The sequence below is a fragment of the Molossus molossus genome, unplaced genomic scaffold (genome assembly GCF_014108415.1).
Source record: "Molossus molossus isolate mMolMol1 unplaced genomic scaffold, mMolMol1.p scaffold_m16_p_17, whole genome shotgun sequence".
NCBI classification, from domain to species: Eukaryota; Metazoa; Chordata; class Mammalia; order Chiroptera; family Molossidae; genus Molossus; species Molossus molossus.
In genome coordinates this window covers 68,350,747-68,488,763 of record NW_023425352.1, presented here as the reverse complement: position 1 = coordinate 68,488,763, position 138,017 = coordinate 68,350,747, and the positions used below count along the sequence as shown (strand labels likewise).

Below are 138,017 nucleotides of genomic sequence, written 5' to 3'. Positions count from 1 at the left end.
TGTGTATGTGTGGTGTGTATGGGTATGTGTGGTGTGTATGTGTGGTGTGTATGTGTGGTGTGTATGTGTGGTGTGTATGGGTATGTGTGGTGTGTGTGAGTGTGGTGTGTGTGTATGTGGTGTGTGTATGTGTGTACGTGTGGTGTGTATGGGTAAGTGTGGTGTGTATGTGTATGTGTGCGTGTATGTGGTGTGTATATGTGTGCGGTGTGCGTGTCTGGCATATGGAGAGAGAATGGTCATGAAGCTAATGGGGAGGAGACGTAAACAGTCGGTGAATCTGGGTCAAGGGCACATGGGAGTTCTCTGCCATTCTCATAACTTTTTGTGAGTTTAAAATTATGTGCAATAGAAACATTTTTAAGTTAAAGGTATCTGTGCGCGGACCCAGATCCTCTGCCCTGGGCGCAGGGAGAGTGGAAACAAGCGTGGTGGCATCCGTCCTGCAGCCCAGCGGTGCACGGCCTCAGCCTCCCCAGCCTGGCCTGCCAGCTGGGGACAGGGCAGCCTGGTCGCGGGTCCGGGAGGCAGAGGAGGCTCGCCTGAGACGGTTCCCATAGTGAGCACTCAGCAACCGGCTTCCTCCGGCCAGCCCCCAGCCCAGGGAAGCAAGGCCCCCCCTGATCACCTGGGCGGCCTCCAGTACCTGGCGGCCTGGGAAGTCAGAGGCAGGTCCTTGGCTGAGAGAACTGTCCCTCGTCTGTCTCCATCTCCGGGGTTTATCCCAGGACCGCCTGGACTTTCACTTGGAGACGTGGCGAAGGGAAGAGCAGCACACGGCACTGCTGAGCAAAGAAGACCCCGCGGCTGAGACATGCCCAGCACTGGCCCCGGCCGCGGGGGACGGGCCTCGCCCTTCCCGGGGAGGTCAAGGGGCGCTGACCCAGGGATCCCCCCGGAAGCTGATGCAGAATGAGAGGGGACAGAGCCCGTTCTGCATGGAAGGCCCACCGGTGTCGTTTATGACGGGAAACAATGGGGACCCCTGTGAAGGAAATGATGGCATATCTGCATGACACCATAGTATGTGACCAAAAGAATTCTTAACATAGGAATGATGGATGTAAGACACCAGATGAAGATAAAATATGTAAAATATAATCTATTATGGAAAAATATTCAGAAGAAAAAAAAAGACAAGAAGGAAATACATCCGGAAGTTAACTATAATTGTCCATGAGTAGGATGATTATGGATATTTTAACCAGTTCTTTATACTTTACACAATTTCCCAATTCCCTCCAGTGAGCACGTGCTACGTCTCCTTATAACCTGTGGAGAGAAACCCAGCTCCTCCCTCATCTGCATCCCTGGCCAAGTGCCGGTTCACCGAGCCCGTGGACAGTGCCTTGAGCGCGGCCCCGAGCCTTGGGGCTCTGCGAACAGAGCCGTTACCTTCTTGACCCTCCGAGGATGGACTGACAGTGCAACAAGTCTGACCAAATGAAAAAAGAGAAGGGGGACCGGGAGGGAAAGGAAAGGAGAGGGGCATTTGGGGACTTGCCAAGTTCTCCCCAGAAACAGAGTGCACTCCTGTGCCACCTCGATGCCCGCTGCTGGGCGCCCGCCCTGACTGCCCCAGAGGGAGGCCCCTGAAGCCGAAGCGCTGCTCCATGGCCCCTCTCCTGCCACCCCCCCCCCAGGCCTCCCCGGTTCACGCCACCCCTGGGCCAGGCTGGAGCCAGAAACCGAGGCGTGGCTGCCCCTGCGCCGCCAGCCGTGGGAGCCGAGAGCTGGGAAACACGTCTGGCCGTCTGGCCGGGTCAAAGCTGACTGTCCCTTCCCTGGGGCTCACTGGGACCTGCCAGGCTGCCCTTTGTGGGTGCACCCCTCCCAGGCCCCGTTCACCTGTGCACGTGGCAGGTCTTGTCGTGAGCTGGGCTCTTGTGCACGCGGAGGAAGCGGAATCCGTGCAGCACAGCTCCCGGTCCCTTGTGCTGCCCGCCGGACACGGCGAAGAAAAGGGGGCTGGTCTGCGTGCCTAAGACCCCCAGGGTGGGACAGGGCAGCCCGCGACCCTGTTCTCACCCTGCGTGGGGTTAGGGACAAGGATAGGCAGAGGGGGCCGGTCAGTGGACGCGACGTGCTAGGTCCAGGCATGCTGTTCAGTACCCCAAACGTGAAGGCGTGTGGCCTCCCTCCTCACTCCCCTCCCCCCTGCTCAGTTCTCTTGCACCTCCCCACCCCACCAGCAAGCCAAGCCCTAGCCCCCTCCCTGGGGCAGCCCAGCGCCCCTTTTTCTGGAAGCACTGCACCATGTTGTCAGAGAGTGTGGGGGTCCTGGGTGATCCTGTTGGGTCAGCCACCTCTGGAGGGGGTCCCATGTGAAGCCAGGTGGACCTGGAGTGGGCCCCATGCACGGTGAGCTCCTCCCCGGGGAACATGCGGCCCGTCTCCCCGTCTCCCACACCAGCTCCTACGTCTGCGGACCTGGCCCCTGGCGGCCGCACCTCCGGGCCCCGTGCTGAGCAGCTCCGGGGCGGCCGCCCTCTCCCTGGGCCCTGGCACAGGCTGCTGGTGAGTGGGCATCCTCTGCTCTGTGCCATCCCCAGGGGAACCGTATGACAATGATGGAGGGTGGTGGTCAAGGGGCGAGGAGGGACCAGCAGGCCCCCTGAGAGGAAGGTGTCCTGTGGGAAGAGGGAGCATGCTCTGTGGCCCTGGGCCTTCCTTGTGCCTGGGCCTCAGTTTCCCCATCAGCAAGGTGCTCCTGGGACTCCTGCAGAGCCCCAAAGGGTACCTGAGGCTGTGCGGCACCAACTGTTGACTGGTTTAAGGGGTTCTGGGCAATCCAAGAAGAACCCCAGTGAGCAGAGAGCAACCCAGTGCTGGGGGCCTCTCCCTGTTTCGGGTGGATATTGCTGGGTTGTTTGTTTTTAAATGTCGTTATTGATTTTTTAGAGAGAGATGGAGACATTAACATGGGAGAGAAACATTGATCAGCTGCCTCCTGCACGCCCACTGCTGGGGATCAAGCCCACAACCCGGTCATGTGCCCTGGCGGGGAGTCAAACTGAAACCTCTCAGTCCATAGGACGATGCTCCATCCACTGGGCCACCGGCCAGGCTGGGTTTTTGTTTTAAATTAATGGCAGAGAAGGAGCATCATAACATCTTCAAAGTTTGGGGGCTCCAAATGTCACTATGGACCCTGCCAGCAACCCCCATCTGCCTCCCCTCCCTCCAGGGCAGGGTTGGAGCTCCCACAGAACCCACTGCAGGACCCCGTGGTGCCGGGAACCCTCCCACCCCAGGCTCCAGGCCCGAATCCCGGCCCACGAGTCACCGCGCTTCTCGGCCTCAATTTCTCCACGAGCACACCAGGGATCAGTACCCCTTCCCAGGGCCGCAAGGAGGGACACAAAACCGAGGACAGGAGCCCGCCCAGCCCACTGCTCTGCCCACCCTACTGTCTCCTTTCGGATTCTGCCTGGACAGAGTCAGAGATGGTAACCCCATTTTTTTGTTTTTGTTTTTCTTATCCTCACCCAAGGACATTTTTCCAATTTTTTGTTCAGATAGAGTGGGAGAGAGAGAGAGAAACATCAACGTGAAAGGGACACATCGAGTGGCTGCCACCCGCATCACCAACCAGAGCCAGGGACATCCTGTAACCGAGGTACGTGCCCTTAGCGGGAACCGAACCCGGGTCTCTCCGGACCGCAGGCCGACGCTCCAACCGCTGAGCCAAACCGGCCAGGGCTGACACCGATGTTTTAAAGCCGGAAGTCTGAGGGGAAACCCGAGAGCGCGGCTGTGACTCAATGTGATTTGGAGTCAGAGGGACCTGCCGGGTGTCCTGCCGTTCCTGCCGACGGGTGCATGGTTTAGCTGCGCTCTGTGGTCTACAGCAAGGACCGGGAGCGTCCCTTCCCGGGGCAGTCCCCCCATCAGTGATCACAGTCCCTCCATTCAGCAGCTCCGTGGGAGGCCCGGCGCTGGGTGCGCCCTGCAGGGTCACCCACCTTTGTGGGAAATCAGAGGTTGGCCGGCTCGGGGGGCTCCTCCCAACAGCCACCCCCAGAGCCAGAAGGACTTGGGGGGCCCCAGGGAAAATGCATCCTCCCTCTTTTGAGATCAACATGCAAAGCCATTCCATAAAGTAAGCAAGTCCAGTGCTCCCAAGATTTCATTATCTGGTGCCTTTTGAGAACATTGAACTCATTCCACCCGTTTCTCCACCAGAAGCTCAGGCGACTGATGGGAGAGAGGGCTGTGCACCCCCCACCCCTCACCCCCACCACCATGACACTCAGCCTTCTGCCTTAATGGCCTGGGCCTGTCCACACCTCTGGCAGGGACTTCATCCACCTCCGGCTGGTTAGAGTTCCTCTTCCCTGTCATTGCTCTTTACTCTGAGAAGTGACCCCCCACCCAGGCTCTCCCCTGGGCTCCGAGGACCAGGGCAAATGCCTTGACATGTGTCGGGGTACCCGCGGCTGTCTCCCCCCTGAGTCAGGTTCCCAGTACGTAATGTCAGCTGTATGTTTTTGCAACACTTCGACATCAGTGAACACAGCGCGTGCCGTCCAGCTGCTCTCGGTACACGAGGAAATGCCCGCTTAGCACAGCGACCAGAGGGCGCAACATTCGTGTACGTGCTTTTTGTTCATAATTGTGAGGACCAGAAACCCAGACTCGCCACTGCTGGGCCAAAGGGTTAGTTTGCTTTTAATTTACATGGGTGTTTACACTTTACCCAACAAATAGGGGAGACTGTTCCTTTTTGTTTTGTTTTGCACGTACGGCTAACACATGCGGGCCCGTGGTGGCTGGTGTGGCTGTTGGGTTCTGATCGCACTGAGATTCACACCCCTGACCGTGCAAAGCTTTCTCACCACAAATTGCCTGGCACACGCCACCTCCCACTTCTCCACTCTTCCTCTTTCTCAGGGCTGCACGCGGGCGGGTGTCTGAGAGACAGACCTGTGTCCGCAGGGGGCCGAGCCATCTTCCCGCCGTCTTTCTTCTCTGCTCACGGTGTCTGCTGCGGCGCCAAGTGTTCAGTTTGTGAAGGAACCAAGTTTGTCAACCTCCCCTCCCGTGTTCTTGTCTTTTCCTGTGTGTGCGCACACGTGTGTGTTTTGCTTTTGAAGGTCATTCCCATTCAAAGTTTATAGACAAAATATTCAATAACTTCTCAAATGCTTTTATACTTTTTATTTTAGTTCCTTAATTTTACATTTATTTTTACATGGTTATCTAACAACTACCCGCAGTAGTTTAAATGTACATTTAGGATCCCAGCACCATTTGTTAAATAATTCGGCCTGTTCTTTCTGGCCCCTTGATTGTGCACTAATTTCCCATGTGGAGATGGGCTGTTACTGGATTCCATTCCGGTGCACTGGTGTATTTGTCTTGTTCCTGCACCAATGACATTTTATTATTATTATCATTACTATTATTATTATTATTACAGCTTTGTGCTCTGTTTCTGTGTCTGGCGACTCTGGTCTTCTTTCTCGAACTGCTCTTGGCTGACCACCGCTGCCCCTCTCACTGTGACTCAGGCCACCCATGTCTACGTGGGCAGTCCCCTTGCCGCGCCTCAGCCTCATCCGATCGATGGGCAATTGATAATGAGCGTAATTCCACTTAATCCCCAGAAGCCTGAGTGTGTGTCCTCACACCCAGAGGGAGCTTCCCTCAGTGGGCCAGGCAGCCCCCCAGGGGGAAAGAAAGCGGATCATCTTTCCTGAAACAGGAAAATACTGCCAAACCCATAACTCGACTCTTTGTTCTTCTAGAGTCTGAGAGCAGAGAGGAAAAGGGTCCGGCCCAGGTCACCCAGTGAGGGTGACCCCCGGGCCCCTCTGGTCCCTCCTGCTGAAAGGCGCCAGGCCCCCTGAGCAGGCCCCTCACTGCCTCACAGCGCCCAGACGGACAGCCCTCTCCCAAGGCTCCCCTCGGGGCTTGCTCTCCACGCCAGTGGCTACTCTGGGCCACACTCCTCTGGAGGGAACCCCCGCTGCTCCCCTCCCCAGCCCTAGTGGCGCCACAAGAGGGGCCCTGGCAGGCACCTGGTCCTTCCGCTCCCTGACGCTCCATCCAGTCCATGACTCAACCACCGTGGCTCTCATCACAGTTCTGACTCTGCCTAGGCAGGAGCTGAACCTCTCTGTGCCTCCGTTTCTTTGCCTGTCAAATGGGACAACGGTCATCCCTGTCTCATGACATGTCTGACTACTGAGTAAGGCAGCATTTGGAAGGTGCTGAATCCGCACCTGTGACGTGCTAAGACTCGTGTGACTGCTCGAGCGACAGCTCGCTCTCATCATCCTGGCTGGCACACGGGCATCCTGAGTCCCGCAGGGCCTCCCGCACCCTGCTGCTGGGCCGTCACCCAGCCTGGCTTCCTCGGAATGGTCCCCTGCAGGCAGGGCCACCCCGTCGTGGCTCTGTGGTCTCGGGGTTCCTTCAAGCTGGTCCCTTTCACCTCCCTCTTCTCCCAAGATCAAAGTCTTTGCGGAGGCCCAGAGTCTGGCGTGGTCCCCAGTCCCCTACGTCACAGAGCTTGCCCACCTCTCCTCATCCAGCCACCTCCGCTCTTGCTCCCGACGTCGCCAGGGCCACCTGCCTTTCTGCTTCGGGCCCCACCCCCAGTCCCTCCAACTCCAGAGGCTGGGCCCCTTGGGCTGAGCCCCTCTGGCCTTCTTCCTACAGTACCCCAGAGCTGGCTCTAGGCGAGGTGGGCAAGCGCTACAGAGCTCAGGGCCCTCAGGCCTAGGGTCGCCCAGCACAGCTCCGGGGCGGGAGCCGAGCCCAGCCCCCCCTCCCCGAGAGCCCGGCGCAGGTGCACGCAGAAGGGCCGAGAGGGGACCAAGGCCGCAGGGACACCTTCCGTTCACTCTCCTGGGGATTCCCTGACTTCTCCATGCACAGGCAGCCTTTATTTGGGACTAACCCAGACCAACAAGTCCCTGGCTGCTCGCCCCACTGTCCCTGGGCCCTGGTTTCCCTCACAACCTTCGGCACCGGCCCAGCTGCGTCGTGAGACCACAGACCCCACTCTCGCTTCCCCAAGCACACCCGGCACTCTGGCGGCCCCGCGGTGCGCGACGGGGATCACAGCTGTGTCCGGGCTATTCGCCCAAGGGGGTCAGTGTGGGCGGGAAGGGGGTGAAGAGCTCCTCAGGGGGACTTTCTTTCGTTTGTCTTCCTTTAATTTAATTTTAATGTTTTAACATGTATATGGGGTTTTTTCCCCCTTTTTGATTTTTAGAGAGAGAGGAAGGGACAAGGAGAGAGAGACAGAAACATTGATGAGAGAGAACATCAGTTGGCTGCCTCCTGCATGGCCCCCACTGGGGATGGGCCCACAACCTGGGCATGTGCCCTGACCGGGAATCGAACCGGCGACCTCCAGGTGCAGGGTCGACGCTCAACCACTGAGCCACACCGGCCAGGCTATGTTTTAAAAATCAAATACTACCTAAAGCTGAGAACAGACATTGGCAGCCTGTGCCTGGATTGGGTGGGGCACACAGCTGTGCACCTTCGCTGGCGACAGCAGAGCCGACACATCAAGGTGGAAGCTGTTGTGCGGGGTGGAGCTGGGGGGCTGGTGCGCCTCCCAGGAGGGCCCCCCATTTGGAGCCCCCATCTTGCTTTTCTCTGAGCTGTTTGTTTTTGTTTTTGTTTTCAGAGAAAGAAGCTGTCAATTTCCTGCCTAGGGAGTTGAATCTGGCCACTGCGGTTCTGGGTCAGGTTGGAGAAGGTGGCTTGGCCGTCACCATTTCCGCAGGCGGACACGTGATGTCCATGTTGGCGCCTGCCGCGTGGGCGCAAGCACACCCCCTGGGCCACCCTGCCGGGTCGGCATTCGCCCGCCGCTGTTTCAGGCCTGCAGGCAGCTCCGCGCAGCCTCCAGCAGCCCCGGTGCCGCTGGCCGGGCATGTCCAGCCGTCCGGGCACGTCTTCCTCCTTCTCCCACTCACCGTGACATTCTTCCCCTGCATTACAGCCTCTTCGGAAACATTTCCGGTATTTCCCATCCACTGTTCCTCTACCCCAGGGTGCAGGAAGAAGGGGTAACTGCGACCTCCGTCCCCTTTAACTAGAGGTCTCGGGTTCATTTTCCAAGTTGTTCTATCACTTTGGAGGATGTTTCTTAACTTCTCCGGGCCTGAGGGACCACTTTGTCAGCCAAGGATGCAGCGTTTCAGGCCTTCATAGATCTCAACGTGCTTGATGACCAAGCGCCCTGGTGTGCTGCGCGGCCAGGACTCGGCACTGGCTCTCGGACAACCACCTGTCACTCCTCGCAGAACAAGGCACCAGAAATGGCAGCGTGGGGCCAAGTCAGTGCCCTGCAGTTCAGTCGTGATGCTAAAGGACGGCTCTGGAGAAAGGAAAAGGAAGACCACCCCTTCTCTGAGCTCAGATGTCCACTCTGCGCCGCACCCGGCGGACGGCCCACCTCGTAGCCTCGGCATCCTCCTCCTCGTTCCCAGGCGAGACGCGCACTTCCGCAGGAACCACGGGTGGACAGGTGTCGGCCCAAGTGGAGAAGGATGAATGGAGGTGGAGGTGGATGGTGGCAGAGGTGGGTGGTGGAGAATGAACACATGGAAGCTGGGAGGCCCTTCCCCAGCTCTGGGTGAAGGAAAGACTTTCCTCGTTCCTGTGATTTTCACATCCATCTGCAAAGGATCTTTTGCTTCCAGTGTGTTTGAAAGAGGAGGAATTCTGCACGGTCCTCACCGGCTTGCGCGGGACGGAGAGCAAGAGGGTGAGCCTGCCTGCTAGAAGGAACTCCAGAACGGCTCATTCCCAGAACTGCGCTCACCCCTCGTGCAGGGCCCAGGGACAGATCTGGCCATTGTCCTCCGAGTACAGAGTACTGGTTCTCCAGGTGAGGTGCTCAGGCAGATGCCTCAGTACCACCCAGGGCCTTGTTAGGTAGACTGTGGGCCCGCGGCCAGGCCTCCCGAGTCAGAGCTCTGGGCAGCCCAGCACCCTGAGTTAAAGAGCCCTCCAGGCGACAGTGATACACGCTCAAGTTTCAGCCACTGCACTCTACCTTGAACACAAGTCACCTGCGGATCATGTTAAAATTCAGGCTCTGGGGCTGAGGTCCTGCAGGTCAAGCAAGCTCAGGTCACGCCAGCGCTGCTGGTCGGAGGGCCGCGCGTTGACAGCAAGGCTCTCAAACAGGCCGTTCGGGCCACAGCCTGGGTTAGAAATGTTCTAACAACTACATTTGAAAAGTAAAAGCAGAGACATTACATATGCTAAATTTTTTTTATTTAAACCAATACATGAAAAATATTATTTCAACATGTAATCCATATAAAAATGTATCCTAGTCTTTTACATAATTTCCATATTTATATTATTTTTTATACTAAGTCTCCAAAATCTTTTACGGTTAGAGCACATTTCAGTGGGTATGGGCCACATCTCAGGCATTCCAAGAAATGACAGTCTAGAAACTGCAAGTCTGTGTGCTCCCCCCACCCCCACCCAGACTCCCCTCCTCCTCCAAGGGCCACCCTGGGAGGGAGGCATGTGCCCACAACTCTGTCAGTGACCTTTCTATGGGACTGTCCCCTTATTTGAGTCAACATACATTTCACTTCACCACCGATTTCATATTAAAGAAGATTCACCCTGTATGCAGAGCATTTGATTGTTCAGAGATCGTCAGCCCTATGCTATGACACCCCGCAGAGAGAGAGGACAGGCATCGTGCCCACTCAGGCCGGAGAGCTGGGGCTGAGACCGCCCAGCCAAGCTGGGGTCCATGGGGCTGGGGGGGGGGGCAATGAAAGGGGAGCGGAACAAGGGAAATTCTGCCCACCAGCAGGGGAGAGGTCACAGAAGCTGGTATCTGTCCAGGGCTTTTAAGTGGGGCCTTAGAAGGTGGGGAAGAAGGCAGATTCTCTCAAGGGAAGTTACAGTCCCAGTCTTACATCATGCATAGGTTCCCAGGCCACATGTACACAGGCAGGGGTGGGAATCCCTGGACTGAAATTTTAACATGAGAATTGGTTATAATTGGGTGAGATCTCAGGCAATCTGGAGGAAACAAAAGCAAAAACAATCTTTAGGAAACATTTCCAAGCCCACAGATTCCTACATTAAAAACAAACAAATGAACATCTGCTATATATGAGGTCCTAATTTAAAAACTCCAAAATATACAAGGAAATAAGTCAATGTGTAAAAATGAGCACAAACATCAAACAAGAGGATGAGTCTCCATGACTCCAACCACACGTAAGTTAGTAAAGCATCACTTAAAACGTGTATGAAATAACACGATTTAAAATGATTAAAGAGGCCCTGGCCGGTTTGGCTCAGCGGTTAGAGCGTCCGCCTGCGGTCCGGAGAGGCCCGGGTTCGGTTCCCGCTAAGGGCACGTACCTCGGTTGCAGTTTGTCCCCGGCCCTGGTTGGTCGTGCGGGTGGCAGCCACTCGATGTGTCCCTTTCACATCGATGTTTCCCTCTCTCTCTCTTCCTCTCTCTCCCTCCCACTCTGTCTGTACAAAAAATGGAAAAATGTCCTCGGATGAGGATTAAAAAAAAAAAAAAATGATTAAAGAGATTAGAAAATATGAGAAAAGGTAACTTTGAAAGTATTAGCTAAGAAAAGAAACAGCAGTTGTAGCTATATTTTATTGAACAAAATAAACATTAAGACAAAAAGCATCATTCCATGATGATAATGGAAACAATTCACCGTATATATATATTTAAAAATCCAAATCTGTGTGTTTCTAACAATACAGTCACAAAACAGATAAAGCAAAAGTCAACAGATTTGTAAAGAGAAATTTAAAAATTCATATCATAATAAAAATCTGATGACCACCCCCCACTCAGGAACTGAGAGATGAGGCACAGAAAAAAGACTACAAGGACACAGAGCATCTAGACAGCACAGTTCCCAGGCTCGGCCTGATAAACATTCACAGTGTGCTCGGCATCGTCTGCCGGTGTCCGGACGCGGAGCGCGGCCCCCACAAATGGCAGAAGTCCACGCCACGGAGAGACCGCACGCTCTGACCACAGTGAAACAACATCAGGAATCAATAACGGAAAGAGTCAACCCTGCAAATGAAAAGTCAAAACCTTTAAACAGCTTCTGAGGTGAAGAAGAAATCATATTGGAAATCGGAAATTCAAACCAAATAATGATGAATACATAACATTAGAAACTACAGGATGTACCTAAAATGATACTTACAGGGAAATTTATAGTTTTAAATTCATATATTAAAAAACAAGGAAGTCCAAAAATCATAAAGCAAAAGTCAAATTCAAGACATTATTAAAAGAATAACAGGTTAAAACTCTAAAATGCAAACTCTAGAATAAAGAAAATTATAAAGATCATGTTTGTTTGGGGCAAGAACCTCTACCTCACACCATGCACAAAAATCAATTCCAGATGGGTTACACACTTAAACAATAAAAGTAACAATTTTAGTAAAAAATATAAGTATTTTTCTGAATTTACAGTAGGAAAGTATTTTTCAAACAGGATATGACATGAAGTAGCATTAAATAAAAAGAGTGATAAAGTTGACTATATCAAAACAAAGAATTTATGTTCATCAATAAAGACCTTAAAGAGAGAATAAAATCAAGTTACAAACTGGGAGAAAATATTTAAAAAATGTATAAACTACACAAGATTGATATCAAGAATATGAAAAAGACAATCAATGTTCTCTCTCATCGATATTTCTCTCTCTCTCCCTCTCATTTCCTCACTCTCTAAAAGCAATAAAGAAAAAAGAATTAAAAAAAAAAAGTCCGACTGGTGTGGCTCAGTCATTGAGCATTGAGCCATGCACCAAGAGGTCGCTGGTTCAATTCCTGGTCAGTGCACATGCCCAAGTTGTGGGCCTGATCCCCAGTGGGGGGCATGCAGGAGGCGGCCAATTGATGTTCTCTCCCATCGATGTTTCTATCTCTCTCCCTTTCATTTCTTCACTCCCTAAAATCAATAAATCAATCAATAAATAAAAAGAATATGAGAAAGACAACCCAATAAAAATGAATAGGAAAGACCAACATGTCGGAAGAGTATGTGGAAGATGCACTCACCTCCTCCCAAGACCAAACTGGAATGATAACCAAATTATTGAAATCAACCTGAATAACCAACTGAAGACTGGCTCCAGAGAAGTCTTATAGCCAAGGATGTACAGAGGAAGCCACGTCGAGACGGGTAGGAAGCACAGAGCCGTGAAAGTGGGGCTCCGCTCCCACAGGCTGCGTCTCAGGTGCTGGAGGGATATAGCAGCTGCAGGCGGTTCCCCTGAGAAGTGTGGGATCTACACCCCAGGCTGAGCTCCCTAGCCCAGAGTGCTAGAGCCAGAAAGGGGTGCCCACATACCATCTGCTTGTGAAAAGCAGCAGGGTTTCTGTCCACCAGGGAGAGACAGGAGTCCCCTAGAGACACAGGCACCTCTTACAGGGCCAATGCACAAAATCTCATTTGCAGCCACTCACCCTGGGCTTCAGCAAGTGGAGGGTGGAGTGGACGGGAGCCATGTGAGGAAAGACTGGGTTGTGGCTCTGGGAAGAGAACTGCACAGAGAGCCACCAGGACTCCGGTCTGGCACTGCAGGCACCATCGTTCTGAGGTGGATCACTCCCCTCCAAGAGGCATCAGCCCTGAAGAAAGCAATAGCCCCACCCTCTGGACTCCCTCTCGTCCCACACTATGTAGCTTACACACTGCTGGGTGTAGAGATCTGAGAAGACTCAGGGGGTGTCAGTGACTGAGTTGTGTGGCTTTGAGATGGGGGTCACATCCCCCACCTTTTCTGAAACCTGACAGGCACCTCCCCATTATGTGAGATCCACTAGCCCCATCTACCTGACTCCCAGCAGCCCCACCCTGCTGAGCTCCAGCTCCTCCTGGGAGAATCTGGGACAGGCTGAATTGTGTGGCTCTAGAACAGGGACTATTTATTTCCCTTGTATTCCAAAGCAGAGCCCTCCCTTCACACAGCCAAATCTTGGTCTGTTTGGGCCTGATAAACTCTGCTGGCCTCACCCTGATGACTCCCAGAGACTCTGTGCCACCACAAAGGTGTGCAAGCACCAGAAGATGGCAGCTAGACTTGGTATACTCTGGGACATTTGCTGAGCAGCCACAGACCCAGCATTGGAACCCAGTTGAACCTGTATCAATCTGGTACACACCACATGACCCTACCTGGTACTCACCGAGAACCTACCTCATGCAACACTTAGTACTGCCAAAAGTGCTTCCAGTAACTGAGCCTAACAGGCAGCCCACAGGCAAAGGCAGGCCGAGGCAAATCTCAGGGTGCCTTGGCACATTTACTGACTTAACTCCAGGCCTGGTGCTGGTAAAAGCCAGCCTTGGTGTGCAGCTTGGTCCTTCTCATTCACATCCAGGCCCAGCAGAGGCTGCCACAAATGTGGATCACTTTATAGCTCAAAACAGGTGGTTCAGAGTGAGTCACAAGCAGCATCTGACATTGGCCTGCACCAGAGTCCCTCCCAAGAGTCCCCAGAACCAACACACCCCGTGACCAGCTTCAGACAACATCAGAATGATCCAATAAGCTTCACAAGCAAAATCTCCAAAGGGAGATTTTGGTAGGCACCAGACCTGGTGAGGTGAATCCTGTTTCATGTGGTCAGCACCTCCAGAGCAGGTGGTCAGGGTTGATCCTCACAGTCAGCCAGACTGAGGGTTGACCCCATGCATCAATGGGTCAATAGCAATCAAGACTCAATTACAACAGAAATGCCCACATAAACCATAAAAGGGACATTCCTGGAGCACCAGCCAGGTGATCAAGGCGACAGCACCACTGAATCCACAGGTCACTTACTACATAAGGCCATCCAAGATTGGGAGTCATAGCATAGAAATAAATACATAGAAACAAACACAAAGAGACAGCAAAAATGGTGAGACAAAGTTACATATGCCCAAAATGAAAGAACAGAAGAAGTCTCCAGAAAAATAGCTAAATAAAATGAAGGCAAACAATTTATCAGATATAGTTTTTAAAAATGGTTATAATGATGTCCAAGGAACACAATAAGAACTACAATAGAATGAAAAAGAATATAGAAGCCATTCAAAAACCAGTCACAAATAAAGAATACATTAGAAGACATAAATAGTAGGTTGAATGAAGCAGAGGTTCAAATCAAAGATTTGGAAGACAAGGTGGCAAAAAAATATCTAATAAGAACAGCAAAAAATAATAATAATTTTTAAAAAATTAGGATAGTTTAAAGGACCTTTGTGACAATATAAAGCATAACAACATCCACATCATAAGGGTACCAGAAGAATAGGAACAAGAGCAAGGAATTGAGAACATATTTAAAAAATAGTGACCAAAATCTTCCCTAACCTGGTGACACCCAAGCCCGGGAAGCACAGAGAGTCTCAAACAAGATGGACCTAAAGAGGCCTATACCAAGACACGTTATAATTTAAATGACAAGCTTAAAGACAGAGAAATACTCTTTAAAGCAGCAAGAGAAGGACAGTTACTTACAAGGGCGCTCCCATAAGATTGTCAATTGATTTCTCAACAGAAATATTTCAGGCCAGAAGAGATTGGCATGAAATATTCACAGTAATGAAAAGCAAGGACCCACAACCAAGACTACTTTACCCAGCAAGGCTATGGTTTAAAATTGAAGGAGAAATACAAGGCTTTCCAGGCAAGAAAAAGCTGAAGAAGTTTGTTACCACCAAATTAGTATTACACAAAATGTTTAAGGGCCTGTTAGGAGAAGGAGGAGGAGGAGGAGGAGGAGGAGGAGGAGGAGGAGGAGAGAGCCAAAGAAGAAAGAGAAGAAGGAGGGGGAGGAGGAAGAGGAGGAGAGTCCTGGCTGGTGTGGTTCATTGCTTGTAACATCATCATATACACCAAAGGGTCAAGAGATTGGTTCCTGGTCAGGTCACATATCCAGGTTGTGGGTTGAATCCCTGGCCTTGGGTGCATACAGGAGGCAATCAATCAATGTTTCACTCTCACATTGATGTTTCTCTCTTTCCCTCTCCCTTCCTCTCTCTCTAAAATAAATTTTAAAAAGAAGAAGAAAGAGGAGGAACATAATTAAAAGAACAAAATGGCAATAAATACAGACCTACCAATAATCACTTTAAATGTAAATTACTTCAATGCTCCAATCAAAAGATACAAGGTAGCTAAATGGATAAGGAAAAAAGACCCATTTTTATACTGTCTACAAGAGACCCATCTCAGAATGAAAGATACACACAGACTAAAAGTAAAAGGATGGGAAAAAATATTTCATGCAAATGGAAATGAAAAAAAATGTTGGGGTAGCCATACTTATATCTGACAAAATATAAAACAAAGGGGATAGTAAGAGACAAAGAAGGACACTGCTTAATGATAAAGGGAGTAATTGAACAACAAGATATAACTCTTATAAACATTTATGCACCCAACATAGGAGCACCTAAATATGTAAAGCAAATCTTGATGGACATAAAGAAAAAAACTAACAGTAATACAGTCACAGTAGAGGATTTTAACACCTCACTGACATCAATGGATAGATCATCCAGACAGAAAATCAACAAGGAAACAGTATCCTTAAATGACAACCTAGATCAAAAAGAATGAATTGATATCTTCACAGCATTTCACCCAAGGCAGCAGAATATACATATTTTTCAAGTGCACATGGGACATTTTCTAGGATAGATCACATTAAGGCACAAAACAAGCCTCAATAAATTTAAAAATATTGTAATTCTACCAAGCATCTTCTCTTACCACAATGGTATGAAAGTAGAAATCAATCACAAGAAAATAATTGAAAAACACATGAAGACATGAAGGCTAAATAACATGTTACTAAACAATGAATGAGTTAACAATGAGATCAAGAAAGAAATCAAAAGATACCTTGAAACCAATGGAAATGAGAACACAACAACTCAAAATCTATGAGACACAGAAAAAGCAGTCCTAAGAGGGAAATTCATAGCACTGCAGGCCCATCTCAAGAATCAAGAAAAAATTTCAAATAAACAATATAATTTTACACTTAAAGGAACTTCAAAAAGAAAAACAAACAAAGACTAACGTGAGTAGAAGAAAGGAAATAATAAAGATCAAAGCAGAAATAAGTGAAATAGGTGAAACGATACAAAAGATCAATGAAACCAAGAGCTGGTTCTCTGAAAAGATAAAAAAAAAGATTGACAAAATTTTAACCAGTCTCATCAAGAGAGAGAGGGAGAACACAAATAAATAAAATCAGAAATGAAAGAAGAGAGGTAACAACTGACACCAAAGATATACAAAGGACTATAAGAAAATATTACAAACAACTATATGCCAACAAATTGGATGATCTGGAAAGAACTGGATACATTCCTATAAACATACAATCTTCCAAAACTGAATCAGGGAGAATCAGAGAATCTGAACAGACAGATTACAATTAGTGAAATTGAAGTAGGAAATAAAAATCTCCTAGACAAAAGTCCTAGACCAAACGACTTAAAAGTGAATTTTACCGCCCTGGCCGGTTTGGCTCAGTGGTTGGAGCGTTGGCCTGTGGTCCAGAGCGACCCGGGTTCGGTTCCCACTAAGGGCACGTACTTAGGTTGCAGTTTGTCCCCGGCCCTGGTTGGTCATGCGGGTGGCAGCCACTCGATGTGTCCCTTTCACATCGATGTTTCTCTCTCTCCCTCTCTCTCCTTCCCACTCTATCTGAACAAGAAATGAAAAAGTGTCCTCAGGTGAGGATTAAAAATAAATTTTTTTAAAAAGTGAATTTTACCAAACACTCAAAGAACTAACACCTATCCCTCTCAAACTATTCCAAAAAATTCAAGAGGAGGGAAGACTCCCAAGCTCATTTTACGAGGCCAGCATTATACTGATTCTAAAACCAGATAAAGACACTACAAAGAAAGAACAGTACAGGCCAATATCCCTGTTGAACATAGACACTAAAATCCTCAACAAGATATTGGCAAACGAGATCCAGCAATACATTAAAAAGATCATATATCATGAACAAGGGAGATTTATTCTGAGGATGCAAGTTTGGCACAATATTCGCAAATCAATAAACATGATACACCACATAAACAAAATGAAGGATAAAAACCACATGACATATTAATAGATGAAAAAAAAAGGCATTTTATGGACTCCAGCACCCATTTATGATAAAAACTCACAGCAAAGTGGGAATAGAAGAATCATACCTCAACATGATAAAGTCCATATATAACAAACCCACAACCAACACCATACTCAATGGGCAAAAACTACAAGCATTTCCCTAAGATCAGGAACAAGTCAGGGATGTCTGACTTCACCACTCTTATTCAACATAGTACAGGAAGTCCTAGCCACAGTGATTAGACAAGAAGAAATAAAAGACATCCAAATTGGAAAGGGAGAGGTAAAACTACCATTATTTGCAGGTGACATGACACTATATGTAGAGAACCCTAAAGATTCCACCGAAAAACTACCAGAACTGATAAATGAATTCAGTAAAGTAGCAGAATACAAAATAAATATCCAGAAATCAGTTACATTTTTATATGCAAATAATGAACTAGCAGAAAAAGAAACTAAGAAAACAATCCCATTCATAATTGCTTCAGAAAGAATAATATACCTAGGAATAAATTTAACCAAGAATATAAAAGACCTGTACTCAGAAATTTATAAGACACTAAAGAAATTGAAGAAGATACAAATAAGTGGAGTTATTTATTGTAATTCCTATCAAATTACCAACGGCATATTTCACAGAACAGGAATAAATATTCCAAAATTTCATATAGAACCACAAAAGACCCTGAATAGCCTCCGCAATCTTGAGAAGGAAGAACAGAGCTGGAGATAATATTCTACTTGATACCAAACTATACTACAAGATCATAGCAATCAAAACAGCATGTAACTGGCATAGAAACAGATATATAGATCAATAGAACAGAATAGAGCCCAGAAATAAACCCATGCCTATATGGTCAATTAATCTATGACAAAGAATTATTGGACAAAGGAGGCAAGAACATACAATGGAGTAACGATAGTCTAATAAATGGTGTTGGGAAAATCAGACAGATGTGCGACAAAAAATGAAGCGAAACTACCTTCTTACACCATATACAAGAATAAACTCAAAATGGATTAAAGACATAAATGGTAGACTCAAAACCATAAAAATCCTAGCAGAAAACATATGCAATAAAATCTCAGACATTTCTTGTAGCAATATATTTTCTGATATGTTGCCCCAGGCAAAGGAAACAAAAGAAAAAATAAACAAATGGGACTACATCATACTAAACAGTTTTTGCAGAGCAAAGAAAACATCAACAAAATGAAAAGACAACCCACTAAATGGGAGAACACATTCATCAATGATACATCTGATAAGGGGTTAATATCCAAGATTTATAAAGAACTTACAGAAAACACCAAAAAACAATCTAATTTAAAAATGGGCAGACGACCTGAATAAACACTTCTCCAAAGAGGATATACACATGGCCTACAGATATATTAAAAGATGCTCAACATCACTAATCATTAGAGAAATGCAAATTAAAACCACAATTGAGATATCACCTCACACTTGTCAGATATAAATCAACTATCATATATAAATCAGCAAACTAGTGTTGGCAGGGATGTGGAGAAAGGAACCCTTGTGTGCTGTTAGTGGGAATGCAGATTGGTGCGGCCACTATGGAAAGCAGTATGGAGGTACCTCAAAAAATTAAAAATGGAACTGCCTTACAACCCAGTGATTCCACTTCTGGGACTATATCTGAAGTATCCCAAAACACAGATTTGAAAGAACATATGCACCCCTATGCTTATTGCAACATTATTTACAATAGCCTAGATTTGGAAGCAGCCCAAGTGTTCATCAGTAGATGAATGGATATAAAAGCTGTGGTACATTTACACAGTGGAATAGTGCTTGGCTATTAAAAAAAAAATTTTTTTAAAGAAGAAAATCTTACCCTTTGCAACAGCATGGCTGGACCTGGAGAGCATTATGCTAAGTGAAATAAGCCAGTCAGAGAAAGACAAGTACCATAGGATCTCACTCATATGTGGAATCTAATGAACAAAATGAACTAACAGGAAAAATATAGAGACAGACCCATTGACAGAGAGCAGGAAGACAGCAGTAGGGGTGGGAGGAGGTGTCGGGGCTGCGGGAGAGGTGCGGAGAGAAGCTCAAGGACATGAACAACAGTACGGGGATCGCTGTAGGGAAGGGGATGGAAGGAGTGGAGAGGGTTTGGAGTGAAATAAATTTTAAAACACGAACAGAAAAAAGAAATCAAGAGGAAAGAAAACACATAAAGAAATGTTTAAAATTATCAGTGAATAAGGAAAACCAAATTAAGATCAGGATGAGATTTCATACTCATTTGATTCACAAAAATGAAAAAGTCAGATAGCATCAAGTATTGTTAGGAGTCAGCATACTTTCTTATACTTTGCTTGAAGGGGTGATATTTGGTACAATTGGTACAATGCTATTCCTGGTTATATGTCTAGTAAAAATGTCCAAAAATAGTCTTACTCATGTTTGCCAGGAAGCATACATCAGAATGTTGATAGCCACAGTGATTCTAATATAAAAATGGAATGTCTTTTGTTGACCCCAAGAAGCATATGCCTGCCAAAAAGGACTTTTCATGGTTCTTTGGACTCAGATTCATAACCAGAGTCTAGCACCCATTTTTTACAGAGGTCCCTCACCCAAGCTGCATGTTAGGGAAAGTCACAGGCCGGGCTGCCAAGCTTCCTGCACTGTGTTCCTGCTATCCCAATCGACCCTTATAAAAGTTCGTAAATCAACCAATGGGCTGAATACCTGCCCCAGCCAATGGGGCTGCACTACTGTATCCTCATTTGCATCTTCACCAACCAACCAGAATGGTTGCATTCCAACTAATCAGGATAGGGCTTTTTGGACCAATCAAACTGTGAGAATTTGGAGTCCTCATTTGCATAAGAACTGACCTATCGGGGACCAGGGGTGGGAACTCCTCTATGTAAGCCAGCTTCACCTGTTTCCATGGAGCATACTTTCAGTTTGCACCGAGGACAGCCTTTCCCCAGCTGGAGCAGCAGCGTCAGCTGGAGCTGCCTTGCTAGACCGTGGCTGGAGCAGAGCTTAACACCAGGGCTGCCTTCAGGGCTGTGCTGTTCCACAGCTGAACCGGATCACAACTGACGTCTCCACAGCTGAGCTGTTAACAGCTGAGCTGTTTGCTCTGGATGCAGTCAGTCTCTTTCTTCACCGTACCCCAAATTAGGATTCCAGTGGGCATTGAATTGGTGGCAGCCACCCTCAGTTGACACTTTCAATAGCAAAACCGATAAATGGTGGCGTGTTCACAAAATGACATATTGTACCATGGTGAAAATGAAAATACAGCTACATGCAGTAACACAGATCAAACACAGCAGTATAATATTGACTTTAAAAAACAAGTCCTAGAATATAATGTACTGCAAGATGCCCTTTTTATTAAGAACAACTCAAAGTAAGTATTTTTAGAAATACACAAGGCCCGGCAGGGTGGCTCAGTGAATTGGAGTGTTGTCCCATGACCCAAAAGGTTTTGGGTTCAATCCTCAGTCAGGGCACATACAGGTGGCAACGGATCAATGTTTCTCTCTTTCTCTTCCTCTATCTCTAAAATCAATAAACATGTCCTCAAGTGAGGATAAAAAAAAGAGAAGAAAAAGAAAAGAAATACACACAAAAGCACAGGAATGAGAGGAAAAGAATGCAAAGCGCAGGAACCGAATAGTGGTTACTCAGGTGGGAAGTGGGAAGCGGGGGAGAGGCGGAATAAATCGGTAGGTGTGAGGGATTGGAGGTGTCCTCTCTCTGAGGTTGGGCAGTGGGCTTCTATGTTGAGTAGTGGGCTCCCATGTGCTTCTTCTTACATAAACACAATAAAAGAGGTCAGAACAGAACAATAGTAGGTACCTGGGTCCAAGAATTCTCATTTATCCAATTCTGAGCACTTGAGGTTCATTAGAAAGTTAACGACAAAGTAATCAAAGACATAATAGAAAAAAATGACAAAACCTAAATGCTTTCATTGAAAAATTCTTTGAATAGATTAATAAAAAACACAAACTCCAGCATGATATGAAGATGGAGAGGAAAGACAAAAACAACCTTAGAAAAATAAAGGAACAATTACAGAAACAGTAAAATGTAATAACTACTTGAGAATAAGAGAATTTATGCCAGTAAATTTGAAAACCTGGATAAAGTTAAACATTATCTACAGAAATAGAATTTAATAGAAGTAACACAGGAAGAAATAGAAGTGCAGAATAGATTCCTATCTGTTTAAGTAGAACCAGAAGCTAGAACTCTTCCCACAAATATAAACATACACAAGATTTCAAGGAAAACATAATCTTATGCAAATTTCTTCCAGGAGTTGAAAACAGCAAGCTAAATCTCCCCGTCCACATAGGTTCTGAACAGGAAAAGTACACGAAAAAGAACCAGATTCACTATGAGCACAGAGACAAGGAGCCTACAGCAAACGCTGGCGAATGGGACCTAACAGTATATTCAGAAAAGTGACAGAGTGGATGTATCACAAGAACATAATGATAGCTTCACCTCAGACAACAGAGCAGTGTGCTCCATCACACTAAATGATAAAAGCTGTGGTACATTTACACAATGGAATACTATGCAGCTGTAAAAAAAGAAGGATCTCTTACCCTTTGCGACAGTATGGAGGGACCTGGAGAGTATTATGCTAAGCGAAATAAGCCAGTCAGAGAAAAACAAATATCACATGATGTCACATATATGTGGAATCTAATGAACAAATATAAAGTGAAGGAAAAAATAGAACCAGAGGCATGGAAACATGGAACAGAATGACGAATCTCAGGAGGAAGGCAGTGGGGGTAGGGGGTAGCAGGAAAAGATTAATCAAATAATTTATGTTCATATATGCATAACCCATGAACAGACAGTGGTGCAGTGAAGGCCTGGGGGTGGGGAGCGGGGTGGAGGGGGCCAATGGGGGAAAAAATAGGGACATCTGTAATACTTTTGACAATAAAGATAAATTTTAAAAATAAATAAATAAATAAAAGTACCTTCATCAAAATAAAATTTAGAAAAAGATTAAAGGAAGAAATATAACCACAATCCCCTCAATAGATGTAGAAAGAGCATTGGGTAACATTCAGCACCCATTTGTAACAATGATTCTTAGTAAAATCAGAGAAGGAAATTTCCTTAGTCTGATAAAGGCCAGACATCAGAACCTAAAGCAAACATCAGACATAACAGTGAAACTTTGAAACCATTACCTTTAAAACATGGAATGAGGCCCTGGCCGGTTTGGCTCAACAGTTAGAGTGTTGGCCTGCTGACCAAAGAGCTGCAGGTTCGATTCCGGTCGAGAGCACGAACCTTGGTTGCGGTGCAGGAGGCAGCCAGTTGATGTGTCTCTCTCACATCGATGTCTCTCTCTCTCTCTCTCTCTCTCTCTCTCTGAGGATAAATGGAGGAATATCCTCGGGTGAGGGTTAAATAAATAAATAAAACACGGAATAAGAATTTTTTACAAAAGAAAAAGCAGAAGAATCTACAGATAAAATGAATAGACCTTATAGAGGATTTAATCACCAGCTGGTAAACACATCAACAAACCAAATGTAATTTGTTAAAGGTATTAATCACAATAACAAAATCTATAGATATCATTAAATACATCTAACAAAAATGTTCACGAATTTTTATTGCTAAAGTATAAAACTTCACAGATGGATTTAAAAGACCTGTATAAATGGAAAGTTTTAATAGACTATGTTTTAATAGACTATTCTATACAATAAGTATAGTAAGTTTCACAAAACAATCTATTAATCCCATCTAATGCTAATTTATATCTGAAAAATATTTTTCATATACAGTAACCTGAAGTGCTGATCTTAAAATTCCAATGAAACAAAAGAACCAAGAAAAGCCAAGTCCATTCTGAAGACAGAGATGGTGGAGTTTCTGTTTACATACCAAGCCTCATCATAGTGTTACAGAAATTGAAACAGTATATATATAATGTGTGTGTGTGTGTGTGTGTGTGTGTGTGTGTTCAACAGAAGTAAAATTATAAATTAGTGGGGAAGATATTGTGCTGGGTCAACCAGCTATGCACACAGAAAAGGATAAAATTAGATTCCTACTTCACATAATTCACAAAAACAAATCCCACACAGACTGAAAACCTAAATATGAAAAATAAAACTAGGACAGACTGATAGCTGTCAGAGGGATAGGAGTGTGGGGGGAGGCAGAAGAGGGTAAAGGGAGGATAAATGGTGATGGATGGAGACTTGGGATGGTGAACACACAATACAATATACAGATGCATTATAGAACTGTACACCTGAAACCTATATAATTTTATTAACCAATGTCATCCCAATAAATTCAATTTAAAAAACATTTAGATGAAGACATAGATGATCTTTATGACATTAGGGAGAGGGAATGATTTCATAAATACATATGCTCAACCCATAAATAAAAAGGCTGAAAACTCTGATAAAAAAAAAAAAAGGTTATACAAAGTAACAACACAAGCCACTCAGAGACCCTTGCAACATACAAATGAGAAGATTGGTATTAGAATATGTAATTCAGAAAATTAGTAAGAAAATACTAATAGAAATGAGTAAATAATGTAAACAGGTCGTTCACAAAAAAGGAACATGAATGATGAGTGATCTCTTGAGCAAATGAAAAGATGCTCAACCTTACTAGTGATAAGAGAAATAAAATAAAACAATAAGATACAATTTCACTATCCACTTAAAATACATTTAAAAATGTGACTTTTTAAAAATCTTATAACAAATGTCGGCAAGGGTACAGCGCTCATGAATGGCAGGCGGAGGTAAATCAGCAAGCAACCTGTCAGTTCCTAGAGAGGCTGAGACACAACCCACACCTGGATGTCTGGGAGAGCACCCCTTGCTCATGTGCACCAGGGAACAGGGAAGCTGTTGACAGCATCGTTCTCAGTAGTAGCAGAGAAAAACGTAGACCCTGTCTCTCAGGAGGGAATTAGATTACAATGAAATATTATGCAGCAGTTAAAATGAGCAAACACAAGCTATGCATTCCCAACATGGAATAATAAATCGCAAATGCATAATGTGTGAAAGACAAGTTGCAAAAAATATACACAATGTGGCACTGTTCTGTTTATTTTTAAATGTTTCTAAACAATATTTTATTTAGTGTATGGATATGTACACGTATATCAATGAATAAAAATATGCCTGGATTAATATATGTCAACTTTAGAAGATTAATAGATAGCTAGCTTCCTCTGTGGAGAAAAGAATTAGGATGGTTAATTATTTTTGTCACATTTATTTCTTTAAGAAAAAAGATCTGAAACAAATTTTGCATCGTCTTGATATTTGCTAAAGCTGGGCAAAAGATACATGGATGAAAAACGATCTAATTCTGCTTTCAGAGGTAGTTCATTGAAAACTAGTAAGAATTTACTCAGAAACGGGAAAACACAGGGGGTACGAGCATCATGCAAATGAAGATGTATCCCCAGGAACAAGAAGCTTGAGGGGATGGGGTTAGAAAGCATGCAGAGGAGAGACTGGCGAGTAGTCAGGATGGAGTTAGGCGGTGGAGACCGGCAGCCGCTGGGAAACCTTATTAAAACGCTGCCTCCCCTCTCATCTGTCACGTTCTGGTTCCAAACTGTGGACATCAAATGGAAGATGGGGCCTCCTTTCCGATACAAATTGTAATTATTCTAAAATGTGACCATGATGAGAGTACAACTGATCAAAGAATATTTTAACCCACTTTGCGCTCTTCCTAAAATCACAACAGCTCTTTGTATCTTCCCTTTTCCTGTGGCTGGATCATGATACACGCTCATTTACGTGGTATACGATGTTGCATCCCGATGTCTTAACAAAACACGGCGCCCCATAGTTGCCCATATGGCAGCCACTGTCGGGGGTGGGGCGGGGGACACTGCCCAGCTGGCATCGCCCAGTGAGTCACCGGCCACAGCACCACTTTACAAAGCGGTTTGCTGATTTGCCAGGTATGAAAGGCGCTTCGTTTTCTTTGAGTACAGGTTATCGTCCAGGAGAAACCCGAGAAGCCAGGCGGGAGTGTGCAAGAACGAGAGGAAGGGACAAAGGACGGACTTTCAGGACCTCCTCCGGGCTTCGCGCAGCCCCAGCCCGGGCACGTGGGTCTGAGCGGGGCTCCCACCCAGACCTCTCCCTCTCACGGAGAGCGAGTCTCCAGAGTTGCACATATTCAACTTTTTATTTCAAGCAGAAGAGTTAAAGGCCCAGTTTTCCTCGTTTACATCACTGTCCTCAGAATCACAGTTTTGGTCAAGTCAGGGTTACCAGGGCTTTTTCCCTGCGTGGCCAGATGCGAGGTCCCACCCTTGTGGTGTCCACCCCACCATCCTGAGAAACGAAAGGTAAATTCTCCTGCCATGCTTCCAGGGTGAGGGCACAGAATTCACAGACAGTGACACATGATTATTCAGATAGTTTCTCTAACCACAGATCAAGCTACGCCGCCGCCTTCCTCCTCTCCAGAGAGGCAGAAAGGTTTAAGAACCACTTAGAAATTCTTCACAGTAACACTGCTAATGAGAAGAACAGTCAGATTTTTTCTGTCTTAAATTCAGACCCTGTCCAAAGCGATAGTCTCGGCTAAAGCTGGTGCTAGCGTTTTCTCAAATCTGAAACCCACAGTTCAGGGAAGAACTATGCGGAGCAAAGTCCTGGCCAGGGTTCCGGGATGGCCCTCCAGAACTAGAAAGAGTTTCTGATTAAAATGAACTGAGATCACTTTCCCTTCACACTCTGCATAATTCTTCAGGTTCTTCAAGTTCATTATTTCATTTGTATTTTTAATAAAAAATATGTTTCTTTCTTAGTCTCAGGTTCCTTGCTCAACAAAATGTAATTTTTATTCTCCAGGAAAAACAACTTCAAATTTCTCCTCCAACCATTCCTTTGAGGATTAAAACCTATCCAACAGACAAAAAAAAATGTCAGCATGTCCTTCTTTGTCCTTGGTTACTGTGTTTACATTCACTTCAGACAGTTGTGTCAATGCAGGTACAAAATGTCCACTTGGAGTGTGACTTGGTTGTCAGGAGGACACTTCCCCTCTGCATAAATGATGTTCCCAGTGATTTTACAGCAGAAGACACTGAAAGGAAAAATTCAACTTGTGAAAAAACCTTTTGCCATTTGGGCCATAAAGCAAGATTCAAATTTAAAATATGTTCTAGGGACATTCCAAAATGGCGGCAGAGTGAAAGGAAACTGCACAGACCATCTCCCAGGACCAAACTGAAACTACAACTAAAATAAAGACAAATCATCAGGAAAAGGCAACAGAAAAGCAGCTAGCAAAAACCATATAACCAGGGACACTGAATCAAGCCTAGTAAGTCTGTGAAGGCATAATAGGGAGGCTAGGAGTCCCCAAACAGCAGTGGTCTTACCTATGAGCAGCGCCCTCAGTGTTAAAATCTCAAGCCCACTCCACAGCTCAGAGGGCCGGGACAGAGTGCTCAAATAACCACAGAAACTCACCTTGGGCTCCAGCAGAGGGAGGGCAGACAGGACTGCAAATGTGTGAAGACACTCAGGATTTAGAGGGCGCTCAGAGCTTTGGCTGAGTTGTGGCCACGCAGGACTGTGGCCATCTTACATCTCCCAGGGCTCTGGGGAGAGCTGGAGGCTCCTCCCTCAGACATTCAACTCCACCCAGGTGGGCCATTGAAATGCAAATTGAAGCTCATTAACAACCACCATCTGCCCCACCCTCGGGAAATCCTCTTACACTGAACACCTGAGGAAGTTTTTCATTCAACTGAGAACTGAAGTCTCTTCAAGTAACTAATAGCCTCCAGGCAAAAAGCTAGAGGATAACTGAACCTTTCCTGGGCTTGAAAATCTACCCATGAAAGTAAGACTTGACAGTGGTGATGAACATGGGTCCTCCCACACTCATCCAAAGCCAGTAGAAGGAGCCACAAACAGCAGAACACTAACACCCACAGAAAAAATTTGACAGGCTCCAAAACCCACTGAGATAACCAAAATGGTAAACAAAAAAACAAATCCCAAATAAAAGAACAAAAGACCTCTACTGAAGATGAGATAAATGAAATGCAGATAAGCAAGTTATCAGAGGTAGAGTTCAGAGCCATGATCTTGAAGAAGCTTAACAGCATGAGGAAGGACATCAACACCAGGAGTAAAGACATAGATACACTGAAAATCAACGATTGGGAATTAAATACCACCAAGAAGAAATGAAGAATGACATACCAGAAATAAATACACACTGGGAGGATTAAAAAGCAGAGTAGAGGAAGCTGAGAACTGGATCAGTGAATTAGAACACAGGGTAGAAGAAATCAACCAATCAGAAAACCAAAAGGAAAAAAAAAACAATTTAAAAAACAATAAGACAGCTTAAGAGAACTGTGGGACAACTGGAAATGTAATAATATTTGCATTATAGGAGTCCCCAAACAAGAAGAAATGAGCAAGAGTTAGAGAATATATTTGAAGAAATAGTGACAGAAAATTCCCTAATTTGGTGAAGGAAGAAGGCATTCAAATTCAAGAAGCACAGAGAGCCCAAGTAAGAAGAACCCAAAGAGGCCCACACCAAGACACATAGTAATCAAACTGCCAAAAATTAAAGACAGAGAGAATCCTAAAGGCAGCAAGAGATAAGCAACCTACAAAGGAACCCCCATAAGGCTATCAGCTGACTTTCAACAGAAGCACTACAGGCCAGATGGGAATGACATCAAGTAATCAAGGTCATGAAAAACAAGGATCGGAATTCAAGACTACTCTACCCAGCAAAGCTATCATTCAAAATAGAAGGTCAAATAAAGAGCTTCCAAGACAAAAAAAAAAAAAAAAGGCTAAGGGAATACATTAGCACGAAACCAGCACTGCAAGAAATGTTAAAAGGACTGCTGTAATTAGTAGAAGAAATAGGAAGAAAAATACAACCACACTAAACAAAAATGGCAATACACAAGTACATATCAATTATCACCTTAAATGTAAATGGATTGAATGCTCCAATAAAAAGACAGAGTGGCTGATTGGATAAGAAAGCATGACTCATCTATATGTTGTTTACAAGAGACCCACCTCACAACAAAAGACTCACATAGGTTGAAAGTGAAGGGATGGAAAAAAATCTTCCAAGCAAACGGAAAGGAGAAAAAGCTGGGGTAGCAATACTCATATCTGATAAAATAGATTTCAAAATGAAGACCATAACTGGAGACAAAGAAGGCCACTACATAATATTGAAAGGATCTATCCAACAGGAAGATATAACCTTGGTAAACATATATACACCCAATATAGGAGCACCAAAATATATTTAAAATCTTCTGGAGGACTTCCAAGGAGAAATCGACAGCAATACAATCATAGCAGGGGACTTCAACACCCTGCTGACAACACTGGATAGACCCTCTAGACAAAAAATTAACAAGAAAACAGAGACTCTAAATGAAGCACTAGATGAAATGGATTTAATAGATATCTACAGAGAATTATACCCCAAAACTACAGAATTCACATTCTTCTCAAGTGTACATGGGACATTCTCAAAGACAGACCACATGTTAGGACACAAACTAAGTCTCTACAAGTTCAAGAAGATTGAAATTATATCAAACATCTCCTCAGATCACAATGGCATGAAACTAGAAATAAATTGCAACAAGAACATGTAAAGACATCTGAACACATGGAGGCTAAATAGCATGTTATTAAACACTGAATGGGTTACTGCGGAGATCAAGGAAAAATTTTTAAAATTCCTGGAAACCAATAAAAATGAACACACAACAACACAAAATCTATGGGATGCAATGAAAGCAGTTCGGAAAAGGAAATTCATAGCACTACAGGCCTACCTCAAGAAACAAGAAAAAATTCTAATAGACTATCTAACCTCACAACTTAAAGAACTAAAAAGCAAACAAAAGAAAACCCAGAGCAAGTAGAAAGAAGGAAATAGTAAAGATCAGAGCAGAAATAAATGATATAGAGACCAAAAAAAAGAATTCAAAGGATCAATGAAACAAGGAGCTGGTTTTTCAAAAAGATAAACAAGATTCATGGACCCTTAGCTAGACTCACCAAGAAACAAAGAGAGAGAACCCAAATACACAAAATCAGAAATGAAAGAGAAGTAACAACTGACACCACAGAAATACAAAAGATCATTATCAAATACTATGAACAATTATATAGTAACAAATTCAACAATCTAAGCGAAATGGACAAATTTCTAGAAACACATAGTCTCCAAAAACTGGACCAGGAAGAGATAGAAAACTTGAACAGACCAATAACAACTAAGGAAATTGAAGATGTAATCAAGACTCTCCCAGAAAACAAAAGCCCCAGGTCCTGATGGCTTCACGGGGGAGTTTTACTGAACATTCAAAGAGGAACTAACACCCATTCTCCTCAAACTATTTCAAAAAATTCAAGAAGAAGGAAGACTTCCAAACTCGTTTTATGAGGCCAGTGTAATTCTAATTCCAACACCAGAAAAAGACACTACAAAGAAAGAAAACTACAGGTCAATATCCCTGATAAACATAGATGCCAAAATCCTGAACAAAATACTAGCAAATCAGATCCAGCAATACATCAAAAATATTATTCACCATGACCAAGTGGGATTCATCCCAGGGATGCAAGGCTGGTACAATATTCGCAAATCAATAAATGTGATATACCATATAAACAAAATGAAAGATAAAAACCACATGGTAATATCAATAGATGCTGAAAAAGCATTCAACAAAATACATTTCTGACAAAAACGCTCAGCAATGTGGAAATAGAGAGATTATATCTCAACATAATAAAGACCACATATGAAAGACATACAGCCAAAATCATACTCAATGGGCAGAAACTAAAAGCATTTCCTTAAGAACAGAAACAAGACAGGGATGCCCACTTTTACTACTCTTATTTAACATAGTACTGGAAGTCTTAGCCACGGCTGTCAGACAGGAAGTAAAAATAAAAGGGATCCAAATTGGAAAGGAGAAAGTGAAACTGTCATTATTTGAGGATGACATGATATTGTACATAGAAAACCCTAAAGACTCCATCAAAAATCTACTAGACTTAATAAATGAATTTGGTAAAGCAGCAGGAAACAAAATTAACGTCAAGAAATCGATGACATTCTTATACACCAATGATGAACTCACAGAAAGAGAAACTAAAAAAAATCTCATTTACCATCGCAGCAAAAAATTAAGATACCTAGGAATAAACTTAACCAAGGAAGTAAAGGACCTGTGTGCAGAAAATTAAAGGACATTGAAAAAAGAAATAGAGGAAGATATAAAAAAGTGGAAGCACACACCTTGTTCATGGATTGGAAGAATTAACATCATTAAAATGTCCATATTACCCAAAGCAATCTATAGATTCAGTGCAATCTCCATCAAAATGCCAACGACATACTTCACAGAACTAGAACAAATATTTCAAAAGTTCATATGAAACCAAAAAAGACCCCAAATAGCTACAGCAATCTTGAAAAAAGAAGGACAAAGTAGGTGGGATCACAGTACTGGATATCAGGTTATACTACAAAGATACTGTAATCAAAACAGCTTGGTACTGGCCCAAGAATAGATATATAGACCAGTGGAACAGAACAGAGAACCTAGAAATGGACCCAAAACATTATGCTCAATTAATATTTGACAAAGTTGGCAAGAGCATAGAGTGGAGTATAGACAGTCTCTTTAATAAATGGTGTTTGAAATATTAGACAGCTACATTCAAAAAAATGAAACTAGACCATCAACTTACACCCCACACAAGAATAAACTCAAAATGGATAAAATACTTAAATGTGATCCATGAATCCACAAAATCTCTGAAAGAAAATACAGGCATCAAAATTTCGGACATTATACACAGCAGAATTTTCACTGATGTATCACCTAAGGCAACAAAAGCAAAGGAAAAAATGAACACATGGGACTACATCAAACTCAAAACCTTCTGCACAGCAAAAGAAACAACCATCAAAATGGAAAGGAACCCACTGTATGGGAGAGCATAATTGCCAATGATACATCAGATAAGGGGTTAATTTCCAAAATATATGTAGTACTCATACAGCTCAACAAGAGGAAGACAAAGAACCCAATTATAAAATGGGCAAAGGAACTAAATAGACACCTCTGCAAACAGGACATACAAATGGCCAAGAGACATATGAAGAAATGCTCAACATCACTAATCATCAGAGAGATGCAAATTAAAACAACAATGAGGTATCACCTCACACCTGTCAGAATGGCTGCCATCAACAAATCATCAAACAACAAGTGTTGGCGAGGGTGTGGAGAAAAGGGGACTCTAGTAAACTGCTGGTGGGAATGCAGACTGGTGCAGCCACTATGGAAAACACTATGATGTTACCTCAATAAATTAAAAATTGAACTTCCATTTGACCCAGTGATCCCACTTCTAGGAATATACACTAAGAAGTCTGAAACACCAATCAGAAAGAATATATGTACCCCCATGTTCATAGCAGCACTGTTTACAATAGCTAAGATCTGGAAACAGCCCAAATGTCCATCAGTAGACGAATGGATAAAAAAGCTGTGGTACATATACACAATGGAGTACTATGCAGCGGTAAGAAAGAAATATCTCTTATCCTTTGAGACGACAAGATGGGACCTGGAGAGTATTATCCTAAGAGAAACAAGCCAAGCAGAGCAAGAGAAATATCACATGATCTCACTTATTTGTGGAATATAATGAACATAACAGTCAGAGGAACAGAGTAGACCCAGAGACGTGGAAGTAGGGTACAGACTAACAATCCTCAGGAGAGAGGTTGGGGGTGGAGGGAAGAGATAAACCACAGAACTTATATGCATGTACACATAACTGATGGACATGGACAACATAGCTGTGGACAGGTTGGGGGAGGATGGGGTAGAGGGTGTCAATGGGGAAAAAAGGAGAAACATCTGTAACAAAAATAAATTAATTTAAAAAAGAAAAAAATAGAATGAATTTTAATGAATGCTGAAAAAAATATGTTCTAAAATTACTCACAGGAATTAAGTTAATACATTCAGGTTAAGGAGTTAAATGAGGTCATTATAGGAAGACTGGATCATGTGGTAGACTGAGCATACATGCTTGATGCCCCTTCCAGACACAATATAAACACATATAAAGAGTCTCACACGTACTGAAGGACCGTTGTGAATCACAGGTTACGAAGAGTTCCTGAAGGACACACCCAGACTGGACCAGAAGGCAAGCACAGGTGAAGCAGGTGGCAGTTGCCAAGGTGGCAGTAGCTGGCAGAGGGGAGCTGAGCCCACAGGTGGCGGTCCTGAGGGCCTGGGAGGTCATTGCTTTAGCATCAGCCAAGGCTCCCCGCCCAGCCTTGGCCCAGCCCATCCCCGCCACTGGCGGAGGAGCGCAGCCCTCAGACAGAAGGGCTTTGCCCTGCTTTGGGGCTGACAGCAGCCAGGAGAAAGGGCGCCCACAGGTACCTGACCCAGCCCCTGGGCTTCCTGCCCGCCTCGGCCAGCTCGGGATAGACAGCAGCCCTGCCCACAGGCCGCAGGCAAGCTCAGACACAGCGGTGCAAGCCTCAGGGAGCGTCACCGAGGCGGACACGCCACCCGAGGAGGAGATGACCACGCGGCCGACCGGAGGCCGAAAGGAGACCCTAAATAAACTAGCGCTCCAGGCCCCAGAGCCTAAGGCCTCAGCACAAGGAACCAAACACTATGAAAGAAATGCAGATCTTAGAAGCAAGCACATTGTGAAATTAAAAGAAAAACAGCAAAGCATCAGCAGAAAAACAGAACCGACACTGTTGAAGAGCAATTCCGGGAGCGATCAAATGTTCAGGAAGGCACCAGGCCGAGCACTTCCCAATCTGTCAAATGCGCGTATGTCGCTGTTGTGTGAACTCTTCTCAGAAATAAAAAGGGGGGACTTTTCAGATTCACTTTCCAGAACCAGAATAACCTTCACACCCACACACACAGCACATCAAAAACTGGGGGGACCCATAAGTTCCCTTATGCACCAAGAAGTTAAAAATCGAATAAAGTATCGGCCACCTGAAACCAGTAGTGTATTAAAAGCAAAATACATCATGACCAAATGAGGATTCCCCCACGCCAGGACTAAGAACGTTCCAGGAGTGATCTGAATGAGTTGATTCAACAAAAACCGCCTCTGCTATATTAATCCAATTCGGAACTTCACTAGATTAAAGAAGGAAAGGATCATCTCAATAAATGCAGAAAATGTAAATAAAAATTCAACATTTATTCTTATTACAAACAATTTGCAAGCTAGGAAGGGGGGTTCTTGACTCACTGGAAGTATCGACCAGAACCAGCAGAAACACAGCGTGACAGGGAGGCGTACCTTCCGGCAGGAGCAAGACGCAGCGGCCACCCCGGCACCACGGCTGTGACGTCGTGTTGGAGGGACGAGGCAGCACAGTAAGAGGTAATACTATTGAAAAGCCAGAGGCAACACTGTCATTATTTATAGATGACAGTTGGTATACCTAAAACATCAGAATCAGCTTTCAAACTTCAGAACTGCAAAGCTAATTCAACAGTTGCAATAACAACAATAAAAATAACAGCTAATACAGCTCTTATTTCTGTGCCAGTCACTACTCTTGAGCCCTTCATACAACACGACTGATTAGAAAACCCAATGGTTCCCGTAGTGTAACAGGCAAGATGACCTACAAGCCCTGGTAAACCCGGGAAATGTTATATAACATAAAAGCTGGTGTCTTTGCAACGTGACCTGCCACGGGCCGTAAACGAGAAAAACTGGAAAACAGAGTTGTCCATGCCCACCGAAGTGTGATTCTGAAACCCAGAAGCTGGAGGCATGAGCAGAGACCAGGGCCTGCGCCTGCTCAAGAGGAACAGTCCGAACTGGGGCCCACTTGCAGCCTCCGCCTCAGAGAATGGGCCAGAATGGAATCTACCTCTGGGGGTGGAGAAGCACTTCTGTTTGCTCCTGGATTCTTAGTGAGGACTTTTATGCCCCTCCTTCCTCACCCCTACACCCTCCCTCTGCGAGTTCATAACTATAATCTCATATGGGTTTAGGGTTCAAGTTTACACCACCATGTGATCCAGGGAGTTCTCCCTCAAGAAGTGAACACAGCAAGTGGTTGGAAAATCATGTACTTGACAGAGGGATCCCCCCGCCCCGCCCCGCCCCCGCTGCTGCAGGTACCCACCTGGCCCCATACCTATTATCACGATATCATTGACAATATTCTCTATGCTGTCATCTACATCTGTGTCTATTCTGTAACTGCTTAATCCCTTTGCCTTTTTCACCACTTCGCTGTATATCTGAAACTGACACAGAATAATGTTAAATGCAAACTGGAATTAAAAACTGTTAAAAAATAATTATAAAAAAGAAGTTAACACAAGACTTGGTCCCAGGTGAGAAAGGCTTACACCCAGATACACCTACATCCAGTACTACAACCACACACACAGACCAAGTCACCATGACCGGGTCAAGCCGCAGCGTAGGTAAACCTGCTCGCCTCCTCCCACAACCACACCGAAATTACAACCGAACTACAGAGCGGCCATCACTGGAACCACTGAAGTCTAGCTGAACAGAAGTCCTGTGATCAAGGGTTGAAAGAAGTCACATCACAACTGGTAGGAGGGGCAGAGGAGCAGAGCAGACTGGTCCCACGCCCACCTATGGCCATAAAAAACTGGGGGGATATCTCAGCTGCAGAGTTCCCCCTGAAAAGCAGAGTTTCAGCCCCACACTGGTTTCTCCAGCCAGGGTCCAAGTGGTGGGAAGTGAGGGACCGTAACGTCTGGCCGTGAGGAGCAGCAGAAGTGCAGCTGAGGGAGGGGCCCCGGACTCGCAGGCACTCTCCTGCAGGGCCGTGCACAGACTGAGGGGGACTCGCTCGCTGTGAGCTCCAGTGCTGGGGCCGCGGCGAGAAGGGCACCAGGGACGGGCGGGGAGAAGCTGCACCATCTGCTCCAGGGCGAGGGCTGGCCGGAAGCTTTCTCTCAGGTAAAGGTGCTGTCAGAGGCCATTGTTTCTTTGCTGAGCCCTCCCCACACCCAGCCCGTAGGTGGGCACCTTATCTGAGTCCATCAACCTGGCTCACTGTTTCCCCACCCTGAGGAGTCCCTGAGACCCTCCCCACAAGACTTTTGGGCCCCCCAGGCTGCTTCCAGTGACTTTTCCATAGAGCCAGCCTGTCTTGGCTCATGCTACATACTTTCCTCAAATCTCTCAACGGTTCACGAACCCCAAGCAAGCAGCGCCTGGCCTCAGCGTGCCCCATGCCTCTTGCTGAGTAGCCCCAATTTCAGCACTGGGGGCAGCTGGCTTCGGTGTAGATTGGCCCAGCCACCTCCAGCCCTGGACAAGCGGCAGCCATCTTCAGATCACTTTATAGCTCATGCCGCGTGGCCCCAGGCAGTACTGACCTTGGCCTGCACTTCCCAATAGGCCCCAGGGTACATCTGGGGGCCAATTTCAGACCATGCTGGAGCACCACCCAACCTCCTCCACAAACGACACATTCCAGGGCTGGACTCGGTGAGGACCAGAGCCTCTGATCAAACCCTGCGAGGTGGGGCTGCCTCCGTTGCACTCACAGCCAGTCCTTGCAGCCAATCTGCCTGAGGGTCAGTCCCTCCAAATAGCAGTCAAGACTCTTCTATAACAGGGGGGCACACACAACCCACACAGTGGACACGCCCAAAGCACCTCGCTCAGGAGACCAGGGAGACTGTGCCACTCGGCTCCACAGGACACCTACTATATAAGGCCACTCTACCAACAACAGGACATGTAAGAGTTCTAACTAAAACAGAAAAACATCGGGAGGCAGCCAAAACGGGGAGAAAAAGAAACATGCTCCAACTAAAAAAATAGGTGAAACCTCCAGAAAAAATTTTTTTAAATCAAATGGAGGCAAGCAATCTACCTGATTCAAAGTTCAAAACAATAGTTATAAGGATGATCATAGAACTTAATGAAAACCTCAACCACACAAAAAAGAGACATAGAAACCATAAAAAGGAACCAGTGACAAATGAAGAATACATGAACTGAAATGAAGAATATATTAGAGGGAATTAACAGTGGAGTAGATGAAGCAGAGAATCAAATCAGAGATTTGGAATATTCTGTAGCATAAAACACTCAATAAGATTAGCACCCTCCCCCCAAATGAGGATGGTTTTAGGAACCCCTGGGACAACATCAAGCATACCAACATTACAGGGATACCAGAAGTAGAAGAGAGAGACCAAGGTATTGAAATTTGATATAATCATTATAGAAAACTCTCCTAACCTGGTGAAAGAAATAGACATACAAGCCCAGGAAGCAGAGTCCCAAACAAAAAGAATCCAAACATGCCCACACCAAGACACACCATAGTTAAAATACCAAAGGTTAAAGATAGAAAAATCTTAAAAGCAGCAAAAGAGCCCTGGAAGGTTTGGCTCAGCGGTTAGAGTGTTGGCCTGCAGTCCAGAGAGACTCGGGTTCAGTTCCCGTTAAGGGCGCGTAACTTGGTTGCAGTTTGTCCCCGGCCCTGGTTGGTCGTGCGGGTGGCAGCCACTCGATGTGTCCCTTTCACATCTCTCTCTCTCTCTCTCTCTCTCTCTCTCTCTCTCTCTCTCTCTCTCTCTGCCTCCTACTCTATCTGAACAAAAAATGGAAAAATGTCCTCGGGTGAGGATTGAAAAAAAAAAAAAGGCAGCAAAAGAAAAGCAGTTAAGCTACCTACAAGGGAGCTCCCATAAGACTGTCAGCTGATTTCTCACCAGAAACTTTGCAGGCCAGAAGGGATTGGCATGAAATATTCAGTGATCAAAAGCAAGATCCTACAACCAAGATTACACTACCCAGCAAAGCTATCATTTAGAGTTGAAAGTCTGATTAAGATCTTCCCAGACAAGAAAAAGTTAAAGGAGTTTATCACCACCAATCAATATTACAATAAATGTTAAAGGGATTTCTTTAAGAAGAAGAAAAGATCAAAAATATAAATTATCAAATGGAAATAACTACATATCTATCAATAATTGCTTTAAAGGTGAATGAATTAAATGTCAGTCAAAAGACATAGGGTGACTGAATGAATAAGAAAACAAGACTCTTACTTTACATATGCTATCTACAAGAGACTCGCTTCAGATGGAAAGACACACACAGACTGAAAGTAAAAGGGTGGAAAAGATATTTCATAAAAATGGAGACAATAATAACAACCAAAAAAGCTGGGTAGCAATACTTATACCAGACAAAATAGACTTTAACACAAGGGCTATAACAAGAGACAAAGAATGTCCCAGCAATTCTAGTTCTTGGTATTTATCCTAAGAAACCCAAAACACTAATTGGAAAAGACATATGTATCCATATGTTCATTGCAGCATTATTTACAATAGCTGAACAACCCAAGTGTCCATCAATAGATGAATGGAGAAAGAAGAAGTGGTGCAGATATACAATGGAATATGACTCAGCCATAAAAAGGAATGAAATTTTGCCATCTGCAACAACATGGATATACATAGAGAGTATTGTGCTGAGTGAAATAAGTCAGACAGAGAAAAGCAAAGGCCATAGATGTCATATATGGAATCTAAAAGAACAAAATAAATGAACAAACAAAACAGAAAAAAACATGTGGATACAGAGAACATCCTAACAGTTGTCAGATGAGAGGGGGTTGGAGGAATGGGTGAAAAGGGGGAAGGGACTAATAAGTACAAATTGGCAGTTACAAAATAGTCATGGGCATGTAAAGTATAGCGTAGAATATATGGTCAATAATATTGTAATAACCATGTATGGTGTCAAAGGGGTACTAGATTTAATGGGGTGATCACTTTATAAGGTTAATAAATGTCTAATCACTATGTTGTACACATGAAACTAATATAATATTGTATGTCATCTGTAAATGAAAAATGAAAAGTATTTTAAAAAGAGATGATTGTGAAGAATGTTTTCATAGTGAAAATATGCCTGTGCAACAATAAAAAAAGAAGATCCAGTCTGAGGGAAATCCAACAGACACAACATAACATCATAAATACCAAGAATGCCACCCAACACAATAACTGGATTGGAGACTCTAAAACTATTATGTTAAAAATTTTAGCCATAAAAGTAAAATTCAATAAGGAAAACTAAATGAAATGAAATCAGGAAGGTTAGGGTCGGGGGGAAGGGGGTAAGCATTTTTAGAAATAAGTATTGTAGTTATAAAACTCAAACTCTGCTGGAGAGCTTAAGCAGAAGGTTAGGGAAAAGGGTTCCAGAGGGGTGGGAGTAGAGAAAATCGGGAAGAGGCAAAATTCAAAGAAATAATTCCTACAGTTTTCCAGAATTGTTGAAAGACATGAATCTTTAAATTCAAAAAGCAAAAGGTCCACACAGAATAAAAATAAATCCACACAAATCAGAGCAAAAATGCAGAACACTGATGACAAAGAGATGATATCCACAAAGGAACAACTTTGAAAATGTAGACAAAATGGACAATTTTCTAGAAAAATGTTACTTATCAAAATTGACTAAAAGCATTATTGAATACCTGGAAACGTTTGTTAGTGTACAATTCAGTGACTTTTAGTACATTCACAATGTTGTGCAACCACCAACTTTATTTAGTTTCAAAGCACTTTACCCCAAACTCTATTTAGTTTCAAAGATCTTGCGTGTGTGTGTTAAACAGTGCTTCTGTATCCACTTCCCACCTCCCAGTCTCCGGTAACCTACAATCTATTTTCTGTCTCTCTGGATTTGTCTGGATATTTTATACAAATGAAATCATGCAATATGCAGTCTTTTGTGTCTGGTTTCTGTCACTTAGATTGTTTTTTAGGTTTCTCAATTTTGTAGTGTATTAGTACTTCATACCTCTTCACAGATGGTTAATATTCCATTGTTTGGATATACTAGTTTTTGTTGCTTTTGTTTTTTTATCCATTCATCTGTCAGTAGACACAGTTACTCCCAACTTTTGGCTATTGTGAATAGTGCTACTATGAACATAGACGTACAAATATTTCTCTAAGACACTGCTTTCAATTCTTTTTTAAAAAATATGTTTTTATTGATTTGTAGAGAGAGAGGGAGAGAGAGAAACATTGACATGAGAGAGAACCATCAATCAGCTGCCTCCTGCACGTCCCCTACTGGGACGGAACCCGCAACCCAGGCATGTGCCCTGACCGGGAATTGAACTGGGACCTTTCAGTCCATGGGAGGACGCTCAATCCACTGAGCCACATGGGCCAGACCTTGCTTTCAGTTCTAATGGGTATATACCCAAAAGTGGAATTGCAGAATAATATGGTCATTTTTTTAAACCTTTTAAAGTACTGCCACACTGTTTTCCACAGCAGTGGTACTCTTTTACATTCCCACCAACAGTGCATAACAGTTTCCATTTTTCACATCCTTGCAAACACTTGTTTTCTTATATGATAGCAGCTGTGCTAATGGGTGTGAGATGCTACCTCATTGTAATTTTCATTTAGACTTCCCTAGTGATTTTAAGTATCTTTTCATGTGTTTATTGGCCATTTGTATATCTTCACTGGAGACACATCTATTCAAGTTATTTGCCTACTTTAGTTTTTTTGTGTGTTTGTTTGTTTTTCTGTAGTTTAAGGAGTTCTCTTCTGATTAATCCCTTAAAGGATATATAATTTACAAATATTTTTCTCCCATCCTGTGGGTTGCCCTTTTTACTGTTGGTAGTGTCTTTGAAGCGCTTTTTAAAGTTTTATCATACAATCTATTGTTTCTTTTGTCATCTGTGCTTTTGGTGTCATATCCAAGAACTATTGCCAAATTCAATGGCATGAAACTTTTGTCTTGTTTTCTTCTAAGAGTTCTATTGTTTTAGGTCATGCTTCTATCCTTTTACATTTACTGAGGTCTGTCTTATGGCCGAGCATACGGTCTATACTGAAGAATGTTCTACATGCACGTGACAAGAGTGTATGTTGTTGGGTGAAATGTTTTATAGACTGTTAGGTTCGGTTGGCTTATAGTGCTAGTCATATCTGGTTTCATTGTTGACCTTCTACCTAGTTGCTCCATCCATTATTGAAGATAGGGTACTAAAGTCTAAAACTATTTTTGTTGTTTATTTCTCCCTTCATTTCTGCCCATTTTTGCCTCATGTGTTTTGGTGCTCGGTTATTAGGTGCATACGTGTTTATAATTGTTTTATGTTCTCAAGGGGTTGACCCTTTTACCATTATAAAACATCCCTCTTTATCTCTAATAACAATAGTTTCTTTTTTCACCACAAATTTATTACTTATTTATTTTTGTTACAAATGTTTCTCCTTCTTTTCCCCATTGACACCCTCCTCCCCATCACCCTCACCCCATCCCCAGATTTCTTGTTCGTGTCCATTGGTTATCCGTACATGCATATAAGTTCTGTGGTTTATCTCTTCCCTCCCTCCACCATCCCCTGTTCTGAGGGCTGTCAGTCTGTACCCAACGTCCACGTCTCTGGGTCTACCCTATTTCTCAGACTGTTATGTTTATTATATTATACAAATAAGTGAGATCATGTGATATTTGTCTTTCTCTGCTTGGCTTGTTTCACTTAGGATAATACTTTCCAGGTCCCTTCATGTTATCTCAAAGGATAAGAGATCTTTCTTTCTTACACCTGCATAGTACTCCATTGCGTGTGTGTACCACAACTTTTTTTAAAATTCAGCAACTGATGGACACTTGGGCTGTTTCCAGATCTTAGCTATTGTAAATAGTGCTGCTACAAACATGGGGGTACATATATTCTTTCTGATTGGTGTTTCAGGCTTCTTAGGGTATATTCCTAGAAGAGGGATCACTGGGACAAAAAGCAATTCAATTTTTAATTTTTTGAGGTAACACCATGGTGTTTTCCATAGTGGCTGCACCAGTCTGCATTCCCACCAGGAGTGTACTGAGTTCCCTTTTATCCACACCCTCGCCAATACTTGTTTGATGAGTTGTTGATGGTGGCCATTCTGACAGGTGTGAAGAGATACCTAATTGTTGTTTTAATTTGCACCTCTCTGATGATTAGTGATATTGAGCATTTCTTAATATGCCTCTTAGCCATTTGTATGTCCTGTTTGCAGAGGTGTTTAGTTTCTCTGCCCATTTTATAATTGGGTTCTTTGTCTTTCTCTTGTTCAGTTGTATCAATACTACATATATTTTGGAAATTAACCCCTTATCTGATGTATCATTGGCAATTATGCTCTCCCATACAGTGGGTTGCCTTTCCATTTTGATGGTTGTTTCTGTTGCTGTGCAGAAGGTTTTGAGTTTGATGTAGTCCCATGTGTTCATTTTTTCCTTTGTTTCTGTTGCCTTAGGTGATGTATCAGTGAAAATTCTGCTGCATGTGCTGTCTGAAATTTTGTTGTCTACAGTTTCTTCTAGGATTTTTATGGATTCATAAGTCACATTTAAGTATTTTATCCATTTTGAGTTTATTCTTGTGTGGGGTGTAAGTTGATGGTCTAGTTTCATTTTTTTGAATGTAGCTGCCAATTTTCCCAACACCATTTATTAAAGAGGTTGTCTTTACTCCATTGTATGCTCTTGCCAACTTTGTCAAATGTTAATTGAACATAATGTCTTGGGTCCATTTCTGGGTTCTCTGTTCTGTTCCACTGGTCTATATGCCTGTTCCTGTGCCAGTACCAGGATGTTTTGATTACCGTAGCTTTGTAGTATAACCTGATATCCAGTACTGTGATCCCACCTACTTTGTCCTTTTTCAAGAGTGCTGTGGTTATTCGGGGTCTTTTTTGATTCCATATGAACTTTTGAAGTATTTGTTCTACTTCTGTGAAGTATGTCGTTGGTATTTTGATGGGGATTGCATTGAATCTATAGATTGCTTTGGGTAATATGGACATTTTAATGATGTTAATTCTTCCAATCCATAAACAAGGTATGTGCTTCCACTTTTTTATATATTCCTCTATTTCTTTTTTCAATGTCCTGTAGTTTTCTGCACACAGGTCCTTTACTTCCTTGGTTAAGTTTATTCCTAGGTATCTTAATTTTTTTGCTGTGATGGTAAATGGGATTTTTTTTTTTTTTTTTTTTTTTTTTTTTAGTTTCTCTCTATGTGACTTATCATTGGTGTACAAGAATGTCATCGATTTCTTGACGTTAATTTTGTATCCTGCTGCTTTACCAAATTCATTTATTAAGTCTAGTAGATTTTTGATGGGAGTCTTTAGGGTTTTCTATGTATAATATCATGTCATCTGCGAATAATAACAGTTTCATTTCCTCCTTTCCAATTTGGATCCCTTTTATTTTTCTTCATGTCTGATTACTGTGGCTAAGACTTCCAGTATTATGTTAAATAAGAGTGGCGAAAGTAGGCATCCTTGTCTTGTTCCTGTTCTTAAGAAAATGCTTTTAGTTTCTGTCCATTGAGTATGATGTTGGCTGTAGGTCTTTCTTATATGGCCTTTATTATGTTGAGATATGATCCCTCTATTCCCACATTGCTTAGCGTTTTTATAAGAAATGGATGCTGGATTTTGTCGAATGCTTTTTCAGCATCTATTGATATTACCATGTGGATTTTATTCTTCCTTTTGTTTCTGTGGTGTATCACCTTTATTGATTTGTGAATATTGTACCAGCCTTGCATCCCTGGGATGAATCCCACTTGGTCATAGTGAATAATTTTTTTGATGTATTGCTGAATCCGATTTGCTAGTATTTTGTTCAGGATTTTGTCATCTATGTTCATCAGGGATATTGGTCTGTAGTTTTCTTTCTTTGTAGTGTCTTTATCTGGTTTTGGAATTAGAATTACACTGGCCTCATAAAATGAGTTTGGAAGTCTTCCTTCTTCTTGATTTTTAAAAAATAGTTTGAGGAGAATGGGTATTAGTTCTTCTTTGAATGTTCCGTAAAATTCCCTTGTGAAGCCATCCGGGTCTGGGCTTTTGTTTGCTGGGAGATTACATCTTCAATTTCCTTAGTTGTTATTGGTCTGTTCAAGTTTTCTCTCTATTCCTGGTCTAGTTTTGGGAGACTATGTGTTTCTAAAAATTTGTCCATTTCACTTAGATTGTCGAATTTGTTCCTATATAATTATTCATAGTATTTGTTAACGATCCTTTGTATTTCTGTGGTGTCAGTTGTTACTTCTCCTCTTTCATTTCTGATTTTGTGTATTTGGGGTCTCTTTGTTTCTTGGTGAGTCTAGCCAAGGGTGTTGATTTCTCCTTTGAAGTCCTCCAGTAGATTTTTAATATATGTTGGTGCTGCCATATTGGGTGCATATATGTTTACCAAGGTTATATCTTCCTGTCGGATAGATCCTTTCAATATTATGTAGTGGCCTTCTTTGTCTCTAGTTATGGTCTTCATTTTGAAATCTGTTTTATCAGCCCTGGCCGGTTTGGCTCAGCAGTTAGAGCGTTGGCCTGCGGTCTGGAGAGACCCGGGTTCGGTTCCCGCTAAGGGCACGTACCTTGGTTGCAGTTTGTCCCCGACCCTGGTTGGGTCGTGTGGGTGGCGACTACTCGATGTGTCCCTTTCACATCGATGTTTCTCTCTCTCTCTCTCTCTCTCTCTCTCTCTCTCTCTCTCTCTCTCTCTCCCCCTCCCACTCTATCTGAACAAAATATCGAAAAATGTCCTCGGGTGAGGATAAAAAAAAAAAAATGAAATCTATTTTATCAGATATGAGTATTGCTACCCCAGCTTTTTCTCCTTTCCGCTTGCTTGGAAGATTTTTTTCCCATCCTTTCTATTTCAACCTATGTAAGTCTTTTGTTGTGAGATGGGTCTCTTGTAAACACCATATATATGAGTCATGCTTTCTTATCCAATCAGCCACTCTGTGTCTTTTTATCAGAGCATTCAATCCATTTACATTTAAAGTGATTATTGATATGTACTTATTTATTGCCATTTTTGTTTAGTGTGGTTGTATTTTTCTTCCTATTTCTTCTACTAATTACAGCAGTCCTTTTAACATTTCTTGCAGTGCTGGTTTCGTGCTAATGTATTCCCTTAGCCTTTTTTTGTCTTGGAAGCTCTTTATTTGTTCTTCTAGTTTGAATGATAGCTTTGCTGGGAGTAGTAGTCTTGAATTCAGATCCTTGCTTTTCATGACTTTGTTTACGTCATGCCATTCCCTTCTGGCCTGTAGTGTTCCTGTTGAGAAGTCAGCTGACAGCCTTATGGGGGTTCCTTTGTAGGTAACCTGTTGCTTATCTCTTGCTGCCTTTAGAATTCTCTCTTTGTCTTTAATTTTTGGCATTTTAATTACTATGTGTCTTGGTGTGGGCCTCTTTGGGTTCTTCTTATTTGGGCTCTCTGTGCTTCTTGAACTTGAATGCCTTCTTCCTTCACCAATTTAGGGAAGTTTCTATCACTATTTCTTCAAATATATTCTCTAACCCTTGCTCATTTTCTTCTTTGGGGACTTCTATGATGCAAATATTATTACGTTTCCAGTTGTCCCACAGTTCCCTTAAGCTGTCTTCCTGTTTTTTAATTATTTTTTCCTTTAGGTTTTCTGATTGGTTGATTTTTTTCTACCCTGTCTTCTAATTCACTGATCTGGTCCTCAGCTTCCTCTACTCTGCTGTTTAGTCCTTCCAGTGTGTTCTTTATTTCTGCTATATCATTCTTCATTTTTTCTTGGCAGTTTTTAATTTCCAATTCGTTGATTTTCAGTGTTTCTATGTCTTTACTCATGGTATAGATGTCCTTACTCATGCTGTTGAGCTTCCTCAAGATCATGGCTCTGAATTGTAGCTCTTTTAACTTGCTTAACTGCATTTCATTTATTTCATCTTCGGCAGAGGTGTCTTGTTCTATCATTTGGGATTTGTTTTACCATTTTGGCTATCTCAGTGGGTTTTGGAGCCTGCCAAGTTTTCCCTGTGGGTGTTGGTGTTCTGCTGTTTGTGGCTCCCTCTACTGACTTTCGTTGAGTGTGGGAGGACCCACATTCAACACAACTGTCAAGTCTTACTTTCCTGGGTACAGTTGCAAGCCCAGGAAAGGTTCAGCTATCCTCTAGCTTTTTGCCTGGAGGCTATTAGTCTCAGTTACTTGAGGAGCCTTGGGTTCTCAGTTGAATAAAAAACTCCCTCAGGTGTTTAGAGTAAGGGGATTTCCCAGGGGTGTCAGATGCTGGTTGTTAATGAGCCTCTATTTGCATTTCAATGGCCCACAGGGTGGTGTTGAATCTCTGAGGGAGGGGCCGCCAGCTCTCCCCAGAACCCTGGGAAGGAGTAAGATGACCACCGTCCTGCCCTGCGTGGCTGCAACTCAGCAGAAGCTCTGAGTGCCTTCCAAATCTTGAGTGTTCCCACAGAGTTCCAGTCCAGTCTGCCCTCCCTGTGACAGAGCCCAAGGTGAGTGGCTTTGTCTATTTCAGTGTTTCTCCCAGCTCTGTGCTATTGAGCCGCTAGGGACGTTAACCCCGAGGGTGCTGATCACAGCTAAGGCCGCTTCTGTCCGTAGGATCCCAACCCCCCTCTTGCACCTCCACAATCCTACCAGGATCGGTTTAATGTCCCTGGTTGTATGGTCCTCCTAAGCTGCTTTTCTGTTGCCTTTTCCTGACGATTTTTTAATTTTAGTCTTTATTTTTGTTGTAATTCCAGTTTGGTCCTGGAAGATGGTCTGTGTAGTTTCCATTCACTCCACCGCCATTTTGGAATCTAATCATTGTTTTTTAAACTTCGAAGTCTGTTTTGTCTGATGTTAGTAGAGCACTTCAGCTTTCCTGCGGTTGCTGTTTGCATGATATATCTTCTCCCATTCTTTTTCTCTTTGGATTTAAAATGTGTCCTGTAGACAACAGATCTTTTTTAAAAAATCAATTTGACAATTTTTGACTTTTGGATTGTGTAATTCACTTACATTTATAACTGGTATAGTTGAGTTTATATCTGCCCCTTTATTTTTTGTTTTCTTTATGTCATGTCTTTTTTGTTTCTCATGTCCTCCTTTACTGTTCTCTTTTGCACTGGTTTCTAATATATTTTAATTTTCTTAATGATTTTTTCACTATTTTTTAGTTGTTTTCTCAGTGGTTGCTCTAGGGTTTATCATATACCTCTTATCAGAATCTATTACAGATTTATACCAGTATAAATCCCGTAATGTATAGAAACATTACTATATAGCTCTATTGTCTTTTCCTGTTTTCTGCAGTGACATTGAGATTTATTATGTTTATTTTACCTTCATATTTAGTTATAAATCCAAGATACATTGTTACAATTATTACCTTACTGTCATTTCATTAGTCTATTACAGCCTTGCTCATTCCCATCCACCTCCTTTGTGCTGTTATTGGCAAATATGTTACATTTCTGTGATAGTCTCAGCAATATATCATATACATATAATTTTATACAACTGCTTTTTGAATCAGTTTAGAGGAGAAAAGTATGCAGTCATTTATAATATTTTTAGTATAAAATCTACTTTTACTGTAGCTCTGTTTATGTGTATTTTCATTACTGTCTAAAGTCATCTGCTTTCAGCCTAAAGAACTTCCTTTAGTATTTCTTGTGAGGCAGGTCTGCCAGTAACAAATTTTTTGTTGTTTATCTCAGAAAGTCTTCACCTTCAGTTTTGAATACCTTTGCTGGATACAGGATTCTTGGTTGACAGGTTTTTTTTCCCGTGTATTTTGGGTGTTCTTACCTCCTGACCTCCATTGTTTCTTCTGAGATGTTAACTGTTAATCGTGAAGTTCCCTTGTAAATGACACATAATTTTTCACTTTCTACTTTCAAGATTTAGTCTTTGATCTCAGCATTTTTACTATGATGTGTCTTTGGGTCCCTTTGCATTTATCCTGTTTGGAGTTCATTAAGTTTCATGTGCTTTTCAATAAATTCAGGATGTTTTCAGCCATTCCCTCTTTGAATATTCTTCTCTTTCCTCACTCCTCTCCATCAGGTACTTTCATTATGTGTGCATTGGTGCACTTAATAGTTTATCATGTTTCTCTGAGGCTTTGTACATTTTCCCTCATTCTTTTTTCTTCTATGTTCTTTGGAGAGTATCTCTGTCATTTTATCTGCAAGTTGGCTGAATCTCCTGCCACTTCAAATCTACTGCTGCGCCTGCCTAGTGAATGTTTAATTTGTTGTTACACTTTATAGCCCTATAAATTTAGCCTCTGAACCTTGAAGCTGGAGAGGATGAGAAATGATGGCAGCATGCCCTCCAGTGAGATACTGTTCCCTTGACTGGGAATTGAGGGAGGGAATCCAATTTTCTTAGCTAAAAATATCTGGATTATAGCATCTCTTATCATACCAGTATGGGGAGGAAATAGAGGAATGAGTTGTGGCTCAAAAGCTATGGACTCTCGCTGTAGATTTATTGATTGTTTACAGTGTTTCCTTAGGACTATTTCTGAAAACATCTCACTTTTGGGTGGTGGTGGTGTTTGTCTGTCTCTCAGACAGTTATAGTTGCTTTCTGGATAGCAAGTCCGTGGGGTCCCTCAGACTGCCATCCTGGATGTGGAAATCTACAAGATGTTTTAATGTTGGAAAATTTAACTGTGTACTTCTTTGACACTAAGAGAGATATTAATTTATTATGTTCATCCTCACCTGAAGATATGTTTCCATTGATGTTTTTAGAGAGAGTGGAGGGAAGGATAAAGGAGGGAGAGAGAAACAATGATGTGAGACACATTGATTGGCTGCTCCTGAACATGCCCCAAGTGGGGCTAGAGATCACACCTGCAACCCAGGTATGTGCCCTTGGCTGAGAATTGAACCCATGACCCTTCAGTGCGCAGGCCAACGTTCTAACAACTGACCCACACTAGCCAGGGCAAGAGAGATATTTAAAGAAAAAGTACACAATTAAATGAACAGAAGCAGGAAAAGCATTTAATACAATTCAGCACTGGATTCAGGACTGGAAAGAGCATTTCCTTAACCTGATAAAGACCATTTGCTAGAAAACAACAGCAATGGTACAATAGTAAAACCGTAAAAGCTTATCTTCAATGTCAGGGATAAGACAAGGATGCCAACTCTTGTCATAGACATTCATTATCATATTAAAAATATATAAAGTATAAGTATTGGACTGGAAGAAATACAACTATCATTATTTGCAGCTGACATAATTGTTACATACAGGACAATTCATACCCTATTAGAATTAATAAAAGAGTTCAGAAAGATTGCTAGACATGACCAATATGTAAAAATCAACAGTAAAAGTAGGAAATAATTTAAAATGTCACTTACTGTAGCAATCAAAATTGTAGGATGATTAGGAACAAATGTACAATGTACACAACCTTATAAAATATAAGCAAAAGCGTGAACAGAATTATGTCTTCACAATCAATGTGTATTACAAATGGAGTGATACCCTATTCATAGATGAGAAACTCAATGTTATACTCTTTCCCAAGCAATCTGTACAATCATAATTTCAAAAACAACAAAATCCAAATATGACAAGGTGATCCCCAAATTTATATGAAACAAAGGTCCAAGAATTACAGCATTTTTGGAAGATGACGTGAATCATTCCATCATATATGATAGCCAACTATAAGTTACAATGATTAAAGCAGTGGGTTATCGGCAGTTAGGTAAGTGGATGCATTTAATGGAACACAGAGCCTAGACACACCCCTATAATTACATGGAAACTGAATATAATGTAGAGGTGGCCTTATGAATTAGGAGAGGAAGGATAAAAATTTTTTAAGGTGCTAGGAAAAATAACTATCCTTATGGACTTAAGAGAATTTGTCAGAATGTAATAATGACTTTAGGTTATTAAAGATGTTATTAAATAAACAAAACAAAACATGGGAAGGCTTTTACTGTATTTAAATTAAAAATTTCTGTATAATAAATTACATCATAAACAAAGTAGATACATGAATGTTCCAATTCCTCATTTTATATACAATTTAAAAATTCTTGCCCAAAACTAAAATTCTATAAAATACCTAGAAATAAGCTTAATATGAAATGTACAAGGTCTTTCTAAAAAAAGTTATTAAAATTTTAACCAAGTGTATAAAATATTTCAATTAATAAAGGTCTATTATGATACTAAAGAAAAATTATATTAATTATAAAGAAGTCTATTATCAACAATTTCAGTGGAACTTAATAAACTGATTCTAAAATTCCCCCAGAACAGAATATGTACCAGAACAAGACAATGAAGAAGGGAAAAGGGAACTTGTCCACAGAGAGCAAAATGCATACGAAGTCAGATAGTGAAGAGTGTGGTTGGTAGAAGAGACACCTAGAGCCACTGTCCAGAAACAGGCAAGTTACCATACGACAAACTTGCCATTTCAAATAAGTGAAGAAAAGAATGGACTAGTCAGTAATAGTTGGGACAATTGCCTTTTCGTTTCTGCTTGGCGACGAGGGGTGGGGGGACCCTGAGAGATAAATAACTAGTAGTAAAACTAGGCAAATATGACACAAACAGGTAACATACAACAGAGGATCTACAATGACACAAAAAAACCCATAAAATGTCTGGTTTTAAATTAATCAGGGAAATTCAAGTTACAGCAAGATTATTTTCAACCCACCGACTGGTTAAAAAATAAACCAAAACCTCCAAGACACTATGTACCACTGGCCAGGGTGCAGAGTATGGGTGCTCCGAACTGAAGGAAACAGTTTTATTGCATCCATTATAGTTAAAATATACATGATTTTTAATCCAGCAATTCTATGAAGGTAGAGCTGTAATTATAGGAATGAAAAGATGTCTTGCATATAATATTAAATAAAAAGTTCAATGCAAAATAAGGATGATAAAATTCCATTTATGTACATCTCACATATAAAACAAAACCAGCTGCTGTGGCCCTGGTCCTGGTGTGGCTCCACGGCTGGAGTGTCGCCCGCCCACCTAGGGTCTTGGGATTGATTCCCAGCCAATATGTGGGGGCACCAATCTCTCTCCTCTTTCTCTCTCCCCCTCTTTTGCTCTTAAGGAGCAGGTAAAAGGAACTTCCCAGCCTCCACACGAGACTCCTGTCGATCCCCCGTCACTGCTGAAGCCCTCCGGCACCTCAGCCCCAAGACAAGGAAACGACAGGAGGCGTCCACCCAAGTCCTCAGTTAGGGGCCTGGTCTGGAAGGGCTACTCCGTCCACTGCCTGGTCCTGTGGCCACCATCACTGCAGGAGGCTGAGCCTTCAGCTGAGCAGCGGGGGTCCAGATAAAACTCGGGCCCTCATCGGTACCGGCAGGACAAAGCGGACCGGGAGCAGCACCCGGCCACATGCTGTGCGAACAGCCTGGAGGGACACACAACACATGCAGCTGTGTGGTGGGGACAGACGCGAGTGGTAGGGAGGCAGGCCCTGCCTGGAATTTTAAAAACAGTATTAATATATTTATAGACTAAGAAAATTTTTTAATTCACTGCTCTTTTTTAATTTATTTTTTATTGATTATTAGAGAGAGCGGGAGAGGGAGAGATAAAAACATCAATGAGAGAGAATATCAAATGGCCGCCTCCTGCATGCCCCCCACTGGGGATCGGGCCCACAATCTGGGCATGTGCCCTGACTAGGAATCAAACTGGCGACCTCTTGGTACATGGGTGGATGCTCAACCACTGAGCCCCACCATCTGGGCTTAATTCACATTTTAAAATCTTTGATTTTTAGTTTAAAACTGGAATGACACGTTAAACACATTAAATCTATGTACACTGTATAAAGCTTTTAAAGTTCCAAAAATTAGGTTTTAATCTAATGAGAAAGTTACTCTAAGTGACTTAGAGCATCTCTAAGTCTCTCAGCCCAGGAAACATGACGACGATGTGCACAGGGCGTCACTGACACAGGCAGGGAGTGACCTGTCCGGGTCACACACGCCAGTGGCTGAGACGACTGCAGCGCAGGGCGCCGTGCTCCTGCTGCGTCCTAACTTCTGACGGCATTTTCTATTTCCGTGGCTCAGCACATGTTAGATTTCAGACAATGTTTCAGGCCCAAACGACTTCCCACTCACTGACTCATCAGGACTTCAACCTCAGAACAGGGGCACGAATCCCCTTACAGGCTAATGATTACAAAAATAAAGAGAGCCCTGCAAGCACTGCTCAGTGGTTAGAGCATCAGCCTGTGCATCAGAGGGTCACAGGTTTGATTCCCGGTCAAGGGCAAGTACCTGGGTTGCAGGTTCGATCCCTGGCCCCTGGTTGGGGTGTGTGTGGAGGCAACCAATTGATGTGTCTCTCTCAGATCAATGTCCCCCCCCCCCTTCCCTCCTCTCTTCCACTCTAAAAAAAAAAAAAAAATCAATCGAAAAAAAATATCCTCTGGTGAGCATTAACAACAACAACAAAGACTTCTCAGAAACAAAACAGTTGTGAGTTGGACTCCCTTCTGAGCCAAGTACTCAAGTTTAGGATTGACTGACCTGTTTAAAAATCCCTTCTATAACTTCGAGATAATGATGGCACATAAGGAAAATAATAGAATCTTTCTCCTCTAATACATAATGAGTCACTCTAAAAGCAGAAAAAGAAATGAACAAGCCAGAACTTTCCCACACCCCAAATCAGCAGGAAATCCTTATGGCAATGATTCTATGACATCTGCCAAACGAGAGGGACTCTTGGCCGGAGCTTTTTTTTTTAATGTTTTTATTTATTTTTTAATATGTTTTATTGATTTTTTAGAGAGAGGAAGAGAAACATCGATCGGCTGCTTCCTGCACACCCCTGCTGGGGATCGAGCCTGCAACCCAGGCATGTGCCCTGACCAGGAATTGAACCGGGACCTCCCAGTCCCTGGGACGACGCTCAACCACCTGCTGGGCTTGGCCCGAGCAACTGAACAAAATCCGAGAATGGAAAAGTAACCCAAGTTCTCCAGTCAAAGCTGCACACAGCCCAGCAGAGGCCCTCCCTGACCTCCAAGCCCAAACACCCTCAGGGGGCAGGAAGGCGCCTACACAAGATACGGACCGGCTGCTCGCTGTCTGCAGGAGTAAGAGGTAAGCAGATGGACTGAGAGGAAGGCAAGTGTAATTCGGAAAAGAGAGAGAGGGCCGACAGCAACTCAGAGAACACAGGCCCAGGAAGCAAACGCTGCTGTGACAGCTCTAGAACAAATTAACCGTGGATTTAAGAAAACACTTCAGAGCTGATCTTAACCTAACAATGAAAAGGAAACAAAAACAAGGTTAAGAACACCAACCAAGGGTCAGACAGCACCACCAAAGAACTACCAACACATAAGGAAAAGCCAGAAACAGGCAGCTGAAAACCGCCCTCTTAAACAGGAGAGTCGTCCCGAAGGCCAAGGGAAGGGATGGGACGGCAGGACGGACGGCAGGACAGAGGGCAGCACATCGGGAGGACAAACCGCGGCACCACTAGGAGAGCGGATGTGCAGCTGGAACGAAGACGGTCCAGCGCCCGCCCATCACGGAGGCAGAGGGCTAGGACGGCGGTCACCACGGGCAACGATGGCAGACCTGGTCGTGCGGGCCTGTGCATGTGTTGGTTGTATTATCTGTACTTACATTTAGTTCTGCTTGTTTTTTGTTTTTGTTTGTTAAGATAACACATTTCCTTTTCCCAAAACCAACAATCACCCCAGGGACTTTGCTCAAAGTTAGTATAAAACTAAGGACACCAACTTTCTACAAACATGTCCTATTTATTACCAGCTATTTCATGCTTTACTAACAAAAACACCTGCCAATTTCACAGCACCTTAAAAGAAGACCGTTCAAAGGAAATTCAAATGATTCAAAAGATAAATCTGATCTTTTTTTGGGTGGCAAATGATAAATTTAAACTTTTAAAAAAGGTAAGCACCAAAAACAATGCTGTTAACAGACACTGGTGAATCAGTTCACTGAACGGGTCTGACAAGCGCGACATGTCTTAGCCCAACAGAAAGCAGCCGAGTCGGCCCGGCTCTCCCCGAGCAGCACTGCACCGACGGCAGCCTGTGGAAGGGAAGGACCTGTCCGAGGAATGCAGGCCCCGACTGTACATAATTCACGGCACCAGGAGAAGGACCCACGTCTATAAAACTTCTAAGTTTCAAAGAATGTCTTCTTCCTTCAAGTTTTAGTTGAGGTAGCTCTAGTTCCAAGTAGACATCCAACGCACCCAACCTCCGCTGACAAACATGAGTATTAATCATAATAATTGGAAATTCCCATTAAAAAAGTCAATTAGAAATTCAGAAGTTAGTATTTATCAGCAGTATTCTGGCTTGAGTTTCCAAATCCCTTCACCACCAGAAGTTCTATGGAAAGTACAGAGGTTCCTCAGGAGTTCTCGGAAGACACAAGACTGGGAGACTGATAACTTGGACTCGAACTCCTGCAGGATCTCCTGAGTGCTGGCCTGGCCGTCCACGCGGGCCTGAAAGGCGATGAAGTTCCTCATTTCCACCAGGAGGTCGTCGTGCTCCGTGGCGGGCGGCGGGGCAGGCCCCTGGGGAAGGTGCACGTTCTCACTTTCCAGCCGCTCGGGCAAGATCAGGTGGTTCCTAGCTCTCATTTTAGCCAACAGCGAGGACGAAGTGAGGGCCCCCGACGAGGACTCTCCATCTTCCATCTTCCCACTAAAATGCTCAGAAACGCTCTCTTGTCCGTCCCTTTTCACGAGGCCGTCCTGCAGAAAGAGGGGCGCTCGTTGACGCAGGGGACTTCTCACTTACGGTCCCACTGATTCCTGCAAAGGCTCTGAGGGGCCACAGAATGACACCTGCCCAGGCCAGGTGGTCAGGTTCACTGGTGAAGAATAAAATACCACCTACCACAGAGGTAAAGGACAGTAAAGCATCTAAATCCACCCACTATTAAAAAACATTCCTTAAAAAAGAAAAAAAATCTACACTCTTCACTTGGTTGCCATTCTGATGAGGATGGAGGGAGAGCAGTGGCTAGGGAATGGGCTTCCAGAGCAGCTTCTAGGACACTCCCTCCAGGACACCGCCTCCAGGAGCCTGCCTCTAGGACATTGTCTCTAGAACACCGCCTCCAGGAGCCCACCTCCAGGACACTGCCTCCAGGAGCCCACCTCCAGGACACTGCCTCCAGGAGCCCACCTCCAGGACACTGTCTCTAGAACACTGCCTCCAGGACATTGTCTCTAGAACACTGCCTCCAGGACACCGCCTCCAGGAGCCCACCTCTAGGAGCCCACCTCTAGGACACTGTCTCTAGAACACTGCCTCCAGGACATTGTCTCTAGAACACCGCCTCCAGGACATTGTCTCTAGAACACCGCCTCCAGGAGCCCACCTCTAGGACACTGTCTCTAGAACACCGCCTCCAGGAGCCCACCTCTAGGACACTGTCTCTAGAACACCGCCTCCAGGAGCCCACCTCTAGGACACTCCCTCCAGGACACCGCCTCCAGGAGCCCACCTCTAGGACACTGTCTCTAGAACACCGCCTCCAGGAGCCCACCTCCAGAAGGCACATGCTCTGTGGGCTTTTCCTGTCTTCCCTCCCAATGTACCCTGATCTAGGCTGGCACTGTGGGATAAGGAACAATATCAGAGCTGTACTTCTTTTCCTTCACTTTTCAATCACTTTATTCTTTACTACTTTATACCTCATAAGTGTTTCCTTAAAAACAACAAAGGTTCTCTATTCCCAACTGTGCTCATACTAATCTAAAATAGGAGTCTGAACCTGGGAGTGTTCAAACTTTATCAGTCACATAACCCTCATCAGACACGACCGAGAGACGGAGGGACCTGGCCCCGCAGTCCCTCTCGGGAAGCTCTGGCAGCTGCAGGACAGGCAGCGACAGGCAATGCGCTGGGGCTGGAACATCGCCAGCATCTGAGGCGGTGTCTAGACCTTTATCCGAGGGCAGTGGTCTCCGCAGCTGGCACTGAACCTCCAGATGGGCAGGCTGCATGGGCAGTGACTCACATGCCTCCTATCCCCCTATTAACTTTCTAAGGACAAAACAGAGATTCTGCTACAGAACCCGGGTTAAAGACGTTTCCTTTAGGAAGTTAGCTGGAATTTTAGATTCCAATGAAAGTGCCTCGTAAATCGGAGTTCCCAGCACCGAGATCGGCTGCCGTCACACCGGGCACCTCTTCACACTGGAATCGGGTTAAACCTGCAGGCCACTCAGTCCCGTCGGTCTCCCACACAAGCAGACAGCACCCGAGTACCTGGCACTTCTTCTTCGGAGACGCTGGAGCACGAGGCTGCACAGAGAAGCTGGAGCTCCGCTTCTGACCGAATCTACTCCTGAATAAGGAAAGAATCGCGGCGTAAATAAAACACGTGTTCTTGTGACGTAGACACAAGGATCTTTCGACAGCCTTCCTGGGCAGGCTTCCTCTGCGGGGCCCCCTCGCAGCCAGGGCGGCTGGGCCTCGGTCTCCGGAGGAGGAACGGCTGCATCTGGAGGAAGAACCACTCGTCCCTGTTCGCCGCACGACGAAAACTGCCCTCGACAGGGTATGAAAACCTTACAGAAGAGTGTACCGAAGATCACAGCAACCACTGACTGGTGAAAACGGCATCTTACTAAGGTTTGATTGTGATTCTGCTCTTAGTGATACTACTCTTAGTATTTTTTAACAAAATAGATCATTTCTCTTTCACCTGAAAAACTGGTGTTGGAAAGCAGACAAAAGCGAGGAAGAGGTAAGATTACGAATGTGTTTCCCCAAGTCACACAGGTGGCTGGCCCAGTCCCTCCCCGAGAGATTTCCTCCTGCTGCAGGTAACGGTAAGTGTCCACGCCCGCCCGCCCCGACTGCAAGCCTGGATGCACGGCCTTCCCGCAGCACGGCGGCAGCCACTGCTTACTTCATTCCCGCGGGTGCTCCACAAGTCCCCCTGTGGCCAGTCCAGGTGGGAACACCAGACCCTGCTCCCAGACAGCGCTGCCGAGACAGCCTCAGAGCCTTCAGGGCGTCCTGGGCCACTCGGTTGGCCTCTGTCTCCACCAGCACATAGTCTGGGCTGGCTCCATCCATGATGGCATCGTGTTTCATGACACTGTGCACGCCAACTAGCAAGAACACAGGAAACAGAAAACTTTTTATTTCAGGTTGTAAACAATCAGTTTTTCTTCTATATAGTCTAGCATACTGTGGGTGGAGAAAAATAATGATTATTTTTCGCTGCTATTTACCAAGACCCAGAAACTTACATGCTATTGGTATTTATCTTCATCACACCATATGAGGTAGAGAGTATTACTATTCCTGTTTCACAATAATTGAAGCATAATGCTTTAATCACAACTTCAACATAACCTCTACCCACCTATCTGGAAAATTTGAAAACCTATTAATAAATTCTTTATTGAAGGAAAAAATATAAACCAGAATTATAGAATTTCTAAAATGTAATGATCATAAAAATACTACATGAGAAGAATTTAATGAAGTTATCAGTGGAAAATGTATCACCTTAAATATTTATATCAGTAAAAATAAAATAATAAAAGAACTAAATTTCCAAATCAGTTTTATAAAAACTAAGCCAAAAAAATTTCACCAAAACACAACAAAAACAAAACACAAGGAAGAAAATAATGAATATAAAAGCAAAAATGAATGAGGTAGAGAACAATCATGGACCTAATTAATAAATCAAAATCTTGGTTTACTGAAAAAAAAAATTACAAAATAGAAGACAAACCACTAGCTTAACCTGATCAAGAAAAAAGGCGGGGGGTGGGGGGGTTATACAAAATTAGAAATGACGAGGGGGAAATTATCTTGAAACAGAAGCAAATTAAGAAGAAACATTACAAGAGTATTTTCTGTCTCTACGCAAACAAACTTGAAGACTAGACAAGAGGTAACTCGCTAGGAAAACAACAAGTTACAGGGAAGCCTCAGCCCAAACGGTCTCTCTCTGAAATGCCACCTAACCTGCCTCCTTGAACAGAGAACCGGGACCGCGATCTGCAGAGGTCAAAGTTCACGTCACCCTGTACACCCGACTGCCGCCTGAACAAGACGACACCCCAGGATGACTGAGCCGTGCACGGCTGCTGTCCCCCGGGGCCTGACAACTGCTGGGTCTGCCCTCCTAACTGCTCTCTGATGTCGGCGGTCGGTCCTGCTTCCAGAGTGCCTGCCTCTGGCCACACCCCCTGCCTCTCCCGCTGTTCACCTCCTGTGGTTGGAGAGTCAGATAAATATAGCATGTAGAGAAATCTATTAATGTTCAGACAGCACAAATCCATTTAAACATTGCACCCTCCCGGTAAGTGGTTATGTCAAGTACTATTGTTTCCTCAAGTTTCAAATTTCTAGGTCTTCAAAAAAGAAAGGTAAATGTGATTTTCAAAACTGTCAATACATTTCCCAATTTAATTTCAGGAGAAACACGCCAGGGCGAGCACAGCAGTCAAGGCGGCCGCTGCAGGAACGGCCCTCGTGCTGTCCCCAGCACACCGCGGCAGCTCGGCCAACGTTACCTGATTTTCTGAAAAGCTTTTCTAAAACATAATCATCATTGCTCTGCTGCTTGTTCTCACTCTCGTTTTCATTGTCCTGCTTCTGGTACTTTCTTTTCTTCACGAGGTGTGGAATTCGCGTTCCTTCGAACTTGGCGTCTCTGTGACGCTTGGGGCTCTTCGGCTTCTGCTTCGGACGCTTCTCCTGGGCCCCTTCTTCCGCCTCACTGTGTTTTGTTTTTGACTTGTGCTTGTAAAAAGTATTTCCCATGTGTCCGTTCTCCCCAAGAGGCTCTGTCTGGACCTGGCAGCTTTCTCTTCGCCCAGGAAGACCTTGCTCCGCGTCGAAGCTTTGCTCGCCGGGCGTCGGGCTGGGTCCCGGAGGGGCTGCACACTCCCCGGGCGCCCTCGACACGGAGGGGCCCTCCAGCCGGGACACTGCCCCCGTCTCCTCTGCAAGCCGACCACTGCGAGCTGGGGGACCGGGTGTCTGGGGGGCGGCTCGCGGGGCATCTCCTTGAGCAGAAGTCACCGCACCTGCGGCGGCTCCCGCACCGGCCGGCGCCTCACAGGCCGGGGCAGCATCTGCAGCTGCACTGGCATCAGGGACCGGTCTGCCCGCGGCAACGCTCAGGTCTGCGACTGAGGCCGACTGCGGTCTTCTTTTCAAATGGTGTCTGGGTGTCTGAACGTCTGAGCCAGTCCCTGTGAAAGGAAAAACGCACCCCTGTCACATTTCGTTCTTACAGGACGTGTTCCGGCTGAGCGGCGCCTGCGGTACCTGCGGTACCTGCGAAGATGGCGCTGGTCTCGGTGCCCTGGGAGACGTCGGGGCTGGTCAGAGTGAACAGCTCGTACAGGTCATTGGACTTGAAAAAGCGCCGCTGCTTCGGGTCCTTCAGCACTCTGTTGGTCAGAAACTGCTTGAAGATCTGTCTAAAAGAGAATTTAACTGGTATGACAGAACATTTAGCTCTCCCTCAAAAGTCTACTTATAAAACAATATAAGAGATATAACTGTCGCTGTGCGGATGTCTAAATAATCCCTAAAACTTTTAGCCTTAAACATTACAACACAAGAAGTACATAGAACATCAGGTTTTACAGAATTTAAGTTAGAAATAAAAATAATACATTAATATTATTCATATCCAGTGGGTTTCTGCAACTTCCAAGATTCACCACATTTCTAGAAACACCTTTTTACATGCATGCAGGTGACACAGGCCGGCTAAGCTGCAAAGGGCCAGCCTCCTGACCACTGCACGAGGCCCCTGCCCCGCCCTGCCAGGACCTTCCTGTGATGGGCTCAGGAAATGCTTGCCCGGGCTCTGCCGAGTTTCACCTGGAGCTGCCTCACCAGCCTCTACCCACTGCGCCTCCCTCCAGCTGACGCGCACACTGCGACGCGTGCCCAGACCCCCGCTGCAGCCTGGCCCCCGAGCTGCTTCCTCCTCGGGCTGAGGAGGCTCTCCCTCTCGGGGCTCCGCTCGCCCCCAGCCCTCCCACCACTCGGCCCTGAAGAGCAGGAGCCAGCCCACGAGTGGCCAGCCTGGTGGGGAGAGCGGCCTCCCCCTGGGGGGGATGTGCTTGGCAGTCTCCGGCGGGGGGAGAAGTCAGCAGTATCTCCATTCTGCTGCTGAAGTCATCCCTGCCCAAATCCCTCCTCTTCACAAAGATGGAGGAGGAAACAGGGGTCCCAGGCAACCTCTCTCTGGGGCATCTGAGCCAAGGCCAACAGAGCACCCGCTGACCATACTACATGCTGATAACACCAACATGTCAGCATTCCAACTGTGTCACTTCTTACAATTCTTCCGAAAAAAGATGGCACACTACATGGTAGGCGCGAACAGTTCTCTCAAATACAATATAAAGTTTAAACATAAGCAGTCCTTAAAGTTTAATAAGGTGGAAAAACGACCATGTTCAAAGACATTTTTAAAAAACTTACAATAAGCCATTTTAAAAAACTAAAATAGGCTTTAGTAAGAAAAAATATAAAAACAAAATAAAATTTTAGAAAACCACATTATCCCTCAAGTTATAGGAACTATTGCTTGAAGGTGGAAAGACTATTTGAAACGCTGCTTTATTAGAAACCCGGCTGCCCCGGCACGGCGTCCTCGGCCGGCAGGCGCAGGGCAGGCGCAGGGCAGGCGCAGGGGCAGCCGGCGCACTGACCGGTGGTAGATCTTCTCCTCGATGGTGCCCGCCGTCAGCAGCCTGTACACCGTCACCTGCTTCGTCTGGCCTATCCGCCACGCGCGTTCCCGGGCCTGCGGCAGAGGGGCACAGCTCAGCGAGGTGCCCGAGCCCCGGCGGGCTGAGCCCCTTCCCTCCCTGAGCGCAGCTGAGGCCTGTTCAGGAAGACAGCCAGGCAAGGGACTAGGAGGCTGGTCTCTGCGGAAGCCCACTGTGCGTCTGCAGGCACACACTCCACCCAGACCCGGTGACGGGCACCATGAACGGGCGGCAGGATGTCCCTGTCACTCTGAGGCCGAGGCAGCAGCAGGATGAGGCTGAGCTGACACGAGCTCTGAGGACACTTCCAAACGCTAGCCTTTCAGTGCAGCCGACCTTGGACAGCGCACCGACCCCGCAGTCGGAATCCGCGGAAAACCTGCATTCTGCCAAACCTGACTACTACATCGACTGGAAGCTTCCCACAGCATGAACAGTCAGGAAACACATCTTACGTTGTATGTATTATATACTCTATTCTCACCACAAAGTAAGCTCAAGAAAAGAAAATGTCACTGAGAAAATCATCAAGATGACGAACTACATTCAGTGTATTTCACACATAAGTGGACCGTGCAGTTCAAACTGGTGTTGTTCAAGGATCAACTGTGTCACCAACATCCGCCTTTTCAAAAGTAGACAGACCTGTGTGTCTGTGCTTGGGTTCCAGTCGGGGTCATAAATGATGACTCTGTTTGCCCCCGTCAGGTTGACTCCGAGGCCGCCCACCCGAGTGGTCAGAAGAAACACGAATATGGACGTATCCTAGAGGTCAGACAGACAACACTGAGCTGCACGTTTAAGACCAGACGGAAGTCCTCACCTCTGCCCTTCCACATTCTACACATGGAGACCCCCGACCCAAGGAGTGGGCTATGTCCCGACTCCGGTCAGTCAGGGTGCCGCCTCACAGTTCCCACTCTCAATATGAGCATCAGTAATACCTGTAAAGTTGGGCTTTCAAGAAAAAATATACACACAGTAATAATTTTAAACACACACACACATCAGTGATTCAGAAACGCATCGAGTTAACAAGCAGAAAGCCCTCCCCACTGCCCCACCCAGACAAGCACTGCGCGGGGCGCGGGAGCTCCTGCCCCGCAGACAGCAGCACCGTCTCGCTCCACCGCTGGGCACCTGTTACCTCGTTGTATCTTGCAATCAGTGGCTGTCTGGAAGCTATTGTGGTGGTACCGTCCATTTTGAGATAGGTATACTTCTGGGCTCTGAGGAACACTTCGAGTATGTCCAACATCTGTTTGGGGGGTGAGTTTGCAAATCAAGTACAGCTCCCATGAGCGCTTAACACTTGTGTGAACAGTCTCACCTTCCCAACAGTCAAACTAAAAGGGTTTCTTGCTTTGAGGTAGATACATATAATTGCCACAAGAGTATTTGCAGTATTCCTTGCTGATACTTCTTACAAGCTTGTAAACAGCTGGGCATTTATTTGAGTCCAGGCCCAAACTTGCCCACATCCCAGACTCACAGGGCAAACGAACCTTTTTAAAAAGCCCACTTCTGGGCGCCCTGCCTGGAGAAAGATCCGAGCTCCCACAGAGAGCCGGCAGGTGCATCTGCCGTTGGAATCACCCCTTCAGACCACGCCCCACACTCTGAATGGATGGTCTCAAGCGTAAGGACCGACCTGCGCCCGGCACGCGCCGCGCCTCACCTGCCTCGACTGGGAGAACAGCAGCACCCGCTGGCCCTGCCGCTGCCAGAGCCTCAGCAGGGCCTCCACCACGATCATCTTCCCGGATCGCCTCCAGAATCCAAACTGGCCTTCCTCCGCTCCGTGGTCAGAGCTGCCTGTGGGGGTCCTGGGGCCTCCAGAAAAGAGATCAGGGTGGTTGCAGATTTTTCTTAGGGTTGTGAGTCCAGAGAAAATCTACGGTATAAAAGAATTATGTGCACTAAAATTACTTCATGTCGACTCCTGTACACTCAGGAGTGAAGGGGAGGAGGCTGTCTGCATGCAGCAGATGAAGAAGAAATTCTCCAGCAGCTTCTCAGCTTCCTCCCCAATCACAGCGTACTGGCAGCTGGAGGAAATCATCCGCCTCTGTCATCCTCTTTTCCTGATGGGGCAAGTTCTCCACAAACAGAAAATTCTACTGGACCCAACTGTCTACAGGGGTCATATTCAATGACTGATAATTTACTTTCCCCTCACTAGAAAAATAGGTATGCATGCAGCTCACAGTGTTAGAAAATGTGATATATAAAACTGACTCATCTTTTAAATATAAATAAAAACGGCATGCCCATCCAAACTTGCAGAAATCAGTTATGTGACTTAGCAAAGGCATTTAAAGGTACTCCTAAGTACCTCACTAAAAGCTCTGTAATTTAACATGAGTTAGAGGTTGAAGTTCAACTTACCTTTACATTAGTATTTTATCAGAAAGACATGTACATGGAAAACACAAGTGGAGAAGCCTGCGGGACAGTCCTGCCTGCCATGCCCAGCAGGAGGGCTCGCCACAGCTCCCAGAGCCCGACACATCAAGCCCACCAGTACACACGCTCAGCAGAAAAAGGACACATCATAAATTAAGCCAGTTACCAACAATTAAGATAGCTGTGACCAGTAAACAACAGTTAGGCGGAGACACTGTAAAAGATCTGAATAAATCAGGAGCTGTCAACACTCCCCAGAGGCAGCTGTGACCCATCTTTCCTCCCCAGACCTGTGCTGTCCACACAGCGGTCACGAGGCCCACAGGCCGCTAAGCACGAGGTGTGGCCAGTCCAAAGCGAGATGAGCCATGAGTGGAAAACACGGCAGACCCTCCCACAGCAGTCTGCTGGGAGGGCCTTCTTATATGCGAACGTTTCCAGTAACACAGTCAGCCCCACGTATCCTCAGGCTCGGCATCCAGGGACTCCACGGCGTTTCGTCTGAGGCTGGGAATCCCGCAGGCACAGGGCCGACTGAGCATCGTTCTGCCGTTTTATCTAAGGGCTTGAGCATCGTGGGTTTTATACCTGCAGGGGTCCTAGAACCAAGGTCCCTCAGATACCAAAAGACAACTATAGTTAAGTTTTTGAGGTGTCAAAAGTTAAAAACAGATTTTTTTATTGTGGGAGTGAGGTGCTGGCACTTCAACCCATTAAGGGTCAACTGTACCCAATTTTGAAGACTTACTACAAAAAAAGAGTAAAATATCTCAATAATTATTGATTACATATTAAAGCATTTAGGATGTATCAGGCTAAATAAAATCTATTATAAAAATGGATTTCACCATGTTTATCGTTTTTAATGTGACAACTAGAAAATGTAAATGACGCGTGGCTGTGCCCTGTGACACTTCCTAATCATAACAGCACAACGTACACCATTTTAACAATGTGACCTGTTCAAGAAACAAATTGAACAGGCCCACATCCCCGCCAGCCTCCGGGCAGGCCCACGTCCCTGCCAGCCTCTGGGACAGTGGTCTCGTCCGGCTGAAGCTTCACCACTGGGAGGCCCATGAAGAGAAGAGAAGGTTCAGGAGAGAAGAATAAATGCGAATAATTCAAACCTCCAACAGAAGACAAAACAAGAAACCATAAGAGATGGTTAAAGAACTGCAAAGGCCTGACAGGGAGCAGGCAGATGCGGCGCAGCACAGGTGGCCCGTCACCTGCGTCCTGTCTGCGTCACCCTGACGGGGAGCAGGCAGACGCGGCGCAGCACAGGTGGCCCGTCACCTGCGTCCTGTCTGCGTCACCCCGACAGGGAGCAGGCAGACGCGGCGCAGCACAGGTGGCCCGTCACCTGCGTCCTGTCTGCGTCACCCCGACGGGGAGCAGGCAGACGCGGCGCAGCACAGGTGGCCCGTCACCTGCGTCCTGTCTGCGTCACCCCGACGGGGAGCAGGCAGACGCGGCGCAGCACAGGTGGCCCGTCACCTGCGTCCTGTCTGCGTCTCTCCCTGGGTCAGCGGGAGAGCCTGCACCTTGTAGTGCACCATGCTACTCAGCTGTGCCTCCCATGAGGACAGACCAAGGACTAAGAAAGTCTTACATGTCAAGTAAGTAAAGCACAATTCACAACCTAAGATCCTGAAACACAAACATGTTGAATAGTTTACATGAAGCTTGAGACTTAAATGCTCATTATAAACCTATGTACACTTACTGAACAGACATTTACCTACGGATCGCTCAGTACTGGCAATAACTAAAATGTTACAGAAAATGTTGTAACGATGATTCTCCCTCCACATGCCTGCCCGCCCCCAGCAGGCCGAGGTGGCTTCGCTGCGTTCTGCGTGGGGTCAGTAGTCCCGAAGGACCTGTCATCACAGACCCTGTCCCAGGAGCCCAGCCAGGGCCGGGGCTCGAACCTGCAACCCAGGTACATGCCCTTGACCAGGAATTAAACCCACAACCCTTGGGTAAGCAGGCCAAGGCTCTGACTGCTGAGCCGTACGGACCACTGTTCCTCTCCTTCCCCACTTCCCTACACTCTGTGGCTCCTGCCATTTCACTGACCTGCAGCTCTCCATTGAGAATTCTGTAAACTTCTTTGGAATCAATGAAAGTTTGGTAGACTTTATGTTGCTCATCTGTAAGACGGCAAAATAAGACCTATGGGGGAGGAAAGAAACAAAAAACAGAGAAACTATAATTTCAAAAATCATTTTAACAGTATAAAATAATTAAAATATCAATGACACTTCCTAATCATAACAGCACAACGTACACCATTTTAACAATGTGACCTGTTCAAGAAACAAATTGAAGCCAATCTCAGAGCTACACAAGTGTAGCTGCCTCCTCTCGAGAGCCCCCGTTCCTGTCGTCTGTCCACCTCTTGGTCCCCACCCTACTGTTCTGAAAGTCCCTGGAGACTGGCTTCTGCTCACAGGAAAGTTCAGGACCAGGAGCAGACAGTCTTCCAGCCTAGCCACCAAGTGCTGGCCGGGGCTCACCACCCCGTCCTGGGTCACACTGCGCTCCAGCCAACTGACACAGGGCCTTCGCTGCTCTGCAATGCCCCTAGGCTTGGGGACAGGCCCACCTCCGGGAGAGGCCCACGTCCCCGCCAGCCTCCGGGACAGGCCCACGTCCCCGCCAGCCTCTGGGACAGGCCCACGTCCCCGCCAGCCTCCGGGCAGGCCCACGTCCCTGCCAGCCTCCGGGACAGGCCCACATCCCCGCCAGCCTCCGGGCAGGCCCACCTCCGGGACAGGCCCACGTCCCCGCCAGCCTCTGGGACAGGCCCACATCCCCGCCAGCCTCCGGGCAGGCCCACGTCCCTGCCAGCCTCTGGGACAGGCCCACCTCCGGGAGAGGCCCACGTCCCTGCCTGCCCCTGGCAGGGCCCCTCCCCACCCACTGGGGCAATGACTCCACCCTCCACGTTCTCTGCCTCTCTGCTCTTCTCCCCTTCCCTCCAGCCCACCTCCGCCACCTCACAGCTTGAAGGTGGAGAAGCTATCAGGCGTGAGTCTCTCATTTTCACTCCTGAAATTATCTTCTGTAGCTGCCTCAGCTTATTTTCCTTAATTCTCCCAGGAAGAGGCTCCTGTGGGGTCCAGAGCAACCTTTCACCTTTCTATCGGGTCTGAAACCCTCTCATCATCCTCAGGACAGAGCTGCACCCAGACTCTCTGAAACCTGAGGGGACGCTCCCGCACCGCATCACATGCGACCGCCACCTCCACGTCCTTGCTTTCTCCTGGCTCAGGAACCCAGCGTGCGGGGGCTCCCGCTGGTTCCACCTAAACGGGGATGGGTGAGGTCACTAACCGCCTCCTAGTCCCCCAAACACAATGGTCCCAGGGCCTCCTGATTCCTTCCCCTGATCCACCTCTGGCCTTTCTACACAACCCCCCTGCATCCGCGCAGGGTGCCCTTCCTCCAAGTCCTTTCTACACGACCCCCCATCCGCGCACGGTGCCCTTCCTCCAAGTCCTTTCTACACGACCCCCCATCCGCGCACGGTGCCCTTCCTCCAAGTCCTTCTATACACGACCCCCCATCCGCGCACGGTGCCCTTCCTCCAAGTCCTTCTACACGACCCCCCCATCCGCGCACTGTACCCTTCCTCCAAGTCCTTTCTACACGACCCCCCATCCGCGCACGGTGCCCTTCCTCCAAGTCCTTTCTACACGAACCCCCATCCACGCACGGTGCCCTTCCTCCAAGTCCTTTCTACACGAACCCCCATCCGCGCAGGGTGCCCTTCCTCCAAGTCCTTTCTACACGACCCCCCATCCGCACACGGTGCCCTTCCTCCAAGTCCTTTCTACACGACCCCCCATCCGCGCACGGTGCCCTTCCTCCAAGTCCTTTCTACACGACCCCCCATCCGCGCACGGTGCCCTTCCTCCAAGTCCTTTCTACACGACCCCCCCATCCGCGCACGGTGCCCTTCCTCCAAGTCCTTTCTACACGACCCCCCATCCGCGCACGGTGCCCTTCCTCCAAGTCCTTTCTACACGCCCCCCCCATCCGCGCAGGGTGCCCTTCCTCCAAGTCCTTTCTACACGCCCCCCCCATCCGCGCAGGGTGCCCTTCCTCCAAGTCCTTTCTACACGACCCCCCCATCGGCGCACGGGTGCCCTTCCTCCAAGTCCTTTCTACACGACCCCCCCATCCGCGCACGGGTGCCCTTCCTCCAAGTCCTTTCTACACGACCCCCCATCCGCACACGGTGCCCTTCCTCCAAGTCCTTTCTACACGAACCCCCATCCACGCACGGTGCCCTTCCTCCAAGTCCTTTCTACACGAACCCCCATCCGCGCAGGGTGCCCTTCCTCCAAGTCCTTTCTACACGCCCCCCCCATCCGCGCAGGGTGCCCTTCCTCCAAGTCCTTTCTACACGACCCCCCATCCGCACACGGTGCCCTTCCTCCAAGTCCTTTCTACACGACCCCCCATCCACGCACGGTGCCCTTCCTCCAAGTCCTTTCTACACGAACCCCCATCCGCGCAGGGTGCCCTTCCTCCAAGTCCTTTCTACACGACCCCCCATCCGCGCACGGTGCCCTTCCTCCAAGTCCTTTCTACACCCCCCCCATCCGCGCAGGGTGCCCTTCCTCCAAGTCCTTTCTACACGCCCCCCCCATCCGCGCAGGGTGCCCTTCCTCCAAGTCCTTTCTACACGCCCCCCCCATCCGCGCAGGGTGCCCTTCCTCCAAGTCCTTTCTACACGACCCCCCATCCGCACACAGTGCCCTTCCTCCAAGTCCTTTCTACACGAACCCCCATCCACGCACGGTGCCCTTCCTCCAAGTCCTTTCTACACGAACCCCCATCCACGCACGGTGCCCTTCCTCCAAGTCCTTTCTACACGACCCCCCATCCACGCAGGGTGCCCTTCCTCCAAGTCCTTTCTACACGACCCCCCATCCGCGCACGGTGCCCTTCCTCCAAGTCCTTTCTACACGAACCCCCATCCACGCACGGTGCCCTTCCTCCAAGTCCTTTCTACACGACCCCCCATCCGCGCAGGGTGCCCTTCCTCCAAGTCCTTTCTACACGACCCCCCATCCGCGCAGGGTGCCCTTCCTCCAAGTCCTTTCTACACCCCCCCCATCCGCGCAGGGTGCCCTTCCTCCAAGTCCTTTCTACACGACCCCCCATCCGCGCAGGGTGCCCTTCCTCCAAGTCCTTTCTACACGACCCCCCATCCGCGCACGGTGCCCTTCCTCCAAGTCCTTTCTACACGAACCCCCATCCGCGCAGGGTGCCCTTCCTCCAAGTCCTTTCTACACGAACCCCCATCCGCGCACGGTGCCCTTCCTCCAAGTCCTTTCTACACGACCCCCCATCCGCGCACGGTGCCCTTCCTCCAAGTCCTTTCTACACGACCCCCCATCCGCGCACGGTGCCCTTCCTCCAAGTCCTTTCTACACGAACCCCCATCCGCGCACGGTGCCCTTCCTCCAAGTCCTTTCTACACGACCCCCCATCCACGCAGGGTGCCCTTCCTCCAAGTCCTTTCTACACGACCCCCCATCCACGCAGGGTGCCCTTCCTCCAAGTCCTTTCTACACGACCCCCCATCCGCACACGGTGCCCTTCCTCCAAGTCCTTTCTACACGAACCCCCATCCGCGCACGGTGCCCTTCCTCCAAGTCCTTTCTACACGACCCCCCATCCGCGCAGGGTGCCCTTCCTCCAAGTCCTTTCTACACGACCCCCCATCCGCGCAGGGTGCCCTTCCTCCAAGTCCTTTCTACACCCCCCCCATCCGCGCAGGGTGCCCTTCCTCCAAGTCCTTTCTACACGACCCCCATCCACGCACGGTGCCCTTCCTCCAAGTCCTTTCTACACGACCCCCCATCCGCGCAGGGTGCCCTTCCTCCAAGTCCTTTCTACACGACCCCCCATCCGCGCAGGGTGCCCTTCCTCCAAGTCCTTTCTACACCCCCCCCATCCACGCACGGTGCCCTTCCTCCAAGTCCTTTCTACACCCCCCCCATCCGCGCAGGGTGCCCTTCCTCCATACAACCCCCACCCCGCGTCCGCGCAGGGTGCCCTTCCTCCAAGTCCTTTCTACACCCCCCCCATCCGCGCAGGGTGCCCTTCCTCCAAGTCCTTTCTACAGCCCCCCCATCCGCGCAGGGTGCCCTTCCTCCAAGTCCTTTCTACACCCCCCATCCGCGCAGGGTACCCTTCCTCCAAGTCCCTGTGACTCCCTCCGTCACTTTCTTTACCCACTGCTCGAATGGCAGTTTATCAAGAGGTGTTTTCTGACCATCCCTTGTAAAAGCCTCCGCTTCCCCAAATCCTTGCCCTCTTCACCCACGTACCAGACTCGTTCTGATCTCCACCCTTGTCCCCACCTGCCATCGGAAGTATCGATCTGTGACTCACACTCGGGAATGAGTGTGAGTTCTGTGAGAACAGCGTTTGTTTCGTCCACTGCTAACTCCCAGGCATGTGCTCAGCACCTCACACAACTTGTAGCAGGAATGAATTGGGGACTTGAGGGAAATACGGTTTAGAAAGACCAGCCGCGAGAATCCATGGGCTCACAAGAGATCGAAGCCCGGGCACTAGAGGAAGTGTCATGCTGAGGGCATCGCCATGGCCACCGCACCTGTCACAGCCGGATGCACACGGACACGCACCAGCCTGCCCCGCCCCACCTGTCACAGCCGGGTGCACACGGACACGCACCAGCCTGCCCCGCGCCACCTGTCACAGCCGGGTGCACACGGACACGCACCAGCCTGCCCCGCCGCACCTGTCACAGCCGGGTGCACACGGACACGCACCAGCCTGCCCCGCGCCACCTGTCACAGCCGGGTGCACACGGACACGCACCAGCCTGCCCCGCGCCACCTGTCACAGCCGGGTGCACACGGACACGCACCAGCCTGCCCCGCCGCACCTGTCACAGCCGGGTGCACACGGACACGCACCAGCCTGCCCCGCCCCACCTGTCACAGCCGGGTGCACACGGACACGCACCAGCCTGCCCCGCGCCACCTGTCACAGCCGGGTGCACACGGACACGCACCAGCCTGCCCCGCCGCACCTGTCACAGCCGGGTGCACACGGACACGCACCAGCCTGCCCCGCCGCACCTGTCACAGCCGGGTGCACACGGACACGCACCAGCCTGCCCCGCGCCACCTGTCACAGCCGGGTGCACACGGACACGCACCAGCCTGCCCCGCGCCACCTGTCACAGCCGGGTGCACACGGACACGCACCAGCTGCCCCGCCCACCTGCGACCACACCTGCAGGCCTTGCGGTTCAGCATATGAAAAGCAGAGTGGATGGCCAGGTGCAGCTGGGCTTTAGCCATGTTTTGGTGACTCCTGGATTTACAGACCTGTTCGTTTTTATCCGGTAAAGAAAGGCTCATTTTGACATCTGACTTCATTCTCCGAAGAAGGTATGGATTTATGGTATCTCGTAAGACACACGCACACTTATAAGCAGTTTTAACCTTCAGTGAGACAAAAAAAGAAACAATTACTGTATGTTTAAGAAATTCATTTGTTCTTACCCCCCAACTGATTCCAATGATTAAAAAAATAATTTTCTAAAGAATGACCAATGATTATACAAAATTAGGTGGAAAATGGGTTGGAAAAATTAATATAAGTTGATATGCTCCAGGAGGTAGGAGATTTCATACCAGTATCGGCAAAAAACCTTATTAACCGAAATGTACACACAAAGCACAGCTGGTACTTCTGTCCCCTAGTCCTCTTCAGTCCTCCCCTACGGCGCTGGCGGGCCCATCCCCCCCCTACGCGCTGGGGGCCGTCCCCCCCTACGGCGCTGGCGGGCCCGTCCCCCACTACGGCGCTGGCGGGCCCGTCCCCCCCTATGGCGCTGGGGGGGCCCGTCCCCCACTACGCGCTGGCGGGCCCGTCCCCCCCTATGGCGCTGGGGGGCCCGTCCTCCCCTACGGCGCTGGCGGGCCCATCCCCCCCCTACGCGCTGGGGGCCGTCCCCCCCTACGGCGCTGGCGGGCCCGTCCCCCACTACGGCGCTGGCGGGCCCGTCCCCCCCTATGGCGCTGGGGGGCCCGTCCCCCCCTACGCGCTGGGGGCCGCCGTCCCCCCCTACGCGCTGGGGGCCCGTCCCCCCCTACGCGCTGGGGGCCGCCATCCCCCCCTACGCGCTGGGGGGCCCGTCCCCCCCTACGCGCTGGGGGCCGCCATCCCCCCCTACGCGCTGGGGGGCCCGTCCCCCCCTACGCGCTGGGGGCCCCGTCCCCCCCTACGCGCTGGGGCCGTCCTCTCTTACGCTGGGCCTCCGTCCTCTTCAATACTCTGTACCCTAGTTCTCTTCGATTCTTTGCTTTAACTACCACTGTATAGTTAACCCCAAAGTAGAGATGTATATGGTTCTCAACCACCCTCTAGGGAAAACACTGCTTTCAAACAAACCTGTGTTTATAGTCCCATGTGCTCCCAAAGCTACAAGGAACAGCTACTCTCAAGCTGAAGACCAAAGCCGGGCGGGGGCTGCAGCAGCGGAGGCAGCCGGACACGCCGTCACCGCCCTCGGAGACCTCGCAGAGTGAGTTCAAGACAAGCCACGTGCCCCCAGAGATGAAGGGTCACTGAGTCTCAACTGGAGCACATGCTCTGTCACACAGCGTGGCCACGTGAGGGGGTGTTAACTGCATGCAAGAAAACAAGGCCCACAGCACAGAAAACCACTCTCTCCACAATTCATTTAAAGGCGAGCAAAGAATTCAATACATTATTGATATTAAAAAAAATCTCAATAGGCTTAACAAGCTAGTAAAATACTATTTAATGGAAGAAAACAAATTTGCAAAGTTTAAATTTAAGAAAAGTAGCTGCAAAATGAATGAGAGGTTGATCATAATACAGAAAAATTCATGTTAAAAATTAACATGGTAAAAAAAGAAAACATTTTAAAGATCCTAAGAACACATCAAATATGTATACATGTATGTATATTTATCTTATGTGTATATGAGTGTGTACACATATAATAGGTTTTACTTGGAATAGCAGACAATAAAAACGCTCAATATCATTCAGACATTGATTAAAATTACATTTAGGATGATCAGGTACATATTATGGGCTATCATGCAGAGATCATTAAATTCAGAATTTAACAACACATTATAGTCCACCAAGGAAGCAAGCACTTGTTTAAATTCTTCCTAACATCACAGACAGTGTGTTCGGCTAAACTGTCCTCACACCGTTGCCTCCGCTCACATTCCTCTGCTCCAGAAGACCGCGTGAGCGAGGGGGGATGCAGGGCACCGGGGCTGGGCTCGTGAGCGGGCTGGCCACTCCTTCTGTTCTCTGGCCCACCCCTCGGCAGGGCTCCCCTGCTTCCTGGCCACTGTGGTGAGCTTACAAGGAAAAGGTCTGGGCCTGTTTGTCAGACCCGACTACGCCCGAGGAAGACAGCAGGGCTGGGGGAGCAGGAAAGACCAGAAACCCTCCCGGTGCTGGGAAGGCGGACACCTAGCTGAGCATGCCCATGCTCCCTTCCTACTTCTGACAAGGAGAGTGACAGCCACTCCCCAGCTCTGCTTCATCCAGAGCTAAGTGACCTTGGGCAAGCCACCAAAATACTGAGTCTCAGTAACCTTGAGCATGAAATAAGCCATCCGACTAGATGACTCTTCAGGTTCCTTTCAGCTCTGAATGTTTCTACACGAGTTTAACATAGAAACCCCAGAAACAGCCCTATTTTGGTAGTTACTTTTCTTCCCCTCACCGTCCCCAGCCTGTGAGGTCCTCGCGCGTCAGGCCATCCCAGGAAGTCTTTCCTGACGCCCACATGCTCTGACATGGTCACAGCCCTCACAGCCTGTGCTGTGATCGGGGGGACCACTTCCCCTGCGCACCCCGATGCACTGGGGAAATCAGTCAACGGAAGATGCTGGCTACTAGCCATCCCCACTGCTTCAGCCTGCCTGACACAGCAGGCATCTGCGTGGCAGCCATGGACCTACCCAGAAAGGAGCAAATAAAAACACCTCTGTTCCCAACGCCCTTAGAATCTAACAAGGAATAAAGGTCAGCACACAAACTGCTCAAACAAGAACTTCATGGAAGAAACAGACACTATTACATGGTCTCCAAGTAATTCCCCACAAGTGACTTATTAATTCCACAGGAGAAGGGGTAACTCCAGATTTTAGAAATCTGGCAAATACCACCTCACCCAAGTGATCAGACCACTACCAAGTAATACCACCAACAAGGGTAAACCAACAGCATGTGTCAAGGTCATCAAAAGGCATAAGAAAAATCCGAGAAACTGTCCCAGATTAAAGGGGACTAAAGAGACATAGATACTACCAGAACTGCAAAAACATACTTTACTTTATACTTTAGATAACAAATTATATCAACGTTAAATTCCCTCCCAAGTCTAATGTCCGTGCTGTGGCTGTCAGAAACGTCCTTGTTCTTCAGCACACGGAGGGACTTGGAGGGACTTGGAGGAACGGGCATCACTGCAACGTGCTCTCAAGACTCGGAAACACACACGTCTGTGTGCAGAGAGGCGGGGGAGGGAGGAGGCAAGTCCAAGTGAATGTAGCAAAACTCCAGCAAAATGCTAACAACTCGTCAATCTGAGTGAAGAGTAGATAGTTCTATGATTCTTGCAACTTTGTTAAATTTGAAATTATTTCCAAAAAAACCCCACAAAAAAACACCATAAATGAAGAATAGGGATTCAGTGGAAGAAGACTGCCCTCACAAAAGTTAAAAATCATTCAATCTCAAAACATAAAAGGTATAAAATTGTTGTTGACTGTGCTCTAACTTTAAAGGTCTAAAACTCTGTTTCTAATTAAGTATTTCAAACATATGCATGTCTCTTTGGTGAAAGGCTTTCTTTGTGGCTGTCATGACCTGAGGGCGCCGGTCCCACGAGGGCTGTGCAGAGACCCTGCTCTCACCAGGGATGGAGCCGCCCTCACGTCGGAGTCCCGTTCCGATGACCCTGCCTGTGACCACCCCGTGCCACAGCCACTCAGGCCCACAGCCTCAGGGGTCAGCGGCAGCAGCTCACCTCCTCCTATCCCCCTGTCTTTGTCTGACCAGCCTCCACCTCTCAGTTGTTCTGCCTAAAAAACTGCCACCAGGGCCTGCTCTCCACCTTATTCCTCAGGACCGCCGTCCAGGTCCAGGTCGCCCTCCCCCCACCCCCCAGCGACTCCTGCAGGGCCCGCCGTGCCAGCCTCCCCTTCACACACCTGCAGCCAAGCGACCCTGAGAACAGCCCTCCTGCAGTCTCCCGCTCAGACGACTCGGTGGCCCTTCCTTGCTGGAGTGCTGCTGCCCCCTTTCTGCTCCCACTGCCAGAACCCACGGCCGTCCTGGGCCTGCCCCAGCCCCACAAGAATCCGTCCAGTCCAGTGTGTCTGCGCTGTCCCCGGCCCCATGTGGCTGCTGCCTTACTCTAATGTCCATGTTCTTCTCCGCCCATGTTCCCAGCATCAGGATAAGGGACACCCTTCTCATGAAGTCTTCCCTGACACTCTCTCTGCTGTCCCCTTTTCTGAGACTTTATACTACTTTATGAGACGCACTACCCCAATTTGCACTAAATTATATGCTGTCCATACTGATTTACTTTTGTTTCAGAATTTCTGACTGCTCTTGAGTATTTTACAAGATTTTTCAAAATTCACCTGGAAAAATAGGAGCTATCAAGCAAACATAATTTCGTAAGTTTTATCCGATACCAATTTATAGGCTTGGCCCTTTCCCTTATTTCTGAATGACTTGGCTACGAAGTATAACATTAACACACTGAAATACTAAAGTGTCACCTGCACTGGGGAGGCGTTGGAATACCCCCCCATGGTGATGGGGACCGAGAACTGCTCCATGAACACAGGTAACGTGCCCAGCTTCCCGGGGAAGACAAAGTCGAAGAGCGACCACAGCTCTCGGAGGTTATTTTGCATCGGCGAGCCAGACAAGATGACACGGTGAGGGGTGCGGAACTATTTTGGGAAAAAAAATATTTTCTTATTACATTCAGCTTTTAACAGATGATCACCAACCCTACCCAAAACACTTCCACTCAATCTTGTTATTTAACATATTTACGTATCATTTTGGTCTTCTCCAAAACATAAAAGACATTTTATGTAATTTTAATTCTCCAATTACATAAGGGAAGATTTTTTTCTTATTGTTCAAGCTGAATACTATGGATTTGAGTTAGCTTTGGTTACATTTTAACAACCGATCCCTATAAGAGACATTAAGTAATATGAACAATTAGAATTTTAAGAGACATGATTAACAGCAAGAATAAAGAACTTTCTGCATTAAGGCAAACTATATATTTCAAATTCCTTATGCAAAGCCACGAGGAAAGATTCAGTAAGCGTGTTGCTAAAATCAGGGTGCTTATCATCAAGTACATACGATTACCTATCTAGAAATCTCGCATGTGAAGGGGTCATACCTGCTTGCAAGCAAGGGTGATGGCAGCATTTGGATTTCGGATTTTGTGACCTTCATCCAAGATCACATAGTGCCAGTCATGCCTGCTGATATCATCTTGCATCAGTCGAATGTAGGAGTAAGAAGTGATCAAAATTCCATGACAATGAGCAATATCTCGAATTAGTTTCTCCTAAAATTATGATAAAATGGAAAAGCTAGTTTTAAATAAGTTAAATAAACATCACTCTTAAAACGACAATCAGGCAATCATGATGTGATCCAAAGTACATTATAAATATGTATACAAACATAATACATACAACTGTAATTGTACATTATCCGCAATGGGAGGTCCCTGCATGTTTCATTTACCTGTAACTAGAAACACGAATATATCCACAATTGGGGGGGGGGTGCAAAAGAAGACCACAAAAAGTTACAACATACAAACACTTACTCAACTTTTATTTTTCCGAAACATCATTTGCGTCAATCCATTAAACTTAAAACGAGGTCGATGACAAGTGATTTATTTTAATATAACAGTAAGAAAATAAGAGAAAAGCCAAGGCGACAAGAAAAACAACTCCAGGAGCTCAAACAATTTATAACATGAATTCCAGGACGACAGAGTAGAAAGGATATAAAAGTAATCATTCGTATAAAATGGTGAAGGCATGGGGGGGGGCAGGGGCTGGGAGGAGGGGGAAAAAGGGAGGGAGGTTGGGGGGCATCTGTAATACTGTCAACAATAAAAACAAACAAACAAAACAACGGTAGATCCGTGGCCAGTTTGGCTCAATGGTTAGAGCGCCCGCCTGCGGACCACAGGGTCGCGGGTCTGATTCGGGTCAAGGGCTCGGACCTCAGCTGCGGTTTGGTTCCCGGCCCTGGTCGGGGTCGTGCAGGAGGCAGCCAGTCAATGTCTGTCTCTCACACCGATGTTTCTCTCTCTCCCCCCTCCCTCCTTCCTACTCTGAAAAATCAATGGAAAAGGGTCTTCAGGTGAGGACTAAAAAATAATAATAATAATTCAGAAATGGTAGAGGAAATTCTGGGGAGACTGGCGTCTACGAGCAAACATCTGAGTGCCAGGCGGACGCTGAAGAGACTAGACCGAGGCCGGTGCCTACTAGCTGTCTGAATTCCAAAATAAAGAAAAGTAACAGAAAACACTGTTGTTCTAGTGAAAACAAGAAAAGATTCCCTTCAGAGAAAACACTCTACCTGTGTTGAACATCTTTAACGCAACATTAAAAATCTCAGAAAACAGGAACATTCCCCGTAAAGCCAGGGGAAAGCAGTGACCTGGACTCCGCGTCGATCGAAGGACAGCCATGCTCGAGAGGACAGACAGACTGCACCTCTGACGGCGAGGACAGAACACAAAGCAGTGACCTGGACTCCGCGTCGGTCCGAAGGACAGCCATACTCGAGAGGACAGACAGACTGCACCTCTGACGGCGAGGACAGAACACAAAGCAGTGACCTGGACTCCGCGTCGGTCCGAAGGACAGCCATGCTCGAGAGGACAGACAGACTGCACCTCTGACGGCGAGGACAGAACACAAGGCAGTGACCTGGACTCCGCGTCGATCGAAGGACAGCCATACTCGAGAGGACAGACAGACTGCACCTCTGACGGCGAGGACAGAACACAAGGCAGTGACCTGGACTCCGCGTCGATCGAAGGACAGCCATACTCGAGAGGACAGACAGACTGCACCTCTGACGGCGAGGACAGAACACAAGGCAGTGACCTGGACTCCGCGTCGATCGAAGGACAGCCATATTCGAGAGGACAGACAGACTGCACCTCTGACGGCGAGGACAGAACACAAGGCAGCGAGAGATGGGCTCGACAGCCGGCGACACGCGGCCCGCGCAGGGCCCAGCCGCTGAGAGCACACGTGCAGCGGCCAGCAGGCCTCCCGGACGAGGGTGCTCAAGGCGGTGCTCAAGGCGACTCGGAGGGACGGGGATGAGGAGACTGGGGCTCAGACACAAACACTGTGTCGGGCCACAAAGCTGACAAGGTAGAGCAGGGTCTGAGTGCAGAAAGGAGGCCACTCTAAAGCTGGCACTGACTCGGTACTATGCGCACCGCCTCTCACTTTACTATAGAGAAAAATAATTCAAGGAAAAAATTACATGTATCTAGTTCTTAAACTGAATTATTAAAACAATTAAGAATATATTTAAAACACTTTTAAATACTAATGAAACTGTTAAAAAAGGATCTAAAATATAAAAAGGGATATATTTTCAAGTGTCATTATAGTTCCAGTTTAGTTTAACAAAACCCAGAGTGAGAACCAGGGAAAATAAAAGTGTACTAAAAATCTCACCCCGTCCAAGGGTGGAACAGGGCACAGGTAACAGTTTCATTCTTAACCACAAAAGAAAAATAGGCAGAAACACACTTGTAAACCATTTATGTCCACTTCTTATTCACAGTTGCTCTCTGGCGTAAATATGAAAAAAGAATCAGATCACAGAGCTAGCAAACCACGTGGGGGAAGAAAGACCGGAGCACGCAGGGGTCGCACGTGACGGCGGGCGCGAGCCGTCCATGGGGCGAGCAGCCACCTCCTGGCCGCGTGAGACCCACTGGCCGGCTCTGAACGCTGGGACGACGGGGATCAGCAAAGACTCGCCAAGGAAATGCACACCAAACCAGGACAGGGTAAGAAATAAAATATCAGACAAAAAGAAACGAACAAAAAAACGAGGGATTTTATATTTAAAGAAGACAACATAGAGAAGGGCCGCCAACCTTTCCCTACCAAAATCGCACTGCAAGACACAAGAGCAAAGCCCCCGGCGCTACAATGACAGAGGGCACACCCACGGCCTCTCCGAGTGTGACAGATCAGAAGAGAGAACTGGAGAGAACAAGCTTAGAAAACACGAGGCTCTGAGGACCACGCTCCCTGACGAGCTGCGCAGGGCGCTGCAGCCCGGAGCTGTCCTGCCCCCTCCGCGGACAGGCTGCAATCACCCTCGGTCGGGTCATCTGCCAAAACAGGAAAATGAGGCTTAACAAGATAAAAACAAAATTAGTAAATTTTAAAGAAAAAAACCTGGCAGAAATGATAAAGCGAACAACAGAACAATTCTTTGAAAAGGTCAGACACACCTGTGACGTCAGCTCAGCCACCACGCGAGGCACAGCCTGAGAACTGCGAGGAGTCACCCGGCTGCAGGGGCACAAGGCCCCGTGCAGCCCGACGCAGAAACCCGCGCATCTGGCAGAAGGCCACTGCGAAAAAATAAACCACGAAACGGACCCAAGAAAAGCGAGACAGCCCAACCGGACCAGTACCGAAGAACTTGGAAAAGATTCATGCTCCTCGTACCTAAGCCTGCCACACCCAAAGGGTTTCGCGGGTGGACTAGGAATTGATTCTGTTATTTAAACTGTTCTAAAATATAAAGAAGATAGAACACATTCCAAATCATTATAAAGCTAGCAAAATGCTGTTTTCAAAACTGACAGACCTAACACATTAAAGATCCATTGCTTTATAAATGAAAACTGGCAAGACTTACAGGACTGGACGCATGTGAACGTCAGGTCCCCGCTACAACAGCTCACGCAGCACAACCACAGTGCTGTGCAGGACGCGTGCTCATGTGCCGTCACACGCCAGCGCCGAGCCTGGCACTGCTGCAGGGGACTGACACCGGTGTCTGTCACAGGTTCGACAGGTGAGAGCGTGAACACGACGCTGCTGTTTTGCCATCCTCCTGGTCAGTGTTCAGTGCCTGCACAGCACCACACCGAAGGCTACGGAACCAACCACGCCCTGCTCCCTGCCTCAGATGGGTGCAGTCCCCCCCAGGGCCCGCGCTGCGTCGGGGGGCAGCCTGCTGTCCAGAGGTACTGCTCTACTTCGAGCACCGCCCCTCCCGTCCCAGAGCTTCTCGGAGCAGTGGTGACTTCAGCACTTCCTCCAAAGGTAAATTTTCCATGGAGAGTCTGGCTGCTGGAAGTCACGCAGGTCGGGCACGAGACAGACAATAGCAAACGGAAACTGGAATGTTCCAGGCCCCACTGTACTCCAGGCACAAAGTCTTGTGTGCACAGAGAGAAAAGGCAGGTGAAAACAACTGTAACTGGGGTCTAAATACAGCAGAAGTTAATGACCTCTCTCATTATAACATCTCCACGGGGTCACTGCCAAACCCTGCAATGTAGACTCTCAGTTCCTGACCGCCGGGTCAGAACCCCCACGCTCGTGCCACTGACCCCAAGGACTGCCACCCGGAACTCAGTTCTGGACATCACGTCACCACGTGACACCAAGGAGCCTCCAGGCCTCTCAAATATAGACCCCTGGAACCAAGGCTGACTGCTTTTGTGTTTAAGGATTAAAGTTTATTTTCTAAATTCTGTAATGTTAGCTAAAGATGTATAATGATGAATAAGAATTAAGAAGACACTTATATAAAAAGAATAAGAAAAATTTGGAAATGACCCCACTGAAAAGATGACCTCCGCATACTCAACAGATACTGGCAAAGACCCTCTGACTATCCGCTTTCACCCGATTCCATCACAGAACTCTGTGACTGCTTGGACTGGAGTTTCAATAATGGTGAATTGTTGAATATTATGGACGTCTCTATCCAAATACTTAAGACAAATTATCTCGGGCGGTTTCAAATTAAAAGCTTGTAAAATATGTAACCTCTCTCCTAGTTTTTGCAATTAATAGGGTACATCTGCAATTAGCCTGACTTACTGAATGCAGTGCCGCTGTCATTAAGAGATGTCCGCGCGAGTGCCGCTGTTACTGCGGAGGCTCAGGAGACCAATCGCTCCTGGAGGGCAGACAGTGGCCGGGTGGAAACAAGAGCCATAAATCACACTGTCAGGCAGGGGGGGCGGGGGGGAGCACAGGCACATGAAGGCCATTCACGGCAAACACCGCGTGGCAGCTTCCCAGGCAGGATTTACTGCACCTGTAATTAATTAAAATTTCCTTCAAGCTAAATCTTTAATAAACAAGGATTTGTGCTGACAATGAAGAAAAAAGGGCTCCAGCAACATAATTTTACAACATACCTCACAAACCAAGCATAGCATCTATCATTTCTTGTATCAGGTGAATATACCGTCTCCAAAGTTAACAGGAGTTACATCACTTTGCGTAATAACAACTTGTGTACTTGGAATGGGTCTGAAATATTTAGGATGCTTGAGGGACCGTGTGGCCCGTCTCTTTTATTTGTTACATTTTCACTCCCTTCCAGCTTCTTAAAAAGCCACGTCTCTTTACTCCAGTGTTGCAGAAAACAGGACTCTCCCAGAACTGACGGCCAGTTTTATCAGATACCCATGTTTTTGTGTAGTTTGTTCTCTAATCACACCTTGTAGTACACAAAAAGAATTTTAAATTATATTTCACTGTTTTCATTTGAGGCCAAATGTCTGGACATGAGAAAAGAAAGTCTATGCATAAATGACCATGAACATTTTTTATGTATTTATATGGAATCAATCAGAAATGCAGAGCATTTTTTTCTTTCTCCACAAGTGAGATAGAGGCCTACACTATTTTTTGTTTCCAATAGTAAAAAGTCCCTGAGTAAATGTAAGCTTTTCATGCACACAGAGTAACACAACGAATCCTCACAAAAGTACTAAAAAAAAATCCCATTCCATAATCCCATGGTTAGCTCATAGAAGCGGACCTGCTCAAGGTCACAAAAGCTATAAAATGGCAGATCCAAGATTCCAACCCTGGTCCAGTCATCACAAATCTACGCTTTACACCTTTCCGCCACTGTATGTCTCACTCTTAAGCGTCTAACTGCCATGAAATGATCAAAATGAGACAAAGCCCTGAACTGTCTAAAGCGTTCCCCAGAATTACTATATCCCACACAGAAGAATAAGCTGGGACACACGGAAAGCGACAACTGCTTCAGAACACAGGCAAGGAACTTCTCATTACACACCTTCCAACAAACTGAAGAAAGGGTCCTCGATAAGTAAATACACTTGACAGCAGAGTTCAAGATGCTGTGTCACTCACCCACTGTGAGTTACGGCCTAAGTATCACAAAACTGCCTTCTGTTATCTTTTCAGGTATTTCCTACCCCAACAAAATGGTTAGCTTTTCAAGGTCAATTAAAAACAACCTACCCATTTTTGGGAGCCCTAACAGCATCAAAAACCTGGACATCATGTTTATAATTATTCAACAAATAAATACTAATTGACTTACATATTAAGTTTCTCTATGTTAGAAAAAAATGATCACAAAACATAATGAGAAAGGGAAAATCTTTGATTCCTATTAAGTAGATTTCAACTGATCACTGAAGGAGATTCAAAAGACTAAAAATGTCTTTATCTGGTTGAATCGTTTGATTGAAAATATTAACCACATATTTTTTTTTGCATGGTTGCTGGGTGTTTATTTGATAATTCTCAATTATGCTGTCAAAGATAATATTAGCAAAGATAATATAAGATAAAATGGTGAGAGAGGTAGGAAGCTAAAAGGCTATTTAGGGAAGAAGAAGAATAAATGCACCCCATTTAGAATTATTTATTTAATATGTTCTCTAAATGCAAAAATTTCAAAATTTTATGTCATACCAACTACAACAAACCATTGCAAAAATAAAGATAATCTGTTTGAATTATAAACAGAATAACTCTGGCATCATCACTCTTCCAAGTACTTTTAAAGAGAAATTCTCTTCTCTCCCCTACTCTCCCAGCACCGAATGCCCGCCCCTCTGCCAGAGAGCACACGGCTACATGCAGACAGGGCAGCTGGGGCAGAAAGCGCTCCCCCGTGGAGAAGAGGGATCTTAGCCAAATGGAGGAAAAGGAGGTCAGACAATAGATGCCGGGTTAGAAGCCAGACAGGCATTAACAAAGTATTTGAAATATTATTAATAAACGAACTCTATTGAATTGAACATACCTATAAGCCAACAGGTATGCACAGGGCGGCAAAGATCTGTGCACACTCGTGTAAAGGATAGAGCAGAGGGATCGAAGACCACCTGGATGCTGGAGTCCAGAAGCCAGAGTTCTGATCTTGGAAGTGTTACTAACAAGGCCTGGGCCAGGAATTAACACATTTTTGATGTGTCATCATCACAAATAGCAAAATATTAGCATTCATAATAAATAATAAACTGTGTTTCTAAGTCGAGAGCATGATTCAAAAGATGCAAGAAAACATCATTTTGATCTTTCACTTGACAGATTACATCTTTAGAGATCTGAGCTATTTTGCAATAGAAAGGAATAGGAGAAAGAGTTAAGGGTCAGAGTAAAAATACAAGTCTACTGTTTTTCCTCAAAAACAAGTAAGAAACTTCAAGTTAAAGTCCTTGGTGAGCAGTAAAGCACTGAAAAAGTTGTGAACAAGCGTACGTATGCGTGTCTGTGTGTGCAAACAGCCTCGGAGGTGGGACCGCTGTGGACAGAGGGAAATGTCTCTTCGCAAGGTTTCGCCCTCTGAACAAGTGAAGGAAGGAAGCATTACCAAGAAACACTGACCAATGTCCATTCTACTTCCACTCATGAGTCCATGCATTTCGCCTACATGAAGGTGGTTCTCCAGGTTATAACTCCGAGGAAATGCAGGTGAGACATGATCCTGGTGAAGGTGTGAAATACATGCACTTTACTAGCCCAAAGAAAAGCATAAAGATGAATAGATTAAAAAAACTGCCTTTTAAAGATGAGTATCAACTAATGAATCCTTGCACAGAATTTTGCGATACAAAACACTGAGATATCAAAAGACAATGAAAGTGAAAAAAGGAACAAAAATGATTACAAGAGCGATGACAGGAAGGTTACGATTTATTTTGACTAGAAAAACAATCTAAACTGGTATTTCCATGCTGCTAAAAATCGCTTTTTTTTTTATCACAGTGTTATATTGTAACTCAGTTTGTTTTCAATTTATCATTTAAAATTCAAAGCAAAGTCAGTTGATTTTAATAAAAGCTAGTGTAAGCAAGATTCCATCTCATCGAACCTGAGCTACCAAACCAGGGACGTTACTGATCCACTTCTACCCAAAGTTCTGCTCATTCATAATCACAAACAAGATGGGAATTGGGAAGACCAGAGGACTGGGAAACAACAGACACTGGGGTCCGGGGCTTGCTCAGCAAGGCCAACAGTCACCAGCTGGTCCATGGGGCACAAGGAGCTCACTCAAGAGCTCCAAAGGCTCAGGAAAGAAAGAACTAAATAAACGGCCCCTTCTTGTCAATAAAACAACCTGCAAACCCAACAGTGAAAATATGTGATTATTCAGCAAATGCTCATAGAGCACTTGGGATACAAAACGAGGAACACACAGTCCCTCTTCTACAGAGCTTACAGTCTAGATGGTGAGACAGATGAGGATAAAAAAGGCATAACACAGGCCTGGCTGCATTGCTCAATGGTCAGAGCATCGGCCCTCGCACTGAAGGGTCATGGGTTCTATTCCTGGTCAAGGGCACATACTTGGGTTGCATGTTCTATCCTCAGCTCTGGTTGGGGTGCATTGATATATCTCTCTCACATCAGTCTCTTTCTCTCTCTCTCTCTCTCTCCCCCGTTCTCCCTAACAACAACAACAACAAAAATTTAAAAATATCCTCAGGTGATGATTCAACAACAACAGAACACAACATACCTATACACCCATAGGAGCACACATAAACCTCCTTTTAGATGATGTGGCTAAAACTCTGAATAAGTGAGGAAATACTACCAAAATACAGTGATTAGAGTTATATGATGATCAAGGATTCAGAGAACAAAAAACAACTTAATTAAAAAGCAACAATGCAAACTGTAAAATTCTCAAAACGGCAGGTTGTTCTTTTGTTAGTTAAAAACATGTTTTAAAAGCATATTAACAAATGCATTTACCAATTAAAAGTAAAAATGACATTTTGTACTCATCTTCCTAAACTGCCAGAGGCTGCTAATGCCCCCACCCGCCAGAGGGTGCTCCGGGGCCGACGCAGCCCCCAGTGTGCTCGGCTGAGTGCCGCCCCGCCGCCTCCATGGCAGCAAACATGTCTCAGCACCACTAGGAACTAGAACACTAAGCCTACATACATGATTGTTTTCAAAATACAGAGCTCTAAATCAAATCAGTAACAGTTTAACTGCATGAAGGGAAACATACATCTGAGATATACACAGATCAAAGAAAAAGAAGTATGAAAAATGAAGGGCTTTAAGAAGAAACGAACACAAAGGCTGGAAGACGTTACCTTTCTGTGGGCACAGGAGCCAGTTTCGTGTAGAATCGCCACTCTGAATGGAGGCCACCACGTGTGAAATTCCTTCACCCACTGATGCATCACTGTCGTTGGGCAGACAATGATGGTCGGACCCAACCCCTCAAACCTGCACCGAAAATGTCCAAGAAGAAAATACAACCATAAATGACAGCACATAATCAACTGCCACAAAATTTAAAAAAAAACAAAACAATAAAACTTAACAGTTCAAAAAAGAAAATTCTAACGAAATTTATTGCTATTTTCTCTAAAGAAAAAGCTATTGAGGTTAAAACCAGTAAGTGAAATCTCTACAGTTCCATTCAATTGAATGCAAGGTTTACGAGAAAACACCAGCTAGGATATTAAAAGATAACATCTGAAGTAAACGAAAATCAAACAAAAATTATGTAATAAAAATACTTTTCTCTCCTCCTCTATTGCAGATTAGTGACGGTATTCTGCAAAGTATCTCTGAGTGAACATGAGCACCGTCCATGTGTTCGGCCCTTACTGTCACCCACAGAATCCCAGCCACGCTCAGGGCCCTGGGAAACAGGCGGGAAGGAATGCTCCGGTCGGAGGCTGGGACGCACGTGTGCAGGCGACATGACAACCAGGGGACAGTGATGCCCAGACAAGAGTGTCCTGAGGGCAGCAGCCTGCTCTCCTAAACGTCCCTCCGCCCGCACTGCCGCATCCCTCACGCTGCAGAAACTGGGCCTGTTTCTCCTGCTTACTTCCTGTTTCTACTTAAACACACACAGAGGAGAGAAGGGCTGAATGAACCACACCAGCCCTTCATACGGCACATGCCCGTGGTTAGGAGCTGCCTGGTCTGAACCCCAGCTCATACACACCAGCTCTGTGATCTCGGGCACGTTAGTTAATGTCTCTGAACCTCAGTTTCTCATCCTAAAGTAGAAATAGTAATAGTACTGGTTATATAGGGTCATATAAAGATTAAATCTGTCAATATCTGTAAAGTGCTTCCTATAGTACCATACAATAAATACTATAAGTGCTTGCTAAGTAAGATGAAATATCAAGTAACCATTAATATTTTTTTGAAGAATATTTAAAAACCTGGAAAGAGGCTCAGAATAAGTCTTAAAAAACAAAATTAGCCCTGGCCGATGTGGCTCCGTGGTTAGAGCATCAGCCTGTGCACCAAAGGGTCATGGTTTCCATTTCTGGTCAAGGGCACATACCTGGGTTGCAGGTTCATCCTGCATGTGGGAGGCAACCAATCGATGTCTCTCTCTCTCTCTCTCTCTCTCTCTGTCTCCCTCCCTTCCACTCTCACTAAAAATCAATGAAAAAAATATCCTCAGGTGAAGATTAACAACAAAAATTTATTTATGGAATCACCCCGATCCACTTGCACCCAGGAAGCCGAGAGACTGGCCACGACCACTGTGCCAACACGCCCTTGTCCAGCTCTGCCAGGAACGCACCCCCGCTGCCCGGCTACCTGAAGAGGGGAGAGGCAGGACCAGGCCCCACAGGCTGCCCGCGCTCCATCCCCGCAGGCTCGCAGTCTCGAAGGGGCCTGGGGAGACTCCGCACCTGTGCAGAGAAGGGCTGACAAGTCCCCCTCAGCTGCAGTTTCACTTTCCACACTCAGTCCAAAGTATTAAATGGAAAATTCCAGAAATAAACAATTCATCATTTTAAAATTGCACCCTGTTCTGAGTAATGTAATAAACCAGACAGTCCAGCTTCATCTAAGCATCGTCCCTGTCAAGTGTATCGCGCTGTCTACACTCCCCACCACTGGTCACCTAGCAGCAGCCTGGGTTACCAGAGCGATGGTCGTGGCACCGCAACTCGTGTCCCCGTAACCCTGACAGTAGCCTCACGCTGTGTCACAACGCCTATGCCACTCACCTCATTCCACCTCATCACGTACACACGGTGTGTCCCACATCATCACGAGAGAAAGGAACAGTACAACATTCTGAGTGAGGGGCCACCTGCACACAACTGTTATTCCAGTATGCTGCTACAATTATTCTATGTTATTAGTTGTTAATTGCTTACTGTACCTAATTTATACATTAAACGTTATCATAGGTATGTGTGCATAGGAAAAACAGCATATATGGGTTGGGTGCTATTCCAGGTTCACATGTACACTGGGGGACTTGGAATACACCCCGTGGACAAGGAGCTGCGGCACCGTCTCGGGCACAGTCTCCTGCTGCACTGCACAAGGAGACGGCCCAACGGCCACGGGGCAGGTCTCGGGCACAGTCTCCTGCTGCACTGCACAAGGAGACGGCCCAATGGCCACGGGGCAGGTCTCGCGCACAGTCTCCTGCTGCACTGCACAAGGAGACGGCCCAATGGCCACGGGGCAGGTCTCGCGCACAGTCTCCTGCTGCACTGCACAAGGAGACGGCCCAATGGCCACGGGGCAGGTCGGCTACCAGGCAAGATCTTGTGCCCACGAGGAGAACTGGCCTCGGGAGAAGATGTGAGTGCCGGGTCCCTGACGACTTCCCTGACCTACTGATCAGGCTTCACTGCAGCCCACTCCCATAGGTTTCTAGGTCTAGACACACACCATGAATTCAACTCAATCTGAGACCAAGTTTTATTTACTTACAGTCAAAATGTCCTGATGCCTGTACACCACAGGTACCTGACTGAGTCTACACCATCCTGTCCTCTCGCCCTGTTACATTGGAACGGTGTCCCCTCTCTGGGTCTGAGTCCAGTCCTCTGCCTGGCTGTGAGCCCATGTGCCACCACAGCACACTCCCAATGCTGTGGCTGCCCAGTCTGCAGTCCTGCAGGGAGCTGGGTACAGCAAGTGCTTAAGTGAGTATTAAGCAAGTCGTGCTGCAGGGATCTCTTAGCTCTAGATTCACGCGGCTCATGCTGTCTGAGGACTCTGCCCAGCCCCACAGCCTACCTCCCCCTTATTCTGGAGCAGTCCCAGCAGTTTTCAAACTGTCCTTCTCCCCATCCACGTTTCTGCCCAACATGGTGTCAACGATCTCAAGTTAGACACACGCTGCACATCTTCCCCATGTGATCTCACTCTTTCTGAGTCTCACTGTTCCCTCTGCACTGACACCGCCAAATCCAGGACTGCAGCCCGGATCTCCCTGAACGTCGAAGTACTGCGTGCTCAGATGTCTAACTGAGCTGTGTCTCCACGCAGAGGCCCCACAGCATCCTCCCCACGCCTGGTCCACAGGAAACGACCGCCACATGTCCTCCGGGTGCCCACCCAAGAAACCCAGCCTCCTCCTTGGTCGGGCCTCCTGTTCTCCACCACATCGAGCCTACAGAGTTCACGTCGCATCTGGCTCCCAAATCCCTCTCAAAGCCAACCTGTCTCTCCATCTACACTACTGATACTCAGTCCTGGCCACTATCAACTCCTACTGAGTACTGGCATGATCATTCTGAAAAAGCAAACTCTGAATGCTTCGACCCTTTGCTTAAAAAAGCCTTCTAATGCTTGCCTGTTGTTCTGGGGGCAGTCTCGCCACCTCTCGGGCCTAGGAGACCACAGGATCTGAGCAGGCCCAGCTCGCCGCCTCACCTGGCCCTGCCCCGCCCAGCACGCAGAGGCAGGACTCCGCCCGCCAGCTGGCTCGGGTCCGCAGGGAGCACGCCCGGCCTCTCACCCCCTGCTGTCCCTTCCCGCCCTTTCATCTAGCCTCTGTCTCTCCGTCCTTCAGACCCAGGCTTCTTCCAGGGCATCTCCCCGTCCCTTCGGCTCAGGACCCCTCCGCGGTGCGGCCACACGGCTGCGACCCTGCGCGGCCGTCACCCGCCCTCCCTCGTGTGCCTGCCGCTGGACGGCAGAGCACCTGCCTTCAAGTGGTCTCAGTGCCGGCATCACAGGAGGTGATTCATGAACACGGGCTTTACTAAATGAAAACATTTTTCAAAGGCTGGAAGAAAATATATTGAAATGTTAAAAGAAATCATTTCTGGGTTGGAAGATCCTGGGTGATTTTTATTTTCTTGCTACAGTTCAGTAAATGATACCCAAACTTAAAAAAAGATATAAATTAGAGTAAGTCACACAGTGCTTGAAATATTAAAAACAATCTTCTGCAAAACTAAAAAATACCTGTAGTTCTACAGAAAACCAGCCTAACTAAACAAGGCTCACTCCCACCCTCCAGCAGGGCAGTGTCCCCCTGCCTCCACGGCCCTCCAGCCTCCAGCTCGTCACTGCCTGGTCCTCTGCTCCACGAAGGGTGGGGCTACAGAAAACCAGCCCTAACTAAACAAGGCTCACTCTCACCCTCCAGCGGGGCGGTGTCCCCCTGCCTCCACGGCCCTCCAGCCTCCAGCTCGTCACTGCCTGGTCCTCTGCTCCACGAAGGGTGGGGCTACAGAAAACCAGCCCTAACTAAACAAGGCTCACTCTCACCCTCCAGCGGGGCGGTGTCCCCCTGCCTCCACAGCCCTCCGGCCTCCAGCTCGTCACTGCCTGGTCCTCTGCTCCACGAAGGGTGGGGCTACAGAAGCCACAGGCTGCAGCAGACCCCGACCCTTCCTGCAGAGTTCCCCCAAATTTCTCGGCTTCTCACCAAGACGGGTTCCGTGCAGGCTCCCCGGGAGAGTGTGACTGGGCCCTGGGCCCTTCCAACAACAGTCCTTCCTAAAAGCCTTCAGTGCACCAGCTTACATCCTCCAAGGAGATCAGAGAAGTTATCATCAATGTGTACTTAGCAGGGATTAGGAAACAACCAATCAAAACCTGTCAAAAATAGTTAAAAACAAACTCACTTTCTATTAAGCATAAACACACAATATACTTTTTTAAGGTTCTTCATAATTTTTTCTCTTTCTGCAAAGTGCTACAATATTGACTCACATTTTGTCACTTAAAGCCAATGTTTTATTCTGGCTTACCATCTATCTGGCATTATTACGCCCTTTAATTCCTGCCATTCTCCCTTTATCAGAAGGACGTGGAAGTTTTTAGGCCAAGTGGACGTCTAGGAGCAATAATACCTACTTGTTCCCGAGCCACAGACAGGCACCCCAATCCATTCAGTCACATCTCTGAACCACCTTGGCAGCCTCAGTACTGGTGAGGTAACCATTAGAACTAGCTGAATGTACCAGCGTGATCAGCATCAATTACCAAGCTGCTACACTTCCTTTCATCTTTACCATCGATCACCTAACAAATGTAGGACAAGCCAATAGTGCCAGCGTCGAGTATTTCAACCCGCAGGATGGAAATCTGCTAGAACTTACCAGAAATTACAAAGTAAAATATTTGCCTTTGAAAGTTTATTAACTTTTTTAGGCCATTTATTTGTCATTAGAAATTTACTAAATGATATACAAAACTTTAAGCTATTAATTGAGGTTTGAAAGATAAATACTTTATTTCCTCTCTGTCACATCTGAGGGGTGTCTAGCATCATATGAATGGCCAAGTGAAAATAAGACAGTATGTACATTATGAACTGGGAACACTGCAGCCAACACAGGCTTTTATTAAGCACATGCAATATGCTTCTCCTTCTTAAAAACAAATAGACATACAAAACACGTTAAAAAACAACAAAAACCCTTCCTTTACCACAGTCTCTTCTTGGTAGCCCAGATTCACACTTTCAATGACCATGGGCCTTGCAAACTCAGAGAGATCATCTCGGGTCGCAGCCCCAAAGGCGCGGCTTGTAGCCGTTCAGGGGAAACTCGCGCAGCAAGGAGACAAGGGCCGCTCCAGCACCTCGCAGCTCGCTGCACCCGACCTGCCCCCGCTGCTCGCTGCCCTTCCTTCAGGACGCAGCAGGGAGGACGGGCGCACAGCTGGCGCACAGCTCGCGCTGGCACGAGGTGGGCCCGGTGCACCCTATTGCGGAGCCCAGTTGTGCTGAGGATACAGCACCACAGTCTGGGAAGCCGCGGGACCAACACGATGTCAGTGAAGGCGACCGGAGCTGCGGTCCGACGCGCACACTACTTCATTATGGAAAAGAGGATTCGAGCATCGAGAGCGAACTGATGACAGCTGTTCTCATTATTAGCCCTGACTTTACTCCTAGTAAAGTCACTACTCGAGAGAGCATGTTTTAAGTTTTAGATCAAAACTCCACTGCAGGGATGACTTGAGGTTTCCTGGGCCCAGAGTACCAGATTGTACCGTTTCACGAGAACAGGAAAGGAAGCGAAGAAAAGGCATGGGAAACAAGAAAACCCCAGAAATCATTCAAGGAAGGAAAGACAGTCCTAGAAAACATCTGGGGTAGCTCAGGGCATTCTAGTTATCCAAAACAAAACAAAACAAAACCAAACAAGCAAAACACCCAAGGAGAGTTACAGAGCCCAGCCCACCTAAAAGGTCATTCAGAACAGAGAAAGCATTCTCACAAATGCTAACTGAATGGCAACCACAGAAAACATTAGCTGCGCATTTTCCACTCTGACCCCCTTGCCACCCAGCTGTCTTCACTCGTTTGCAGACAAAATGTAACAGAATTCTAATATCTGAAAAAAAACATCTGCTTCAATGCAACTTCCTTGTAATAACAACAAAATATTCAGTATTTTAAAATTTCCAAATGTTTATTCCCTTTCCCACATTTATATATTTCTAAAACATTCTAAAACTTCTAACACTCCTCATGAGAAGTGCTGATCTGCTGAATCAATGAGAGAGTACAGGACACAAACGAAGCACTAAACGGAGATTAAAAGTCCAGTCCTCACTCAGCAGTCCACAGTGTGCATTTGCTCTCTACGAAACACCTGTCTGCCCAGACCGGCTGCGCAGCTCGGGGCTCCCGGCGGCCGCTGGTTCAGGCACGCTGCGGCCGTCTCGGCGGTGCCTCCAAAGCATGTGCAGAGCGTGCTTAGGGCTCCACAACATAACCGCCCAGTGACTACTTCACATTTACTCCTTGGACAAACCTACTGAAATCTAAAAAGCTCTCAGATTAACTGGGTTCAAGATTAAATAACCCACATAATTTACCTAGCATTATTCTTACCAATACTGGATTACATAAAGCAAATTTACAGCTTAAATATGGAAACAGTCACTGCACTGATTTTAAGATAAAGTATTTCAGTCCTACCATACAAAACTAACAGTTTAAAGTGCTTATTCTTTCAGAAATACTAAAGCTTTAATAGTTTATTTAAATTCCTAGAGAGAATAAAAACTAAAAGCTAAACATAGTTTTCTATCATTTTAGCATTTCAGAGAGTCCACCACTTAGGCTTTGGCCTTAGAATGTATATAAAATCCTTCGAGACTTGGAGGGGGGTAGAAAGCACAGTGAGCAGACAAGTCACTTCATTTGAAAGTCACAGCCTATAAGCGCCCTCGTGCATAACAGTTATAAAAGGGATTTGGGAGAATGCTTCTCCAAAGCTCCAGCTTGCCCCACGAGCAGACTTTGCACTTACTGTAATGCTCACCTGGGCTCCTGCCAAAACAAATATTTTAATATAAAATTTAATAAATGGAACTAAAAGTATTATGTCTCATTTAAAATTCCATATCGTGTAAACTATTGATATTAACATAATTGAGTTTGTAAACAATCCATTTGTAGAAGCTAACCTTAGACAACTGTATTGACCCGAACATCTAGTGGGGCTCATCTGCAAAATGAAGCCTCAATGCCTGGAATTCATTAAAAGTGTTACATGTTTAATTTCTCCTGCCCTACAGCTCCATTGTCTCGTAAAAATTTTCCTTTGATGTCCCCCACTAAAAGAATTAAAGGAATATTGTAATTGAAATGTCATCAATAATTCACAAGACCCTCCTCCACAGCAATACATCTGATAAAATATTAATTGAGCTCCACAGACTGACAGTCTGCAGAGGAGCACTTGCCTGTAATTTGAACCACGAGTTCTGATCTTGCTGTAGCTCAGACCTGCCAAGAAGGCAATTATCTGGATGGTCTTGCCCAATCCCATTTCATCTCCCAGAATTCCTCCTGCCTGCTGGCAGTGCAATTCCCACAGCCACCTAACACCTGTCTGCTGGTACCTACAACAACAAACACCAACAAGAAAAAGAAAATGGCAAATGGTGGATAAAACAGATCATAACAGAAAGTACTCATGAATTAATCATTTCGCTAAGTTCTAGTACCAGTCAGAGAAACATGCCGGATGTGTGTTTTACACGAGCATTATATTTATAAGGTCATACATTTTTGATTACCTAGGAATAATATCACAAATTTTTCTTTACAGAACGTTAACACATTTCTAATTAAACTGATAGATGGGGTAATTAGGGACTATTTTATTTCTTTTACAACATTAAAAATAGCTTGGTAAATAAGCATAAACCTATTACCTTTTATTCAGTATCTTTCTGGAAAAAATCTCAAATATTTTTAGTTTGTTAAGTTCCAATAATTTTTCTATTAAAAAAATGTATGAACAGCATCAAAACGCAGGGCAGAAAAGACCAATTTATAGTATATGTTGTTGAAAAGTCACTTCATAATCACATTACCTTTTTATAAGAAAAATTAAATTCAATTTTAAGGCCATAAACAAGTCTGAATAATAGGGCTCCTCACAAAATTAATACATAAGGGATGACTCTGTCACATTAGTAGCAGATGAAGAAGTTGTTTCAAAAGTCAACAGTATAAAAAAGCTTTTTAATATTTTAAAGCAGAACCTGGCGCAGGGACTTGTTCACAGATACAGAAACATTTAAGCTCTAAAAACTGGAAGTAAGGAGTATAGGTCAAAGAGAATAACACAGCCCCCACCACAATAACGGTGGAAAGGTTTGTATCTTCCTTTCCCAACGATATGTTTACTAAATTTCTAATCTAAAAAATGAAGTTTAAAAGGAATAATGCAAAAAGAATTTTTGAGAGTGAAACAAAGATTTAACATTATGGAACAGTATAAAGATTATATGCCAAGTTAAAAAAATCTGAAGCAAAAAACACCGAAGTTAAATGACAATGAAATCCAAAGGATTTTTTTCTCTCCAAGAAAAATACCAAGACTAATGAGCCTCCCACCTTAAAAGAAAATGATTTGTTGTTTTACTGTCCAAATGTTTACTATGTATTTGTTTGCTACATGGTATGTCTACCTAAAATCTCATTATGAACACAGTCCTTGTTGAACTAGTTTTACTTAATCTTATTCTCAGTAATTATGTCACAGTTAACTTTCCCCTAATATTTTGCAAATCAATTTCAAAAATTTGACTCCAGCTGTTCCCATTATTATCTATCATATAAGAAAAACTCTGAATGAGGATTTTGCTGCTTACTAAGTTTGCTAGTTATAATACACACTTTGACTATACACCCTGGAAAAAAAGGATTGAAAATCAAAACATAAAAAGTGCAGCATGAATAAAAGATCATTCAATTTGGGAAGAAGGACAAGCTCTACTAGAGCGTGGTGTGCAATCAGAGAATAACGGCACCGACTTGGGAGCGCAGAGCCTACTGCCAGGGGGGCAGCAGGCCAGGTGGTGGGGGTATTGCCTCAAAGCCACCCTGCAGGGAGATGGCAGCCCACGTCATAGTTAGAAAATGAAGGCACAGAGAGGTTAAGTAACTTGCCAAAGGTCACACTGTTAGGAAAAATGAGCAAGGCAGAACTAGAATCCAGAACCTCCGACTCCACTGTAGCAATAACCCTGCCGAGTGGTTCTCAAGGAAGGGTATTCGGCTCCCTAGGGGACATCTGACACTGCAGAGACATTTTTGATTGGTACAACTACCACTGCTATCTAGTGGTAGAAGTCAACATTCAACAATGCAAAGGAATAGTCCCTACAACAAGAATATTTTGAATTATTCTGCTCAGATCTAGAATAAACACTGGTTGTGAACTGGCTCTAATATACTAATCCGAGGCTTGGAAAAAGATGTATTCAAAAAACTCTCCAGAAAACCGATGTACAGTTCTAACTCCTCATTCATTGTTTCGCTTTCTGCAGTTTCAATTACTTGCAGTCAATTACAGTCCAAAAATATTAAAGGAGTAATTCCAGAAATAAACAATTCATAAGTTTTAAATCTGCAACCATTCTGGACAGCATAATGACATCTTGAATGTTCCCACTCTGTCCTGCCCAAGACATAAATCACTCCTCTGTCCAGCGGATCCACGCTGTACACGCTCCCTGCCCATTAACCACTTAGTGCTCTCTCAGTTATCACACCCACTGTTGAGATATCACAGTGCTTGTGTTCAAGTAGCCCGTATTCTACTGCATAATGGCCCCTAAGCACAAGAGAAGTGATGCTGGCAGCTCAGATCTGCACAGAGAAGTTTGGTACTATCCACGGTCTCAGGCTGCCATTGGAGGTCATTAGGGAAAGTTAAAGATTTACAAACTATTGTATAATAGTAAAGAAATTATTATACTCTGCTTCTCCCATGAGAATAAAACATTAAAAAAATAACCACAGATAATTGGTATATTTTGGCACTATCATACTAACCCAAGATTGCATTTACTAGTGTAGCTAAAAGTAAGGTCAAAAGAGTAGTTTGTCATTCGATTGCTAAATTATACAGATGAATGCATTTGCTGGGCAAACTTTCAAAACAGAATTTTGAAAGTTAAACACGATCTTGCAGAAAATAGCACTTAAATGGATAATTGTACCTTCTGACTCCCTTGTGTACAATACCCTGTTAATCTAATTCCACAGAGTGCAGTAAATACAGTAAAAATATATATCTACAGTTTAAAATTAAATTGGTCTACCTAAAATTTAATCATAAAAGAAAAATGGGAGACTATCAATCCTATTACTTTTTTTCATATCACAGAAGAAAAGGAACAGAAACATTTATGAAATATTTAAAATCCTGTTTTTGAGAGCTGAAAGACAAAAACTTTCCAGAAATGTGCAATTAAGATAAATTTTAAAAAAACAAGCAAATGTGCTTACATTAACTACAATAAAATTACCAGTCCATACACTGAATCATATATAATCTTAGTAAGCAAAGTTTGGTTGTATTAACTGTGAAATTTCTTTTGCTAGAAAATCTCAAATTTATTTTAAAAAATGTACATTCAATTTGAATCTTGAGGATATTTGCCAAATCGCTAAACATACAGAAGTATCCTGTCTTTGATAAATCAATTTAATCTGTAATTTGGGTATTCCTTTTGCTAGCACAACACTGATAATACTTGGCCTGTTACTCAATTAAGCAGTCGATTTAGAGAAGATGAAAAGAGTTGCCAATAAATGTCTTTATTTACCTTTCCACAGTTAATTTTCATTTGGGAAAAGCAATAAACAAAGTAGCCACCTCTCCAAGCAGTAAAATATCTACAAGAATTACTGGAGAGATTCAGATGTTAATTTATTTACAGTTCTTCTGTCCAGGTATGGAACCCCATCCAGACACTTCGCATCTTTAGGATTCAGCTTTCCTATATGTTTAGTGGGATAAAAAAACTCTCCCTGTTCTTGTTTTCTTCCCCACACTACAAGAAAAATTTAAATGATAAATAAAAGCTCTTTGAGATGAAATATAAAAAGCATGCTATTTTTAAATAAACATCCTCCAAAGCTTAAAGCATGGCTGACAGGAACTCTGAGGAAGAAGAAACAGAACTGCCCTAGAGAAAGAAGTCTGCATCCTGTACCCAACGACAACTCATGATACGAGAGAGAAGCTATTCAATGGTTTAACTTCCTGTGTGCATCTAAGAAGCCTTCCTAAAGTACCTTGTTAAGTAAGTCCCAAGAGTGATGAGACTGGGAATGTGCCTCAGTGTCTACATTCATCACGGCTCGCCCGGCCGTGCAGGCTGTCGGCAGGCATCTATCACACAGCAGCCGGTTTCGTAACGTGGGGAGCACTTCACACGTGAAACGTAGTCAGTTTCAAATAGCAACTTAATCCTGAAGGTGTGTGCCTATATCTTCTTTTCTGACATTAGAACATCTACATAAAATATTTAGATGCACATTTGATCAGCTCAAAAGTATTACACCCTTAGGTATAATATAGGGCACTCAGAAAATAATCTAAATAGCTTTTTTATTCCACATAGAACTAAAAAACCTTCCCAACATTGATTTTAATATACAATTCTTCTTAGTTAATTAATCTGATTCAAGAAATTAGAGGTTTGGTTCCTGAAAATAACTAAGAACAAAAAAATAACTCAATGTAGACGGCTTCTAAATGTGCTGCGTTTAGTCTGCTAAGACGGGTCCATATAGATTCATCAGTTTATAAACATACCCAATGCGCACTTTAGTCAATTTATTATCATCTAATTTTAATGAACAGCATGTGGCTAAAATTTCATTTGACAGTATCTGTATTTGCAACAAATTGCTGCAAATCCCTAAGGGCCCACAGGTAACTACTGTGGAATTCCTCAACTGCTCATCTGCACACAAGGGCTTGATGACAGGCATGAAGGGAAGAACACATGGCACATACTTAAAAAGCTTTTTGAACAGAAAACCCGGCACTTTAAAACCTTCGTCAAACTCGGCATCACTTTCCTCAGATTCATCTTCAAGCTTCAGATGCTTCTCCTTGTCCTGCAGTCTCTGTTTATTCCACCTCCTGTCACGGGAAGAAGAATCACATGCCATTATGCTGAGTGTAAGACAGATTAAAACAGTTCTACATAATGCAAGGAAAAACAGGCAAATTACAATGCTCTTTTAGCTTTTTGCTGCCCTCCTTACCCAAAACACCAATACGCAAAGAAGAAAAACAACGAATTCTCTTTTCCTTTCTTCTCAATTCAATTCTTATTTGAACTATTATAGCTGCACTAGAAATACTTTCATAAGGTCCCATTTCCTTATCACAACTCTTGCTGCTCGTCGGGCTACCCTGAGGGGGAGCCTCTCTGCAGTTCTTGACACACGAACTTAATCCTACGAAAGGTCCAGTGAAAATTTCAATGTGACTAAGTGTCTCCAAAACAGCAGTACTACAACAACAAAGACTTTATTTATAATTACTATTTCTGTGCTAAAAAATATGCCAGTAATAGCATAAAACAGCACAGTATCTTGAAGGCAAAGTTTTGGTCAAAATGACTATATATCAGGTTCACATATTGACTACTTAATTGGGATGGGGCACTGACAATATAAAAGTACTGAAAATTACACCACTGAGAAAAATGTGTTTAGAAAATAAAATCTAAGTTATAAATTTAGTAACATAATGCTTTTCAAATATAGAATGAAATGAATATTTATATTTCAGAAAGGTAATGCCATGCATGCATTAAAAAAATGTGTAAAGATCTAAAAGTCTCAGCAATACACCAAGGCTGTTGGAAGGTGCAGCCATGTAGCCAGACTAATTCTGTACTCATAGAACTATAATGGACATTGGTGTCACAAGTTTAAAAAAAGTCAATGGCCTCCCATTCTATTCCCTTATTTTCAATACGCATGCAGGTGACACTGTGAACTTCACAAAAGAGTGGAAATACATTAAAGCGATAATACAGGTAAGTGCCTTAGAAGTAAAAAGCTCACAGAAAGGGAATGAGAACCGTAACGTATAGAAGGCGCGTATCTCTCTGCCCCTCATGCACGAATAGTGAGCACGCCAGGGAAGGTGAAGGAGAGCGGGAGGAGGGACGCTGCACACACTGCTGGCTGGAGGAACGGTGGGTTCCCAGGGCCAGTGACCAAACCAGCAGAGGCCAGAGTGACAGGCAACCCCATCCAGCGAGCTGCTTAAAGCACATCCTCTGATAAATTCTTGCCTTGATGAAAATTTCAACTCTTCAAAGTAACAAAAGGAAGGGTTAGCTGAAGTTTAATTGTAACCAATAAGGAAGAACTAGCTGGTGATCTGACACTGCTTCTCCGGTGCTAAGAAAACCTATCCATCAGCACTGCTGGTGATTTCCAGAGGACAACAAATGGAAGGGACAGTATATGCCCAAGTCTAAGAAAATGGTACAATATAAGGTTCGATATGTGACACTCTTTTTATGTAAAAAATTAATGACCTTTTTGTGCTTAATTTCTAAAGGCAATCTCTTCCTCTCTCGTTTGTATTTTTCTTCCTTAATAATAATGTCCATGCAATTGGTGAAATGAAGAGTGGCAGGTGGGCTGTCACAGTCCTTGCATCCCTCCCAGTCCCACAGGGTCTATAAACTTAGCTCCGTGCAATGGCATACAGCAGTGCTTCTCAGCGGACCAGCCTCCACAGCCCCGTCCCCTTGCTCGCAGGGTAACCGGAGGCCTGGGGACTGTGGTTGTTACAGCTGCTGGGGGAGGGAGATGCACGATAGCATCTGGCTGGCGGAGGCCAGGGCTGCTAAGCATCTTAGAGTCCAGGACAGTCCTCCACAAAAAAATGCTGTCTGGTCTCAAATGTCAATATTGCCAAGGCTGAAAAACCCTGGTATACAGGTGTCCTTTACTAGTGGAACTTAAATGTTCACACATCTTGTTGAATTCTTGCTGTTCACTAACTTAAATTTCGCAAACAAGCAAATTCCGATGAGATATTCCTCAGTAACCAAATGCTCAGAACCAAACATCTGCACAACAGAAGAACTGTATTTAGCAAATTTGTGGGTTACCCAAAATTTATGGGGGGGAAAAAATCACAAAAACTATCACAGCCACTTAAAAAAACCACTTCATTTGCAAATATTCAAAGATAATTTATAAGAAGGAAAATAACACGAGAAGTTACAGGCTTTAGAAGTTTGGCACAAAGGGTCTTACATATTTACATACAAAAGGATCACATATTAAACTCCACTGACAGATGATCACTATTCCCTTAGACTTAGCCAGTATATCTTTGTGGCTATTAAATGCCCCACCACATCACTCTGCATCAACAGGGTTTCAGCTTCCTCCTCCTCCCTCCTTCACTCGGAAAATGTAGGCATCATGTCAGCAGAGAACACAGAACCTAGGAAACCACAGAAGCCACTACAGGACAACTGCATCCAAGCATCTTCCGCATCATAAAGAAAGATGAAAGGAAACAAACGTTTATTCAGTTTGGCTAAAAGATGACTAAAGATGGTGGGGAAAATCTTTATTGCCCACAAATATTTGTATCATTGTGAAGACAAATCACCCCAGTAGAATCACGTACACATTATTAAAGACAGAAGACACCAGTTGTGGAACCACACGCACCGGCGCTCAGGCTGAGACCCCGTCACACCGAGCAGCAGCCCCTCCTGTGGCTTGCAGCCAAGACAGACCTGACCACCTCGCTGTGCCCACGGACGCAGAGCAGCACCAGCCCCGGCTGACAGGTACGAGGCACACCGCAGAGGTGGGGGGGAGCCAGTCACCTGAATTCCCAGAGAAGCAGGTGCCTTCCCATCCTCGATGCCCTCGAGGGTCTCAAATGCTCTTGGCAGTGCGCCTACCTGTCCTCCTGCAGCCTGGAAGGCTGGGGTCGGTCCGGCCCGCGGACGTGGAGAGGGCTCTGTGCTGCGAGCAAACCGGGTTAGACATCCGCAGCACGCACAGGCCCCGACGTGACATTCTGGGCTCAGGCGGTCTGCAACCACCTCCTGACTACGCTTATTAGTTCCCGAACCCACAGCCAGTAAATCAACCCCTTTAGCACCTAAGTTTCCTCAGCGGTGAGATGGGGAGACCAACGGCGTCCACTTCACTGAATCTGGGGAAGGACTAACTGGTGTCACATGTAAAGCACTTATCAGCATAAGCCTACAGTGAAATAGTGCTGAGGATAGTGCTGAGGACTTGGCATGCTGTTACACAGAACGCGGCCCACCTGCGCAAACCCCCGAGCCCGGCAGGGCGCCGCGTGCGCAGAGGGAGCAAGGCGGCAGCAGTCCGGCTGCAGAGCGTCCAGCTGACGGAGCTCCCCCCCCCTCCGTCCCCGCGAGCCAACACCCCTGTTCATCAGACAGATGCCGGGTGAGTTACTACGGATACCCTGATCTCCACGAATAGAGACAGCTAGCCGCAGGGTACCTACTGGAATCTCTCAATTTAAAATTCTGCAGGAGATATGTTACAGTGAGCTGTCATGAAGTATGGCCATTTTTTTACATAACAACAAGCAAACAAACCCAGAATGACTTAAAAGTAGTTAGTGGTGAAAAGATAAGATCCAGGCCCAAATAATCCGAAAAATTAGAAATGGCTCCAAAATGTCTAACTTCTGTTACTTCAGTAAATAGGCGAAATCAATGATTTTAAAGTGGAGGAGGCAGCAAGCAGCACAATGTTTACGCCTTCTGGAAGAGGACTCTGCCGTCTCTGCGCTCTCGGCTCAGAGCGCCGCGCGGTCACAGCTGCAGCCCATGAAGCGGCGCCCTCACTCGCCGCCCGCCCGCTGCGACTCCACTGGCAGCCCCTTCGCAGGGAGCCTCGCGTGAACATACTTCAATTCCAGTCAGATGGAGCACAGAAACACTCCCTGGCTCCCGACATCAGGCGGGAATGAGGACCTGGCCCAGGCTGTGGGGCTTGGGGCTGATGCAGTAACAATCTATCAGAAGCGACTCGGACCCAGGGCCACACTGCTAGCAACAACGGACGGCAGACCAATGGCGCGGCTCCAGGAACAGCACTTCCTGCAGCGGGACCTGCTGGAGCGCCTTGCCAACGCCATCCTAATGCTGCACCGGAGAGCTAGCTGCCACCACTTAAAGTTAATTTACTTTCAAAAGAGAATTTCCAGCATGTCAGTGATGTTCAATATACACAAGCGGAAAACACAGCAAGGTGGCATTATGTCCTACCTTGTGGCTTCCTCAGGTCTGTATCTGCACTCCTGTGCTGTCCCCAGCCTCCCTCCCTCCCACACACACACATCCACACATTCCCTGTGACGCTTTAGACCTCTCCCAAGCAGTGCCTCCAGGGAAGGAAGCCTTCCCCACCCCGTGGACCCTCAGGCACACCTGGTGTTTCTACAGAATGCTCATCTACTAGAATGTTAGCATCTTTTGAAATCCATACAGTCGGCCCTCGTTTATCGCGGTTAATCAGTTCCAGACTCTACCGCGAAGTAGGATTCTGTACTTATCCACAGTCGTCCCTGCCACTTGGCGCTTTGACATTCGCAGCTTCACTGTATCGCCGCGATAGCGTGAAGCCACGAGAGTCGAAGCGCCAAGTGACGAGGGACGACTGTATCTGTCTCCTCCTAAGACTGGGAGCCACTTGAGATTAGACCGTCTTCGTCGTGTTCATATCCCTGGAGACTAGTATGAATGCCCACCTCACCACAGGCACTCAATAAATGCTGAATGAATGAATGAATGAATGAGGGTCAGATGAGCCACCAATAAGGAAAACATCAGGGACTGAGAAGCATGGCTTGAAAACGCTCAAAGTGGGTCACTCAGAAATAGGTTCAAGAAACTCCCAGTTCCACCTCATTTACAGCCGCATCCCCCACCCCTCCTGCACACAGGACCGAAGGCACTAGTCGGGCTGTGTCCTGGATAAACATGGCTAAGGTCCACTACAAAGAATCAGCCATGGCAAACAGCAACTGCAAAGTCAGAGAAATGTTTAATCTAGAATTTTATAACCAAAACAATGTTATATTGAATGTAAAACGCTGTAGTCACTGTCAGGTGCTGCGTTCTGCCGTCTGGGCTCCCTGTGGACTCACGCGCAGCTGAGCTCTGCAAACCGGCTGATGGGAAGCACAGAAGCCCAGGTCAGGTCCAGGCTTCCCTAGGGCCAGGTGGGAAAGGCTGAGCGAAAGATTAAACTTTTTATGAAAAAATTTGTCTTATGATAGAGGAATAAAGATGTTTAACCAGCCCTAAAGCATATTTACATTAGCAGAAAGGAAATGATGTTTTTGATGTTCCCACCTTCATCTTGTTCTTTAATCCATACATACAACAGTTGCAGCTACAAGCAAACAATGAGTGCACTCTTCACTGAGGGGCAGTTCTAACTCCTGCAGCCCGTCTCCAGGGGCAGCACCGGAGTGGAACCAGGAAAAACAGACCTAAGGTATCCGGTGCAGGGAGGGCGGCACGACAGTGTGCGACAGGGAAGCACAGGTCTGAGCTGGCGAAACATCATTTAACAACTGCTGCATCTGTCTCCTGGACCACAGAGTGAGCCAAATATCAGGCTCTTACAGAGCTAAATGAGATTATATATGTATCATACCCTTCGGAAACTGGTTTTTTTTAAATACAATATACATGTCAGATATTTTTATAATTATTGCAGATTATACCAGAAAAAGCTAAAATTGAGAAATTTTAGTTAATTGTAGGTTAAATGTGACTCAACAGTAAACATCAACGCACACAGAGCAATCTTCGGCGGGAGGAAGTGCGGCCCCACGGAAAGGCCGTCGAGCTGCCCGCCCCTGCTGGGAGCGGAGATCAAGGTCATACAGTCCTGTGTGCCCCCCCACACCCCCGCATGACGTCCTACACAGCTAGGGCAGCAAGAGTGTGGAAATCAGGCCTTACAAGGCACCACAGAAGGATCTGGACCCTAAACAGAGAGATCTGTGGGGAACCAAAGTGTAATTGTTTCTTATTGTTCTCATAATTCTTTTTAAAATTTATCTGTACTGTTGGAAGTATTACAGATGCCCCTCCTTTTCCCCCACTGACACCTCCTCCCTGCTCCCGCCCACCCGCTGCTGTCTGTGCCCACTGGCTGTGTACACATACATGTGAGTTCTTTGGTTTATCTCTTCCCACCCTCTCCCCTCTTCCCTTCGAGGTCCATCAGTCTGTCTTGACCAACCCACACTTAGAACCAATGAAGTTTGAAGAATACACCCTGGGCAGATGTCTAGTGCCCCCTAGTGTGTTCAAAGGCAATATAATCTTTTTTATTTTCCCCAAAACAACTATTGAAAATGTACTTATATTTGTATAGACACTTTAGCACTAAGTGGAGTCTCAATCATATCAATAAATATGGATGAAAGGTAAGAAAAGCCCAACAGCCGCAAAACTAAGTTTATAACAGCCAATGATTGGGCCAAGCATATTAATACCAACTGTGAACCGTCTTTTACTTTGGAAAGAGGTCACCTTTTCATACATATCATTATTTATGATTCTCACGAACCCTCTCACTGGCTTGACGGGATCTTTGTGGTAAATGTTTTACCTAGTGAGCATGCAAATAACAAAAATAGCTAATATTTATTGAGTACCTGACATATGCCAAATATCTTGGATGTATTATCATTTTTAACCTTCGTAACGCCTTTGAGGGAGGGACTGCGACAACTCCCATTTCACAGATGAGGAGATGCACAAAATCTCAGAGCTGCAGGTGAGCTGTTCACATTCTGACTTCACGGCCTGTGATTTCTAACCTCTATGCCAATGTCACTTCCTTAGTCATGTCAGCTAGCTCTGGGCAAGCTCTGTTTTGAAGTTATACATACATACACACACACTGTATGTGTTTGTGTATCTATGTATATACATATACTTGAGAGAGAGAAAGAGAGATCAACTTGTTGTTCCACTTATTGATGCACTCACTGGTTGATTCTTGTGTGTGCCCTGACTGGGGATCGAACCCACAACCTTGGTGTGTCAGGAGGATGCAACTGAGAGCCATCTGGCCAGAGCTGAGTGCATGTATTTTTAATTTACAAATATTAAGTAACAACAATGACTTAAAATCACTGATGCTCCCTGTGTGCTGGGCACTGTTTTAAGTATCTTCCATGTATTAACTAATTTACTCCTACAACCCTATGAGGCAGACACTGTTACTGATCTCTTTCACAGTTCGAGAAAGGCAGGCAGGAAGAGGCATGGCAGCCTGCCCAACATCAGAAATGTGAAGATTCCAACCCAGACCACTGGGTTCCAGAGCCTGTGCTCCTAATTCATATGTAATCTTGCTTTTCAAAAAGTACCTTCAAAATCCCTAAAACCACCTCTTTTCTCATGGCACCAACCAGTCAATAATCACTTCTTTGATTGCTATACAATGAAAACAACTATATAAGAGCAAACCAAATTCTAAAACTTCAATTCAAATTTGTCTCAAAAAATGGCAGTACTGAAGTTTAAGGGCTGAAAAGATGGCCTTCAGTCTTGCACAGCGACGCGCCTTCTGCCCGACCGCAACGCGATGCAGGGTGAGGCCAACTCACTTTCCACTGGGCAGCTGCCGTCTTCCAAGGAGCAGTGACGTGAATTTTACTGACTACAGTTAATCTTCAGTGAACAAATACATAAGACACATTTAATATCAGACAAACCAATATACTCAACTGCCTATACCAACCGACAGAAAAATGCCAACGATACCTATTAACAGGAATTTCCCATTACTAGTAACCTGAGATCATATATTAATACAATGAACACGCCCGCTCTACGACTTCCGGGAAGACACACACTGAGCTGCTTGGAATTGGAATCCACCTTGCTGCTCTGCCTTCATTTCCACATCGCAAGGCCAGCAACCTGCAGCAGTTCAGATCTGCACTGACCATGAGGAAATCACACATCATACAGTTAAGTCACTCTTAACATAGGGTGAAATTTCAACCTGAGGATCATTCTCCACTTACTGCATTATCCATGAAAGAAATTCTACAACAGAAACACAATAAGCACAATTTGATTTTTAAAAATATATTCAAGGCACCAAGCTGGGTATTTAATATAGTTTGCATTTCTGCAGTGCGCTAGGTTTTCTATTTCAGACAGCTAAGAATCCCTTACAGATTAGTCTAATTTGCTAAATTGAGATACTTGGTGTTTTACTTTCTTATCTGCCTTTTTATGGCCTTTCTGGGTGGACTTAATTGGCACATCTAAGCAGATGAAGAGCCTCAGTCAGGGTCCAGATCTCAGAGTCAATTAAGACGGATGCGGACAATCGCGCACCGGAGCTGAGAAGCAGAGGTGTGTGCAGAGTACACAGCAAAATCAGTCTTCATTTGCGTCTTCGCTTCGCCATTTAAAAGAAGCCAAGACTCACTCTAAGAAAATTCCTGAAGGCAGTAATTTCTGCTTCTCTCTAAACCATAGATTCTTATGAGAAAACAAACAAAAAGAACATAGTTTTATTTCTTGAAACAGAAATTAAGTCCCAGAAACTGAATATATTTAGATTCCTGGATCAAGTCTAGATTAAACTTTTACTAAATTCAGATTTTTAGGAATGAAACGAAGTCTAGGTTATTGTGTGTGTTAAAGGCACAAGAAAACCGGCTCCACGATGAATCCAGCCTTTGTCTAAGTGAAGATGCCAAACCGAGATCCAGCTGAAGGACAGACGGGACAAGCCCGGTACGAAGGGAGGCATCTCTAGGCAAAAAAATAAATAAATAAGGGGGGGGGGGTTATGGCTCCACAAAGTCAATACAACAGACACAGAGCCACTGGGAGCCCGGCAGAGTGGGCAGTGGGCAGAGTGGGCAGTGTGGGAAGTGGGCAGAGTGGGCAGTGGGCAGAGTGGGCAGTGGGCAGTGGGCAGAGGGCAGTGGGCTCCACCGAGTGATGGAGAAACCAGTTGCGGAGACAATGCTATTCTGAGCCCATCACGCCTGACCAAGCTAACAGACCACTTCCATTTGACCCACACCACCTCAGACCCCTATTACTTCAGCTTTTTGGGCTCAGGTTCCTCTCTCCTAGGGGGTTGTGAGGATTAAACCGACGAACCCACACAGCACGAAGCACACCACACAGTAAACGTTCAATGTCAGCTGCCATGGTTCCCTACAACCTCCGCCACCCCTGATGCCGCCTTGCCCAGGCCATGAGGCCTCCAGATTTCCTAAAGACCTTTCAACTTTACCCTCCTCAGCTTGACCCTTCTCAGCACGGGACAACCCCAAGAACCAGGGTCCAACTCACCCCTGGTCACAAAAGCCCTCTGCCCAAAGGGGAGGACAGTGGAGATACTGTTCTCCCATACGGCTAAGCCTGCAGAATGTCAGAAGATATTCTTTAAGATTTACATAATCAATGGAGTCATCAGTTCTTTCTTAGCTCAGTTATTAATGTAAAATAAGGTAAAAAATAAAGCAGAAGAGAAGAAAAATCTTTAAAGTAAAAAATGTACTGACAGCCCTGGCCAGTTTGGCTCAGCAATTAGAATATCAGCCTGTGGACCAAAGAGTCACGGGTTCAATTCTGGTCAAGGTAACGTACTTCGGTTTCGGTTCGGTTCGGTTCCCAGCCCTGGTCCAGGTCGTGCAGGAGGCAACCAACTGATGTGTCTCTCTCACATCAATGTTTCCCTCTTTATCTCTCTCTTCCTCCCTCCCACTCTATCTGAGGATAAATGGAAAAATATCCTTGGGTGAAGATTAAAAAAAAAAATGTACCGATAAACAAAATAGATTCAGAGACACGGAAGTAGGGAACAGACTGACAAACCTCACAGGAAAGACGGATGGAGGGGCAGGAAGAGATAAACCAAAGAATTCATGTACAGACACGCATAAGCAACAGGCACAGACGACAGCGCAGGGAAGGTGGCAGGCAGGTGGGAGCAGGAGGGAGGTGTCAAGGGGGGAAATAAGGGGAACATCTGTAATACTTTCAACAATAAAGATACATTTCTAAACAATGTATCGAAAACCGCGATATCAACAGGCATAATGGCTATGGATTCAGGTTACACCAGATCATGAGGCAAATTATATCCACATCACCTGGCCAGTGTGGCTCAGCAGGTTGGAGCACAGTCCATGCACTGAAGGGTGGTGGGATCAATTCCTGGTCAGGGCACATGCTTGGACTGTGGGTTCTGTCCCTGGATGGGGTGCATACGAGAAGCAGCAACCAAATGATGTCTCTCTCACGTCAACGTTTCTCTTTCTCTCTCTCTCTCCCTCCCTCTCTCTCTCTCTCTCTCCACCATTCCTCTCTTTCTAATATTAGTAGAACACATCCTCGGGAGAGAATAAAAAATAATTCTATCCGCATCCACACCATACTTGTCAGGTCTAGACTCACTGGCAATTTCTCCAAATCCCCACCCAATTGGCTTTTTGGGTGTGGTTTCTAGTCAGGAGGACATGGAGGCAGTTTGTGCTGATTCTTGGCACCACCTTGTGGTCACACATAGATATTACACATTTCACACAATTCCACAAATGGAAAGAAACTGATATTTACACAACCCTGTCCTGGCTCCCAATCCCAGTTCTACTTCTTAACAGTGAGATCATGGGCAAGCTGATCAACTTGAAAAGACCAAGGTAAAGTGTTTGTATTACCTACAACAATTATAGCAACAGAAAGATAAGTACACATCAAATCAAAGATTTCAGAAAATAACAAAAAATAAAGGTGTAGGCTGTCAGAATAGCTGTCATCAATAAATCAACAAATAATAGTATTGGTGAGAATGTGGAGAAAAGGGAGCCCTCATGCACTGTTGATGGGAATGCAGACTGGTGCAACCACTATGGAAAACAGTATGGAGATTCCTCAAAAAATAAAAACAGATTTGCCTTATGACCCAGTAATTTCACTTCTGGGTATATATCTGAATAAAACCAAAACGCTAATTCCAAAGAATACATGCACCCCATGTTCACTGCAGTGGTGTCCGCAGTGGCTAAGACTGGCGGCAGCCCAGTGCCCGTCAGCAGACAAGTGGACAAGAGAGCTGGGGTACATTTACACAACGCAGCACTGCTCTGCCCGGCTGTGAAGGAGGAGGAAATCTCACCTTCTGCCACAGCATGAATGAACCTAGAGGGTATTGTTCTAACAGGAAACAGTCAGGGAAAGACGAACGGCATATGGTTTCCTGATGCCCAAAGGAACCAAGTACAACAGACTCACGGATGCAGAGAACAGTCTGGCGGCTGCCAGAGGGGGAAGGGTGGCTGGGTTTTAGAAGGCGAGGGGATTAAGAAAAGAAATCGGTAGTTAGAGAACAGTCAGAGATGTGAATTATAGCACGGGGAACGCGGTCAGTAATACTGTAGACTACATACAGGGTGGGACTTAAGTTTTCCCCAATTCCACTTTATGCTGTATATGATTGTCTGGCCACTATATTGTATGCCTAAAACTAGTACAGAATAATACTGAATGTAAACTGTAACTGAAAAATATTTAAAATTAGAGGTATAGGTAGCTTTTTTTCCTCTTACAATTTTACTATTCAATAAACACGGAATCATCAAAAGTGAAAGGGTGGATGGCAGAGAAGCCTGCAAACCACTGGGAGGTACCAACTAAGATCAATTTCAGGCTGTGGTCTCAGCAGCTTGGCCCAAACTACCAGTTTGAGGAGACTCAGCACCACCTCTGAAGAGTGCGTTTCTACGCTCTGGTCTCACTGACGGGGCGGGTGCAGGGAAAGGGGGTGGCGGTGGAGACTTACTCCAGCTGCAATGCCACGCTGACTCGGCTCGAGCACCCTCAAACCCACCATCCTTTCCAGTTCATTCCAATCTCCCGGAAGGCTTCCTAAATGGGAACGTTAAGGGCCTATGATCACTGACAAGTGCCACCACCTCACCTCAGAATCAGTGGGTCAAAGATGGAGCACAGCGCCCAGCTCCCCCTGCCCTGGCCTGCTGCCCCAGACGCAGGCTGCAGCCTGGAGACTCCTCAGGTGACAGCAGCAGGTGCCCTAATGGGACAGATGATCTATGATGTACAGCGTGCAACTGACTGAGCTGCCCGAAGTGCCTCTCCAACCCCTGCTAATAAACACAGTTTGCAGGGTACATAAAAAAGATTTCAGAAAAACTAATGTACACACCGAATCTGCCAAAAGCCTGAGAAAGAAAAATATGCAAATCAATTTATGTACCTCAACTGGTTCCCAAACTTGACAGTGCATGAGAATCACCTGGGAAAGCTTTTTAAAATGACTGCCTGGTGGCCCCAGGCTAGACTCGAATCCACACCTGGCTGGTGGGGCTCCGCCCCAGCCTCTGTCCGCTGCCGGGGAGGCGCGCAGGGCAGTGCAAGGCCGGCTGGCAAATGGAAACACGAAGAAGAGCTCCAGGGCACGGGCCTAAGTCAAACTACCACCAACTCCAGCCGTGCCACAGAAGATAACCTCCCGGGAGTGCACCCCCCTCAGGGTGTGACCCGGCCTGCGGCCCAGGTCTGGCCCCAGCAGGGCTGACTGCCACTGGGAGAGAAGAGCCAGCGAGCTCCTCTGCGCTCTCCAGGCTGCACGCTGCGGCGCCCTCCACTGCCCTGGCCCAGGCAGACCCACCGGTGGATGGCGCACTCCTTCCGTCGCGGGACAGGCCGCAGTCTCGAAGAGGCTGCCGCTGCGCAGGATGGGAGCTGGCTGCTGAGGCCCGGGCTCCTGCCCTCCCTGCCCTCCCTGCCCTCCCTGCCCTGAGTAGACGGCTCAGAAAACGGGGCCGCAGACCATGGCCACACCGATGTCCAAGACATCCAGACGAGACCCCTGTGAAAGAATGTGCCTCCAGGCAGAGAAGCATGTTCCTTTCCCATGATGTACCTGAAATGTGGGGTGAGTGTGGCAAGTGTTCAACCTGCCTCCTGAGGTCATCGACGCATGTGAACCAGCCATCAGGCGAGGCCCGGTGCTGGGAGGAGCCTCCTCCACAAAGCCTTCCGCAAACACCCGGCCTGAACTCAGTCATCCTTCACTGGTCAGAGCTGTCGGTATCGGTGCCCCCGAGGATACCGCAGCTCGCAGAAGCAGACCAGCAGTGGCGCCCCGAGAGCAGACGGAGCCGTGGCGGCTGAGCCACCCCAACTGGACCTGAGTCAAGAGCAGAGGCCCAGGCTCTCCGAGCTGTGCCACCTGGAGGAGAAAGGCGCTCGTGCAATGCTGGCCTCCAGGCCACTCCGGCCATCCTAGCTGGACAGACAGGACTGGGTGAGCGACAAGGACGTCACATAAAGACACAGCACTCTCCCACTGAAGAGGTCTTACTCCCACGAAGTCTCTGGGGCTCCTGGAGCCCCCAGACCCGCGGTCTCCAGAGCAGCAATAAATGTTAAGAGCTACACCTCCCCACCAAGAGCCATACCTACGGCAACATGGGCGCCACAGAGCTCAAGTGAAGCAGTAATGGATGTCTTAAAGAACTGACAGAATATTCTCCTCTGAAACTGGCACCCCACCTGGGCACATTACTGGGGATCATAACCTTGTACCGGGGCACATCACCTCGGCACATACCGGGGAGCACCGGGGAGGAGAGGCCCCTAGAGCAGCTCAGTGCAGCGAGGGGAGCGGGGGAAGAATGTGGGAGATACGTGGCCGGCTGAAGGGATGATGAAAACTGCAAAGACGGACTTGAGGTCTTGGGGTAAATCGGAAAGCAGAATCGTAAGTGCTAGCATCCAGTTCCAGAAAAGGTTAAGCTGTTGAGAATGCTTGGTAGAAATTTTTAGCACCTGCTAAAAAGTAATAAAAAAGAGAACTAGTCAGGACTCACCTAGAGTGAATGAAAGACTGTGACACAAGCTGTAAGAAAAAGTAGTCGAGATGCTAGCCGCCCACTTTCACTTTGAAGAACAGTCGCCCCTCGCCCCCCTGCTGCGTCCTTCGCGGCTTCCCACTGTGCTGCGCGATCAGTGAGGCCCGAACGCCAAGCGCGAAGTGGCAGGGACGACTGTGCATGAAGAACCCTACTTCGCGGAAATGCATTTATCACCATAGAGTCTGGAACTGATTAACCACGATAAACGAGGGCCGACTGAATTGAAAAGGACATCAGAATTAAGAGGGCTCTAATAAATACGTAAGTTTAAAAACTGTGCCTAGACATCAGCACATTAACAGGGAGGGGCAGGGGTGTGAGTGAGGTCGTCGAGCAGGGTCAGGAGGTTGAACAAGACTGAGATGGAACTAGCCAGGCATGGGCAGTGGACAAGGCTCTGCCAAGAATCGAAGACAACAGTGAACATAAACTCAACACCGGTCATGAGCAATAACCTAGTCAGCATGACATGCGGGCCCGGATCAATGAGTCTCTGCAGTTGAATCTGACAAGATCGAACTGCTGTGCTCAGGGGCTGCCTATTATCAGTTTATGGACATGCTGTTCCCTGACTCCACTGCCTTACAGGGGGAAATTCCAAGCTAAGTTAGGACATGGACATATCCAGAACTTCAAAATACAAGCAAGTTTTAAGAGGATGGGCGCTGACAAAATAATTCCTGTGGACAAATCGCTGACAAAATAATTCCTGTGGACAAATTAATAAAAGGAAAGTTTAGGACAATTTTAAATCTGTTCAGTGGTTCAAGTTTTTTTATGCAAACTGGGATGAAAAAGACTATGACCTTGTAGCTGCCAGAAAGGTCACGGAACTGCAGCGGCTCCCTCCTGTGCTGCCCCAGCCCTGAGCAAATCGGGGACACCTCTCTGCTCCAGCAGGAGCCACAGGGAGGCCCACGCGACACAGAGACCTCTGCAGCCTCTGGGCCAGTGGTTCTCAACCTTCCTGATGCCGCGACCTTTTAAAACAGTTCCTCATGTTGTGGTGACCCCCAATCATAAAATTATTTTCGTTGCTACTTCATAACTGTAATTTTGCTACTGTTATGTCTTAGGCGGCCCCTGTGAGAGGGTCGTTCGACCCCCAAAGGGGTCACGACCCACAGGTTGAGAACCGCTGATCTAGAGGCAGACGAGAGGCCACTCAAGGGAGAGGCGTAAAGATCAGAGACAGGCTGTTATTAGCCATGCTCTGATCCCACCACTCAGGTTGAGTGAATCCAGGTTGCCCTAGGAGACCTCCTCCCAGAAACTGCTGTGTCTGCTGAAGACCTGGACCCTGGCACAACAACGGCCCCAGAAGGGTACGCCCCGGGGTCCAGGCGGGCCAGCCAGCCACTCTTTCACTCTGCTGTGAGCATGGGCACTGGAGGAGGAACTGCCCCAGGAACCCCTAGACTTAAGGGCCTTGGACACCATTTGGCTCCCAAACTGAACATCAACATCATGGGGATGAAGCCCTGGACAACCTTGAAGTCTTAAGACCACAAATTTTTTTTATTTGAGATGGGAGCTGCGTTCTTGGTTTTGACACCCTCCCCGGCTCCCTCTCCTGGGCCTCTCGCCTGGTGGCAGGTGTGGGTGGTGAGTCCACCCACCAATGTGACGGCTCGTGCTGCCCTCTGCTGCCCCTGGGAGGACCTCTTCTTTCCCCACCAATTTACAATCCTCCCTGAATGCCCTGCCCCTTCTAAGTTGAGATCTTTTAGAAAAACCAGGAGCCAATTAATTTTCCAAGGGGGACAAGCAACTTCATTAAATTTTATAGCCATCTGTTCCCCTCAAGACCTTCAAAATTCTAAGAAAGAAAATGAGCTAGTTAGAGAGTTAATTTCCTGGGTAAACCCTGAAGTTTCGGCAGATAAAACAACCAGACAAGCTAAAGCTGCCAGGCAGGTCCAGATCCACTTAAGAAACCCCAACAACTACCCAAGAAAAAGACAATACCCTATGAGACCAGAAGCAAAGAAAGGCCTTGAGCCCCTTATCAACAGATTCCTCCAACACAGTCTCCTCCGGCCTCCTAATTCCCCTTGTAATACCCTATTATAGCCATAAGAAAATCAAATGGTGACTACAGGCTAGTCCAGGATCTCCAAATAATGAATGAAGCTGTAATCCACGCTACCCAATCACCCCGAACCCATGTACTATTCGAGGGCAGATTTCAGTGCTAGACCTAAAAGGTGCATTCTTCTGTATCCTGTACATCCAGGTTCCAGTATCTATCTGTGAATGGACCCCAGGAGGAAAGGAAACAACGACTAACCTGGACTGTCCTTCCCAGGGGTTCCAGGAGAGTCCCTCTCATTAGTCAGACCCTCAGCCACATCTCCAGGATCCATTCCTAGACCAGGGCTCGTACTCCACCATGCAGATGACCTACTCACCTCCTCCCCCACACAGGAGGAGGCCCAAGAGCATACCCAACAGACCCTAAATTTTCTAGCCTCCTGGAGCTACGAAGTCGCTAGAGAAAAAGCCTTAATATCCCAGGAGGTCACTTACTTAGGCAATATTCTCACCCAAGAATGAAGGCTCTCCCATGACCAGATACGAACAATCAAGGGGCTGCCCCCTCCCAGTACCAGCAACAGCTACGAGCCTTTTAGGGACTAGCCGGGCACTGGGGGCTGTGGACACCAGGCACGTACTAGTACCGAGAACGCTCCACAGGCCCTACGGGAGGGACTGACCTGGAGCCCTTCACACGGGACAGAGAACAGCAGCGGGCATCTGAGAGCCTTTTAAACTAAAGCTCACCAAGTCCTGCCCTTGGTCTGCCCCAAATTGACAAACCCTTCCACCTGTCTGTTACAGAAAGAAGGGGGTAGCACTAAAAGTCTTAGCCCAATCCTCAGGGACAATACAGCATCCCGGAGGCTTTTTACCAGGAGACTAGACCAGTAACTCAGGGTTGGCCAGGATGCCTCCAGGCAGTAGCAGTGACAGTTCTAGAAACAGAGGAGGCCTTCGAGCACACAGCCAGACAGCACTTAGCATACACTCCCCATAGAATAAGCACCCCCTTAAAGCTAAAGGGGCCTCACTGGATCACCGCTGGCTAACTATTCAAATACCAATCAATCCTATTAGAAAACCCAGATATAACCATATCAGTCTGCCATACCCTAAGTCCAGCCACACTGCTACCAAATGACAATGACCCTGCTCTGAGGTCATAAGCCAGACTTACTCCAGCCGATCCGATTTACAGGATCAACCACTCCCTAACTCTGAAGAAATATGGTTCCCTGATGTAAGCAGCTATGCAGGAAAGGGGATCTCAAAGGCTGGCGATGCCACAGCCTCTCCACTCTGTCACTGAAGCACAACCCCTGCACCCGGCACTTCTGTCCAAGCAGCTGAGTCTAGGATCATACTTTTACCCGAGCCCTCGAACTAGGGCAAGGAAGACAAAGAACCCTCTATACTGATTCGAAATATGCCTTGCGAATCCTACATGGCCATGCAGTTAGGAGAGAGGACTCCCAACTGCATGGAACACCCTATGAAATACGGCCCACAGACTCTGGCCCTTTAGAAGCGGTCATGCAGCCAGCAGAAACAGCTGTAATTCACTGTAAAGGGCACCAGCGGGATAACTTGTGTACAAGGACATAATTTAGCAGACAGTACCGCAAAGGCTGCAGCTCAGAAACCCTATTTACAGGGAGCTTTATTCCCAGGGGCTTCACCTCCCCTTCCCAAACTCTAATACACCCAGTGTGAGAAAGAATGGGCAGAACTCAGGGACTGTGCCACTAACACAGAAGGATGGTGTACCCTCCACAACAAAATAATCCTCCCCAGGCAGTCAATGAAAATAGTGAATCCTACGCGAGAGCTGTCACTTGGGACGAGACTCCTCCTCTGTAACGGGCAACTCTCTTTTTTCAAGGAAGGGCCTAAATAAGACAATCGTGCCATGTGTATGAATTGTCCTACCCGTCAATTTAGTAATCCAAAGGGAAGTCAAACCTCCTCCATTAGTCCCTCCAGTCCAACTTACCCAGAAGACTAGAAACTAGACTTTACCCAAATGCCAAAATGTAAGGGACTAAAATACCTTTTCGTTTTTACTGACACCTCACTGGATGAATTAAAGCCTATCCCACTAGGACAGAAAGGGCCTCAGAAGTAACTAAGGCATTACCTAAGAATCGGATCCCCCGCCTCGGCCTGCCCAGGACCCTGCAGAGCAGTAATGGGCCTTCCTTTGTGTCCAGGTCACCCAACAACTAGCTCCTTTCCTAGGAATTCAGTATCACCACCCCGACTCCTGGAGGACCTAAGCATCATGACCACAGAAAGGGCTGATCTTACTCTAAAGTTCATCACTAGAAACGAAGCCAGGAAACGACTCCCCATGAGGTGAAGCCCTCCCCACAGCTCTTCTTTGGTAAGAGCTGCCCCGTGATCCTCTCAGAAGTTAAGCCCTTATGAAATGCTGTTCAGACAGCCTTTGCGATATTCAGATCTCCGGTCCGATTCGGAACCCCTTACTGTGAAGGAATATGTAGAATCTCCTCGGACAAGTTTAAAAGGCCATCCAAGCATATGGAAGTAAGAGACTCCCTGCCCTGGGGCGGATAACCTGGGAGGGGCAGCCTTCTTACTGGGAACCCGAGTATTTATGAAAACCTGGAAAGACGGGTCCCCTCAAGATCAGCTAACTCCATGTTGGAGGGGCCCCTCCCCTCTCCTGTTATCCACCCCAACAGCCATCAAGTGACCTGCAACTGCAAGCTGGATACACCACACCAGAGTCAACCCTATGTGCTGGACGACCCGACACCCACTCAGCACCTCGACGACTCCTGCCCGCCAGCTGGAGACCTCAAGCTCCTCTGTAAACAGGCTACCAAACCAGGTAAGACCAAATCATTATTCTCCTCCTTGCCACATACCTAGGCCTACCGTTAGAGGACAATACTGCTTCCTTAAAGGCCTACCTGCCTGCCAGTCACACTGCCACTTCTTGCAAGGCCTTGCTGAGTATGTGTCTACTCTTGGGACAGGGACAACTAGCCCCTGCAACCCACACCGACTGAGCCATCACCCCCACCTTCCTACATACAGACAAATCGTGTTTTGCTTGGAAGAGGAATAGAAAATACAATCAAAGCCAAAAAGATTTTCGTCCTCCGGTATCAACAACTAGACATGTTCCACCAGGATGGAAGACCTCTAAAATCCCACCAAAGCCTTAGTCTCCGATTTAATAAATGAGAGGCAACCGATTTCCGGTTGGCATGCGTAGCTCTTCTGCCGGCTCCTAAGCCGGGACCAGCAGTCGAAAGCCTGTCCTCCACCCAGTGCTCATGTATTTTCACTGTCCAGAGACAGCCTGCAAGTCAGGGGTGAGCCTAGGACTACACTCCTCTACAGGACAAGAGGGAACTGATGAGTTACTCTCCTAACGGCCCAAAGGACTGGCTCTTAACAGCCAAAGTTACAACAGCTCCGAAGAGTCATCCTCCTGTGGGGCTGGCCAATAACTTGACTGGTCCTTCCTTCTTCCTTGGTGTAACCGAGCCGGGCCTGAAACTAAGCACTCCTAGTTTCCATCCTCAAAATGGTTATCTCTGGGAGCCTACCAGGTCTACCTCATTCCTTGAAAGAAAAGACCAAGATGCTTCCCAGTGACCAGATCCATACCTTAGCTCCCTCACCTCCACAAATAAGGCAGTTCACGGAATTTGTTTACTCTTTTATCTGAGAAAAGAAAATAGGGTGACCTGACTCCACAGGAGGGAAGACAGGAGACCTACCGGGATGGGAGGTCATCAAGAACCCCCTGTACCTATGGGGGACACAACTGTCACACAAACATGCCTCCCTCTCAGGGCCTGCACTTCCTCTGCAGGTCCAAGGCCCACCTTCCACTCCCGCCTGGACAGGGACGCACAAACCCGCTCCCCAGGCACGCAAACCCGCACACCACCGCCTGGGTGGCCTGTCAGGACTCCCCGTGCCCGTTTTCAGTAGAGGGAGACTATCCCGAAGAGCATCCCCTCCTCCCACTTTCTACAGCTCCTGGCGTCACCAAAGGGGCGGGGTAAGTTGCTGGGACCAGCCTTCAGGAACCGCAGCCCCTTTGAAAAGCCTGCCGAGACCTTCTCAGCAACAAGGCCCGTTCGGTTCTCCTGCGGCAGTCGTGTGACATGCTAGAAGAGCTTCAGAGTTCTGACCGTAGCCAGGGAAGAAATGCATGTACCTTAAAGAAGACTGCTGCTTTCATGCCAGCCAGTTGGGGCAAGTCTAACAAAACATCAAGGACTTATTAACCAAGGAAGACAACACCCGAAATCTAAGTCAGCCAGCCTGGGAGCTTCCTGATATCCTTCACCGGACACTCCCTTTCATTGGACCGATCGGCATAATTCTTGTCATTCTAGCTTTTACCCCAATAATCTGGAAATGTCTGATACAGTTAGTCTCCTCCAGTTACAAGCCCTCTTTGCACTCCGGGAATACTGCCCTTGCCACCTCCAGACACCATCACCACGTCCCTGTGCCCAGGCCCAGCGCCCCTGACAGAGAGCAAGGGGCACTTGGCTCTGAAGGACAATTCTGCCCCTGCAGCAAGAAGCAGCTACAGAAGAGACCCTGCTCCCCTCCCCCTGAAAGAATCAGTGCCAAGATCCTCGAGGGAGGAATTAGTGGTGGGCAGTCAGGCAGACACGAGCAGAGCCACAGGCCCAGAACGAGATGTCACCAGGGCACAAAGCCCTGGAACCTGGCAACAGACACTGTGCAGTGGGCAGAACTGGGAGAGAAGTATTGCTAATCAAGACCTGGCCCCTCAGGCGCCCTCCCCTCCCCTAGATCTTCTCTGGTCACGTGGGCCCACACCCCAGGGCAGCTCTTTGAGCCGCCAACTCAAAACTTTCTTTCAAGTGTACTTTTGCTTTGCTTGCTGAATAAACCTTCTCACGAGTTTGACTTTTGGCTCTGGATTCTTTTCCTAGCCAGAACTCAAGTACCAAGGTCTACTTTCACTATTTACAAGTTCATTCAGCAAAATTCTGCAAAATGTGTGTCACCCACTACAGAGATTGTTCAGCCCCTGGTGCATTTGTATTGACTTGTTTCTGGTGGTAGCTTGTCCTAAAATGTGTGTAGAAAGCAGGTATTACATGATAAATTGTTGTGTAGTGCATGTTCCGTGTGGAAGTCAGAGAAAAACCCAGATTCAGTAATTAACAATGCCAAAAATACAAGTAACTAGCCACTGTCTACATAACAATGGTGCTATTTATCTTTTATGGTCTTTTAGACTTTTGTTTTCTTAAAAATCCATTTTATTGGGAACCCAATTTCCTGGTCTTTCATGACAGGGTCTTTTTTCTACATTAAGCAGTTTCTAAATAAAAGTCCGTATTTCAAAAAGAAAGGTTCCTAGCCTGGGCACATATTCCTAAATTGTAAGCATTAAAGAACACACCTCATTTTCTATGTTGTAAACTATATGGGGCTTTATTCTGATCACCCACCATCAAACCATTGCTAAAGTAAGGACTCCTAGTCTTTCTCGTCACTCAAGGGAATACCATTACAATTTCAGTCTGTCTCCAAAGATCAACAAGAAAAAACAAAGTATAGAATGGCTGGCAGTTCTAAATGTTCTCAATATGCTTCTCAATCCTGAGCTTTTTTTTTTTATTTTAACATCCCCCAATCCCGAGTACCAGTGGAGATGCAGTATAAACATTTCTATGTGGGAGCTGTAGTTTAACAGCCTTAATAATTACAGCTACAAAATTTTCAGACCTAGAGTATTTTGGTGGCAATTAGAGTTATTGATACTTTTGAAATTCATTTGAGGTTTTACTGTAACTTTAGCAAAAAAATGACATGATAGGGCTTTGGAAAAAATTGTTTCACAATCTTAACATTATTAAGAAAGACTTAAACTAAACCCATATTTAAAATTCAATAAAAACAAATTGCTCTTGATCAAAATACAGATATATTTAAAATATACTTACTATTGACTCAATTTAATGGGAAGAATATATTGTTCCATTTAATCAATATGTTGAGATTAACACTTTTATTAATTTTCTACAATAGTTAAGAAAAAGACTGATACTGCTCAGAGTATTGAGCAATATTCCTCAAAATTTTTCAGATATTAAATATGCAAAATAACTCTGAAGTTGAAATGACATTTTAGCCACTCCTCAACTATGTGTTACTGTGTAAGGTACTACTACAGTGTGAGTGTAACAGCCCTAAACAACTGGATTTAGGGAATAGGTCCTCAAATTACTTGTGAGAAAATCGCTGTTGCACCTCCTTCTAAAAGGTTAGGGAATGCACGCAGCAGCCTGGAGGCGGGTCATCAGCAGTTCTAAAGAGACAGGTCCATCTTCCATCACAAAGGCCAGGAAAGCTACAACAGAACAAACACAATAACCCTGGTCTCCCTGCGCTGAGAACTAAGGAAACCTGCTGAGGACTGGGAATGAGCCAAGCCCCGAGCAAATTTTTACAAAGCAGTGTTACGTGGCCCTGGTCTGTGAGTTTCCTCGGGAAACAGACAGACGGGGAGACCCGAGACCGCGCGGCGGAGACACGGGGAAGCAGCAGCATCCACTGTGCTCGGCGCACAGAAAATGGGGGCACCACGCGAGGATGGCTTTAAAGGAACACGTTCACCTTCCCTTTGATCTTGTATCCTACTTGCATCACATCCTAACAGTCATGGAAATAAAAACCAAAGTAAGCCGTTAGCATAAAAAATGACAGTGAACAGGAAAGGTATGTTGTGTATACGAAGCACATCTCTGGAATGACAGTGGTTTATAATTCTGTAGATAACTACCTGTTCAAGATAAGGAGAGGATTTAAGAAACCAAGCTCATTCTTTCACGTTGAAGCTTAAATTTCAGCTCTTATTTGAAGTAAGTCCTCTAAAATTACTTTCCTGCTTCAAAAAACCAACCACCCAGCACACACTACACCAGGCCAGCCCTCCCCGCCCTGCCCCGCACAGCACTGTGGCCAACAGGCACACGGCTCATGCTTCAGGCTCGGGCTCCCTCTTGCCTGAGCCCTTCCCCCAGGCTTTTCCTCCTAGACTTGCCCCCAAATCTGAGTGAAGTCCCAAAGCAGAAGCACTTGGGGTCAGCTCCATGGAGGGCTCGGGGCTCTCATGGTCTGAGCAGACGAAGGGTGCAGGATAAACGGGGTCTATTAAGCTGGATCTAAAACTCTCATTTATCAATAAACCTGCTGCCTAAGATAAAGCAAGCAGTACAACTGTTTATAATAACCTCTGCAGACTGACCTCAGCCGCTGTTTGTAATAGTCTTCGTCTCCATCGTCTCGGCATCTCACTACTTTCCGGCCTCCTCCTCCTGCAGAAGCTTCAGCTTCTTCCCCAGAACTTGGAAAAAAGTCATCATCGATCTCCTGCACTGTGACTTTCTTCTGCCACTTCCGGCGCGTGAGGACAGGCCCAAGTTCGGAGTCCGTGTCTTCTGCGGACAGGGCCCCGCCCGCCGCCGCCCCCTGCTCCTCCTCCTCCGTGGGTAAGTACTCGGACCCTTCACCCTCGGAGTCTCCCTCTGCCGTCAGCCTCACGTCAGGTTCCAGGCGTTTCTCTCCCTTCAGCAACCCCACGGTCCCCCGGAACCGAAGAGCCCTCCTCTGGAGTTTCTTGATGTGCTTTTTCAAGCGCTTGTCTGTTTTCGAGAGAATTTTGCCCCTCTTGTCTGGTCTGTTTTCACCGAGTGCTGGGCTCAGCTCAGAAGTGACCGAGGCTGCAGTTTTCCTGGCTGCCCTTTTATTACAAGCTTGCTTCTTCCTTTCAAAAGACAGTTTTGCTTGATCTGCCAAGTACTTTTCAAAGCCAGATGCTTCATTGAGCATTAGTTTCCTCGGCTTTTTCTCCTGTTTCTGAGGGATGTGGCTACCAAAAGGTGTCATCTGGCCGGTGCGGATGAGCTCCTCCCAAGCAGTCTCCTGAACAGGCATGAGCATGCTGCCCAGGCAGGACGGCCCCGCTTCTGAAAGAGGATGGCAACAGATTGGCACTGGGTAAGACTTCCCAGGAGTAAAGGGACATGTATTAACCTACTCAACAATACGAGGCACCTACAAATAACACATGAAAAAGTATATCATTGATGTACTAAAGCTTATCATCTACGAAGAACAAGGCAAAATCTATTCATCAGGCGCCTTTACTACACTCCTGTTCAAAAGGGGATTTCTCATTAACTTTTTCCAAAATAGGGCATTAAAAATATACTCTCGTGCATCCAAAGGCAGACCTAGTCACATGTAACATAAAAACAGATAAATTTAGCTGTTTCCTTATCAATTAAAGAATGACCCGGGAGGAAGCAAGCTCCCAAGTTTCCATGTCATTGCTAATACCAGCCTTCAGGTGGACTTTAATTCAAGAGACAGGAAAAGCAAAAACAGACATCAAAAGAATCAGCATGCACCTGTATAGGTAAAAGATAAATGTTAGATCTGCACTGCCCAATATGATAGTCACACATGGCTATTTAAATTTAAGTTGAAGCCCTGGCTAGTTTTACTCAGTGGTTAGAGTGTCAGCCTAGGATTGAAGGGTCTTGGGTTCGACCTGGTCAAGGGCATGTACCTGAGTTATAGGTTTGTTCCCTATGCAGGAGGCAACCAATCGACGTGCCTCTCTCACATCAGTGTTTCTCTCTCTCTCTCTCTTTCTCTCTCTCTCTCTCTCTCTCTCCCTCCCTTCCACTCTGTCTAAAAATCAATGGAAAAATATCCCTGGGTGAGGATAAAAAAAAAAGCTAAGTTGAAATTCAGTTTCTCAGTTGCACCTGCTGTACTTCAAGTGCTTGCTCAACAGCCCATGTGGCTGGACAACACACAGGTATGTCCATCACTGGACAGCACAATGTCAGATGTGTGAAGTTAACTGGCTGAAGAATGAACTAAATTGAAAGCTATGCCATAATAACATAAGGTCATCTAGAAACTATCCTTCTTTCATTTGTTGAAATTAATAATTTCTGGCAAGATTACTTTACCCATTGCCAAAATACTAAAAGTAATAAGGCTTAACAGGAAGAAATCCATATTCTAAACTCTACATTTCTTGTAGGCCAATACCACCACGGCCAATTTTTCATTAAACTTGCACTAAAAAAAAAAAAAAAAAATCACCAAGTGCACAAATCCTAAATGTACAGCTCAATGAAGTTTCAGAAAAAAAATACCCGTACACCACCACCCAGATCAAGAAACAGAAATGACTAGCACCCTAGATGTGCCCGTCTTTGCACCTCCAAGCCTCTACCCACCCCCACCCCCCCCAAGACAAAGACCTGACTATCACAGTAAAGACAAGGTGTACCTGACTTGGAACTTGATGTAAATGGAAATGTTCATACTGTTGGTGTCTGGCTTCTTTTGCTCAACACTACCCATATAAGATTCACACTCGCTGATTATAGTTGCAGTTTGTTTATTCCCACTGCTATTAGTATTCAGTTATATAACTATACTACAATCCTTCCATTCCATAATTAGTGGACATTTGGGTGGTTTCCAGTTTTGGCTACTCGGAGTAATGTTGCTATGAATATTCTGGTACAACCTTTGGTAACACATCTTACAATTCCTTGAGTACGTTAAGCTTTATAGGCACTGACAAACCAGTTTCCAAAATGATCTTGTCAATGTTAAGATCCACCAACAGTGCTGAAGTTTCAATTGGTCCACATTCTATTTTAGCGATCCTGATGGGCATGTGGTAGTACTACTATAAGGTATGATTTTTATTTCCCTAATGAGTAATGACCTACGGTATCTATTCACAGATTTATTGATATTTTGGATAGTCTCTTTTGAAGAAAATGTTCAAGTCTTTTGCCCATTTTTCTTATAGGTAATCCGCCTTTTTAAAAAAGATTTCTAGTTCTTTATACATTCTTACATTACACATCTGTCGTAAATCAAGTGACCATATGTGGGTGGGTCTGTCTGCTGAGCCCTCTGTTCTGTTCCATTGGTCTATTTGTCTCTCCTTGTGCCACTACTGCAGTGACTTAATCACTACAGCTTGACAACAGGTCTTCATATTGTTTTCGTTAAGACTGCCTTAACCATTTTTGGCCTAATGACTTTTTATATAAGTGTCAGTCAGTTTGTTCACGCCTTACCCTACACTTCCCACCCAACAATCTCTTCCTCAAACCCCCTGGAAATCTATATTGAGGTTGCACTGGAACTACAGATGGACCGAACTGCCATCATCACAACACCACATCTTCCCGTCCATTACCATGGTATGTCTCCCCATTTATTTATGTCTTCTTTTCCAATAACATTTCCTAGTTTTTAATGAAGAAAGCAATGCAGGTAATTACATTTTGTTGTTGTTGTTGTTAAGATTTACTTCTAGGTATTTGATTTTTATTATAATTGGCACCTTTATGAAATTTTATTTTTTGTTTTTGTTGGTATATAGAAATAGGATTGATTCTTACATATCAGCCCTATAGTCAATGATATTGCTAAACCAATATATTAATTCCAATAGATTATCCATTGATTCTTTTGGATTTTCTACATAAACAATCATGTATTTAGTGAATAGTGATGGTTTTATGTCTTCATTTCAATCCTTATGCTTTTTATTTCTTTTTTCCATTACTACACTGTCCAGGACAATGTCTGCCAGAAAGAGGAACAGTGAGTACCCCATCTCCCCGAGATGAGAGGAGCAAAGTCTACTTCACGGAAGGGTTCTCTGCCAGAAAGCCCGCACAGCCACCTCTGAAAGGGACACTACGTGGAGAAGAGGGGAGGGAAACCTCGGGGAAGCAGAGAAATGAAGGTCTACCATACCTACGCCTACCTCACAAGTTCAAAACAGGCTTGGAAAGGTTCGGCAACAGCCACCGTCTATGCCCAGGCAACGCAGAGCTGGGTCACACAAAGCTTGGGCTCCTACACACTCTACTTTACTGCCTCTCCAAATTGGGCCCAGGGCCCCAGGGACCGAGCCAAGCGACTGGGAGTCAGAAATGCTGGTTGGTGCCCCAGTGGAGAGATAAATAGGAACCAAGAGCTCAGAGAAAAGGTAAGGCCTACAAATTTGTAAGATACTAGCACTTAGGTGCTGACAAAAGCCATGGGGAGAGGATGAGATTATTTGGGGAGAGGTCCAATAAGAGGGCTCAGCAAAATGTCCTGAGAACAATTAACATTAAAGATAAGGCCAGAAACACTGGCCAAAAATAACTCAACAGGAATGTCAGAGGGCCGAAAGGAAACCGGGGAAGACAGGAATCCTGGGAGGCCCAGAAGTGTCCACTCTGATGCGGGCCAGTGCAGCGAGGGTGAACAGAGGCTTTTGGGATTTGGAAAGTAATTATTAACCCTGAGCAGTTTCACCAACGAAGCAACAGGAGGCGAAAGAGAGCAGCGCGCTTCAGGCAGCCAGACAAGAGCACCATTTGTTACCAATGAGAAATCAGGTCCCTAGGCAGCGGAAGGCATGAGGTTTAAAACCCCATCTCTCCGATATTGTTCTATTACTTGTTAATTCTTCACAATTTTCTTGTCTTACTGAATAAATTTCTGGAGCTAGTAGAAAATATTTGCGTGAAGAGTTTAAATGCTAAGAAGCCCTTAATCTTTATTTTGAGTAGTAAATGAATGAACAGCTACCAACAATTTCTAAACACAGGTATACACACACTGACTACAGAGATACTTCATTTCAGAGCTTACACATTTTCTCAAAAGCTGCTCATCCAAGGCAGTGATACAAACAAAATCACGGCCACCGAATAGCCGGAATGAGGTGTCTTTCCTTAAACAACAGAACTGATGTTTGGAAAACCTATCAAATATGTCTCAAAAAGATATGTGAACGCATTTCTATGAATCCTGATTGATGATGTTGGGCTTTACAAAATGTAACTCAACCAAGATGTTAGTCCTCTTTATAAAATTAACTATACAAGAATGTGAACATTTCTAACTTATTTCTAACTTTAGTATAAACATAATACTAAATGTGGACTAGCAGCCAAGAGTAGACTGAGTTAAAAATTTTACTTTCACTCTCTAACTTTGGTTCTGCAGGTATGAGAATAAAATGTTCTTAAATTAGTTTTGACACTAAGGTAAAGAAATATATTTATCTGATAACCTAGGCCAGGACTGATTACGGGCATCAGGCATCAATTCCAGAAAGGAGAGACACTGTTCCCAGTACCCTCACCTGCGTCCTCCTCCTCCAGACTGGCATGATCTATTTCAGCTTTTACCGCCACCCCTCCAAGGAGGGCCTGGAGACGTTTCTGTTTTGCTGTGATCTTCTTTAGCTGTTGTTCCTTAAATGGTAAATAGTGAATACAGAAAACAGCAATGCAGTGACTTATTGTTAAATACAAAAGACAACATTACAAAATTTAAAAACTTTAATCAAGAGCAAAATAAAAATAAAACAGAAATCCCATATATTACTACAGAGAACCTTATTTGAGCAATTGCCATTTTTCCAGCAAGAAGAGGCCTCAGAGCCTTTCCATCGGGCAGGCTTCCCTGCCCCCAGCCCCCACGGCGTTCTGTGCGGAGCACTGCGGTGCACACGCACCGACTGCCCGATGCTTTGGGAGGTGGCACTGCTCCACTGGTCACCCCCACAGCTGGTAAATCACCACGCTTCTCTGTGTTTCACACCTTAACAGCCAACAGACTATGAGGTCAATAGAAGACTGTAAGGATAAGAAACACAAACATGAATATTCAAAAGTTGAAAAGGTCAACACCCTTTGATAACTTGCCATATTTATGACTGTCCATTACAGTAACCTACCCAATCACAAAATTTTAAAAGGAAAATATATGCTGATATACCCTTTTACCCCACTCACCCCAGACTTCTCTGTCTTGTCACCCTCTACATCACCAAAGCTCAGATATGGGGACACTCCTATGGCCTCCCCAATTAATAAGGCCTGTGGTACCTGGTTCTTCCCAAGGTCAAGAATGTTTAAATACCAAGTATGAATGTGAGGAAATCCTGAATATAAAGGCCACGTTAGAATGACTCGTAATTTGTTTTCTTTTGCAGTTTTTCTCAGCTAAATCTTACTTAAAACAGCCTTTTTCTCTGACTAGTCTATCTCTAAATACCAAAGAGCTGCTAAAGAGATAGGAGTATATAATTGAGTTGGACTATTACCTAAAGCAGCCTAAAGTTTGATCTTCTCCTCTCCTTGAAACTCCAGCCCACCGGAAGCCCAAGGTCAGAGAAGGTCTCTGCACATTAACTCGCAGGCTCCCTCTCTGAGTTGGGAAGACCAACAGCTGCCTCAAGGCACCGCTGGCTTGACTTTGGGCTGCTATTCTGGAGGTGAGAGAAGACGGGGTGGTGAAGATAATGGACTGGAGAGTGGAAGGCAAAAGGAGGAACTGAGTCTGTACACCCCCCTCTAGCAGAGCTTCAATGACAGATGCAGATGCTACTACAATGCGATGAATCAACTGCAAGCACAAGGAATCTGTCAGCCACTTGGGATGGCAGAAATGAAATGATCAAAACTAGGCGATCCTATTTTCTGCAATGCATTTCCATAAAGTGTATATAAATTCTAAAAAGTGTTTTGAACCTCATAAAAACAATGACATAAGTAACACAGAGACCCTACCCTGATTCCTACGACTCTAAATGCAGACACAGCCCTGGCCGGTTTGGCTCAGCGGTTAGAGCGTCGGCCTGCGGTCCTGAGAGACCCGGGTTCGGTTCCCGCTAAGGGCATGTACCTCGGTTGCAGTTTGTCCCCGGCCCTGGTTGGTCGTGCGGGTGGCAGCCACTCGATGTGTTCCTTTCACATCGATGTTTCTCTCTCTCTCTCTGTTCCTATCTCTCCCTCCCACTCTACCTGAACAAAAAATGGAAAAATGTCCTCAGGTGAGGATAAAAAAATAAAAATAAAAAATAAAAAAATAAATGCAGACACAGTGTGGCTGGTGGTGACTACACCACGCCAGCCCCTCGGACAGTGAGCGTGGAGCTGAGCAGGAAAGAACGGAGAGCTCACAGACCAGGAGACTGAGCAGAGGCCGGCATGACCAACAGGAGCTCCGTGGGCAGAAAAGCACGTGAGGGAAGGAAGACGTGAAACACACATGAGAGAGGAGGCATGCAAAGACCAAAAAAACACCTTTTCTCAAATACGTACATATGTATATGCGTATGTCTGAGTGTATTTTAAACAATACTCTTTAACAGAGGATATTAAAGGAAAACGGCTGAAACGTTAAACATACAAAAAAAACTCAAAACTTTCTACTATAAATATATGCTACACATCTCATAAGTACTTTTCAGAATAATTCTTAAACCCTGAGCCTAAATGATGACTTTTTCAAGTGTTATTTGAAATCACCTTATTATACTTCTGCCGTTTTACAGAATCTAGTTTCCTGTTGATGTCTCTGCTGGTGGCAGCTTGAGGGCTCAGCTGTTCAATAATTTTATTAATTTGCCTTAGGGATGTCGTACATGACCTGAAAAATAAGATAAAATATCTATTTTCCACCCTGGTAACATTTTCAGTAGTATAATACAAAGATAGAAATACTAAAAACATGTTCCTTTTACTCCTTATTAACCAAAATAAAAGAAACTAACCCAGAATGCATATTCTTGTTGGCCACAAACAGAACTTGAAGATTTGTTAGAAGTTTAAGATGACTACTAGTGTTTTCTTTTATCCGGCTCATTAAATCAGCTCATTCCACTTTACAAGCTGATTAATTTATTCTACAAGCATTTTAAGTGTCTATTTTATTCAAGAGACTGTTCTAAAACAACATGCAGTAAGTTGTCCTTTTATATGAAAAAAGGCATACATTTTTTAAGACTATCTTTATAGCAGTTTTAGGTTTACATTGAAATTGAGAAGGCACAGAGCTCTCCCATATACCCGGTCTCAAGTACGCACGGCCTCCCGCATTGTCAAGAATCCATACATGGGTTTTAAAAGCCCAGTCTTCCGAAGTTTGGAAAAGTACTGAAAATGCTTCAACATTTTCTTCAATAAGTCAGACATTTGTGGCAATATTTTTCTATTACATGACTAGAAGACATATTTGCTATAGTATTACCCTTTGTAGGGTGAAGAGAAAAAAAAATCAATTTATAATACATTGCTCCAAAAATAGACACCATAGTATTACAGCTCCCAATTTTCAAAACACAAACTCAATCTGGACACTTGTGTAATTTGCTGTTGTGTCCTTTATGGATTTCAGCATAAAAACATGTTATCAATGCCCCTTACCGGCAGGCTACGCGTCACCTGCCACCATCCATCTAGTGTTAACCTGCCTGGTGACTCTGCAGCACTTCGCTGTCACCCGTCAGCAATGGACACATTTCTAAGGTCAAATGTAAAAGGTGTGCTCATTAAAAGAGTTGAGGTGCTCACACCTGAAGGTCAGGCTACTACTCTTCAGGAATATCTGCAACTCAAGAGGCCAAAAAAACACACCAGGAAACTTAAAAAGAAACATGTCCTTTAAATGCCAACAGCCACCTGTACAACAGCCTTCCCCGGTGGGGAAGCTCTATGTTCTTCCTTCCTCTCCCCTCCACCCAGTCCTCCCGTCTTTCCTGCTCACCTGACACTGCCTAGACGACTGGCCACGGGGGCGAAGGCTGGCAATGGGAGTGAGCTCATGCTGCACGCCCTCTAACCCAGGCCCAGGGCCTCTCCCTTCTCTACCACTGTGTTACGCTCAACAGAATCCAAGTCTGTTTCTCCTCTAAACACAAATGAAATCTCCATGGGACTTCATCTTCCCTCACGGTCAAAAGTAGGACAGAAGAAAGGAAAAGCAGAGAGATGTTTCTCATTGTTCCTAGAAATGCAAAATCTGAAAAATTACCAAAAGACTGACACTCGGTTTAAGGACAGGAAACTGGAAAGAAACTAGAGGACAGAGGAAAATGTGAGGGCAGATGTATTCCTGGTATCTGGAGCGGACACAGACTGCAGGTTCACTTCTCCTGAGAACTACCTTGTGCACATGCTTGTGAGCTCTAGGTCATTATGCACACACAGGCTGTGGTGAGCTGGACTGAAACTTTAACTGCCGGGTACAATGCTGCTCTGGAGGGAAAGGGCTGAGGTTCAAACACAAGGTCAATGGCTGCCCTTACTGACTCTATCCTCCATATAAGAAGTTCTACAAATCTAATATTTCTGGAATACAGCTATACTCTGAATTTCCCCATCACATGTAAACACAAACTGTGCAATTAGAGAAGATGGTCCACACTCACGTGAGGTCATCCAAGACGGACTGATACTCCTTCTCTGCATCAGCGAGCTCGGCAGCATGGCTGGCCTCATGGATGGCACTGTCCACCTGCTGCAGCACACCCTGCTCCAGCACATCCTGGTCATAGACGTCCACACCCAACCCCTGCAGTTCAAGGGCCTGCGCACTCAGCTCCACTGCCTGGATCTGATGTCTGTTGATGTGCAGCAGGGGAGGCCTTCTCCTGGGAACCTCCCACGGACACTCCTTGGTGGAAGTGGATGGGCCACTTGCAGAGGAACAAGAGGGGAGGCTTTCTTCCATCTCTGCAACACCATCGCTCTCTTGCTTGATTGTCATTTCTTCATTATCACGGACACACCAACTCTGTAAACAGTCTTGCTCTGGCGTTTGACTTGAGTTGGGGATTTTCTCATTTTGCATCCTCTACAGACTTTCTAAAAGGGGAACAATTTTTTTCAATGGCCTTTTAGTTATATAAAATTGAAGCAGATTAATTTCTCAAAAGATCAAGTAATAATCCTCCAATTACACAAACTCAAGTTTCCAAGTATTATTTTTCTTAAAGGCTATGTCTTCTTGAGTTCTGATTAGAAATAAGAAAAACTGGCCAAAAGAAAAAGACAGAAGAAGAAAAAACGCAGCATCAACGAAGGACACTGGGTAGCCAGCTACAGAAGCTGACAGCAGAGATCTGAGCGACACCTAGTGTCTTCCCCCAGCCAACTGAAGTCATCTGACTGGGGCTTCCCAAATTAGCATCTTCACTGCATTATGGCATAAATGACTTACAGTACAGTGGAATGATCAACTGTAATGTATAGGTGTAGATTTTGTGATGTAAGGAGAGAATTTCTATACAAACCTGACACAGGAACATTTATTCCAATAAACAGAAACTCTGAACAAGAGATAAACAGCACCACTCAAATCAGAATCCGAAAAAAATTAAAATGTTCTCAAAAAATAACTCCATTTCAATGTGTGATATAATTTCTTGCCCATCAAGCTTGGCAAAAATATCAAGCCAGATAATATCCAGTATAAACAAGGAAGCTACACCCTCGTACAATGCTGGAAAGAATGTAAGTTAGTAAAGCTCCTCTGGAAGGCAATTTAGTAGTATCTGTCAAGGTTTAAAATGCACATGACCAGTTATTTACTCTAGAGAAATACATATACACAAACATGAAACATACTCAGTGGTACTGAGATAAGTCTTGTCAAGTGAAAAAAAGCTACATAACACATTTATGTTGAAAACACTGTGTATCTGCAACTGCGTGTATGGAATGCATTCAGAGTGACCTGGAGATACACACTAAACCTACAATCGTTGGGAGTGGGCAGCAGAAGGGGCAGGGAGGAGCAGAGAGAAACTTTCTCATTTCCAAGTAGTCAGGAACTCCTTAAATAAAAATATATCCACTATACTGCCTGTATAACTCAAATAGATAGATTATAAAGCAACACAATAACCAAGAGACAGCCTTGTTTTCAAATTAACTGTAAGTAAACTAAGGTTTCTTGCCCTGGCCAGTTGGCTCAGCAGTTAGAGCATCGGCCCACGGACCAGAGAGTCCTGGGTTCGGTTCCCAGTAAGGACACGTACTTCGGATGCAGTTTGTCCCCGGACCCAGTTGGGGTCGTGTGGGTGGCAAACACTCAATGTGTCTCTCACATCGATGTTTCTCTCTCTCTCTCTTTCTCCCTCTCTCCCTCCTGTTATATCTGAAGATAAATGCAAAAGTGTCCTCTGGTGAGGATAAAAAACAAAAAACTAAGGTTTCTTTCGGCACTGAAAGTTATTTCTACCAAATGGCCACAAGTTCCTCCAATAAACCCCACTCATACCTCATTAGATAAAAAGATCCCAGAGGCCAAGTCCTGGGATATAGAGATGCCAGAACTTAGCATCCCCGGGCCCTGAGTGGCTCACCCTCTAGTGGAGAAGACGGTCAAAAACAACAGAGTGGGGCAGGCTCGCAGAAGAGACATGAACAAGAGGCCACATGGACACAGGAAGGGGCGATGCATTGGGTATGGAGGTCAAAAAGCATGTACAAATTTGAACACCTGGCCCAGGGTCTGATACACAGGAGGTGCTCAACCGATGCTGAAAGAGAGTCAGGTACAGAGAGCAGTCTTAAATAACAAGTCTGGTCTGGACAGCTGAGTCACTGGTGACTTCTGTCACAAAATGAAATCTCTGAAGAAAGCAGATGGAAGCAGGGAGATGAGCTGGCAGGGAGCTTACAACCCGCCAGTGACGTGTCAGGATGCAATCAGAAGTACAAACTGCCCTCCAGAGGAAGAGATGTGGGTGCATCACCAGAGCCAACAGCCGGGAATCCCAAGGCTGCGACAGGCACCAGAGACTTTAAGATGTAAAAGTGAACAACAGAGTAAGAAAGTCCCTCCTTTTTTTGGCCTTCTGATTATTTTCATTAAGTAATAATATTGTAGAATAAAGACAAGGGTAAAATAATGATGTTTGCAGGAAATTTCTAATAGAAAAGGAAGAAGAGGGGATAGTTAAAATTGAAAAATAATATGGCAAGTTCAAAGAAACAGAGGCCACAAGTGGGTAGCCTAGCCTCTAAGGAGCTTGCCCATGGATGGGAGACAGCTGGAATGATAAAATAATAATGAATTGGGAGAGGAAAATTAGGTCAAGAAAAGCTATAAAATGTCATAACTGGAGAGGGAGTAGGGAGATAACCTACACAGAATGTTGTACAACAGACAGAAGGAAAAGATAAAGTGCAGAAGTAAACAGAAGGCACATCTTTCTGATTCTGGCAGAAGGATGACTTTCCTAATGTACTTAAATTTGTAGGTACAGCAGAGAGAAGCTGAAAATATCCTATCAGGTAGAAGTTTGGGCATTTCATGAGTCAGGACACAAGAATAAGAATCTGTAATAAACGTCCTGTAGAAAAGAAAAGCTGACTGAGAACTCACACTGGTGACAGGTATAGAGGGGCTACCTGAATTTGGAATGCCCCAAACCACAGATTGCCAAAAATCCCCAAGACTGTAAAACTTACATTTTCAGTGATTAACAATCCCAGGGGAAATATCACTGTTGGGGGTTTTCAGAGCAGAAGTAGCTGAAGGACAAATGGGCATAGGGTGAAGATGCTAAGTTACTGATCTTGGGTTTCAAAAGTTGGATAGATATTTTTTAAAAAGCCAGAAGAGCCCTGGCCGGTTTGGCTCAGCGGTTAGAGCGCCGGCCTGCGGTCCTGAGAGACCCGGGTTCGGTTCCCGCTAAGGGCGCGTACCTCAGTTGCAGTTTGTCCCCGGCCCTGGTCGGTCGTGCGGGTGGCAACCACTCGATGTGTCCCTTTCACATCGATGTTTCACTCTCTCTCTCTGTTCCTCTCTCTCCCTCCCACTCTACCTGAGCAAAAAATGGAAAAATGTCCTCGGGTGAGGATAAAAAAAAAAAAAAGCCAGAAGAGATGAGAGGATGGAGGGCAAAGAAAGCAGGGAGACAGGAGAGAGGAAGAATGAAAGAATGAAAGGAAGACATCAAGAAACCACATGGAGGGAGCCTGTGCACCAAAGAATGTTTCATGGAATGAAAGCTAAAAACCAGAAGGTTCTCCTTAGAAGTAAAGAGATTCAGAAGTGACATAAATCATCCATTCAACAAAGATTTATTGAGAGTCAATCACACCAGGCAATGTGCTAGGTTACCTAGTTTCTGTCCCTGCAGGGCTTAGAGTCTCTGGGGGAAGACACATATTTTAAAAATTACATATACATATACAAACATGTACATGTATATATGAAACATATATAATATACACACATGCTCACTGTGGTAACCGCTGCAAGAGGAAAGTACAGCACTCTTGATGACAAAGTAACAGAGGAACCTAAACGACACTGCAGAGGAGGTATGAGGTCGGGGAGGCCTCTGATAAAGTGATATTTAAGCCAATACCTGAAGAACGAATAGGAGTTAATCAGGCCAAAAGTGGAGTGAACGCTCTGGCAAGTAACAACGTGTGAAATTTCTAAAGCTGGCGAGAGCTGGTGCATTTGGGAAAATGGGAGAAGCGAGCACACTAAGAATTCATTTCACTTTCCCTGCAAACCTATCGCTCTGCAAGGTTTCCATCATCTGGGAAAACAAGATCTTTATTGTCCTCCCCTTGGAGCGCTGGGGTTCTGTGGGACGACTTGGATTCTTGTTCGGAGGCTTCAGTGCTTACACACAAAACTGAAGGGGCGGGCGAGTGGAGCGGAGGGGCACGCGAGGACCCGATCACACTGGGCCTGGGTGAAAAGCAAGCCTTACTCCAAGTACAACGGGATGACTTTGAAGAGTTTTAAACACGGTGACGATAGCATGGCCCAGTCCGTGGGCTACTGCACCGACAATGGATTGGAGGAAACAGTGCAGCGAGGAGATGATGGGAGACACACGCGTGAAAGTGACAGCAGCGTGGAAGAGTGACAGCAGGGACGACGGCGCTACATGGGAAATCTCTGTCACAGCACTGACAGCCGACTGTCAGTCTTCCTTCCCGACACTGAGTATCAGTGCATTTAGCCCGACTCTTCCGAGTAACAAGTCCGGGAGGTCGTGGAGATCAAACCGGGCCTGGCCGACCCCGCCGTGGCCCTGACACAAAGCCAGGAAGTTGACGCTTCGGCGCTGGCTCGCCCGCCCCGGGCCGGCCAGAGTTTGGGGACCCGCCGCCCCAGGTGGGCACGCACCGCACCGTCACTTCCGACCGCAGGGGGGCGGGCAGGGACGCGCGCCAGGCCACCGGCGCGGCGGGCTCCGGGACCGACTAGAGGCCCGCGGGGCGAGGAGGGGACGCGGCGGCCTGGGGAACACGGGCGAGGCCCAGACACTACCCGCCCGACGTCCACCCCGGCCGCGCCAACACTCACCCCAGGCCACGAGGCCGCGGGAGGCAAACGCAGACCCGGCCGCCACAGCCAGCAGCAGAAGACTCCGCCTGGGCAGCCACGGCGCTTGCGCCTTGGGCCCGCCGGAAGCACCGCCCCCAGCGGTGACGCACAGGGCCTGCGTGGGCGGGGCCAACGGCGGCGCCGCCTGCCGGAGGACTTGGGAGGCGGGCAAGGCCACGTGGTTGGAGGGAAGGGGGCAGCCCCGCCTCTGCACCTGTGAGCCGGATGTGGCTGAGGGCTCGGCCCCAGCCAGGTGTGTGGCTGGTTCCCGGTGCTTCGCTCCCGGTGAAAATGCCTCTGTAGGAGCGCGATTATAAAGATGAAAACATATGCTTTTAGAGAGAGAGGTATTGGAGTAGACCGTGCGAAGGTAAATGCTTACAACCGTCAACCCCAAAGAGAAAGCAAGCTTGGGGACCGGGGCTGGCAGGGGCGACCTCCCGTGTCATCTGGCCCAGCTGTGAGCGCGTGAGAAATAAGGACAGGACTACGTCTGTGCCGTCTCGCCGCCACGCGCCCGCGCGCGCGCACACCCACCCACCCACACACCCTGGGCGGGGGCAGTGTGTGCTCACAGTGGGCCTACATGAAGATCTTGATTGCATTAGTGAGTCCATCACTTAGTATCTGCCCTCAGATCACAGATGTAAGGAGGGTTTTGAGCCAGGAGAGAATTTTACCTTGGAGCATTTGGAGAAACAAAATGCCAGCACATAGGTAAGGGAGGAGTGTCCGGTGGTGGGAGCTGAGCCAAGAGGCAGCGGTCAGCCCAGGGATTCCAGCGCTGGAGGCTGGGTTTTCCAGGGCCTAGAACCAGAAAGCCCTCTGGGAATGACAGAGGCCTGGATAGGACAGCGCCTTACTCGTTTTGAAGACTGAAATCGGACAATAGGAGAGGGGATTGGGAAGCAGACTTCGTAGTACTCAGAAATGCCACCATATCTCCTGTTAGCAGCGCATATGTACATATGCCTCCTGTCATCCCACATAAAAATGTAACATGTTTTTAGGAGGAAACAGAGAATTATTTTTGTCTCTTGATTAAAATATTGAGAATAGAAAGACATTTGGTAAGATAGTAGTTTTCATGCTTAAATCTGAAAGCAGAATTAACCCCAAATATATAGTGGTTTTCGACCATTTTAAGAATGAGCCCCCCTTTTTAATATGTACTATTTTGGATAGTCTCTGTGAATCAGTCAGAATTTTGACAGGAAGCAGGTGGTACATCAAACTGGATAGTTGAGGAGAATTAGTAACTTTTACAAAGGTGTAGGTGGGGGTTAGGAAAACAACTCAGGATGGCACAGTACCCCTAGGGCTGTTACCATTTGTGATGGGCCAGATTGCATCCCCACAAATTCATTTGAAATCCTAGCCCCCAGTAACTCAAAATGTGACCGTATTTGGAAATAGGGTCTTTAAAGACCTTAAAGAGTTTTAATTAAATTAAAATGGTATCATTAGGGTGGATCTGAATCCAATATCACCAGTTCCTTATAAGGAAACACGTAAGGACACAAAGGCACCCGAGGAAAGACCACGTGAGGCTCAGGGAGAAGACAGCCATCTACAAGCCCAGGAGAGAGGCCTCAGAAGAAACCAACCCTGCCAGTATCTTGATCTCAGATTTCTGGCCTCCAGAGCTGCTAGAAAATAACTTTTATTGTTTAAGCCCCTCAGTCTTTATTATGGTAGACCTAGAGAACTAATCACCATCTCTGGGCCTGAAGAGGTAATGGGAAGACACAGGTTCAGAAGAGAACAGCTGGATGGAGAACATTGGACCAGAGAAATGCACCAACCAGTGGTTACTCAGCAGGAGGGAGCTGGGAAAACAAATACCCCAACCTCAGTATCCCCCATTATTTAATCTGCTGGTACCTCCCATTGGTCAAAACCAATTGATGCCATAGGACAAAGAAGCCCATTGATGCCCATATAGATTAACCTCTTAGGGCACAGGGTAGAGAGAGATGGAACATCAAACGAAATATGCAACAAACCCCACACAACTGTAATCATCCTTGTAGGATCCCTTTAATTTAGATGAGGCATAATGATTCAGAGTCACTATTTATTCAGTAAAGCTTTTTAGACAGATTTGTATTGAAAGGATCTGCATACTTTCTCTAAGCCAAGTTTCTCCTGACCTCTCTAGCCTCAGAGTACTAATAAGATCACATTATCAGCAATAACTCAGATTTTGATGATTCCTGTGCCCACCTGAATACTCAGGACCCCTCCTTTTCTCATGCCCTTATAAATGCCCTTATGAAAAAGACCCTGAAGAGATCCCTTGTCCCTTCCACGATGTGGGGACACAGTGAAAAGATACTATGTATGAGCCAGGAAGTGGGCTCTCACGAGACACTGACTCTTCCAGCATCTTGATCTTGGACTGCTCAGCATCCAGACTGAGAGATAATATTTGTTGTTTGTAAGCCACCCAGGCAATGGTATTTGTTATCGGCCCGAACAGACTTAGACAGAACATAAGAAATGGTGGAATTTTTAGTAACTTATTTGTAATACTTATTTGCAAACTTAGATTTCTGGATGTCAACCAAGACCCCTTCTTTCCTCCCTATATCTACTCAGTCCCCAAGTTCTATTGGTTCTGCCTTTATCAGTTACACACCTGTCCCCCCTTCAACCGACTGCTCTGTTTGGTTGCCTTTCATGCAGTTGGCAGAGGGATTTAAGACACTGCTCGGATCATGTCTCTCCTCTGCTTCAGACCCACCCCTGCAGGATAAAATCTAAGCTATTTAACGTGTTGTCCAAACCATTTTGTTCTGTCCAGTCTGTTTCTTCATCATTTCAGTCTTTCTCTTCCTGGATGCCAATGCCCAAGATTTAAGAAGCTACTTACTATTCTCCTATTTGTAGTTTGCTGCAGTCAGTTCCTACTGGCTTGCAAGCCTACTGTGTGCATCTCTTCCCAATTGTCTTATTCATCTGGGGCATAACAAAACCATCGCTGGGTGGCTTCAACAGCAGATATGTATTTTGTCACAGTCTGGAGGCTGGGGAGTCTAAGAGGAAGGAACCAGCTTATTTCGTCACGGTGAGGACTCTCTTCCTGCCTTTCAGACAGGCGCCTTCTCACCGTGTCTTCATGTGGTGGAGGGAAAGTTCTCGTGTCCCTTTTTCTTCTTACAAGGGCACCAGCTCCATCAGATTAGGACCTATCCCACTATTAAGGCCTCATTTAACTTCAGGTACTTCCTACAGACCCTGTCTCCAATACAGTCACAGTGGGAATTCGGACTTCAGCATATGAATTTGGCAGGGCGGCAGCAGTTAGGGGATGATGACACAATTCAGCCCGTAGCCAGCTGCCTCTGTAACCTCACATTGGTAGCTTGAAATTGACCATGTGGGAGTATTTATACTACAGGAATGACAAACTCTGTGAACATGGGGTTTTGGTGGAAGGGGGACAGTTCATGTTTTCCCAGCATAGCCCTACCTCTTAGTCTCAGACCTACCTGTGTGACTTTGCACTTGGGACTCTCTGCTTGGAATTCTCTCACTCCTTCCAAACTAAGCCCGAACTTTTTTTTTCTTTGACCCTCTAAACAGCTTTCCTTGACCTCTAAACAGAATTAGGCCCTGTGTCTCCCCCTCCCCCTAACTGAGTATTCCCAATATCTCTGGTATAGCACTTAGTGCTTTGGATTTTAATGTATTTTACTAACAAGCTCTTATAGAACTCTTACTGTGAGCTGGGTTTTTTCCTGAGTGCTTCACAATATTAACTCATTTAAATAGAATCGGAATTGTCTTTGTGCCTTTACTTTAGTGTTAAGTGTAAGAAACTCCTCCACCGATCCTTACAAAACAGAAGGGCTAAGTTGACTCTCACTTTCAAAACCTCAGGTTAATGACAGTGTGCCGGTCTGGTTCTCCATTCCCCATAAACATGGAAAACTGACTTTAAAAAAAAAAATCCTCATCCAGGGATACTTTTCCATTTATCTTTGGATAGAATGGGAGGGAGGGAGAGAGAAACATCGATGTGAGAGAGACGCATTGATTGGTTGTCTCCCGCACAATCCTGACCAGAGCTGGGGACCGAACCACAACTGGCCAGGATAACATGGAAAACTAATTTTTTAAAAAAACACAAAAAACAGTAGAGCTCTTCCCTGGCTGGTTTTGCTCAGCGGTTAGAGCATCGACCCACGGACCAAAGAGTCACAGGTTCAATTCCAGTCAAGGGTACGAACCTCAGTTACGGTTCAGTCTCCGGCTCTGGTCGGGGTCGTGTGGGAGGCAACCAATCAATGTGTCTCTCTCACATTGATGT

The 138,017-nt window shown here is 46.0% G+C and overlaps 1 protein-coding gene across 2 annotated transcripts; it reads right to left on the bottom strand.

The window, feature by feature from the left end:
• Positions 1–53,436: 53,436 nt before the first annotated feature.
• ERCC6 (ERCC excision repair 6, chromatin remodeling factor) lies at positions 53,437–133,744 on the bottom strand. 2 transcript variants are annotated; one of them, XM_036265419.1, is made up of 21 exons: positions 133,682–133,744; positions 128,769–129,204; positions 126,868–126,988; positions 124,695–124,806; positions 119,751–120,471; positions 96,467–96,595; positions 91,887–92,045; positions 84,038–84,173; positions 74,798–74,968; positions 74,151–74,327; positions 69,687–69,803; positions 64,384–64,479; positions 61,571–61,786; positions 61,040–61,150; positions 60,538–60,657; positions 59,833–59,927; positions 58,439–58,584; positions 57,670–58,353; positions 56,043–56,247; positions 55,397–55,475; positions 53,437–53,871 (listed from the first exon to the last, which is right to left on the bottom strand). In XM_036265419.1, the coding sequence occupies exons 2-21, from the start codon at positions 129,188–129,190 to the stop codon at positions 53,452–53,454; spliced, it is 4,437 nt and encodes a 1,478-aa protein (XP_036121312.1). In that variant the 5' UTR covers positions 129,191–129,204; positions 133,682–133,744; the 3' UTR covers positions 53,437–53,451. The 2 variants fall into 2 exon arrangements, with proteins under 2 accessions (XP_036121312.1, XP_036121313.1); XM_036265420.1 differs by lacking the exon at positions 133,682–133,744 and having other exon boundaries at positions 128,769–129,226.
• Between the last annotated feature and the right edge of the window lie 4,273 nt (positions 133,745–138,017).

Coding starts and splice junctions, on each gene's coding strand:
- ERCC6 (XM_036265419.1), bottom strand. CDS start 129,190: ATGCAAAATGAGAAAATCCCCAACTCAAGTCAAACGCCAGAGCAAGAC. Junction 64,480..69,686: donor TACCGGATAAAAACGAACAG/GTCTGTAAATCC, acceptor CCTCCCCCATAG/GTCTTATTTTGCCGTCTTAC. Junction 61,787..64,383: donor TTCTCAATGGAGAGCTGCAG/GTCAGTGAAATG, acceptor TTTATACCGTAG/ATTTTCTCTGGACTCACAAC.